General features: G+C 41.4%; 5 protein-coding genes across 6 annotated transcripts in view; 2 read left to right on the forward strand and 3 right to left on the reverse strand.

The window, feature by feature from the left end:
* The window catches only part of pdik1l (PDLIM1 interacting kinase 1 like), a 13,157-nt gene extending 7,592 nt beyond the window's left edge, over positions 1–5,565 (reverse strand). Inside the window, exons 1-2 of one of the 2 annotated variants that reach the window (XM_034600061.1) lie at positions 5,437–5,565; positions 3,062–3,357 (exon numbers count right to left, since the gene is read on the reverse strand). In XM_034600061.1, coding sequence (XP_034455952.1) covers positions 3,062–3,346 — 285 coding nt within the window. In that variant the 5' untranslated portion in view covers positions 3,347–3,357; positions 5,437–5,565. Of the gene's footprint in view, positions 1–3,061; positions 3,358–5,333 lie in introns of both variants that reach the window. The other variant, XM_034600062.1, reaches the window with a different exon arrangement.
* Positions 5,566–10,577: 5,012 nt separating this feature from the next.
* Positions 10,578–21,262, reverse strand: LOC117770691 (protein lin-28 homolog A-like). Its single transcript, XM_034600344.1, has 4 exons — positions 21,253–21,262; positions 20,019–20,161; positions 17,047–17,225; positions 10,578–10,933 (listed from the first exon to the last, which is right to left on the reverse strand). Exons 1-4 carry the CDS (start codon positions 21,260–21,262, stop codon positions 10,705–10,707), a joined length of 561 nt encoding a protein of 186 aa, XP_034456235.1. The 3' UTR covers positions 10,578–10,704.
* A 7,483-nt stretch (positions 21,263–28,745) lies between these two features.
* Positions 28,746–39,925, forward strand: si:ch211-30b16.2 (glycoprotein endo-alpha-1,2-mannosidase-like protein). Its single transcript, XM_034600368.1, has 4 exons — positions 28,746–29,318; positions 30,300–30,409; positions 36,958–37,034; positions 38,462–39,925. Exons 1-4 carry the CDS (start codon positions 28,814–28,816, stop codon positions 39,096–39,098), a joined length of 1,329 nt encoding a protein of 442 aa, XP_034456259.1. The 5' UTR covers positions 28,746–28,813; the 3' UTR covers positions 39,099–39,925.
* An 8,345-nt stretch (positions 39,926–48,270) lies between these two features.
* sf3a3 (splicing factor 3a, subunit 3) lies at positions 48,271–54,946 on the reverse strand. The gene is made up of 17 exons (XM_034600410.1): positions 54,708–54,946; positions 54,546–54,593; positions 53,870–53,922; positions 53,581–53,686; positions 53,424–53,496; positions 52,539–52,630; positions 52,358–52,440; positions 51,688–51,826; positions 51,512–51,580; positions 51,338–51,405; positions 50,321–50,428; positions 50,156–50,225; positions 49,868–50,032; positions 48,993–49,103; positions 48,770–48,860; positions 48,625–48,680; positions 48,271–48,529 (listed from the first exon to the last, which is right to left on the reverse strand). Exons 1-17 carry the CDS (start codon positions 54,801–54,803, stop codon positions 48,452–48,454), a joined length of 1,506 nt encoding a protein of 501 aa, XP_034456301.1. The 5' UTR covers positions 54,804–54,946; the 3' UTR covers positions 48,271–48,451.
* A 1,578-nt stretch (positions 54,947–56,524) lies between these two features.
* On the forward strand, positions 56,525–117,845 carry LOC117770618 (ubiquitin-conjugating enzyme E2 E2-like). Its single transcript, XM_034600250.1, has 6 exons — positions 56,525–56,683; positions 59,501–59,698; positions 65,635–65,685; positions 103,993–104,125; positions 111,241–111,388; positions 117,035–117,845. The coding sequence occupies exons 2-6, from the start codon at positions 59,508–59,510 to the stop codon at positions 117,130–117,132; spliced, it is 621 nt and encodes a 206-aa protein (XP_034456141.1). The 5' UTR covers positions 56,525–56,683; positions 59,501–59,507; the 3' UTR covers positions 117,133–117,845.
* Positions 117,846–124,029: the final 6,184 nt, after the last annotated feature.

A 124,029-nucleotide genomic window follows, 5' to 3' on the forward strand; every position in this document is an offset into this window, starting at 1 on the left:
ACATGGAGGCCATAGATAACACTAATCAACAAGAAACGGCTAGCTCTTCTCCTGATGCAAATCAGACAAGACTCAAGTCTTTATCTCCAAATACTAATATTTGTGTTGATATTTAACCTTTCCAGTGTGTCTTCTACCTTTGGACTTGTTTGACTGAATCAAATTAACGGGCTTGAAAAGGTGCCTCAGACCAGAGTCCGTGCCAACAGTCCGACCAAAAGAGTTGGTCAAAATGAGCCATGGGTTGATTGTCGTGTGAAAACACTTATAGTTCGGACTTTCGGCCCAATTGCAGGAAAGTTGTGACAGCATTAAACTATAGAAGAAGGGAAAAGATGCAGGATCACAGGATTGCTTGCAGTCTTCTCCTCAGACGATATAATGTCTGAACCACAAGGACATTCATTTTGCTGGTAGTAATGCCATGCTCATGTGTGGCAAGGAAATGAAATAAACTGGTTCATGTGTTTTCTCCATTCAAATCGTCTACAAACCGGTCAGTCAAGTACAGGTAGATGCAGCCCAATTAGATGATGATGACAGGACATACGTATTCATCAATAGTCTTTGGTCCGCTCCTTAAATTACAACGTAAAACCAAATCTAACCTCATGTAAACAAGGTAACAAAGACATGAACCTGTTCCAGACTTTCAGGTGTGAAAACACCCTCATAGTTTGCTGCGGAAGTCACTGCATTACAGGAAAAAAACGATCATTGATCTCATTGCAGTATATCAAACTAACGATAATATTTCAGCAGTAAACAAAAAAACAAACAATAATTTGATAATCTAGAATATGTCGAGACACAATAAGTGCATCATGATACACTGGGTAAATCAAAGCAGACTTCCAATTCATTACATGAATTACAGTGTTAGGTCTTTACACACAATGGGCATTTTGATCATTTTATGAAAGTCAATATATTTTTTAAGGAAATGTTTTTTCCTTTCCACGAGTACATTCATGACAACAAGATCATTATCACTGGATGATACTGAAGGTTGGGGATTGTTTTTTTCTGAGCTGGCACGAATCGATTCAAAACTTTTGAGTGTTGTAACTGTTGCAAATTCACATCTCTGCCAGTATTGAATGTGTTGATGTGAAATATTTGCAATTAGAGTATTTTTCTATTTGATGTGGTTTATTCGAGGTGTGTAAAGGCATTTAGTCTACTTTAAGACAGGGCAACATGTTACCAACCAACAAGTACCGTCTCCTCCCACTGAAACCTGTGACTTGAGGACAGGAATGTTTGTGGACACGCTGGCAGCAAACAATCATTTCACAGATGTTTACAAGATCTGACTTTGGGACGACTGTAATGTAAACGATGCCCTAATGTGGTACATTTAGGGACAGATCACCATCAGGACATTAGATTATCTGAAATGAAGGCTTACAGAACATTTTTGAGGGTTGGAGGGTTATTTTAATGTCTTGTTGAGCCACAGTTACTAGTGTCAGTGATGTCGGACATCAACTCACTGTTTCGTTTTTCTTTCAGTTCGGATAGTGTTAAACTTTTATCTGATATCATATCCTGGCATTCTGCTTGCGGTTTCTCTCCTGGACTCGACAGACTGGTTGTCCCTCCTGAACCATTATGGCACCACACCTGCTCTGAATGTGTGTGTCACATGTTTTCTATTTGAAAATACATGACTGGCAGTGTGTCCAAGTATAAATGTATCAGCTAAAGAAGTAACCTATAGGCAAATGAGGTGTCAAGTACTAAGAACTTAAAAACGTCAAACTTATCTTGATAGAATGACACACAACAAACAATAGATCCATTAACAGTAAAGTAGCACAACGCAGAGGAAACACCCTCCTTATAGCTTTTGGTTAAACAATACAAAAAAAAAACATTTGTAACCTCAATTAGAATAAGCTCTTATCGACACAAACTCTTGGCATCTTCGTCTGCATTTCTGCATTCTTTGACTGGTGCTAGATTAGAAGCATTATACTTCCGAGTTTACATCACCCCAAATTATTGGAATTGTAGTTCTAAAACTTAGAGTGGGGCAGGGGAATGTCAAGCCCCGAGGCCAATTGTGAGATAGTTCATGAATGAAAAAAATATATTTTAAAAATTCTAATGACAGCAAGCCATTTCTTTCTCTGACAAAGAAAGGAACATCAAATAGTGAACATGTCCTTCAGGCTGATCCCTTCCAGCTGTAAACCTGTCTGCCTGGCTATGATCTGGGTTAACTCAACCAACACTGTATCTAGTTTGGTTCAACTTGGTTGCAGGAATGAAAAGGATCGGCCTTATCTTTACAGCTGGAAACATAATAAACTGGATGAATTGCAAGAACAAATGCTCTTGGATAAAGAGAACGCTCTTTTGCAGAGTTTATTGGTCAACACACAGCTTGCACAATACCACTTCTGACAATGTTACACAGGCAAGTTTTGTGGTGAGCAAGCTAATAGCTATGCTGGTGAAACCTCAACCAGAAGGAGAATTTGTGAAAGAGCCTTGTTGCTGCTGTGGCGCTTCTAAAACCAGACAAAGTGAACTTGTTTCCAAAGTGTCAGTTTGTGTCAAAGAATCTTTGCTGAGTGGATATTTGATGTGGTACGAGACATTGAAAAAGAAACTGCAAGAAATTTCCAGATTTTGTCTCTGGCCCATGAGATGAAAAAACAGACATACCTAAGTTTTGTGCGTGCGAGAATTTCGAGGGAGGAACTACCGTTTCTTGTGAGCAAGACTGTGCATCAAGACTAACTGGCCCAAACTTTACAAAACATGCTGCAAGTATCATCATCATCATCATCATCATCATTACTACCATCAGACGCCAAAGAGAAGCAGTGCCAGCCCTTACATTAGACAGGTTAGTGTGATACATGTGTTTGGTCATTTCCCCCTCGAGGATGCCATTAAAACTGAACTGACCCTTGACTGGAAAAAGGTTTCCAACTGTAATTTGTAACATGATTATGGCCCAAATTGAATTTTTTACAAATATAAGAGTAAAAATGACCATCTTATAAGGCTCAGAATATCGAACATATACACATATCTTTGTTCTCACCTCCAGGTAGAGCGGGGAGCTGGAACCATGGTTCATCCTCTGGGCCAGCTGGTCCCGCTGCAGGATACACTCCTCCAGGTGGATGACATTGGGGTGCTGGCTTTGGATGCTGCTTAGGGCCCAAAACTCCCGCAGAGCCAGCTCCACATTCTCTGGAGAGTGACAGCGGATCTTCTTCACCGCTACACGGGCCCCTGTGCGCTTCACTACTGCCTCATAGACCACGCCGTAACTGCCACGCCCCACCTCCTGGATCAGCTCGTACTTCGGCTGGCTGCTTACCATCCTAGTCCTCACTGTGGAGAGACAACGTGGCTGTTAGTTTTTGCATTGTTTCGACTTCGGTTTGGTGGACTTTAAATCAAAGGATGATTTTACAAGACTCAGCAAGGCTTATTGTATTGTTTCATAGTTAGGATGCAGGAGGAACAATAACAGCGACACAAACAAGTGACAGAGAATTGCATTTAAAAAATTTAAAAATTCACACATATCCTTTAACATAAAGAAAGCCTCTCGCCATTTGCTGGCATCAAACTCTTGTGACACCTCAAATCACTCTTATTGCCGTTATTTAGGCATCACTTCATTAGCAATCAGCCTCATGCCTTAAGTGGAATATGTCAGTGAGTTTATTTTCTCAGGGTCGATAATGGCCAATAATGATCTACTGGAGATTATCCAACATGATCTTGTTATTGCTCCCTCTTGTGGACTAGTAGATCATTATTCAAAATATATCCAAATATAAAGGCAGAGAAACAGCAGCTGTTGGGATCCCTCATCCACCTTTTCAGTATCGTTCGTCCAAGGTGACCACAACTAGTAATACCGCTGGTAAATAAACATGAACTTACACACGCACACCTTTACCATGTATTTGAGTCACAATAATGACCACAATTTGACGCCAAGTTTCACAAACTAGTATCTGTGTCTAGGTCGTTATGTTGTTAATGTGTTTCCCTGTGTGTGTACATGTCAAACCAACACGCAATGCTTCCCTCAACATCACAAAGGTTCACATTATTACATTCATCCCTATCCTGGATGTGTAGATAATGGGAAGCAATTTGCTGATAATTCAGGACAGCGATCGGTCAAACATGGTCATATAATTTAACGGCAAGCCGAGTACTGACATATTTATATCTATTCCTGCTTCTTTAATGATGTAGGGTTCTTGATTAAGTGTCAAAATTACAGGATATGGCGACATCCATCACTGCCAACCTTACAATAACCTCTTGAGCAACCTCTTTTTGTTACTTGAATTACTTGGAACGTGTGAGTCACGGTAAACACTGGCTTATATGCAGGTTCCTCTTATGAACTTTGATATAAAATGACTAAGTATTTTAAAATGTAGTAAATTGCACTATAATGTACACGGTAAGGTGTGAATTATTATCAAAGCTTTCTTTAACCAGTGTGATAGTGTAATGGATTACTACATGCACCTCTAGTAGCCTTTAGTTACAGGAGGGTTACAGGAGAGAGCACACCTGTCATACTGCAGTGACTGTCATTTAAACAATATACACAATGATGTTAGGATACACAATAGAGTTAAAATCAAATTAAAAAAACATTAAGATTATTACCAGGATATTTTGTTGTTTAAAATCAATTTCTAGGTTATTTTCTCTCGTTAAGATATTCGTGGGAAATGTGGCAGTATCGCTGACATTTTTTTATATTGATAAATTAGTTGGAATAAATAGCTACAGCGTCAGAGTTTGTTATGAACCACAAGTTAACACAACAAAATCTGAATTGCGAATCTGCCATTGAACAAAGTGACAGTGTGAACTACCTGTGCCTGACTGATGATTAACTTCATTGTGAAGTGAAGACACTGGCAGGTCTGCAGGTGACAAACACACGCACACACACGCACACACCAACGGCGAGCGTGCTAACAGGATAATTAGTCATCACTGGGCTGATTGGCTAACAGGCTAACAGCTAAGTGGCCTGGCCCCGTCAGCTCGCGGTGGAGTTGCTTCGCTAACGTTAGCTGCTGTTAACGTGATTAGCTAACGTTGGCTAATCACGTTAACAGCAGCTAACAAAGAGTCCAGCACGAGCCACACGCACGTCCGCCTCAAGCTAATATCATTCAAACCTGAGACACTTCACCTCGGTGGCCCTGCCGCTGGTGCGCGGAGCAGACACGCGTGGGTTAGGTAATGACAGTTTATTGTCCCGTGTGTGTGTGTGTGTGTGTGTGTGCGTGTGTGTCACCAAGAAATCCAAGCAAAACACCCACCTGCCAGCCCAGTGGACCAGCGGCCCCAGCGGCACAGACAATGGTGTGACCGTGTGAGAGGCCGCGGGTCCGCCGCTGGAAGTTGACATGTTCTCAGTCTCACCTTAGGCTCGCTTGTCGGGGCTTCGTTTGTGTTCTCCCTCCCTCTCCCTGGCAGCCATTACCGCCGCACACGTCCTGCTCGCTCAGCCCGGGCAGGTTCACTCTCTCACTGGGAGGCTGCAGCTGCCGAGCGGCGGCCGGAGGACGAGGTTTCCGCTTCCACGTTTCAAAATAAGGTGCCTCTACCGCCAACTGGGACTGACTGTGGTGGACAGGTATCTGTCATATGTCATATTCCAGTCATAATGTTTTCTGAACCTGTCAGTATCTGAGGATATGGACCTGATGTTTACATTAGACATTAGACAACAAGGCAATTCAAGGTGCTTTACATAAAAAATAAAGAGCATCATAGCAAATGGTAAAGGCAACTCAGACAATACAAAATGAAATTAAAAAGAGTTAAGTACAGAATACAAATATAAAAAGTGAAATCAACAGAATATACAAAATACATATATACTATGTATATACCTATAAACTATATCTCAACAAATCAACATGCCAATATATTGAATATCAAACATTCTTCACAAATGGCCTTTTAAAAGCTTTTAGGTCTTAATCATCCATTTAAGCTTAGTTAAGCCTAAACTGGTACGGTGACATATCTTAATATTTCAGTAATGTCGATAATGAATCAAAGTAATCACATTACTGCTTTTTACTTTGCTTCACTTTATTTCGCTTTACTGTCACTTACTTTACTGTAATGTTTTTTTCATTTGATCATTTCATCCCATTTATAGTTTTACTAAATGATGACAGGTCATTTGCTGTTGGTTGGCAATATCCAGTCAAACTCAACATCATTTCACACATGCCTTTTTTTCCCACTGATAACTTCTCACCAAATGTGACAGACTTATATTTTGAAGGACAATTACCCAACTTCCGGCCCTGCTCCAGGCTTAGTGTGAGTAGCTTCACATGTGTGATCGTTCAGCTCTCCTCCCTCTCGAGCCGATCTGACACTCACAGGGACACAGGACACAATAACACCAACACCTGTACTAATCTTTGCTCTACAATAAAATGGCGCTGCAGTTATTCCAGGAACTTGAAATTAAAACAAATATTGGTTGAGATAACAAAATAGAAGTGTGTTCTGTTTGGCCAGATAAACACAACTAAAAGAAATGTTGGTAAATCTCTTTTCTACATCTTCTGTGGTATTACTGTCTTTCTCTGGTATTTTGAAAGAGTTCAAATGAGGTGGTAATAACTCACGGCTGAGAAGGTTTATTTTGATCATTTCTTATAACTGTGAAATATGTGTATTTATATATGTATTATTTCAGGTTTTTGCACATTTGCAACAGCTTATGTGCTTTTAGATAAAGATCATTGGAACAGTTTGATGGGATCCCCCCCATTTTTGTTGTTTATTTTAACGTAAATTTGATTATTTTAATCTAAAGTATTTCTTGAGGGGTCATACAAAGAACAATAGTCACAAACCTCCAATCAAATGTTGAGACTGAGCATGAAAGTAAAATATATAAATAAACTTAATTCAAGGTCCTCAGAAATTTCTAATTTGTATAATGTTCTTTACCAGTGGAGTTTGCCAACTTGTCATGGAGATAGCGTGAATGATCTAATGATAAGAATCTGAGTCTTTTTAGTGCCCATCTCTAATTTAATTGATTGAAGATTTCGTCAAATAAATTATCAATACGACACCACACTGGTTGCCAGAAGAAGACGTACACACATGTATGCTTCCAAAAATTATCTATATACTGAATACTACTTTTGCAGTTACTGGATAAAATAAGACTCAAAAGCCATCAGCATAAAGTGGAGGTACAAGAGACAAACACAAATCTTCTCGAGTGTTGATCATTTATTTGCAATTGTTTTGCAGCACAAATCATTCCGGTCGCAGGCATTCAGCAAAGTGAAACAATCGTCCATATGTAGTCATATTCTAAAGTACTTTCTGAGTGACATAAGGCTGCAGTGTGTTCAACACAACCCTGAGAACAGAGTAAAGATTCAACCTACTCCAACATTCTTTGTCTGCAATAACATCACCGGATTGACAAAAGGTAGAATTTGCCTCCTGTTAAGTAAAATATGGGTGTTTGTTTGAAAGATGCTCTTTTGAAGCATCTACATGTCTCTTTTTCTTGGAAGGAAGCCCAGGCTTCATTCAAAAGTACCACTTTGGTCTTAAGTATGATGTCTCTTATTATTTTGGCTGTGACAATAGGCATAAAGATATCAAAAGCTTTTGGATGTGGCACATATCACGCTTAAAATAAACCGTTTTAACAAAGTAATAAATATTTTAACAGAACACTAAGTTGAAAAAAATGTACAGTACTTACAAAATTGGTTTTTGGACATGCTGTTCTCAAATTGACCGTATTAAAACCAAACTCACACCTGAGGTAGACTGGTACACAGGAGAGACAGAAGACCACTTCTCACACATAAGAATCAATACAGCCAACACAAAACACGACTAATCACAGGAACTCCACTTGGATTGAAGCCTTATAAATGGTAGATTAGACCCCATTGTGCTGCAGCATAGGGAGCATTACGGTGAACTCAAGTACATAATAGATACTTAATGATGATCAATGCTGATGCTTTGAAACCTCCATTGTGCTCTGCTTTCAGCTGTCCCAGTTCCTTTTTCACATGAATATAACTAATCTATCACTCTACTTATTATCATGCAGACTCATCATGAACATTATATTAATACTGTGAAAAAGACAGTGAATATATACAATAAAAACAACATCATGATCCCATTTAAAATATATTGCCATGTTCACTTTGACTTATAAATGAGGTGAATGGATAGCTGCAGTGTGTAGTCTGACTGACCAGTTATTGTGGTCTTACCATCGGAGTGAGGCTGTTAAAACATGTCAGCACAAATGTGTTTAGAAATCTGCATTTCAGGGATTATTTTGCAATGAGTTGGTGTAAATAATTTCTGAGGATGAAAAACAGATTTAAAAAGGAATTAACATTGTCTGTATTATTTGTCCTCATATGAAATATTGAAAAGCACAAACTCTACCCTGAAATACAATGTGCATCATGCTGACAGATGTTTAGAGTGGATGGTTCCTTTTATATGAGGTCGCTCCAGCACTTGCAGCTGTATTTGTTCTGATAACAACATAAAGATAGTACCTGGCTCATTTGGCAAACAGTGCCCTGGGTCTTCTAACTACCCAAGAAAGTACATTTCAAGTAATTGTCAGAAAACTTCTCCCTGAGTTCACAATGAAAATGCTAAATGAACTGAATGTAGGTTGATATCACTGTGAACATTATTTTACACACACAGATTTTACTTTACATTGGAATGTCAGCAAACAATTACACAGTAATAGAAATGTCAGAGTTTCCTGAAATCTATGTGACATGCCCGTGCTGAATCACAGCACGGGCCGAAACAAAACAATTTCAGCCCTGACATTATCACTCTGCTCTTGAGCTTAAACCAAACACAGAGAGACCGGTTTTTAACAGGTACAGGTACAGTTCTGAATAAATAGTTGATATAAAAAAGATCATATCGATATACATTTAGCCCCTTCACCAAGACTAGTAGAGGCAAATCCAAAACAAAATCTGTGCCTCAACTCATTCCTTCTCCTTTACCTGCAGCTTTCAAGTAAAAGAACTGAGAACGTCTGGTTTATGTGGAGAAATCCCTGATATATATATATGTGTTTAAAAACATTCCATTTGGATTCAAACTGTTTTGCAGACAAAGCCTGTCTTTACAATCAACACTGGTCTTGCATAAAGTTTAAATTATGAAATTGCAACTTGGTATTAAGACATACATTTCACCACTAATTGAAAAACATAATTATTTTTCACGTGTGAGTGTGTAGTGAGAGAATGTTGTTTCTGGAATCTGGCATTTGAAAGCAGCTTGTAGCAACCCCATTGGAAAGTAGAGGTTATGGCACTTGTGTTGTCGTAACATTCATTTTTCACAATAAAACCTGATAACATTTCATAGTATTTGGCAGCTCAGGGCTTATTTTTCTCTTTACATTCACATTAAGGATTGTGTACCTGGGTTAGATATTTTTAGTTTCATCTCAAATCCCAATGAGGCCAAAGTAACTATCTATAATAGTGTAACTATTGGAGCTATAGAGTCCATATGAGGGATCCTCTGTTTTACTCAGCATTTGTAAACAGAGATTTTATTACAGCTCTGAGTTCTTGAATTCTGATATAAGCTACACTCAATATCCACTTTATTAGGTATAATTACATACAATCCAATACAATCCCCTGCCATAAAGTCTAATTTCATAATGCCTATGATGGTCAGTTTGTGTTGACACTGTCATTAAGGTGTTAATTCCAGTATGTTGTAGCAGTGAGATCATAATTATTGGTGGGGTTGTATGAAACTACTTTATAATCAGAGGTGTTTCTAGAATTCTAACACCCACACACATTTGAAAACTACATTAATTTCTTAGTGGGATTAATTCATTTAAATGAAGCAAATACAGTACAATTAATGATGGCTGTGTTCCAATGGAGCGTCCCATTAAGGCATGCCAACATCCAACCAAGCACAACACCAGAGCCAAACACTTAAAGGGGCCATATGTACGTTTGCTGGCGATGGTTTTCTGAGAGCTTCAGCCATCATTTTCATGTAATAGTAAAACAGGTTATAGAATAAACCTTTTTTGATGCTGTCCCATCCTGTCGTGCCAGGGCTAGCTGGTTAGCTGACTCCAGTAGCACAAAGAAGTGATAGAGACAGCTACCTTGCAAGTTCAGGAATGAAGCTGCAATGTTGCGGCCTGATTGACGAGTAAGCAGCTGCCAATGCTAACTTAAGCAGCAATAGCAAAACGGCCATATAGCTGCAAACCCATGTATAAGTCAAACCCATTGAACTTTAAACCACTCAGAACAACTTCCCTCACACCCTGTACGTATAATGTTTTGGAGGGTTGTCAACCAGTAAGACTTTTGTGTTGGCATTTTTGTGTAGAGGCTCAGTCAGCAGAGGCACGTATCATGTCCGATCAGTCCAAACATGGATGATGTGGCCGCTACACGACTGAATCAACAGCAGGTCTGATTGTTTCATTCCAAAGCTAAGACACTTATCTAAGTCAGAAAAAAAATGTAAAAACAACCACATCACATCGATACTCATGTGATGCCTCTTTTTTTTCCACTCAATAAATAAAACCTGAGGTAACAAGTGTTCCAGTGAAAAATCCCCCATATTCCCTGAATGACCGAGGTTTCATAGGCCGGCCTGGCTGTGCTCCTCCTCCTCCTCCTCATGCCTCGGTGAGGTAGCTGTTCCCTGAGAGCCTGGAGACGAGTGATGCTGCTGCTGCTGCTGCTGCTGTGCTTTGACTGGACAGCTGGCCACCATGTGGGACACACTCTGGCAAAAGTGACACTTTTTGGGCTGAGGGGGCAACTGGCATTCTTTGGCATGGTGGCCGGGTCCTCCACAGTTGTAGCATCTAAAGTGACAAGAGAAGATGCAATTATTGCAACGTGGCGGTAGCGCTAGGTAAGTAAGCAAGCCGGTAATGTACTTTTCAAATGATCATTCACCAAAATGTGCCCAGCCCACATGCGCTTAGAAGACACTACAAAAACAAGTGTACGGGCAGAATCCTGGTAAAAAACAGATACATCTTCATACATGTCAGAGTGTCACAACTATGTGACTGATTATTATTATTATTATTATTATTTATAATAATAAGATATTTGACATGTAGTTGATGTTGTTTTATTTAAACAGCCCATCTGCAGTGAAGTAGGTTCTACCACCAGGGGGCAGCAGACGCTGAGCTTTGAGTCAGTTCACTGAACATGTCTGTCACCATTCATCCACATGTAGGGACCAAGTGGTTGGCAGCTGTGAGAGGCTTCAGCCAAATTGATCTCCCTCCCTCCAGGGACAGTGTAGGCGTTGCAATGACAACCATCTCCCTTTCCTGCCATTCAGGATACAAAGGTGAACCTTTGCTTTCAAGTTTTTTAGATTATTGACCATCTTGGAGAAAAACCTTATCAGAGGTATTTTAACTTTTTATTCAAAGCACAGTATTTTGTGTATTAAAACATGTCCTGGGGGGATCGTCAAATACGTGGGCAACATATGATACATTAACTCTGTAATACTAATTAAAATGTGTTTTTGTATGTTTCTGCCAACTTTTGAGTTTTGGATCTTTCACTCTTTTTTCATGTTTAGCATTCACACTGATGGTTTTTCAAAAAGACAGCTCTATACATGATTTTGCGAATGAGAAAAATAAAATAGATATTTGTCTTATTGCACGTAAGAGGTTTATTTACTAGTTCTTTTGAAATCTAAGTCACAATGACAATTTTATGTATAACAACCTGCAATTTGTCTTTTTTTTTCATAGCATTATCACTTTATGGAATTTGCAAAAGTGTGTTTACCCTTTTCTTTGCCACATACATTTTATTCCTTGTATTCCTTCAACGTGCCATGAGTCTAAAACACCAGTGTTTGTGGTCTTGTGTCAATGATATAATAATACATTATATTTTTTTATATTATGCTCTTTTTACCTTGTTTTTTATCTTAATTTAATTCTTGCATTGCTGATGTGACCTGTTTCATCTCGTCCAACACCCTTCCTTGTACTGTTAAAATTATGTTAACTTGCACATTACAAATTCCATTGTTTCATGATGGCTGCATTCCATATGCCAGCTATGGCTGACGTCCACGTGACTGAGACATTTAATGAAACACAAACATATTAAACATGATTAATTTCTCACAACATGTGCTTTTTTTGCCATGACAAGTCAAAACCTTAAATTGCCATTCAGGTGGAATCTGTCATTTAAACAGAACAGCTTAACACTTTTAAAGAGGAATACAAATAAAAATCAATAATAACTCAATGTGACCATATTGATATATGAACATACTACATACCTCCACTGAAAATAAGTAGACGATAACAGTGAATCCAACCCCAAATTTATGCATAAAGCATGAATTCTAAATTTCACAGAACAGTTGAGGCTCAAGCGTCTATGATTACAAACGCAGCAACTCCCCCTCCAGGCTGCTGTTTGTTGGTCTTTCAGGTTAATGGGTATTTCATCAGTAAATCTATGCACAGAAGGCTAACGATCAGCGAAATCCTGTGGGTGAATTCATTAGTGCAGGATAAATAAGGCAGGTGAGGCTCCAGGACTGCTCTGTGTGACACAAAGAGACACCGGCCACTTAAACAGTGAGGCGAAAACCATTGATTTCATTGTTTACGGTCAATCTGGTTTTCTCCTGGCTCCGGCTTTCCCCTTTGCTCTCCATCTGTGGTTGAACAAGTGAACAAGTGAAGGGAGCAGTGTAGTCAGCCCTGCCTGCCATTTGCACTGCAGAGGTTAAGATTTGTTCAATCAGGTTCAATTTTTTTACTATGACCAATTACTTATCTATCTTCTTACTTATCAAGCAAGATTTGCCTTTTCCAGATTCAATAAATAGTTTTTTGAAATGAATTGGGGATTATGAATGATGAATTCAAAATGACAAAATGCAGAAAATTGCTTAAGTGTACATGGACTGAAGTATAAATACAATTTTCCAGGAAAACAACTGTCTGATATTAAATCAACAAATCCAGTGAAAAGACATGATCTCAAAACACACCTCACAAATATGAAGTAATTAAAAAGTACAGGTCAGAACTGTAGGTTTAAGCAAATGTTACACAAAGGTTTTGGGAAATAATACATTTTTAGTGTATTATTTCCAGGTTGGTGGGTCATTTGGTGCATCTACGACAGCAGTGTGTGTGTTTGAGTCAAACTACATGTTTATGTGAGTTTATGGTAAGGAAGGTTTGTGCAACAGTGGGACTCTTTCTAGTTTTTGGATGACTAGTGCCGTGTCCATTCTAAACCTGCCTGTTTGAAATGAGCTGTTCTCTTGTCCTGTGTTAAAGCTCCGGAGCGACTTCACAATCATTCCTTTGTCATTAGTGAGTCCTCCTCAAACTGTTCTACAATATGCCGTCACTTTTTATTGTTTGTGTGCTGGACGTTGTGTGCAGAGCTTTTTGTAAACAGTCTATGGTGTAAAGTGAAGTTAGAGAACTTTGTGCTTATCCTACCTGGTTTATCTGCAATGGAGATTTTCAAGTCAATGTATGAATGGAATATAATAAGACACGTTCAACTCAGTCCTCAGGCTGAAGGCACACTGCCCCGCCCCCACTGACTGCTACAGAGCGCTGGTCGCCTGTTTAGTCAATTCACTTTAATATTAAATATATCACATTTCCAAATCACAAGAAATTCCACCCTGCATTTCCTTGGGCCATTTACAACACACATACCAAGTGTGAAGCCAATAAGATGAACGGTTTCCCAGCTAAGTACAGATACCAAATACAGACGTTTGTGTAATTAGTAGGTGGATGGAGCTCTGTCTGATGCAGGGTAAAACAATATATCAGGTGATGGTTGTTACTAGAATTGATTATGTTTTTTGTTTGGGTCTTTTCATTAGTTATAAAAATGAAAAATGTAGAATATCATTATCTTCATTCTTTGAAGCAGTAGAATGGAAATCCAGGCTGAGTCCTGGATCATCTCACCACTAACCACCACTTCCTTCCTCTCGTTCTCCCAGCCCCCCCCCCATCAGCGCTCAGTATTGATCAGCGTGGCCATGAGGGTGGCAGAGGGAGCTCCTTTGTTTCAGTACTCCTGTGACCTTTGAACCATGACCCCCGCTCGCTTACCGCCCTTCCTCCCACCCTTCCACTCTACCTCATTTGCACACCACATCCCATTGTTGCCATGGCAGGGGTGACCTCTGACCTCTCTCGGGCACCTACATCTGTCATCAATTAAACGGATAGGATCCTTTTCCTCCTCTAAAATACAGCATGTATGTTTGAGGGAAACAGGGGAACATGTGAATGCAATCAAATCCGCGGCGAGTATTTTAGGACAGGAAGCTCTGGGATTATTTTTATCATTGCTTAATTCCCATCATGATTAATGAAGCTGAACCTAATAAAAATGCTGTCAGCGATAATTACTTTGTCGGATCTTAATGGACTTCAACCAACAAATCCAACGCTTTTATTCTCTTGACTGCAACAATTCACGTTTGGGAAGCAGCGAGAGGAAGAAAGTCTGAACATCTGAATGCAATCAGATCCAGACAGGAAGATGTGGGACTACTTTTATCCCTGCCATCCATGATTCATATGGTCAAACCTAAGAGATGCTATCAAATTAATAGCCTCACAGGAACTTCCTAAACAAGCATCAAAGACAAAAAAAGAGTGATTGCAAATAAGTTGTATTTATTGCTTGTGATTTTTGTTTTGTAATCAAGAGACTAACGGATGAAGCTGCAGTGTGGGCTGCACGGAAGGCAAGAAATGAGCACTGGGGGTCGGAGAAGCCTGAAGCCTGAGATCAAACAGTCTATTGATCCAGATCAGCCTGCTTCTCCACAAAGAGCCAACACGTATAAAACTATATCTTCTGTTTGAGTGTCTTATTAGCTCCACAGGTAACTTTTATCCATGAGATGATGAACTGGCATCACCTGGAAACATTCATATTGGAACGCTGTAAAAACTTCTTATCACAAGTCCTGAAAGTTGGAGGTTTTCTCAAACTATGGAAAAAGTCTTGTGTTACACAAAAACAAGCGAACATCAGTATTATTCTTCTGTTAGAAAGATGTTAAAAATGTCTTCAGTTCACTGCAGTTGTTTTTTTTTCACATTTAAGGTTTAACCCTGATCATATATTCAAATTATTGTTTCCCATAAAATTGATATGAGATATTTATCTGTTCAGTTTATTACATTAAATGATGCTACCTTCCCTGTATTTTCAATGGAAAATACTTAACATTTATTTTGGTAATTTAATGAACAGGATTTAAACTTTACCATTAAAGAGAACGGACTAACTTGTATCCTACAGCTACAGACAGTAAATAACACACCGTTGTGTTTTAAAGTGCAGGCAATGAGAATATTCATCTTTTGGATCAAAAAGTGTGTGAAACTCCATATCACGAAATCTGAAGCATAATGAGACATCCTTTGCTTTGTCCTGCCCCAACATCCTGCAGTAGACTGCTTGTACGTCATATAAATAATGCAAAATGTCTCTGATTGCTATAAGGAATACTTAATGGAATGGTTGAGAAATAAGCTCATTCACTTTCTCCCAGATGGTGAGTAGAGAGGATTGCATGAAGTTGGGAGGTGGAGTCAGGACATGGTCAGTCTAGATTATCATTTAGACCACAAGCAGGGAGAAACTGTTTGCCTGTCTCATTCCAAAATTAAAATATAATTTTCTGATAGAGAAAACAGAAATGTAACAAAGGATCCTTTATGGCCTGAGACAAAGAAACATGCTGGATGTATTTCTTGTTGAACAAAGGCCTGGTGCTGTGGCTGTGTGCAGCCTCTGTTAAGGCCACACACGGTTTGATCCAGGGCTGCCCCGGGCAAAAGATGACCAACGTGAAAGAAACAAGGCCATATCTGTGATCGTGACTCTGAAACAGTGGTGGTATATTGTATTGTGAGAGAGGGTCCTTGTTGGGATCTTGTGACCAGTAATAGCCTGCGGCAAAATGATGACAGTGTCAGAAACCAACCAATAGGAATGCAGCATGAAGAGATGGACTGAGCACCACATGTTTACTATAGTAGTGGCGCAGATGGATGACGCACGCTGATGACCTTTTTCTCGTAGGTTGATTTGCGTCATAGCATTAGTAGGTGTTGTCATTGTGTGTCTACATAAATCAGACATGATGTCGTACCCAAGTTTATTAGATCTATGGCGCACAATGGGCCTGGAGTAAACTTATACAATTGCTGAAAATGCACCTTAAATCTTATCACTAAGGTTTCCAGGTTTCGTATTTTCATGACTGTGCAGAAAATGAATTCTGTGCATATAGCTGAGTAGTGTCAGAAATATTTATTGTTTGTCAAGAAATAGTTCCAGCGCTCAGCTCTCCATTAAACTACAAATGATAATTTAGACGTTTCTGGTTTTAAACCAACTACTGGATTTTAATTATTGAGCATTGGATGTGATGGTGTATTTTTGAACTTAGGACAGAGCTTCACTGACTGTTCAGGTTCAGGTCAACTGCACAGAGGCCTTTCACAGAAGTGCTACACGGATGGACAGATGTTGTTCACCAATAAATCATTCCAGCACAATTCCAACTGACCCAAATGAGCTGCTTCATATGACATTTTTCCAAGGACCATTCAGAGTGTTGACACAGCAGGTCCCATTCACCACTTCATACATCACTTCTATCCACGTCAAATCTCTATCACACATCCCATTCACACACTGCTAGCACAGACACCAGGGGTGAGTTGGAGTTCAGTCTCTTGCCCGAGGACCGTTGGACATGTGAGCTGAATGAGGCGCGGATCAAACCACTGACACTCTGATTAGTGGACGACACGCTCAGTCTCATAGGCCACAACTGCCTGAGAAGTGATTAAGTGCAAAAATGATGACCTGTCCCTTAAGTCCTATGTGGATGTGCTCAAACTGGACTTACCTGTCCCCTTTGGAGCGTCGTTTCTGGGCACTCTTTGGTCTTCTCTCACTGCCCAGGCATGGTGCCCCGTTGGGCCCAGTTACCCTGACAGACTCCAGTCCTTTAGATGATTTCTTAAAGGTGAACTCCACAGCCTCGCCCTCTCTGAGGCTGCGGAAGCCCTCCATGTGCAGTTTACTCTGTCAAGTAAAAAGAGGGATGGTTATTGGGAGGTTAGCGCAGAATGCCAGGATGGTGATATCAGAGACAAAGTGTACAGTTCGCTCTAATAAAGAAAATCAGCAAACCAGCAGGTTATTGGTTAGTTACAAAACATTGTGGGATTCGTGATGAAATTGTGTTCCAGTTTGACATGTTTTCACTTTTCCCTCTCAATCAAGCATGAAAACCTTTTTCTTGCATTTTCACTTATTGCCTTGAACAGCAGCTCGTTTGTTCTTTGCTTTCACTAAACTCACACTGATTTAAAGATTGAGAGTAAGCACACTTATATTTGGGGAGAACATTTAAATGATTTCTGCAGTTTAAAAAATCTGGAATTAACATTGAAAATTATTAATCAGCTGTTGTCTGGCTTTAGACTTCGCAACTAACACACATTTATGGAAGGATACACCATCACATAAGAAACAGAAAAGTCACTGCCAGTAGGACATTTTTGAGGGAATGAAAATGAAAATTTCCTGGAGAGAATTCTACAGCACATGATGAATGACATTTTCTTGCTTGGCGAGTCTGTTAAAAAGAAAAGAACTGGGCGCATGAGTGACGTTAAGTGACATGAACTTTCCACATCTGGAAATTCTGGCATTCTCGTAATCAAAACCACTTTATCTATCTATCTATCTATCTATCTATCTATCTATCTATCTATCTATCTATCTATCTATCTATCTATCTATCTATCTATCTACTTTAACCCTAAGTCAGTTAGCTATAATCTAATTACGATGTGCAGTATTCTGACCTCAACCACATTATGTAGACATGTATACATCTTTAATACATAATAACGTCCTTTTGAAGTTTTCACAGCCTTTTACGACATCAACATACGACAGTTACCAAACTACTTGACGGCTCATGCCCCGGGTTTAAGCGTGAACAAGATAACTGGAGCTATGACAAAGTCACATTTTGGGGGTGAGGGAGAAACCGTAGATATGCTACCTTCGTTATGTCTTAAGAGAAATAGATATGATGACGTTTTTGAACGCAAAGGTAATATTGTTGGACATATAGTGTATTGGATGTAATGTTGATGTGTATGATAATCAGACTGTACTCTGTAACATGTAAACAGGAATATGAATGGAATATTCTATTGATATTATTGGTGTAAACATAGTCGATGACAACACAGCTCACCGTGTCACGTTTCATTAAACGCCTGCTGCCGGACCGACACCCACATCTCTCTGAAGCTCATATCATGCCAGGCATGCGGCCATTATTCTCTCTATTTCTTCACATGATTTACAGCTTCACCAGGGCAGAGAAACCTGAGGGAAGGTCTCTCCCACAAGGATCCACATGAGGTGGGACTGAGAGTCGGGGCTGGGTGGGCTCCCTGATGCTTTAATGACTTTATAACAGGAAGCAGGGCTGGATAGGGAGAGGAATGAGCCTTGTTATCTCTGCTTTAGCCTCTAACCCCTTTTCAAAAGAAACGTTTGAGCCCTGACCCCCCCCGCTCCTCCATTCTGCACCTTTTAAGTTGCGTCTGTGAGTTGAACTGAGCGGACGAGTGGCAGCAGTGGTTTGGTGACGGTTGACATGAAAATGAAATGAAACACATCAATTGTCTTACATTCCTCTACCTTAGACAGATTATACCTAACTTAACCCCAGAGCGATTTTCCATTCAACCCTCACTCATGTGAGCTGTGACTTTCTTAAACAGTTTTGGTCACTTCTTTAACACACTGACTGAAAAAAACTTTACATAATGTTGTCAAATGTCAAGATTTAATTCTGCACTCTGAATTCTGAAAAGGAAGATCACATAAGGCGAATAGACATATTTTGTCTATACAAACTTTTTATCATGATGTTATTACAATTGTATGGATTTTTTTCTGTTCACACTTGAAGAGATCAATGTTTCTCTTCAATTGAAATTTGACTTTACATTGTATATAGACCTGCACATAAAATAGAATTCGAAATGAAATCCCTCATATTTACATGTTATAACTTTGTATTGCAACAGCAAATACCACGGAATACATCAAAAGCTAGAGATAAAACTTATAAATATATATGTTATGTTGTCAAAAACATTTATTCCTTGGGGGGGGGGGGTGCATCAGTTTAGCAGTGACAACCATTAACAGTTTTCCTCCAATGTCATGAATTCATTTATAAATTTTCTGCAACACAAAAGATGATCCTGCACATACAGGACTGTGTGTTGAGTACAGTATTAGCAGGGTAAACCTGATGTGTAATGTGTAAATAGGAAGATGCTGCTGCCTGACAGTGTCACTTTGTCTCAGTCTTGAAGCTGATATGGGTCTGGAAAGGTTAAAGCATCCGTGTGGTGTGAGGTTGTATGTAAGTGTCCGTGTGTGATGAACATACAAACGTGTGTCATGTCACACCTCACCTTACTCAGCAAAACAGCTCGAGAAATTAAGTTGTGTAAAAGTGATCAACATTTTGTTAAAGAATATGCATTATTGGCTTTGTAAGAATGTACTGCATTTAGGATTCATCATGAAGCTGAAGCATCTCTAAACACTCCATCATGATCAAAAATCTGTAGAATCATAATCTAGAATCATCTGCTTGATGAGTTTTCCGTGCTTTTACCTGTGTTCCACTCAGCTGGATTTGAAATCAAACTGATAAACTGTCAAATTGTAACTCAACACTCATTCACATCCATCTTAGCAACTGCATCACATTCATTCCCTCCACATGTTTCCAAGCAGTGGGCGTCAAACATAAGAGCAGCAGCTTGGTCTCACCTGATGGACGAACACATCCAGCGGCTGCTCCAGAGCTGCTCCGTCCCTGCTCTCCATGGACAAGAAGCCGAAACCCATCCGCACGTTGAACCACTTACACACCCCGCTGCCCCGGGTCAGAGCCGCCTCCTCCTCCTCACACCCTCCTGCACAACACACACATGATATGATATGATATGATATGATATGATATGATATGATATGATATGAACACACGGACGCATCTGACTTACTGCGTAAAATGTAATTTAAAAAATAAAAGCATGACAGGCCAGTGCTGGAATATTGTTAATATCTAACATTAAATTATCAGATAGTTACCCTGTAGATACAGAGGAATTTGGTAGATGATATAGTAATATGGCGATTATTTTACTATGAATTAATCTACAGTTCTCTCGATAAATCAATGAACTGTGAAAATGTCCACAACCTACAAGTATTCCATCTATTACGAAGTAAAATGAAGAAACGAGCAAATATTATATAATGAGAATATGCTAAAACAGTCCCGTGTGTGGCTTTTTTAAAATTAAAATAATTTAATTGATAGTTTTATTGGATAGTTTCTATTTTCTATTCATCAGAAGAGCTCGCAGCATGTTATTGCTTCTACAGATGGAATAAACGAACCATAAGAATGCAAGGTAAACTTGCAATACAATAGGCTGTAATCATTAATCACTTAATAGTTTCAACACAAACAAATGTCAACAATGTGATACATTGGATTTATTTCATTAATGCATAAAGAGTAACTATTATACTATCCCCCTAAATATGTACAATGATAGAACATATCAACTAAGCTTCTTTTTTACACATGGGAGCAGTTTGTTTCGTTTTGTTTCAGTGAAAAAAAAGGAAAAACAATTAAGAGAGTTTGATTTTCTGATGACACTCAAAGTTTGACCTGTCACTATTAGTGATGGTTTAAAAGTCTCTGTGCTCCTCCGACACCTCCAACACCTCCAACACCTCCAACACCTCCTGCATCTCCTGCATCTCCTGCATCTCCTGCAGCTCTACTCCACTGTCCCCTCAGCTAAAAGCAAAAGCCCTGCACACACTTTTTCTGAATAGACAACCAAACACCAGCCCTTCAGAAAGAGAAAGAAAGGACAAAAGAAGATGAAGAAGAGCCAACCCTTATCTCTCCTTCTCTCCTTCTCTCTCTCTTCCTCCCTTTCTCCCTTCAGAGCATCTCCCCTGCAGCTCCCTCCTCTCCTCCTACCTTCTGCCATGGTCACCGGTCCCCTCCCGCACACACTGCTCCGGACCACAGGCGGTTACATGGACCCAGTTAACTTCATGCTGGTCAACCGTGCACGTTCTCTCCGTGTTTGCGTGCATGCGTGTGTGTGCAATCCTCCAGGAGAAAATGTGTTCCCCTGCCTCCTGCTCTCTCCTTCCACAATATTCACAAGCCCTCTGACCCTCCCACCTCCAGCAACCCCCACCCCAAACACACACACACACACACACACACACACACACACACACACACACACACACACACACACACACACACACACACACACACAGATCTCCACCTTTTCGGTCAAGTCCACGTGATTTCCAGTCTCAGATACGTCACACATGTCCAATAAGAAGGAACCAAAACAATGGACAAACTGACCAATCAGTAATTTGCATCCAATTGGCCTATGAGGGATAACACAGCGCCTTAAATTGTATTTTTAACAAATACATTTGAATGAATAAGAACATTTTAGAGCCCAAAATAAATCAAATACTAATAATTTGCACCATGATTGAATTATACATGGTCCTTTCATGTACAAATTCATAGTAACACAGTCATATTTAATATTTACTATTTAAAAATAAGACATGATCTGCAGAAAACTCATAAATCCTTATACTGGACTTACTTTCCATGAATGTATTCACAGTTTATTCCACATCTGGGCTGAATCCAAGTACCTGAATAGTAATCTCTCAAAATGTCAGGATATTTATGTTGTAGATTTAGTTTCCGCAGGGTATTTTGTGTCTTAAAGGACATTTAAAAGGCTGTGTTTCAAATTAATAAAGGGGATCTTCAAATTAAAATTGGATTTACCCATAGTTTTTTACAGGATTTAGTTTTTCAAATTAAGGGTAAAACCAACGTGTCAGTGGCCAACAAACTAAGAAATACTAAGTGTTTGGTTTAATTCTCAGTGTGTTGGTGGATTGCTGTCTTATAGTGACTGCTTCAATCTATCCCAAAATTCTGGATGATAACTTAAAATCTATCGTTAGACAAATAATCAGTGATCGATGCTGCTGTATTGCGAACTAAGAGATTAAGTTTGGAGAGCAGCTGGTATCTCCCTCTTCTTTCAGACCCACATGGTGAATCATATCAGATCATGACGTTGAGGCCAACCTGGGCGCTTTGTCTGTACCGAGGTGAATGGTCTCATTAATGGATAATTAGTTGCTTTAAAGTTTGTTGCAGTTGCAGTTTATACTGCATTTTGCGTGTGTGTGTGTGTGTGTGTGTGTGTGTGTGTGTGTGTGTGTGTGTGTGTGTGTGTGTGTGTGTGTGTGTGTGTGTGTGTGTGTGTGTGTGTGTGGTGCTGCCTGATTAAGACCAAATGACTTGCTCCATTCATGCATTAGTCTTACAGCTTCCAGCCACATGCCCTGCTAAAGTCGCCATGGAAATCGAAAGGCCACCCTGAGGCGACCCGGGCCGCTCAAAGGAACAAAGCTTTGGCACGAGCGAGTTCAGCTGCATTCAACACACACTCACACAGGCTGCTGCCTCACACTGACTGAAAAGATGCAGCTCAGAGAAAGACACACAGTGAGTCATTAAACACTAAGTACTCTGTGTGTGTGTGTGTGTGTGTGTGTGTGTGTGTGTGTGTGTGTGTGTGTGTGTGTGTGTGTGTGTGTGTGTGTGTGTGTGTGTGTGTGTGTGTACGACAGTGTAGGATTTAAAAACACACTTTGGGAGTGCCTGGGCCCTTGTGTATTAATGCAGGACAAAATCAGCAGCGGCCGCACTGGGAGGCCTGTCAGCTCACCTTTCACCCCGCCTTTAGAGGGACATCAATCAATAAACCTGATCAATAACAAATCTATAATGGGCTGCCATGTTGTGACAGATATGCCTCCCACAACAAGCCCCTAGGTAGCACAGCCTGCTGCCGGCCACCTCAGGCCCGAACAGGCAACAATGACAGGTGGGAGTCTTCACTTTTACAGGAATATAACTAGATTTATTGGTATTTGCTCTTTGATTGGCTTTAGTATTAAGAGAAAATGAAAACAGATACATTTTTACCAGGTGTTAACATGCAGGACTTTTTTTTAAAGCAGCAATGTCTCTGATGGCATATTCTTACAGAAAGCAGATTTAGATTTAGCCAATGAATCTTAAGGTTGTTTGTTTTGTCCCAGAGCAGCTGATCTGAACTAGTTCCGTCATCTCTGAATGTGTTCACTCAGAGTTTTGAGCGTACCTGGTGAAAACAAATCCTAAATGATGCTATTCACCAAGAAGTCCTTTATTAGTCCCCCAATGGGGAAATTTGCAATATTAAATAGTTTGAATCCAGTGGAAATAGAAATATTAATAAAAGAGTCACTACGTTATTAATTTGTATTCAACATGGTTCACTAGACCCATAGACTGTATATAAAGATGGACGACATCACAGCTCCCACTCAAATTAAGTTAATCTATCTTGATTGCCCCCTGTTGGCTAGCTGTATAAACCAACCTCCACCATTGTTTTCAAATGAGATAAAACTAAAGTTAGAGCACATGTTAATTAGCCTAAATTTTTTCCAAAGATGGTTTCTGTCATTTTAGTTAGTCCTGATTATGATGTATGTTCCAGTGTTCATGTTTCTGGTTTGGTTTTAAGTAGTTTTTTGATTCTATGTAAAAAGGAGGAAATATCATGATTGACAGCTGAGACTGACTCATGATTGGTCGGGTGTGTGTAGGACCTTGATACTGCAGCTCTACACCACCATCACTACTGCGCCGACTCTGGCTCCAAATGAGGTCACCAGCGCAAGATGGCAGCTCCTATATCTTCGATGTTTTGGATTCATGTTAGTACAGTGAAGGAAGTGGAGACATCCATCTTTATTTACAGTCTACGGCTTTAGCTTTGGTGAATGCGTGTGTTCCATTGAGTGACTTCTAGTTTTTTGTGTTATATGACTTCTCGTGTATACATATGTGGTGTATATGCATCCCTGTATACATGTGTGTATGTGTGTTAATATATCCTGTTTTAAATGTTTATGTTTGAAAAGTATAAGGTCAAAGGGTCGTGCATATAAACACATGAATGAGAGGTTGTTGCTGTCTAACTAGCACAATCAAAAATGACGGGAAGAAGCAAACAAACAGTTTCAGCACCAAGAACAGCTCCTGTAACACAAGGCGTCCCTCTGAGACACTTCAGTAGCTGAGCAGCTCTCAGCAGAGCACGTATCTCTGCAAAGGTCCAACAGTCCGCTTCAGTTCAATCAAACTGCGAATTGCACACACTCATAAATATCAGTCGCCCACATATGTCCGATTCTTTTCATCAAGGTCCATGAATTATCTTTGGCCACTGAGTGTAAATGTAATAAAAAAAACACCGTCTCACAATAATAAAGTTTTTTTTTTTTTCTTCTTTGGTCTATGTCCCGTCCTTCAGCCATTTCGTGGAAACCTGAACGGTAGTTTTTGGGTTATCCTGCTGACAAACAACCAAACAAACAGTACAGTGGACAGGGGCAAGGATTACGCTGGGCCGCAGTTTGAGACAGTTGATAAATACCCATAGGGTTGAAATATTTAATAATAAAATCAGTGAGTTCATGTCGTATATACAAAAAACGGTATAAATATATATATGTTTATGTATATGTATAACAAAATGTAGTCTATTATTATAAAATTTCCCTCAAACCTTCACATAATACATGTGTAGTCATTTAAATATTTGATATATTTCTATATCCTCTTTTACAATATGTTAGTTGTAGAAATGTTTATATATCCAGTAAATGTTATGTTTGTTATGTTGTGTTTATGATGAGGCAATGTCTCTGGATGAAACAGTTACCGACTGATCTAATATGCAAATACATTTTCTATAGACTGGACTATGTGGGTGATACAATTGTTTTTTTGGGGATTTTGTTTTTCTACATTTTTCCAAATATCATATTCTTAACTTTCATTTTTATCTTAATTTGTTGTTAAAACACACGCTATGCTTGTACTGTTTTGCCTCTCAACATGTTACCTTGGGTTGTCACTCGATAAAAACTGAATCTAAAGCTGGAAATGGCCTATTTACCAAACTATTTATATTTATGCAAAAACATCCAAAACAAAACAATGTCTGCTGTCCTGTGTAATTTATTCCATTGGAGATACACAGACTCCATCTTCAGGCGACACATGGTCGTGCAGTGTTCACACTCACAAAAACGACTCTACTCTTTACATTCAGAGTACAGGGACAAACATTCATGCTCATAATAAATGCACCATAAAGAGAGGAAAGGATGGACATTAATGATAGGTTACCCTGGAAACTTGATTCAGGATTTATAGGCTGTGTCATGGCCGAGTCAAGACAGAGGAATAACACCGCTGAGTCATAGAGGATATAACCTTAACGGGCTCTTTCTCCTACAGAGTATCCAGGAAGTCAAGCAGAACTGATACCTGAACTGTCAAACATCCACCAGCAAAGGGTTAGAGAGAGGGAAACCATGTAGAGATCCACAGTGACATAAAGTGGAAGTTAAATATTAAAAATATTATTTCAGTCACTGAGTCAGCATGTAACCATGAAAATGTAGAGTATTATCTAAGTGATTGTTGTTACACTGATTAGACTGATGATTATATATATGTAGGAATAAATGCAAATGATGTTTGAAATAAAAAGTTAAAAAAAAGTTTTAAAAATCATTTCAATTCAGCTGTTTACTGGTAAAAGAGGAAGTGAAAGCACTTTGGACACTGAGGAAAAGTGAAGTACCTGAATTAAAATGGAGTGTTTTGATTGGTTCATACGATCCCTGCCCAATTTGTGACTGGAAATGATCTGATGTATATGTTACGTCTCTTCCCCTGTTAATAGGATTTTTTGGGTAGTTTCTCCTGACTCTTGTTGAGGGTGAAGGGCAGAGGATGTTGACTTTGTTAAGCCCTTTGAGACAAATTGTGATTTGTGAATATGGGCTATACAAATACAATTTGATTGATTGATATTTCTTAATAAAGAGTTAATTTAAAATGATCTAATGTAGGATATCCAAGGGCTGGCAAAAAAAGACCATCAGAAGTGATTCTCGCTGCATGGGGACACTACATCACTTCAATTACGAATCCTAACAAGAGCAACTCTACTGGAAACAAATCGACATGCCGGCAGTGCAGCTTTAAGCCCCAACTGAAGACAGCGGCACAGCTTTGAGCCCAGCTGTATGACAGAGGGAACAGATGGAGACTCCCTGATAGGCCAGAGGGTCTCAGCGAAGGGCTCGCTGCAGTTATCCATCCTCTTTGACTTCCTACAACATCTGGAGCGGTTGATGATCATGATTTTTGGACTTTTCCTGCCTTTAATCTTATCTCTCAAACTCCAAGTAGCTTATAGGTTGTAAGTACAATGATGACCATCTATGAAATGGACAGATTATATTGATTATTGAAATAACCGTTGTATTCTTTCATGTATAAAGTTTTAAACTTTATTACTGCTTTTGTTTTCTTCCGATACGACTCAATAAGGCACATTAGTTGTATTTAAGGTGACGATTTCCTTTTTTTTTGTGTGTGTCCAGTCTTATTGTGTCAAAGGGTTTCATTAAACTGCCTCAGTGATATACAATTAAAGATAAGAAGGAAACAGTTTTAAGCTGGATAAATCTCCTTCACCTCAGCCTATTAGTTATATGATTATAGCCTTGTTCAGGTGTTCAGTTGGCAGGGTAAAGGCATGAGGGCTGAGCACTGGAGTAACACTCCGGTGACTCCCACTAGTGACTCCAGTGACTCCCACTAGGTGTCACCTCAGGCATGCATTCTGTGAGACCACCCACGAGTCAAAGAACAATAGGATGATTGGTGAATATTGCAAAGAGGCATCATATACAAAAACAAATATTGTAGCAAATGGACGTTTTTGGTATCGCACACAAACACCAATTTCAGATAAATCACACTCTAATTCATTTTTTATTTTAAGAATGGTTGTGTGGAGCAGAAACTCTGACCCATTAGGGGTTTAGCGCTTACTAGACCCGTCTAAAACAATACAAAAAACAAGGTTTCAGGTATTTTATGGTAATTTTAAGACTTTTGCACAAGAGAATCTTGAGTTTCCTTTCCATTGAGTCCCGTTGTTTACGACTTCAAGTAGCCACACTACACCCAATTCATTTCCTCATTAGTCTGGTTAAATATAGATAAGGTTAAATAAACGGGTTACTGCAAACTGCATCATCCTTTAAGCAATAACATGTTTAGAGCAGAGGGGAAATGACGAAACATCCAAAAAGCGACAGTTTAAAAAGTCCCTGAATGTCACAGAGGAGATGGAAGCAATAAAACAGACATCAAGTTCTCAGTCTTTATCAAATGACAGTTAGGTGTACTATCTGTGTCTTAATGTGGCAGCAAACTACAGCTAACCCTAACCCTAACTAACTACAGTTAACTAAATAACTAAAATACAGTTGAGTTATATTTTCAAAAAAAGGTGAAGCCTGTATGAGAGGTGATTAGTGCCACATTGAATGGGAGGGAAGAGATACATATTTAAAGAAAAACCTTTAGGCAAAGAAAGATTTATTTGTATAGAACATTTTATATTTTAATCAATAAGAAATTCAAATTACTTTACATAAAAAGCAGCACATAAAAAATATATTCGTATATACATCACCCATCTTCCTGCATTGACGCTGATGAAAATACTGAGAATATTTGCTTTTGAGCGCTGTCATCAAATTGTGGGAATATTCATAGGTTTAATCATGATTATGAATTAATTATATTCGTCTACAGTAGATTCCTCCAAATTCTTAATAATGATTGAATTCCCACAGACAGACATCGAGGTCCACCTCTCGCTTCTCTGTGGCTTTAATCGCCCCTCATACATCTCTTTCCGGTGGACGGGGTTAATCCCACCTCCCTCCTGCCATCGGCACAGACACAAATGTTTCATTCTTTGCTCTGGTCTGAACATCCAGAAAAAAACTGTGTCTCTCTAATCCAGCACTGTGTCTGGCGACAGATCCAGAGACAGGTGTGATGAGGTTCGGGTGAGAGGAGGAGAAAGAGGAGGAGGAGGAGAAGGAGAGGAGAGGAGAACAGGCGCTGATTGGATGGGAAACAAAGGTAACCACACTTGGTTTGTTCCAGCTTTGACAGAAACCTCTGAGCAGCTGACAGAGACATGGGGGAACTGTTGAGCGACGTGTCACTTCCCCTCTGAAGACAAGCGATGGAGAGGAAATCTAATCCGACATGAGCGTCATGGCTGCGCGCGGGCGACCAGGGGGAGATTTCGCGTGGCAGCGACACGCAGCAGGAAGCCCTCGGGTCGTGGGCATGGAAGTGATGTGAGATCCCTTTAGTTGTCGTGTGTCTCACGCAGACTCCATTACGCACCCGCGCTTTCCTCTCTTCTACCTGCTCGATGCTGAAAGACGATCCGTGCGCTCGTGGGCTGTAATTAGGACGAAGCCGCATCACTCCTCCCGCCGGCTGCTGTCGCGGCTCCGCAGCACCACGGACAGCGACCATGACGCGCCTCCGCAGGAAGGCTCTCGTCGCGCTCTTCCTCTTCACGCTCTTCATCTTCGGCACCATGATGGGGCTCCGGACGCTCAAACCCAGCGACGGCTTCTCGGACATGGCCCCCGGCATGGACCTCATCGTGGAGCGGTCCGACAGGCGGCGGCTGGACGTGAAAGACGTGGCTGCCTCGCCGGGCCAGTTCCACATGGGCAGCAGCGACACGAAGGTGGTCTTCAGCAGGTCCGACCGAGACTACAGCATATTCTACGACGTGCACATATTCTACTACCTGTGGTACGGCTCCCCCAGCATGGACAACAAGTACATCCACTGGGATCATGTGCTGGTGCCACACTGGGACCCCAAGATCGCAGCCAGTCACGCTCAGGGAAGGCACACGCCACCAGAGGACGTCGCCTCAAGTTTCTACCCTGAGCTGGGACCCTACAGCTCCAGGGACCCGACGGTGCTGGAGTCACACATGGCCCAGATAGAAGCGGCTGCAGCAGGTAACAGTTTTGGCAACGCTGGCTCTGCATGTTTGGCTTGTTGTGGTGTGTGTTGACACCACAGGTTTGACATCCTCCAGTGGCTGTAAGCAAAACTTTAGAGATCCTGGACTAGAATGTTGATATTGCACTAAAATGCAAAACCTTTACTGACATCATCTCTGCGGGGACTGAGATTGAGGGAAACGACATATTATTTTATAACCATCTTCAAACATCACAATTATGCACCAAAGAGTTTGGTAGTAATTACTACAGCCGAAAATGTACAGTGTCATTTGATTGAATGAATCAGATACGGATGGCGTTTATTTAGTCTCAAACTGCTGTCTCACCCATAACACAAATGAATATTGCATTAACAACATGTAACAGCTTTTTGTGTCAACAGCAGTGGTAAATATGATCCACAAAGTTTACACTGAAAAATGAAAGGGCAGGGAGTTAAAAGATGCCTTTCCGCTTGCAGAGTATGCATCCTTGCAAATATGTGTTTTTACTCTGTAATTTTGAGACTAAATGAATGTCCTACTACTGATACTTAAATGTATATGCAGCGAAAGAAAACAAAAGGGGAAAGGGGGAGCAACAGTACTTAGAAATTCATCATATTCAAAGTGTTTTGTAAATACTGAGTACCTGTGGGGTACGGCAGTGGGAAGCAAAGCTGACGTTTGGGAGAATGGGTGTTAACAACCTTGGTCTTCCAGTATCTGTAATAAACAGTAATTGTATGCTTAGAAAGAACGGGATAACTTCACTTGTCATTTTTAAGTTGGAGTACAACTACATTTTGTAGAATTAATACGTAAATATAAAGTAAACATAACTTAACTCTGACAGTTGTATTTGATCACTTCATGGTTTGAGACAATGTTCTAAGTTCTACCAGGTTGGGATGGAAAGAAAAGGTCAATGGCGATATTGTAAAATAAATATTCCTCTGGATGTCCTCCCCTCCTCTCCATGCTGGTGTTGTAGGGGTGTTGGTGTTGTCCTGGTATCCTCCTGGGGTGGCAGACGACCACGGGGAGCCCACGGAGGACCTGGTTCCCGCTGTCATGGACGCTGCCCACAGGCACAGCATCAAGGTAACTGGTGAGACAACCGGTATGTTTTTTTCCTTTCTGATGATTTACTGAATGAGTGAATGGCTTGCCGGTGACAATGAATTGTGTGGTAGAACAAGACAAAGCTGAAAATGTTCATATATTCAGCACGGAAATAAGAAAGCTACTTTGATATAATTCATGTTGGTTGTAATATAATATAAATATGTGTCTAAAAGTCCTAATCTGACATACAACTAACATTTCATTGGTAGGTCACATGCTCATTTTGAACAGTGCCAATAAAAAAATGAAAATATCAATGTTTATTTGACAAAAGGTCAATCTTAATTGTGCCCAGACTGGGCCAGTGTAGGCTTTGAGGACAGCCTGATACAACCAGTAAAGTGAGTATAATGAAGATAAAGTGACAAATAAGTGAATCTAGAATGAATTGAAACAACTAAGAATCCATGTTATTACAGATTAATATTGGATATTAGTTACATCCTCGAAGAGATACAAAGAGTAACTTGAAACATCGTGTTGAATCAAATATAATCATAATATAAAAATCACAGCTTTTTATAAAATTCACCAATATACATTTATAATAAATCCATTTTATTTTTACCTTCCTAGTGAAGTACACATTACTAAAGACCTTTGAACAAATTATATTTGTATTGTTCTTCATATTAAACTGAAGCTTTTCTAAAGGAATTCTCAGACACGTACTGTAGGTGAGAGCAATAGCAAGAACATAGAAGCCTTGTTACATAGTGATGAATGATGTGTTTGTTAATGTTGCCCCAATGCGTTTCTTGTCTTTAATATCTCTCTGTTTAAGAGGTGCTTCTCGCCTTGCCCACTAGTTAATAGTTAGTTGGCTGGTCAATAAACTACTGCAGCTGGAAGCTATTCGCCAATAAGTCACAACAAGCTAGCAGGCTTACAAATTTAATGTCAGTTACCAGTAGGGGTCGTAATATACTTGTGTACTTGTACTTGTACATGTACTTGTGTACATGTACACAAAATGGCTGCTTCGCGTATCCTGCGTCCATTTGGTGCGTAGGTTGTGCATGTCCTCAGAAATTACTGCAACACATACGCAAGAACCAATACCCACATAGAGGTCGGGGCAGTGTGGAGTCCCACGTCCCACGTCGTCAGGGGCACGTCATCAGAGACAGAAATGGTGGAGCCGGATTGGCAGAGAAAGAGAAGTAAACCTTTTCACAATGTGTCTGATTCAGGGTTCTGACATATCACCCTTCGCTTTTTCTGTCTTGATCTTATCATTAGCCAAATGTTGATCTCTTCAAGTGTCGCCATCTTTGTGTTTACCGCTTGCACGTCCGGAAGTAGCAGAAAGATCGGTCAAAGATCAGTCAAAGATCATAAGGCACATTGCTCTACAATCTTGAGTCTGACTTCTGTGGTCTGCCCTCTACAGGAATTCTACAGTAACACGTGAAGTACCCAAGCAAGTACGTGAACACTAATGTTCATGATGCAGCCGGTTGCTGAAGCGTGCTAACTGTTAGCCCACTGTCAGTTAGCGGGACTACAAAGTTAATTAAAGAAACATATCTGTTCAATATTAAGGGGCATGTAGCCCCATCTGTCTTAAGAAACAGCTTAGAATTTAAGATTGTTGGAGCCTCTGTACCATTGATATTCCATAACTGTGAGAAACCCAGCGCCTCTTTTATGGAGCAGTTTGTATTCAATCAAAGCAGAGTGGGTGTCCTTCCTTTTAACTTCAACCGATTTTTGAGAAATTTGATAAAAGAAAATAGTAATTCATATATTTCTCTCCACTACTCATGAAAATCAAGGACTTTATTTGTCAAGATAAACAGCTGGTGGCACAAAATCCCCAGTTACATGCCATCAAAATATTGCAGAAGTGGACACAGTCCTGCAGAGAAAACAAATCTGCTAGTGCACAACCACACCTTATTTTAAGACACACGAGTAAATATGCAATTTAAACATCATGAGTGCTCTTTCTGGAACTAGAAAAGAGACTCGGATCCTGCGCTGCCTTGCACCAGGTCTAAGATAAGGCCTAGATGTGTGTCAAGCCCTTAATTCAAAACACAAAGTCGTGCAGCTGCATTGCCTTCTGGTCGACTGAGACTAGAAATGTGATCAAGAAATGTGTCCCTGTTTCAATGTTGATGCTCTGACCTGAAAACCTGACATTTAAAGTTGTATGGACATTGCAGAGAGATGCAAATGTTGTGCTATCAGACTCATTCTAACTGAGCCAAAGACTTAGAGTGCTTTAGGGTAGATTTTCCCTTTCAGTGCACAATTCCATCTCACAAAGTCGTTTGTCCTTAAACACTGAGGGGTTTCAGATACCACGGAGCCATAAGATGCTGAAGGTGCTCCAGACAGGGGCAGCAAAACAAGCTGAGCACAGGCCGTAGATTCAGCATCGACAGGACAGAGGAGCTTTCCGTCACTCTACTTTCACGCTCCTTATAAGGAAGTCTTAAACTGAGAACTGGGTCTCTCTGTGTGTCTCAGTCAGACTTACACAACAGTGTGTATCTCACAGCTGACCTGAGGGCTAATGCTCCAGTGTTTCAGTGCACCAGAGCCGCCGCTGACAAAATGCAGGCTGAAGTCTGTGTGTATGAGCAGTCATGTGTGTGTCTACCCTTTCTCTGCAAGTGTCATACATGTATACCTTCAGACATCACATCATTGGGTATCGGGATTTTGACACAGGAGGAGTTCCTCTGTCAAGATTCAAAAGTGGGTTGAGGTGTAAAGATTGAACATCCTTGTGAACTGCATCTAAAGCAGGCCACTGGTGTCAGAGAAATCGGTCAGCACATCACAGATGACAGACAGGAGGACACGGGCTGATCTATAATCCCCTCCAGCCCCCCCCCCCACCCTCACTAATTAAACATGGATTGACCCCGTTTGCTCAGTGAAAAGCAAACAAACTTTAAACTTTAGTAGAGCAGAGAAGATCTACGTTCTAATGACAAAATCCATCATTGTGACAACAGAAAGCCTCTCACTATAACAAGGTAACAAGGAATCTCTTTGGTTTTAATGATGTTACGCCTTTAATAAAACCTATTCGCCCATAGATGAGATTTCAACATATACAAAGTAATGGGCCTTTCTTGCTTTGTCAATCCACTAGATGTGCTTTTACTGAAAACACGTGACTGTCATTACCACCAAGTCCTGTGATAATTACCTTATTTACCATGTTCTGACCTCACCCACCATGACTCTTACAACCATCTGGAGTTGTCCCAGTGTGATCTATATCCACCATCAATCCTAAATGAGCAATGCTTGGATCCTTTAGCACAACAGATATCAATGGAAAAAGCATCAGTGCTACAAAGAAACCAGTTCCAAGAGTTCAATAAAGTCTACTCAACAATCCTCAAATCTCTCCTAGTGCCGGTGAGTTAATACTACAACATATATGTGACAAGTAAAGTAATGTAAGCATTTAACTGGGGAGGAAGGAAGAGAAAGAAAAAAAGCAAAGCAGAGAAGAAAAAGAGAAAAAAGAACGAAATGGAAAAATGTATGCAAGTGGAGGTATGTATATAAATGAATGAACAGAACAAAATACCACACCCATCCTGTAAAGCCTCATGAATGCATACAAACAGATTCTACTTATTTTTACCTCTTTTAATTTTTTCATTTGTCTTGTTTGTTTGTCTTTATATTATATTTTATATTATTTGTTTTCTGTTTATTTTATTATTATCATTTTTATTACTATCACGATTTATTTCTTTTGTTTGTTTGTCTCTTTTTACACACACTGTGTCCTACTACCTATCGAACCTTTGAATGTAAACTCTGAGATTGCGTCATAGTCTGGATGGACAGAAAAAGGCACCATTGCTTCCTTATGGGTCTCATCAGTCACAATGTTTTCTCTCCTGATTCGTCATGCTCTCTTTTTTTCCCCAAAGATGGTTTCTATCATTTTATGTGGTTCTCATCACACTGATGTAAGTTTAAGGTTTGATTTTTTTCTCTTAGATGTTTGGTTTCAAAGTTATTTGATGCTATAAAAACAAACTGACCAAAAAAACACTTTTCATCTGCATCCATCTCCGGCTTATTCGGCCAAACGGGAACAGATTGAACCGCATCTTACCTCACTGGTGTTTCATAATTTCCAACAAGTAGTCGAGGCGGCTGACAAGCCCGAGCCCTGGCGCCAAATGCTGCCACGTCGTCATGGAAACTGTTTATGAAGACCTTGCAGCCTCTTTTGAAAGATAGAGTGGGCGTTGAGCTTTCAGTGTTTGTGGCTCTACAGCTCTGTCGATGCTTTACTGTGCTGCAGGAGACCTTTCCTCTCTCTGTGACTGAAGAAAACAAGCATACAATAGTTTCCTACAGCTTTTTCATGGATGACAATGGCCATCCATCCCCCAACTCTCCAGTCCTGTGAGAGAACATAACGCTGTTCTCGATGAAGTCACACCACCAGTTTTATTGACTTTGTCATGGATAGGAACTAAAATTCCCTCTGGATCACTCAGCATATGTTCTTTTAATTTTTCTGTTCTACTGAGAGTCGGCTAAAACCGGATTTCTGAGACACTCTGAGTCAGTGGAAAAGATCCCAACTCCTCTGAAAGTGTTGACAGATGAGATAAGAATACGGGACACGGCTGCAGGGATGGTGAGCATCTGCTTCACTTGCTCCCTGCTCCACCGCCCTCTCACCTACATTCTCCAGAAATCCTCAGTATCCTGCAGGCTGCACTTGGCCCCTCGCTGCCCTTCTGTCTCTTTGCATTATACCACAGGAGAAAGACACAGTTTGCCTGCCTGTCTGTGTGCATGCAAGAATCTAAGGCACACTCCGTCTGTCTTTATCAAATTCACAATTTAAATACTCCCCATGCAATGTAAATATTCTCAATTTAAAATAATATGTCTCACTGTGTAATTCCAACCTTGCACAATGTTAAAACAATTTTGCTTTTTGTGCAGTGCAGTTGGAGAAAGACTTCCCCCCCTTAGATCTTACTGTGGTGCACAGCTCTTACTATAGGTACTGTATATGAACTCGACCAGTCAGGGCCACACTCTCATATGCTTGACTCAGCCTGACGTGACTCAGATGATACCATCTCTCATACATTCTCTGTACCTGCTGCACTTCTTGTACAAACCTAACTGCTGCCTGTGTGTTGAAGAATAACAACAAGTCGAACAGCAGACTCAGCGTATGTTAGCCTTTATGAATTTCATCTCACTGTCATGTCTTATTTATGTTACAATATAAATATGATGTAGATTTTGTTTATTTCTAGTAAAAAAAAGAATACACACAAAGCAACAACACAATTATCACAATGTAACTTACAACTTAATATTTTGTAGAATAATGGAGTGTTTTACTAACATCCATATTTTCTGTTATTAAGCCGTGTACTCAAGGTCCAAATGGTGCAGAATAGGGATTAACATTTTTCACATATTCACTCTATCCTGGGAATTTGACTTATTTTTAATGTTTAGCTTTACATACTGTTAAAAATCCATTGTTAAGCCTACAGTTTAAACAACACTTAATACAACAAGTAGAAATATGTATAGCCTATGGGGTCCCAGCCTGTGCAATTTAGTGTATTATTTGATCATATTATTTAAAAAAGAAGGCAAAAAAAGGCCATTCATGTTAATAGACTGAATGAACGTAACAAACTCCACATTCAGATTGAACTTGGCCAAAGTCGCGAGAATGACGATGGAGATTATGACCACCTTTCTCCAGTACTGCTCAGGGATAGATGCATTTCACCACAGTGTAATGAAAATCCATCATATGCTGCCGTCCCTGCCAGTATTTCATGTAGGGACTAATTTGGATTAAATATGAATTCAGTGTTCTCGCATGCTGAGATTCCAAATGTGGCAGCAAAGCACCTAAATAGGACCTAAATAGCATTTGCTATTTAAAAACAGTGTGGGCCCTGGATGGGAAAAAGACAACTGTGCCGGTCTGAATCTACGTCTTCTTAGCTTGCACCGCTTTGGGCTGGGTGTAAAATAAGGTCCTGTGTGTCGGCGGAGGATTTGTATTGGCTTCTTTTTAAACTAGTATAGACTGGTCCTGAATGGGAGCAGATCTGTCCTCTGTCTTATATCTTGATCTCAATGCTTTTTGGATCTGGTTCCAGCCAAAGATAACTCCTCACTCAAACCTGTGACGGCACACTGGTGTTTACAATGAGCACGACACTGTCACAATGTGGAGCAGTTTGACGTTTGAGAACAAAAACATGGATCCACTGCGGAACAAGTACCTCCAGAATCAACACTTCACTCAACACTGATCCACAAACAGCGTGGTGAAATATCTAGGGTTGTCCACAGACCACTAATTAAATATTCCCTTCATACTGGCTGTCCATCAAAACAAATAATATACTAGGATAATGAGCAGCAAGATTTGAATTTAAAATTCATTGCATAACCTAATTATTTTTTCAGCTCTTTGTGTATTAATGTTCTGCTTTATGGCCTTTAACTCAATATCCATGTTTGAATGTATCTTTTTCCAGGTGGCCTTTCACATACAGCCATACAAAGGACGGACGGACCAGAGCATGCATGACAACATCAAATACATCACTGACAAGTAAGCTGTGTTTTTCTGTATCCACTGTCCTCTGTGCTCGATTTGATGCCTTCCCTTCACCAGAGGGTCGAAGCTCTGCCTGCTGTCTCAGTGGCCACTCACATCAAAAGTGTAGTGATGTGGTGAAACATGACGCCTGATAAGGGAAGAGGAGGAACAGGTAGTTAAATATAGATGTCTCCCTTGTGATCCTGCTGTAATGGATCGGCGGATATCTTCTGCTCTGACTTCAAGCAGCCTGGTTGTGTGTCAAAGGGAACTTGTCTCTTTGTCCATCGATATAAATAATTTCAAAGTTCTCTTCTTTTTTTTTTACTGTAACCCAACTGATGTATAAAAGATAACGGCTTTAAGAGAGAGGCGTGGAGAACGGTTTGGAGGTTAACCATGAAACATTTCATCTAATACCATATTCGTCAGTGGACTGAAGAAGAACAAAGCGCCTCTGATGTCGTGTTTACAATGACACAGGACAGTTAAATCAGAGCTTGAGTTCTGATGTCTGGGCTTTATATTGCCGCCAGTATGTTGGGAAACCTGCTGTGTTGACTGTCCATATGACGTTAAGCAAACATTGGAGAAAGAGAAAGACACAATAATTTAAGTAAAGCGTGAAATTTCTGAATTTATGACACAAAGTCAACCTGTGACATTTTAGGTGTATCAAACGTGTTGCGGCCTCAATAGACCAGAGTCAATATGATCAATGGCTTCTATAGACCTCTTATCTGGTTGTAGCACTGACCCTTGATTCAAGGTTTTCCATTACGAGCATGTGAACCACACTACATGACTGACTGGCGCAGGGTCACCGGGAGAAACTGATGAGTCATCCTACAACAGGATGACACATGATGGAGGAGAGGTCAAAGTATACAGAGATCGGCTCGGGCAATATTTCTCTGTCCAAACCCATCCGAGCCAGAGAGAAAACCGAACCTGATGCAGTGAACATAAGCTGCACTGAGTTTGTGTTTCAATGTCCCCCGCATGCATAGTAATTGGTTGATTTCCCTGGTCACAGACATGTGCTGTAAAAATCGGAATCTGCAACATGTCTGTGAGTCTCTTTAATCGCACATAGTTCAAACATAGAAATTGCAAAACTCGTCATCAGCGATTGGCAAATCAGGCTGAAAATCGTGTAGTGTGAACTAGGCTTAACTTGCAGTCTTGTATTGCAGTTGGTATCTGTGTAGTCAAACAGATTCAGACCTTAAAGCCGCACTAATCAATATATTTATCTGAACATTCAAATAACTGACTAATGCGAAAGGTGCGGCTCAAAATAACAAATTTGCAGAGTCCTAGTGTTGTACTATGTGTTGGTTTTCTAATCTCATCAACTTTTCCTATATGATCTGCACAGTATCAAAATGTATGCAGAGAAAGCTGGAACATTAAGTCCTCTCTTGTTTTTCCTGCAGGTATGGACAACATGGCGCCTTCTACAGATTCCGGTCCAGCACAGGTCGGGTCCTGCCTCTGTTTTATGTCTACGACTCCTACCTGACGCCGCCAGAGTCCTGGGCAGAGCTCCTGACAGCCAAGGGCTCCCACAGCATCAGGGGCACACCTTACGATGGCATTTTCGTGGCCCTCATCGTCGAGGAGCGCCACAAACATGACATCCTGGCCAGTGGCTTCGATGGCATATACACCTACTTTGCCTCCAACGGCTTCTCCTTTGGTTCGTCCCACCAGAACTGGAAAGCCATCAAGGCCTTCTGCGATGGAAACAATCTGCTGTTCATCCCCAGTGTCGGCCCAGGGTACGTAGACACCGCTGTTCGGCCATGGAACAACCACAACACCAGGAACCGGGTGAATGGACGATACTACGAGACCTCCCTGCAAGCAGCTCTGTCTGTCAGGCCAGAAATTGTCACCATTACTTCCTTCAATCAATGGCATGAAGGAACGCAGATAGAGAAGGCTGTGCCCAAGAAAACAGTGACCCGTTTGTACCTAGACTACCAACCCAACCAGTCTGACCACTACTTGGAGCTTACACGTCAGTGGGCCGAGAACTTTAACAAGGAGAAAGACAAGTGGTTGATGTGAACGTGGTTTTATTTCCCTGGTAGATGTGCCGGGGGGGGATCGGAAATGACAAGACGTCAGCTCTCACTGTAGAAAAACAACTTTACATTGGTACATCTTCCTGTTTTTCTCCACTTCAGAACACCACTGATGAGCTTTCCCCCAAATATCCACTCTGCCCACATTGTTTTTAGTCACTAACATTTTTGTAAAGGTAAATAAGTTCACTGGTTTGTTGAATCGACAAGGTCACAGCGAAAGGGAATCATCCTTTTGAGGATAACAAATCAGTATGTGTTGTGACATCAAGAAAGTGTGGCTATGTACAGTAACTCTGCTCTTTTGGGTTTTGGTTTTTATTTTCTTATGATAGGAGACTGTTCTTGTCCTATGAATTCCTGTATTTCCTTGAGGACAAATTAAAATGTGTCTGTTTACCAATGGAGAATCATTGTTTGATGTGAAGTGGTAGCAAATGTAATTGATGCAATAGAAGCTACTGAGTTGTAAGCAAAAATGTATGTGGTTTTAACAGTGGTACTTTAGTCAATTCCCTATAGGGGGCCTGTGGCTCATTGTGGTTGAGCTGCTGTCTCCTGGGTGGAAACCCTGATTGTGTCAGAGATTTCCCCAGAGTACAACATATGTCAAATTAAATACGTGGAAGGAGATCCAACAAACCAACCTCTGATGGGAGCAGCTGAAAGACAAAAACAGTTCTAGTCAATTCCCTCTGACACTACTGATAAAATAATACACTTAATAGGTACCTAAAATGGGCTGTGCAGAAAAGATGGGACGACAGTACCTGACCAAGAAGCTTACAAGTTTACATCAGCATTTGTTTGTCTGTTAGTTAACAGGTGGTATGAGTCAGGAAAGAACCAATTTAATGTTGGTGCTGATCTGGATCAGGGGGCAGATCCAGTAATTTTTTTAATTCTTTAATATTATGAGATTTTTCAAAATTGTCGTTGATTTTTTTCTCTCTCTCTCTCTCTCTCTCTCTCTCTCTATATATATATATATATATATATACATATAAATATAAAATTCAAGGTTAGAGTGCCAAGCAATTGCACACACTATATATCAGTCCGCTGGTGACTTTATCACATTAAGTTGCTGAGAGCTTTAAATTCAACACTTCTAAGCACAAGGCAGAAAATAAGGTTATTTTAGAGCCTGACCCAGGAAGCTGCCTCCATCTCACTGGGACTCCCCCTGTGTCTGTGGGTCCACAACAGCCTGTACCTGTCGGAGACATCTTCACCAAGCAAAAAGGATTGAGTTGAGGTAGTGGAATGATTTTACCGCTGAGATTGGAAGCACTAAAAGAGAAGAAATAAACGGCTCAGTGACTAACAAGGAATAAAAATCACCACTGGAAGAATCTCCTTCTCATTTCAGAGGGCAGCCCTAAATGAGACAAAGGTAGAAGCGCCTCCAAGTGGCTCCCTGTGTTAAATAACGTGTGCACTAGGGATCCCAGTGCATTTCTTCTTTTCTTATACTTTTTGGTTTATTTTACGTGACACAGTCCAGTTATAGACCGACCAACTTCTGAAAACAAAAGTTACAGAGGTCATCAGTGAACATTTCTGACTTATGCCCGGGCCACACCGCAGAACAGCTGCGGAACGGTTTGCTTTTCATTTCCATGTTAACAGATTAGAGCAGCCACACCGGATGAGGTTCAGCTGAGGTTCAGGTGCAGAAGCCACGCTGCTCTTCTGGAGAACAACTTATCCAGATGGACTAAACCTAAGAGTTCACCTAAGATACCCATGATGATCTCATAAAGGTAGGATAAGCCATATTAATTCAATACACTTTTTGTCAAATTCTGCTAATATCTCCTCCCAGTCAGCTGTATGTTCTGAATGTGCGCTGGGAAAAAATCTGATTTAAATACAAGCGCTGACTCTGTATTTGCAGATGCTGCACTACCCAAACATCACAACGCCTGTTCCAGCCAGTCGACAACATGGGTATTCATGCTCATGCACAGACTGGGAGCAGAGAGGGGGCAGTGGGTGATAAACAATAAATGCTAATGGTGCACTAATCCTCTTTCTTTCTTTTATTAAAACAAGGAAACATCCACCTGTTACATCTCAAACAAGATCATGAAATTATTCCTCTGTCTTCTACTATCAAGGGATGGGAGGAGGAGGAGCTGAAAATAGAACGGAACAACTACTGTTATCAGGTGGCTAGATCCAATATGTTGAAATCAGTGGAGCTTCTGAAGGAGCAATGAAGGGACGGGTGTATTTGTTTTCATTCCCCAGAATCAATAAGTCCACCTTTAATGACTGTGTACATACAAGTAAACTATGGTTAGTGCAGCTGGTCCAAGTTGGAAGTAAACCTGTGATATGTGACAGGGAGATTGGGTGTAAATTTGGTTTTCAGAGAGCTCATTCCCGAACAAAGATGAATGCAGTTTAGTTTATTTGAATGACAAGTGAAGTTGAGTGGAGGATGATGGTCAGGCTGGAGGGATGAGACAGTTTGGTGGCCTGTAATGAGGGTTGAGCATGAATGGACAAATAAAAGGTCAAATGGGGATTAATGGTGAGCCAGGTGGTGCAGGTGGTGTCGCTGCGAGAAAGCCAGGTGCTGAGGCTCAGGGTGGGGGCACATTTTAATGAGGCTTCACACAGCTTTATCGTTCCTCATGTAGTTCCTGTAATTAGAAAGAATGAAGACCAGAGGCAGAAAGTGGGTTTGGAAAGGAGCTTTGCAGCAACTGAGACAAAGGGAAAGAGGTTTGACACACTTAGGTATGCACAGAAAATCAGCTTCCTAAAGCTGCTTTCAGACGTGCACTGAACTCTGCTGCTCCTTCGTATATTTTCTCCGGAGGAGGTGCATGTGTGAACGTAAATGTCAGAGTGAGGCGCTCAGCAGTTTCTTCAGACTTTCTCCACCTGGCCCCCGAGTATAATGTCCATAGAAATCCAAGAGAAATCCATGTGTGAACTCAGCAGGGGATCCCCTGACGCAAAAAAGAAAACAAAAATCTCCCGGTGAAAATGTGGCGACTCACACGTAGAAGACACAGATGAATGTGTCAAGAGAGTTTGAGGTGATAAGAGCTGGCGACGATGTCAGTGTGTTATCAAGAAAATCATGTGATCTCTGCAGCTGAGTTAATACGTCAGTTCCTGCCTTTGCCTGCTGCACCCCCGGCTTCTCCACCTCTCGCCTGAGAAATGCAGAGGATTTGTTGCTGTTGTGAAGGCGTCTGTGCAGAGAACCTCCCGCTGTGTTGTGCATTCGTGAAAGGCAAACTCTGTGTCAGCTCCACAGCCAATTCTCCGGATTTTACCCGCAGGCCATGTCTGGAAACGGCTTACTGTAAACATAGGCGGTTTTCAGACATGCACTGAACTCCGGATAATCTCCTGGCATTACCATTCATGTCTGGAATTTGCTACACAGTAATAGTGTGTCGACTGTGTTGGTTTCCCAGTTTAGAGGTGGTGCTGTTCATATGAAGCAAAAACACATACCTGTCAATCTCTATTAAGACTGATTTGTTGTTTCTCGGTTTTGTTAGATTCGGTTTTAAGTATTCGTGTTACTAATAAAACCTTGTATTTTGGGGTATAAGCTGTAATTTCAAGCATCTCATGGAAGTATTTTGCTGAAATTAAATAAATGATAAGGCGAATTTCAAGAGATTACATAAACTTTCCCAAGCGTGTTTGGTGGTTGACACTGCCATAACACTTGCACATTTCAAGCAGTGCTCGTCAGAACTTGCCATTTTCCAATCCATAAACCCACGGAGCAGCTTTCAGTGTGCAGGCTTGACTTTGGTTATCTTACAAGGGCCAGCATGTGGCTGTGTAATTTACCAGTGAGACCTGGGTAAGTGCATGTATGTCAGGAGCTTGGAAGTGGAACACATCAAGCACGGTGACCCAACCAGCGGCAGCGTGGTCCGGCTGCAGCCCTCATGTGAATGAGAAATCACTGGAGCCAAGCAGATCCCTCAAGACACTCTAATACCACACTTTGCTGGCTCTGCCCCCGTAAAGCCTGTGCCCATGGGAGTCACGTTAGTACCAGGCTACCGGCAGCTCTTTTACAAATGTCAGGCCTCGGAGCACCTAATAACTGTAGATGTTTTTTCAACAGCAAAGCACAGAGAATTTCTCTCAGAATATTCCTTTCAGCCTCTGCAATAGAATTCAGACTTCTTCACAGGATAATATATTTTGATCACTTCTACAAGTACTACTGATAATTTGTGGTTGATCAGTCAGTCAAACAATCAATCAAGACAAAAATATCACAGACGACTTGATGGATTACCACGGAGTTTGATATAGACATTCATGGTCCCCAGAGGATGATAAGTACTGACTTTTAATGAATGTTAACTTCTGTTTTGCGCCACCATCAGGTCAAACTGTTCATTACTTTGGTTTATGCCTATGGTTTATACCCAGCTTCAGATGTAAGCAAACATTAGCGTGCTTTTACATTTAAACCACAGACTGTATATAAAGACTGACAATGCTTCTCCACTTCCTGCCACGATCCAGAAATGAAGATGAAATATCCTGGATACAGGTGCTGCCATCTTGCACTGATGATATCATTTGGACCCAGAGTCAGTGCAGTAGCGATCGGGGGGGTGGAGATGTGGTATTGAGGTCCCTCCCATGGGTCCCACCAATACATGCGCACATCCAATCCTGAGTCAGTTTTAAGCTGTCAATCATGTTTCATCAAATAACAATTTAAAATCAAACTTAGAAGACAAATTTGAGAAAAATGTGTATTTAGACTTTTTATTTTGGCACATGTCCCATCTGCTAACATGGAGTAGGCCGGGTTTATAACCTATAGGGCAGACAGCCAAAGGGGGAAATCGAAATACTTCACTTTTGAGGAGCTGCTGTGCCGTATATATCTTTATATACAGTCATATGAACTTTAAGCTTGTTACTAACTCGTCCCAACGGTATCACTTGTGTAACTGTACATTCTAGACATGTTTTAATCTTCCACTGTTACATTTACTGACCTGTTACACATACCAACAAAATTGTGCATGGGCATATTATCAGAATGAAGAAGGTAAGTGAAGAGCAAAGACTGTGAGGAGGCTGGATGTTTGTCTAAATATAAAAGTAACGGTATCACATTAAAATATAATCTGTGTCTGGGTCAGAATCACAAGCTAAACCAGAAACAAAGCAGTAATCTGTTTTGCAAACAAATATTACACTGGTGTCAAAAGACGCTTTCCCTATGATAGAGAAAAGCACAAATTTTCCCATAGTACGACGAATTAGGATTATGTTATCTTGTCTTATTTTATAATCGTAAGAATGGCTGAACTACAGCTAAATAATAAGATAAGTTAACATAGGTTATGTTATGGAAGTTTTCTGGAAGCTGGTGAAAGGAGAACTCAGGCAGCAGCTGATGTCTTATGCAGAAGATTTCAATGTAGACTTGATGCATCAAGGAGACCAGAAGGTGCAACAATATACAAACGTCAACAGAGTAACATGAGAAATATTCCCCCCCGGACTCTGAAGATGTCTCCCACAGCATCCACATGTATCTTCCTCTACCTGCATCACCCATTCTAACAGCACATCCATGAAAGGCTAGAATTGCTGTCACTCTCTATGTTACATGTAGGTGTTCGCATCCTATTGGATAGTTAAGACTAAAGTGTTCATTCCTAAATCACATTGTGTCCTTACGTCTTGTCACTGGTGAAATACGCAAAAGAGTTAAAGTTGGTGAGAGTTGAAGTTGGTGCCTCTCTGTCTGGAGCATCTGAGTTAGATATGAAAGTCCCTCAACGTAGACACTACAATGAACTGTTGGTTGGCGTTTTATCGATAAACTGACCTTGGGCACTGCTCGGAGAGACAAGGGAGTAACTGTGGAACTAAACAGGCACTATTCTCCTGTACAGATATAATATACATAATATATAGTGGCATATACAGTAATGTGTGAGGATGGTCAAAAATTCCTCAACAGGTTACAAATCTTTTGTTTATGTCAAAACTGCCATATTTTAAAGGTATAGAATTAACTTTCGTGCTTAGGTTGAGATCAGTATTTGTCCAGCTGCAGCAGTAACAAAGAGAAAACTGCTCAGACTGTGGTGAGCTGCAGAGTGAAGGAAATGCTGCTCACGTCGACAACAGGATCAATATCTGTCAGACACATTGTGAACAAGAAAATCACCGACAGGCGAGGGAGGAGTGGTTTTACCATTAGATAGTGATGTAGGGACAAGATAATGATTGGTATGACAACTGAATTCATAACAAGTATGTTAATCTCATCACAACTTTAGTAAGGGGAGATTGATAAAGCATTATTTCCTCTGTAACTTCCATGCCAGGGTTTTAAAATGAGTAACAATAGCCTCAGTAGTTTGTTTCTCTGACTGCTACTGAAATGGGATGTATGAGATACTTATTGTCATCACCATATTAATACTAAACACATTTATGAGGCTGTTTTCTCTTCAGATGTGAAAAAATGTGATTTGAGCCCCTTTTTATATGATACCGTGTGTGTGTGTGTGTGTTTGTGTAAAGGATATTATGATAATTTCAAAAATTTATTACAGCATTAAAAGTTGTAAAACATAGGCTTCATAGTAAATGACAAATCATTTTTCTACACTAAATTATATTTGCAATCTGGTCTTTCCTCCTGACCCAGAGCCATTGGCTGCAGCGTTCTGCTGTCCATCATGTTTCTTTTACTGTCAAGTGCAGGGCTTCTTTGAGCAGCCGGATGGTGGCTGTTGCATAGAAAACCCTGCAGCATCCTCCACTGGGGAACTACTGCTTTCCAGCCATGTTTTTCTGCCTAAGATGCCATCTCTGTATACCGCTGCCTCTTCCTCTTAATTAACAGCATCTTCCCAGGGTACAGTCAATCCTACGAAGTAGACGACGAAGTAGACTACACGCAGGATGTTGGACCCGAGTGGAAGGACTGGATTCAGTGTGGTGGTGACAAGTCAGATCCTTTATTATACTTCATTCACCAGAGCTCTAATGTAGTTTTATAATTTCACCGCAGACACCTTGACTTGTGATAGTAAGAAGAACACAGAGGTTACTAATTACATTACCAATGGTTTACAAATATTTTCTGCTGAGTTGTAGTGCAGTAGAAATCAAATTGAAATTGCCAACTAAAATAAAGCTGAATAAACCTAAAACCTAACTCAAGTGTAGTACTTGAGTACATGTACAGTTACTCTCCACCACTGAAATTGATCAAATTTCAATATTTTCATGTTGAAATTCAGCCAACAGGCTAATGATTGGATAATGTTTATTTTTATTAATCATGGAAAGAGCAAACATGCAAATCAGTGTATTGGAAAGGATTTTTATGATGGTTGTCATTACACTGATATTGATACACTGATGGTGGAAAATGCTAATAAGAGCATCTGCGATCACAATGGGTTGCACATATAATTACAGCAGAGCAGTTGTTTGTCCATCCCACAGGTTTTCACCAGAGAATCGTGGTGTGGCAGCACCATCTGCAGGCCTGGATTGGTCGTAAAGAACTAAGGATTCAGCGTGACCACAGGTATAGATTTTGAGCAGATACAGTATTCTGTATTTCCTCAGGATTTGTTGCACCTCATTCTAAGGGACTAGTGCAGCGGCCGTTGTAAACCTGCCTGTTTGGAATGAGCTGTTTGTTTGGCCTGTGGTAATGCCCTGAATTATTCTGTAGCATTGGTAATGCATAATTTATAACATAACAGGCCTTAAATATACTATAAAAACTTTCAACGCTCAACATGGGCTGGCTCCTACTTACATTTCACAGCTCTTGACTCCCTACAAACCCAAACTCAACCTGAGATCTGCCACCTGTCCCTGTTAGCTGCCCCTAGGTCAAGGCTGGCTACTCAAGATGACTGTGGTTTCTCTGTCAGGGCCCCGAGGCTCTGGAGCTCCCTGCCTGCCTAGACTCGCCAACTCACAACCTGTCTTTAAACCACTGCTCAAAACATGTTTTTACAGGAAAGCATTTTTAACATGCGATTTGTAATTCAGGTTGTTTTAACTCCTTTATTCCTTTTTTCTTACTTGTTTTAAACCAATTTTATGTAGTTTCTTAAATATCACAGCTTTTGACTCTGCTGCCTATGAGTATTTAGCTTAGTTTCAAAAAGGCATAGAGGTAATGACGTCTGATCCACTGAGCGGGCCACATGGCTTTCATAGCACTGCCATACAAGCCAGAAACCAGACAGATGTAGCCTCAGCGAACCCTCAGGTTCAGCTTTTAACGCTATTGGGATTAAAAGGCTGAAACTCCTGATGACGCCAAAGTACAATTAAAGAGTATTATTATTATTTTCATTATATGCAGTTGTATGTGTTGGTATTTCAATGGGCCTCTTGTTCTCTATGAAGCCATCAAGTGTGTGTAGTTATAAATCATAATTATTATGAAATATAAGTTGGAAAATTCTAAGACAAAAGTATGTGTGTAGGACAAACAGAGTCCTTACCCAGACATTTCTTAAGTAAAAGGGTCGCATGTAGTCTGTATGATTACACACACCAATATGGTATGTGTCCATACAAACTGTTTATGATTTGGAATATGTCTCCTACAGTTAAGGTGAATAGAATTAAATGTGTGGTGCTCACAGTGCAAAACAACAGAATGCAACAAAACAAAATCAGAGAGGAAATGTGGTTCCTCGTTTTTTTCTGAGAATCTCCATCCGTCTTTCTTTGTCAGTCCTTTGATTACCTCAATAACCTCTCAATAAATCTACTGCGGTAAGCAAGGAATCAAAGAGGAGAGGGAGGGGTGGGTATTTCTTCTGGAACCTCCTCTTTAGTTATCTGATTGTTCTCTCACAGCAAGGTTCTTGTCTTCCAGAGAGGGTCATGAATGTGTGCGTCCGGTCTATTTTACATGATGAAAGCTGTGAACTAGTCTGGCACCTCAGCTTTGTTTTCTTATAGTATCATCTTACTGCATCTTAACACTATTTATCTCAGAGATCCAAAGTGTTCTCAGTAGATAATGAGTCAACGGCAACAATAAATCAAGTGCTCTCTCTGCTCGGTCACTGTAACGTCTGAGCAACACTGATAAAATACCTGATTCAGTAGCAAAGTAAACACTGACAAACAGTATGTGATAAAGTACTGAGTTTATTATAATAGTCAACGGTTGCCACATTACAAAGTTATCAAATGGAGGAATGAAGGATGGGACACAAGTCTGTAAAACAACATTAGTACTTACAAATAAAAACAAATCCATGGTAAAAAGTCACGCACATTATAGAGGATGCTCCCTTTGATTCCCTCTGTGCTTCTCTACAACAAGCCTTGTCTCTTCAGATCCTCGTAGGTCTTCTTGTTCACCACATTTCCAATTGAGTCCTCGTACTCTTCCTGAAGGCAGAGAATAAAAACACAAATAAAGGAATATTAAAAGGTCACCGTCACTGAGAGACATTACTTCTCAATCAGCTGTGCAGACTCCTCACCTCTGTGTCTGGCTGCCACCGCTCCAATGCCTTCTGGGACTTCAGTTTCGCCCACACTGTTGAAGAAACAAAACATGAAATGCTTACTTAAAGAAACTACCAAATTACTGCAAAGTGCCAGATGTTGTTGATTCTGCATTCTTACGAGAGACGGCGTCCTCGATCTGAGTGACGTTGGCGAAGTGAGCGGTGTTGGGGATCCCGAGACAGCGCATACCATGAGCGTGCCTCCACTCCTACAGAACGCAACACAAAATATACTTCAGTTTCACACTCTTAACGTCTGATACCACACACTCTGTACCCTGTCTCCTTTTGTTTTTACTGAATCTTATCACACTCTGTAACATCGAGACAAAACAACGTACCGCAAAGTGTCTCTGGAAGGCTTTGGGTCCTCTGTAGGTGTAGTTTCCACAGATCTCACAGTTGTAGTTGATGTTCAGCCCGTGGAGTTTATAGAGCCAGTATGGAATTGGCTGGAGAGAAGAAAACAGTCAGCACTCATATACAGTAGCTTAAGTTAAGACATGGAAGTCATGACTGAAATTCAAGATTTAGCAGTGAAAGTTCAACTGACGTTTGGAACCATCCAGCCAGCATGGCACAGTCAACTCAAAATAAACTGATTTAAACATGAACAACAAGAATGATTACTAATAATATTACTAAATCTGGATTTTACTTCCTAGTAATGACAACTTTAGAGCCCGACCCATTTATCAGTTAGCTGATGAATAGACTCAATTGCATTTCTATTTAAAGGGGTAACGACATCTTAGAAATGCCCAATTAATTAGCATTTCAGATAATGGAGCGACATTGAATCAGCGTTTCACTGATAAAAATAATGAAAAAGATTCAGAGGCTCAGTGGGAGAGAAACATATTTGAGGTTGAGGAATCGTGGTGAGACATTTCTTTTTTATAAACATCTTTCAGCTTTTCAGAAACCCTCTAGTTTTAGGTTGTTGTTTTCAAACCACCGTTAGTTTTTAGAGTGCGTTTTTTTCAGGTCCTTAGATCTTAATGGGTTATATTAATTTATTCTCACAGCTTATTAGCCATCTTATTCCATAAAACTTTATCTTGGAGATCTTGTCATATTAGATTAAGAGACTAGGAGAAGCAGGAATGTCAGTTCAGCTTCTACAGTCCACCAGCTCCACTCATGAGGCTTCATGTGTGTTTAAAGACGTGATCAAGGATTTTGGACTTGTTCTTTAGTGCAATCAAAATCTCACCTTGCCGTCCCAGCCCAGCGGCAGGTTCTTAGGGTTGTAGATGATTTCATTGTCATCGTCTTCACTCTCGCTCTCACTGAGCTGCTCTTCCTCCTCTTCCTCTCGCTCCTCGCCGGTCCTGGCCTGCTTCCTCTGCACGTTCTCGTGAGTCAGCTGCCTCTGCTCCTGTAACCACACACACACACACACGACATGTGTCACATCTGAGTCCATACTGTCTAAGATTAGCTCTGCAACACTTTCGAATGAATTCCAGAGCAGAGTTGATCTGAGGATATATTCACTCACCCCGAGGATCTCCACATATTCATATACTTGAGCTTCCAGGAAGGCGATCTCCTTGTTTCGCTCTGTGTCTCTGCAGAAGTGATGGATGCAAATTGTGATGGATTATATAATAAACTGCATCATGAGTCAGTGTCAGCGCTTCACTGAGTCTCTGCGCGTACTTACTTTTTGGGCCCTTTGGCTTTGGGATTCTTAGCGAACAGTGATGGGTCCAGTGATTCCAGGGATTTGCCTTTAGTGCTGAACAGTCTCTGAGCTCTCTCCTCCAGAGTTCTGCACAACACACACATTGACACATCAAGCAAGTTACACTGTCCTGCGTGTTCTCTGTGCCGCCTCCACCTGTTACCAGTGAGGATGATGAAGTGATAGATGTGTTATCAACAGTTATTGCGGGGGTGTAAGGACCGGGAGGGGAGATGCACCAGAGCCAGTGGGCCGTTTGGCAGCTTCCAGGCTGTGTGTTGGTGTCGGCTCATACCTGGACTATCCCTTTTTAGAGGGAGACTGGTTATCGTGTTGGTTTTTACCAATAAGTATCTCTCCCCCTCTCTCTCTATCTCTCATATTCTGCAGGTATCTCTGCCTGCAGAGATGCAGGATCCAGATATGGTACTACTCAACAACAAATATTATTATATTTTTTGACGATACATTTCACACTTATTATTTTCATTATAACAACCAGTGTGTCAGAAATTAAAATGACGGTAAGGTTACACTGTTTCTGAATGTAGCTTCGCCAGTTGCAGATTTAGACAGGTGGTGCTGTATATAGCTGTAACAGCTACTGGCTGCCATGTTAAAGACTCAATGATCATGTGATAAAGAGCTTTAGATTTAAAAATCAGTTTAGAGATCTTTTATAATGAATTTCTTAGGCACAAAGGGGGGAATAAATAATGTCAAAAACAAACAAAAAAACCACAGCATCGGCCTTGTATTTCAGTTGGAGTGCACCTCTACAAGAACCAGACAGAGAGCATGGGGGACAATGCAGAACACGTCACAGTGGCTTCATGTTTTGTTATGTTCCTACAGTGAAAAACGCCTCCAGTAAAGCTACCATGTCAGAACTGTGGCTATTTGCTAAGTTAATTCTACATGGACTCATAGTGTGCAAGTTTTTCATTACTGATGCTTTAATGTTACAGTGTTTCTAAATGTAAACTACATGCTCACCCTCCACACTTCAGTCCCAGCGCCATGAGAGCAGACTTCAATCTGTCCAGACCCAAAGAGGCCAACTCCTGTGGGACGGAATATGACAAATATACATCAGCAGAGGCAGGAGAGACCAAACTTTGTAATAATATCCGGTGATAAATCATCTTAAGTGTCATTAGTTTTTCTTACCTCCCAAGAAGAAAAGGCTGAAAGGTCCAGATGAGCTCCAGCGTGTGTCATGGCACTACTTGTCTCTTTCTATCGTCCAGAGAAGCAGATGAAGAAACAAACATCAGGTCAGACAAGGTGAATAAATAAAAACCTGAGCCGTCCTCACAAACGAAGAAGCAGTCAGTGGAACTTACAGGCCAGCCTGGGAAGGTCCCATTCTCCCACTTCTTCTCAAAGTCCAACAGCACTTTGCCGTACAGCTCGTTCTGGTCCAGCAAGGGTTTGACCCTGTCTGTGTAGTCCTGCAGGTATTCCAGCAGCATCTCTAGATACCTGCACACAAAAATTAAATGTTTAAATTTGATAAAATTTTCCCAAAGTTGGTTTGTGTCAGTTAAGGTAGTTCTTATCACACTGATGTATGTTCAACTGTCCATGTTTCTGAGGAGTTTGGTTTCAATTAGAAATGGAAATGTCATGATTGACAGCTGAGACTGACTCGTGATTGGTTAAGAGCATGAATCGACTCCAGGATCACTAATGCGCTGATTCTGGCTGCAAGAAATCAAATGTGCAACATGACAGCGCCTGGATCAGAGATACCCTGGTTTAATTTTTGGACAAAAGGAGGAAATGAAGACACGTGGTCCATCTTTACAGTCAGGCTGTGGTCTCAACAGCTGGATTCCATGTTGCTGTTGCCTAGCAGGGGTGTTCACACAACTCAACCACCTGGACCCAAGGCACACCATGTATATCACTACCCACATAACCACAAGCTCACTAGTTCCATTTTAAGGCAACAATATTTTCCACTCAGACGTCAGCGGTCACTTCTGATGGGAATAAACATGATGAACCTACTTTTTGTATTCAGCATTTTTTCTGTCCTTGGGGATGTCAAAGAGCTGGTCGAACGCAGACAGGTACGCGATATACTCGGGTTTCTGCACAAAAACACAGCAGAGGCATCGGATTTAACAAACAAAGAAAAGTTTAGATAGGAGGTGAAGAGTTAAATGATGCAGATTTAAACAATCATGACCTCAGCTCCCTTCAAGTTGATGTACTTCAAGTAGCAGTCGTGGAGATCGAGGTAACGGCCGTATCCTTCCTCGTCTGTGAACTCCACCAGGTCTGTGGAAGATAAACAATTCCCCTCAATCGTCATCATCTGTTACAGAACACCAATATTAACTAGTTTACTGTAAACTAGGGCCGCTCAAATGATGGTCACCTAACCTGCTACAGAGCTATTATATAAAGCTGTTTTCAGACAAGAATCCCAGGTAAAATTCGGAGAATTGGCTACTGATTTTACCAGCAGTCTGACTAACATCTAACTTTAAACACACGTACACACACGCGCACACACACTTTCTTTTTGTTGTTAATATCCTGTTCAATTACAGTTATCTTTGTGGTTGTTACTATTATTATTAGTCTGTGTATAAGTTTGTTGTACAACGTTATAGTCATATCTGCCTATAAAGCTTTGTTGACTTGAACATATAACTTGTTTTTGATCACATTGCTATTATGTCACGCAAAATTCAAGTGCTCAGTTATCCTTTACATAAACCGGACGACCACACAAGAAATTTCTGATTTGCCGCGGTGGCCAGGAGGGATAAACACAGGCTACCTACAGTACCAGAATAAGGTAACGTTAGTGTCCATAAAATCTAGCCAGCAGCGCTTGGGTGCTAACTTTAGCATCTGTGCACTGCCTGCAACCGGCCGATCTCATTTTCTCCCATGTAACTGTGTTTCCTCTCAAACTACAGTATCGCCTAAAGGAATATTAATGATACATCACTGTGTCTAACTGCTTCACACTCCTTTCTTGAAAAGAGACGGTTTTGGTTAAAGTTGTGTTAAGAACCAGAACCTACTACAATAACTTTATTATCAGTGAATCTAGTCTTACTCTGAGCCTCCTCGCTGGGGTTGTCTCTGGCCTTCATCAGCTCTTCAAACTCTACGGACATGGGAATGGAAATCTACAAGAAATCCACACAACAACGTTAATATTCAGCTTCTAAAAATTCACAGAGCACAATTCACTACTCACAGAGGTGACCTACCTCATTCGGATGCTTTCTGTGAAACTCCTTTATCTGTTTCAGTCTGTTGTAGAACTCTGCAAACTCATTTGGTCCTGAGATGGCAGCGAGCTCATCCTTCCTCATCCTGTCAAAATAAATTAAATGGAACATGAAATTGGACCAAAGGGAAAGAGAAAAAAAAGCGATTGTGAAAAGGTTCAGACAACACAACAGATAGTGTTTCACAGATCAAAATCATGATACTAGAGGGAACCTTTATACACACGGGACTTTTAATTAGACCAGGTTAATCAAAGAGAAGACTTACCCATCTTTATCTTCGTAGGAGTCTCTGAGATTTGAGCTCACTTCCATAAACCTCTGTCAAAAGATTAACACACTCAGATTGTCTTCATTTTCATACTGAATGTTAACAGTGGCCATAACACACTTAATGGAGTCACACAGGTTTGTTTTCCTGAGTTTCACCCTCCCACATCACATCACTGTTTCATTTAACAAAGGTTTAACTTCAGATCACTTTGTGTCTCAGTACTTTGCTGTACACAGTGCACAAAAAAAGTGTATTATTAGGAGTTACAGTTTTTAAACGTAAAAGTACTGCAGTGCAGAGATCAGGGGTTAATCAAACAGACATGGACATTTCACTTCAGCTGTCTGGTGGATCACTTGCATGACGAATATTCCAGTAGAGTCTACAAATGCGTACAACGTTTACAGTGAAATACTTTCAAGCATACTTGTGATCTTATGATGAAAGGTGCATGTAAGTGGTCGCTTTTACAGAGGAGATTCCTGGTGGCACACTCTTCTAGTAGCTACATTATCACTTGATAAGCAGTTTTATCCAATAACATGATACCGGGTAATCATTTAAACATTTGCATTTAAGTTGTAAACTAAGAGAAGGCTACCTCTCTAACTTGTAGCCAGGGCTAGCGTTAGCCAGTCGGTATTTAATACAAATCAAAACTCTTGCTTACATCCAACATGGCTCTTGTTCGATGGTCCGAGTTGATCTGTTCCCGCAGCTGCAACGAAAAGAAAACATGAGCTCTTTAAAACTTTCATGTAGTTTGCATCTCTTGTGTTTGCAGTGTTGGGTTAGCATTCGCGCTAAAGCTAGCATAAATCGCTCATCTTACCGTGGACTTCTTATGTAACATTTCTTTAGTTTTAGCATCCATTAACCTCTCCTTCTCCTCGTGGTAGCGACGCTGCTGCTCTAAAATAGTCTCCATGGTCTCAGAGAGTGTCGGACCTTTATTTCGGAGTAAAACAGGCCCACTGACCGACTGCTAGAGAAATGAAAGAAAGTAGCCGCTGCCGTGTGAGCTACGTTTATTTTCAATGGCGCATGCTAGGAAGCTAGCGTCCGTCAACGTACTCGGCGTAGGGAAACATGGACCACGAGAAAAAAGGTTCCGCAGCTTGGTCGGAAAACAGACCGGGGACAAATAAAGACAACGGAAATTAGAAAATGTCAATTAATTTGTTTACCATTATTTATATGCTCGAGACAATTAAATAATAATGGAATTTGAGGAATTCAACTTAGACATTTATAAATACTCGATTGTGATCTTGATGTGTTTACTGATCGTTAACAAGCCCCAGTGCTTTGAGTTGATTGGGTAATGGGGTCAACATCTGCCCGCGCCCTCCACAGCTGCGCGTCACCAGAGCTCAGACATGATCAGCTCCATGTGAACCGGACAACATTAGAACTGTAGCAGGCTGCCCCTGGACTCTGAATGCACACTTCCCGGATGAGGCGGGTTGACAAGCTGCATGATCTCCCTCTCATTTCCACTTCCTTTGTAGTCTGCTATCATCAAAGGCTGCCGCGACGCTCTGCGCGCACTCGCCTGGGAGCGCGCACGGCGGAGGTCTGCCTGGTCAAGTTTCTGTAACGAAGAGAGAACCGGAAGTTGGATTTCTCGATTTAAGAATAAAATACTTTGTTCGCTTAGTTTGGTTTAAAAATACCAAAGTGGGGTTGTGTGATCATTTTTTTGTATCGTGGCAAAAATGCAGGGAAAGAAATTTGTTCAAGAATCACTTCCCTCTTGATTGCAAGTAATTTTTGATTCCGTGAGAATCAAATAGACAAAGTGTGCCTAAACTGAATGCAAATGTTGTGCTTTGGCTCTTTTTTCTACAAGAAAAAGACTGAGCTATAACTAACAAATGATCGAGGAGAGCAGTGTAAATTTACTAAAATGTTCTATTTAAACTGTCGGATTAGTTAACAGTTGTTGCTCCATTTAGATAAAAACGGCCACTATATTAATCATTATTTCATGTTTGCGTATGCAATGGTATTTGGTGATGTGGTTCCCCATACAAAAAACAAGTGTGTTGTTTGTTGAGGATAAAGTAAAGTTTGCGATCATGTTACAACAGGTCTACAATGTAACAACATAAGCTATTAAGAAAACAGCATTCGAAAGATATAGACTTTATATGTTATGATATTAAAATGAGCAGATAACATATGCTTTTTCCATCGTGCAAATAGCTGTGCAAATATGTACATTATAAAAACTATGTCAGGCGGAGCTAGGATTTTTCTAAATCAGGGGACATGAAGGGGCCACAATTTACATTTGTCCTACATCCATGCACAATTCCTGATTCAGTAACGTGCACAATAGTAGCCCAAAGATATTAATTCCCTACAGTCATTACCCCGGTCAAACTGAACCACTGGTCCCCCGATATCCTGTAAACCTGTCTTCCACTGTGTATAGGAAATTCCCAAATTACAAAGCTATTGGAAAATGTTTTTAAGACTATACCTGAGACTGTTGGACTGAAAGTGCCTCACCAGTCAAAACTGTGTGTACTTTGTATCCCTCTAAGACTCATGTTTCTGCTCCAAAAAAAGAAACTCTCTCGGGCTTTTATTTGTACCAGCTACAACCGGAAACGCCGCCTGTAGCCTGGTGTAGCCTGACGGCCGCGGCTCGGCGCACATTCTCCGGCAGCAGCAGCAGTCAGTGAAGGCAGCGGACACGGGGAGCAGCGGACGGCCAGTGTAGCGGATTACTGAACAAACTGTGGACATCTAACACTTTTTCATTTCTCCTGCCGCTGTGCGTCCTGCCCGCTTACAGAGGTGAGCCGCCCGCCGTCTTCTGCTCCACATGAGCGCAAGTCTGCCAACGGAATAAAAGGTGTATTACGTTATCTTTGTAGAGGGAGGGGGCGGTGGTGTGGTTGGTTGGGGAAGACAGAGCGAGAGAGGGGGGGGGAGAGAGGAAGAGGAGGGGGGGGGGGGGGGGGGGGGGGGGGGGGGAGAGGAAGAGGGGGGGGTATCTATTCTGTCTTTTGTGCGGGAGCCGATTTTGCGGTGGTCACCGAGGGCTCCGCTTGTGCTCCGGCTGGGTGTCGGGTTGTTCTCACAAAGACGTGCCCTGTTAACTGTTGTTGATAAGACCGCAAGAAGAACATGGGACCGGGGGTTCCTCGACAGCTTACACCCCCCCCACCACCACCACCACCTCGACGCGTGCCTTTTCTGCTCCGGTCCGAATCCTAACAGCGCTCCTCCCCGAACTCCTTCCAAATATCAGTGATTTTAGACCCTTTCTCGTGCAGACACGTTGTTACGCACTTTACAGCAATACCATCAAAGGCTTTTCACATCATTAGCTGCCACCGTTTAATTCGGTGAACACCCACTGCACCAAACTGCACTCAAATTGAGGCGAATTGAAACTTCCCGTTCAGAGCTGCCAGATATACTCTAAACATAGCACAAACCTTCCTCACTTAAATGGGTGAGTTTAACTAATAGTGCGAAATGAAAAAGTTTAAATGTATTTATTTATCTATTTACCCACAAAAGACTGAAGTGAAATAAAGAATGTTTGTCTTCAAGCAAGCAGCATTTTGCTAATTGCCCAGCAATAACGGAATTTGACAAAATATTCTCCTCACATAACAATGTGGGAACTCTCCCTCTGTGGGGTGGGATATTCTATCAGGTCTGCTCACTAACACAAAGACTCTTTTACTGAGGTTGGTAGTTGTGGTTGAGGTGTTTTTGACGGTTTCACACCTGAAGGGGTAATAAAACACACATTTGCCCCATCTCTGGAGGCAGGAGCCCAGGGCGACACAGTATACTGCTGTGTACACCTGACACCCGGAGACGCATCGTTTCGCACACAGTAATCATTTTCTAGTTTTATTGACTTTGATTATTGACCTTTACAGTACAAGTCACATTCACCCATTTACAAACATGTATGCATTTGTCTATCACACGTCATTTACGCACAGCTGACACAGCCGTCGGGGGCAATTTAGGATTCAATGTCTTGCCCAAGGACACTTCAGCTTGTGGACTGGAGCCGGGGGATTGAACCACCTTCCCCTGCTTAGTGGACAATCCGCTTCCTTCTAAGTCACAGCGGCCCAGCGCACCATGAGAGGGACTCCATTCCCCAGAACACACGGGAGTCCTAACCTTTGGATGTGTGCTATCCTAACCCACATAATCCCCCCCCAATTATCCCCCATATCAACTCACCACCAAATGCAGTTAATTGCATCAGATAGCGTTCATGCAGTGGCTGTTAGTCAATAGTCAGAGGCAGAGTGAGCTTGCCAAAGCCGCTGTCATGTTTATCGAACAGTCTGTCCTCACTTCTGCCCAATTTCATATTCATCTCCGTGAAAACGCCCTCACATTTGCTCATCTGTGTCGTCCATTAATCATACGGCCGGACCTGGCATTGTAAATATAGGCCTTCACCTTGAGGTCCACGTGCACACACGCACACACACATGCACAGAGAGAGAGAGAGAGAGAGAGAGAGAGGGAGACAGAGATGGGGGTATTGATGACCTTCTTTGTGTCTTACATCATTGAGACTTATGACAAACAGATGCTCAACTCAGGTGATGCTGAGGATGGGTAGTAAAAGGTCTGGGGTCTGTGTTTAACATATTACTCAGTACCTCTATAGGTATCCCTGTGGAGCGGCCACTAATGACGGCTTTCATCATTGATTCATCAGTAGTTTATTTTCTGCATTTATGAGTTATTCATCGTGTGGTTCGTAAAATATCAGCTAACGGTGTAATATGCCCCTTAGAAGCTCGAGAGCCCCTGGTGAATTTTATTCTATCAACAATAGGTCTCGTTTGTTTGACCGAAACTAAAGGATATTCGGATTTGATCTCTTAAAACATGAAGAAACCAGAAAATGTTGGATTTTGACAGGCTGGAACCAGGGAATATCTAGTATTCATTTCCTGATCATGGATTAATTGTCAGATTGCCACATCCCAGAACCTCAGTTTAGCAAATCTCCTTTTTTTCCTCTCAGATCACACAAAGGTGCAGAGAGTCGACTCATTATTGTGCAAATATTCTCTTTTCTTTTGTGAAAACGTGCCCTATTTTTGAATCGATGTGTGTCTTGCCATGTGAGGTTTTTAGCTCTGGGAAATTGTATTTGGTATCTTTTATATACATTAGTGTTTATAAATCAGAGCATGATTCTCTTTGTCAACAAAATAAGCTGCAGTATAATTCTTAATAATATAATCAGCCCTTAGTTTGTTGAATACATGTTCATCCTCCTTATGAAAAACTATACACAACTGATTTGCTACAGTATTAGCAGATGGGGTGATGACATTACCGACACACAAACAAAGACTGATTTAATATAGATTTATGCAGTAAAAAAATGTGGGAAAAGCAATACAGAGATTATTAATGGCTTATTAATGACAGCAGTAAGTTAAAATCATGTCAGGGCATTAACATCATCCCTTTTGATTACAGTGGATTCTGTAAGAATTGCAGAAGGTGTGAGAATGGACCCATCCTGATGATGGACTCATCCCTCTGATGAGACGCTCAAAAACCTTTTTTCTTTCCACCGCATGTGCTCTTACGCCGCCTGTGTGTTTGCAGTGTCAGCATGTCCAGTGAGGTGCAGCCGAGGCCGGACGACAGCCCCAACACCAGTGGGGGAAGCTCGGACGCTGAGCAGAGGGAGGCGGCTCCTCCGGAACAGGCGGGCCCCGAGCAGCGGGACCAGACCCAGCCCAAAAAGAAGGAGGCCAAAATCTCCAGCAAGACCGCTGCCAAGCTCTCCACCAGCGCCAAGAGGTAAAGTCGCTGCTCTGGTCGTCTTTTACTCTGCGCTCTCTGCTGCCTGCTCGGCCCCAATCGCTTTGTTTCACTGCTCACCTGCGATTTGCTTGTTCTGTCATTATGTGTTTCAGTCCTCGCTGATGTGCTGAGTTTTGACTTTGAAAGAAATCCTCTATCAGTGGGAACAGTGAGCATTTAACTTGTGATTTTCTGTGTACAGAAAAATAATCAGAAACGACTCTAGTTCTTTATCATTTAAGTTATTTATGAAGCAAAAATACAGAATATTCCCCCTTACCTCAATTGCTCATAGCAGATTTGCCAGGGAAGAAGAACATTTCTCGGTTTGTGCACTTTCACTTTGTACTGTTTGTAACAGTGTGTAACATGCACAGTGTACACCTTCCTATGTAATGTATGTGCATCTTACTATCTTGATAATGTCCCTTTTAAAATACCTGTGAAATAGTGCACGATTGACTACAGAGCAACATGTGCTTGTCAGATGGAGGTCATTGACATGATTTGTATGATGTGTTATTAAACCGCCAGAGGTGTCTGTAGTTTTTCCAACCAGCCACACTTGAAGGCCTTCACAGAGATGGGGGCGAGGTATCGTTTCTCATTATAACTGAGCACATTCTCAGTGTGTCTCTCCTGGAACCGTTTTATAATGAAGGGAAAAAGAGAGAGCGTGAGAGAGAAGTTCAAAACCTGTTCTCCTTTCTCATCTCTGCACTGCTGACTGCATGAAATACTTCATCATGTTGGTTTTTTTGAAAGTTACAGAAATGGTTGGTCTCAGCTCCTCATTTAATGTTGGAAAGGTGACTGGGTGGGGAGGGGGTTTCCAAAGCTACTTGACCATCAGACAAGCAGTTGTAACACTATATACTGGCACCGCAGCAGATACTTAGAACTTACTTGTGCCAAAGGTCAGTTCTGTCAGGACAATTTGGCTCTGTTCAGACTTGGTATTAACATATCACCATCCTGAGAGAGTTATGTTTGTCTGTTCACACCTGATATTAAAATGTGTCCTGGATTTGTCTCCCGTGATTGGATCTCACTTCCTCGTCTATATGCAAATAATCACCTACATTATTTGTGTTCCCGAAGATCAAATTATGTTTTTAGCCAGTCTGGCCGTCGTTTTAAGTGCAAATGACACAATCATTTGCGCTGTTTACACCATTTGTGTCATTTGTGAGAGATACAAAATTAGCATCTATCACTTTGTGTTTAATCGCTTGGAAAGTGTGCGTTGGGTTTGTTGTGAACACAGCATAAAGGCCAGACTATGTTGAAACAGACAAATTGTCCAATGTGTCATCTGACTACGTTTGTAACTGCTCCACACAGCCACAATCAGGAAAAGAAAAGTGCTCGTTTGTATGATGTGTTATCTGGCCTAAAGTCTGCTGTTATACAAATTGTTCAGATGTCCACGCTTTCAGAAAATCTTTTCTAGCAGGCGTTCTTAGTGCTGTACTGGTTTATAAACATGATAAGTAGTAGGTAGTAGTTTATATGTTGAAAGAAAAGAGTGTGAGACAGGTCAACCAAGGGTAGTCGTAATGAAAGCATTTTCCTTGCTGTGATTTAAGTTGACTCATCAGCCCAGTATACACTATTAGCTGCATTTTTTTTTTTTTTTTACACAAATGACTTCATTTTAAGCTTTATTGTTACACCAAAGCTATTTTCATTAGACAGAACAATTTGTTTTTACCGTTAATAGTACAGGAGTAAGGACACGCAACACTGATTTATTGAATTTCACCAGCCTCTGAAAGGACCATAATAGCAAACAAAGGCTCACTTTAACAGAAAAACATAGCGCTGCAGAAGTGTCTACATAAATCTGTTACAGTAATTTGAATCAAAGCATGAGATGAGTTCTCTCTCCAGACTGCAGCAACCTGAGGGTGTTAACATTCAGTGCCCAGGCATTGAAGTGGTAAAACAAGAAAGAGCTATCGTCATGAAAAAAAAGAAACTTGAACACAGCAGTTGAGGTGGCTGCTTGCCATCCCCTGTGGCTGACACGTCAATAGCAATGTATTGCAATATTGCCGTTATTGCGACAGCTAGAAGTCAGACCTCCCCTGTTTCCAACACCTTTGTGAAGGGAGTGATTGTTGGAAACAGACCCCCCTCCCCCCCTCAATTCTTATATTGGATCATTCGAGAGAGTTTCGAGAGTTTTGAGACCCTGTTCTACCACATGACAAGCATTAATTGAGGCATATAGACTTTATGGGTTATGTAAAAAACAAATGCCCTTCTTTTCCCATCACACTGGGAATATTTGCACAGTTTATTTTAATGGTGTAAAACTATATCCCAACACTACATTTGCCATCATATAGCTATGTTCTGCGATGACTTTTTTATGTCACAAACTTGCTGGCTCCTATAGGAACACTTTAGAGAAAGACTCTTTATTTGCTCTTGCAAACATTCTGCTCCCGGTATTTCTCCTCTGGCACAAAGGATGTGATGCCTGCGCTTAAACCTCCAGCCACATCTGACAGCAACGACTTCTTATCACCAGAGATGGCTACAACATTAAAGAATAAGGACCTCCAGGGTTACCATTTTATAGGAGGGTTGACAGGCATAGTTGTTATTTAGCTGTTCTCTGTGCTAGTTCATGTTATAAATCACTGGCTGCTACACAAGCCGAAGCTTGTGCATTCCATTATAAAAGATTTGCTCAGATGATATTGACTTATTTTTTGAGGCATGCAGAATGTAATAGTTTGGTGCTTGCAGTGTCTCGAGGGATTATCAAATGCAATGAGCTGTGGAACATTTGAAAAAGTAAGTGTTTGGTTAAAGAGGCCGTGCAGGAGCAGGATGAAGCCACAGTATAAGCAGGGCTTTTCCTGTTGGATTCCCAAGGCCTCATTCATTGCAGAACTCTCCCTAACAGGTCCCCAGCTTCAGCTGTCAAAATGTGCCACCTCAGGAAATATTGCAGATAAAATTACACAGCAAGCATTCATGCTGAGAATGACTCCATAACTGTGGAGATTGTATTACAGGCTCTTTGCAAATATATGTCTTTTTTCCCCTCCTCTCTCCCGAGTGAGTCGTGTGCAGTCATAGCAGCACAGAGGAGATTTTAAAGGAAAATCCATGGACACTCATGAAGTGTGGTAATTGACTATTTGCACATTCATTTCTTTAGCTGATTTTCTATTGTTACAGGGATTTTTTACATTTCCCAGAAGCAGTTTAGTTCCTGTTGTAAACCTGCCGGTTTGCTCGGTCTGTGGTGATGCTGGTTACAGCTTTTTTTATGTGAAGCTGTAATAGTGACCTGCAGTAATAAAGCCGCAGCAATAAAGACCTGCTGCTGGACTCAGTCCACAGACACCTGAAGCTGCACCACCACTGCTGCACAAAGAGCTGTTCACCTGTTTAGTCAAAGTACGGTGAAGCTGGACTCGCTCTGCGCAGAACCCAGAACTGGAGAATCAGTTGTTATTGCCTTTGTCGTAAATGCCCCCATTGTTTTGAACATGCTGTTGTCGTGATCAACAACATCACTTATGTTAATGAGTTCAACCGCCACTGCTACAGAGCACTGGTCATCTGTTTATTCAAATATTGAAAGTATTGCACGTACACAATAATGACACCAAATTCAACACTGGACGTCATGGGTCCTGAACAAAACATGCCAAGTGTGAAGCTAATGATCGATTCTAGTGATATCTTTTACATTCACTTAAGGACACACTGAGCTTTCTGGAATTTAGAGAGATTAGATAGATACAGACAAATCTGTCACACACTTTGTTCACAAGACAACATATATATTTAACACAATATGCCTACAGTGAGTGAACCATGAAGCAGTTGCAATGTTGGACAAGGGGACATTGTGTCCATCCATTTTTCTAGTTTCTGAGAACAGATCCCATAACCACTCCAGGTTGTGATTGACCAGCTCTGCGGAGATGAGAAAGCATGTGGTTACTGTTGTTATACTGATCTCTGTCTCATGATTCTTTTTTTTTGTTACCTCTGCTGAAGAGGTTATGTTTCTGTCTGCGTTTGTTTGTCTGCCTGTTAGTTTGCAGGATTACACAAACAGATTACCATGAAACCTGGTGGATGGGTGTGGTGTGGTTCAGGGAAGAACCTATTAAAGTTTGGTGCCAATCTAGGAATTATTTTTTACTGCAACATTGCGAGACACTGAGAATAGATCATGGATCTTGATTGAAAAAATCTGGCATATTTAGGGGACTGATTTTTATGAGTGTTTGCAAGTTGGTGCAGATCCAAATACAAATCTAGATCTAGTAGATTTAAATGTGGTTTCATAAGGGGACTCTTGGGCCTTGGTGGAGGTATGAGCTTTACTGGGTGACCTCCTGGTTCCAGATGAAGTGGTATTGGTTCCATAATACATCAATCTTTTTTATTCTTTTGTTGCTGTTAATTGTACATCAGAAACAAGTACAAGAAAATTAGGTTCTCCAGCTCTACAAATTTGTACAAGGACGGTTCCATCCGCCTGCCTGTGGTTCCCAGGGAAACAGATGATAATTAAGATCTTATAGTACCTTCATCTCAAAATGAGAAACCGTGAAAATCTGAAGCTAATTATTCTGTAATATGGAGTGAGTTTGTTCCTCTAATGTTCATGCTATAACTGTGTTCACATTGCCTTGATACTTAAACTCCTCCTGCAGACACATTCAGTGCATTTTTTCCCTCAGTGTAAATAGCATTTCAACACATTTGCAGTAAGAGTTTAGTGTAATGTCAGTAAGCATCACATTGCTATCGCAAAACCGTTCATTGCCACGTCGATGCAGAAACAATACATCATGTCATTCCTTCTCCTTCTCCCTCTCTCGCAATAGCAAATGATTTTTTATGAGCCCGCTAACAAACAGCTGAGTGAACAGACTGCAGGATCAATAAGAGTAGTCAATTATTTCCTTTTTTCCTTCTTTCTTATTATTGCATCCTTGAGCATTTTGAGTTATAGCAGGGAACTGTGAAAATAAGACACAAAGGGAATAGAAGGTGGTGGGGGGGGGGGGGGGGTAAATGGGAATAAAAGAAAATCTCTCAAGGTCTTTCTCAGCACAGAATATGCCGTGTTTGATCTTGTGTCCTTGCGAACTTGGCAATTTGGATTCTGGAGTCCAGACTTATACCAAGGGCCTTTTAGTACCTACTCTGAGCTCTTGATCCCACCTTGTGATCTTCATCAGTAGATAGAGTTTGCCCAGTTCCTCTTCAGCAAACCGACGTGGACGACCAGCCCCTGAAGGGCTCAGAAACCTGGAAAGTTGCACATCAAAAACCGGCATCACTCCATTTCTGCCCCTCATTTGTGAACAAGACCCGGACATTTAAGCTTAAACATGAAATGCATCAGAGGTGCTGGAGGATGACAGCAGCATTTAAAGCTGATTGGCTGATAGTGAAGTACACCACCTGGCTACAGGATCCTTGTAGGCAAATCACTGGCAAAGTAATGTAATGAATTGAATTAAAGAATGTCTTTTCTATTCATCAAACCTTTTTTTAATGTGCTCAGTGTGGAAAAACAGCCAACATCTTCCTGATAGCATGATGGCTGAGACAGCACGGTGATCAGCAGCAAAATTAATTTACCCTGATATATCAGATACGATTCCGTTATCCGACATGGCCTTTTGACATCAATATCAATTTATGCTCACGTGGGATAGAAAATGGCAAATACTCAGCCACGCATCCCCGTGTTGATCTTGTGTGACAGGACCTATTCCCGTGTTCAGTCACAGGGCTGTGGAGCTCATTAGAAAATCAATGAGGTATTCTGTGTGCACACTCGCAGATTGATTTTACAGTCAGGATTTATACAACTGTGTTGTGTTTTGTGTGCGTGTGTGTTTGAAAGAGTGACTATAACATAGATCTTCATCTCGTTTCAGAATCCAGAAGGAGCTAGCAGAGATAACCTTGGACCCACCACCAAATTGCAGGTAGGAGCCTGTTGATTGTGGGTTTTTAAAAAGACCATGTGCTCTGACACCCGAGGCACTTGTGTGTGTGTGTGTGTGTGTGTGTTTGTGTGCGTGTGAGCTGTGTGAATGGATTGTGCTGGCTGAGTGAGTCACATGAATGGCGCAGGTAGATCACTGTGCTGTGTTTGCACCGCTGTGTGCTCAGGCTGAAGCATAATGAATGGCCCCTGTAAGCAGTCTGATACATGAAAAAAGGGTGAGAAAATAAAATAAATAAATACCTGTGCGATTGACCTGATTGGCAGTGTTTACTGTTGTGATCGCTGTAGCAACAGTGTTGTGTTAGCTCACACTCCCTGAGGATGGGAAAGGCCCTCCATTGTGGCTTGACTGGTTTGCATGCTTTATTTTGCTGGCGAGTCGGAGCGTGGTGAAAGACAGGGGTGCCTCCTGCCAATCAAGATTTGAGTAATGGCCTTCATTGTGTGGGGCTTTCTGTTGGGTCACCGTTTGTCATCCTCCTTAAACCAAAGACTTTTGGGAGCAGTGTTGGGAGTGCGAGGAGGAGGAGGAGGGGAGGGGTCGCAGGCAGCGAGCAGTAAGTTACCAGAGTTCAGACATTTCCTGCAGGGCTGAGAAAGCAGGGAGACTCAGTGATGCATGAAAGCTCTCAGGCAGAGCAGCTGGGTTTTTAGTCACTCCAAACAGTTACCCAATCCAGGGATTTACTGATCCAGCATTTTTCTCTTCCAACACCAACCCTGATGCTTCAACTCAGTGCTTTACAGCTCAAATTTAAAATCTGCCAAAGTTATTGGAATCCGTCTTTTTGTCCACCATCGTTTTAGGGTTTTGCTGATTTTAATTATATTGTTCTAGACTGGGGAAGCACAGTGGTGATTTCCATGTCTCGACTGGGGTCTTTTTGTGTGGAGTTTGCATGTTCTCTACATGTCTGATCGTCGGCTTTCTGTGGGTACTCACGATTCCTCCCACAGTACATGCAGATTGGGATCAGGTTAGTTGGAGAATCTTGAACATTGGGTGTAGGTGTGAATGTGAGTGTGATTGGTTGTTTCTGTCTGAGTGTTTGTCCTGTGATACTCTAGCGACCTGTCCAGGGTGTACCCCGTCTCTTGGCCAATGTTAGCTAGGATTGGCTCCAGCTTTCCCTGTGACCCTCAAAGGATAAGCAGTACAGATAATGGATGGATGGATGGCCAAGACTGTCGAGACAGATTCTTTTGTTATAGTAACTCGGTTATATTTGTACCATATCCAGGCCCGAGAGCAGATGCCTCTCCAATACATGCCCCATGCACAGGCTGTCTATTCATGTGATAGACACATCTTACAAACACAAAGCACTGAGCTGCTCTGATGAATGGTGATGCATGCAGATGCTCATTGTCCTCTGGGTGTCCACAAAGAATGGCTCAGGCAGAAGGTATGGTATTTAATCAGTGTCTGGACATCACGCGCACATAAACACTATGCTCATGCACGTAATACGATCCTACAGAACAGTATCACATGCACGAGTGAGAGAGCATTCTGCTCTGTGTGCACAAATGAAGTCTCTTGAGCAGGGGACTGTGATGAGGGTGAGCTTGACCCTCCCTACGCGCTCGCCTGCTCAACATGCATTCAGCCCCTTTTGAAGCTTTGGCAGGGACAGGGACTGATGTCTGCTGTTATGATTGGTCTCTTTCTGGCCTGGAGAGAAGCCAGAATCCACGCAACAGAGGCAAAACTGAAAGAAAACCATAACAATACAGATATCTCAGGATATAAAAGAAGAGCCACATGCGTAGAATACACAGACAAAAATCTCAACTTGTAAAGACGAGATAAGAGAGCTTTTGTTGATAAGGGCTGACGCCAGTGTCGATATACTGTGCACAAAAATATGTGGTTTCCACCGCTGCATTTATACATCATGTTCAGTCTCTTGCATGCTCTAGGTGGCACCCCTGTGAACACTCTGAATATTTTGCCCTAGTTGTGAATGTATCTGACCGGGACAATCTCTTGCTCTTCTTCATATTTGAATGGACAATGTCGTGTGGACATTTTCTGGAGTTCATGTCCGAAAATAGCTTAGGTGACAGCTCTGGATGATCCATAGTGACATTTTCACTATAGTCACCATATATTTTTGAATATTGTAAATCGAAATCACATTATGTATACCTGGAATGGTTTTCCATTTTGAATACGTGATATTAACATTATGACCGGTAACAACTGGACCGCAGACACATTATTTGAGAAATCCAGCATGCTGCTTCAGTCTGTGCTAAAGGGAGAGCTGGCATGGCGGGACAGGAGCCGGAACTGGTGTGTGTTATACATCACACCTGTGATTCCATAAAGCTGGCCGTCTGTCTGAAAGAACGCACTGGGGCAGAGTTATTATGATGGCTTTGCTTGTTCCAGTGTAATCAAGCAAAGGCAGCATATAGAGTGGTCTTCCTAACAGCAATGTAGACCCTATCGATCATTTCTGTATGGGGTTTTAATGAGACATCCACTGTTCTAAGTTTCTCTTCCAACATTAGGATTTGGAAACTCACACTGCTTAACAATCTGACGCCAGGCATGTTGGCTAATAAATCAGTATTATGAGCTGGATTGCTGTGGCTCTGAACATTGAGTCAGTTAATGATGTTTCTGAAGGAACTGTATTTAATATGGAGTGCCTCTCTCGGTTTTCTTACTCCAGTTACTCAAAGGTCATCATTAAGATGATGTTACTTTTTCCCTCTCCTTTATCGACATTAACTAAGCATTTAATGAGGTCTGACATTACTTTCTCCGTACTGTGTTTCAAAAGACCTTAACAACGAGAAATGTGGAACATTTCTATTTGAGAAAACCAGTATAATCACCTCCGGCTCCTTTTGTAAAGGCCTACCATTGCCTTTACTTTGAAACTTGCACTAATTGCAAAGCACATAAAGGAGGTGATGATTAACACATTAAAACGACCTCACTGCTGCAGATGAAGAGTGTAGAGCAGGGGAACTACATTTAATTTGGATGTGGAGCGTCATGTTAGGGCCAAGGTCAGTCAGGGGACGAATCCAGCACATCCAGCAGATAACAACTGTGAATTCCAACTAATCACAGTTTTACACAAACCTGAGATGGACTCATGCATTTAATAAAGAAATGAACCCACAGTTAGCCGCAAGCCTGAACAACCCCTAAGGGATCTACACCAACATTTTTTGGGTGATTTGTTTTTCTTCATCTGTTGTAATTCTTGACAAATGGTCAACCCTTGCTGGTTTAGTATGTTAACTCATCAAATGGACTCATTATTTTGACAGGCATAAAAAAGCCATTTCACCTTTTGAAAAGTTTCTATCAAAAACTTTCACAATAAAACCATTAATCTGCCACAGCTGCTTGAAGTGTAATTAAACAGCCACTATTTTTATGAAGGGACTATCTGTCACAGTTGGAGAGATCTCTCCAGCACCTGTCGGCTGTTTGTCGGCCCTCTAATATCAAACACAAGCGCTAAACCTGCTGAAGCAAGCCATTATGTTTCCTGACAAGTGGACCAAACAGCAGAGGGGGGAAAAAGAAATTTCACGGGCAGACACTTGTATAGAAAATGACATTTTTGTGTTTTTCCTTGAAGAATGTCTGCAGTGAAAAGGAGTCCTCGTGACGAATGGATTGAGCTCGGCTGCAGTCGGGAAACCTCAGTCATAAGTGAAAAATTAGGCTCAAGCCGTTGGAGCATTTTTCAGGGGGAGTCAGACACATAAGCCACCGGAGGCGTGGTGCTGCTTGAAATGTAGATTCCAGCATTCGTATGCCCCTTGGGGTATTTGCCCCACTCTTTAACAGCTCCCAATTCCCCCAGAAGGCTGTCACATCCCCGGTGTTTGATTTAGTCTACGCGTTTCACCACAACAATTCCGTTTCAGCCTGTTCTTTTGTGTGAAAAGCGAAGCACAATTGCACATTGTGGATCTTAAAAAACCCTTCTGTCGAGATGAATTCCCTCCAACGGTACTGTACCTCCTCACACACAGTGTCTGTTTGAACAAAAGGCTCCACATCTCCCCAGCCCTTTCTTCACCTACTAATTGATCTGACAGTGTTAAATAGGCTGCGTTCGCAGAAAGACATCAGATGTGAGGGGTTATGAACGGACGCTGTGATGCAGCTCATTACCCCACAGGCTTTTTTTTTTTCTCCCGCCAGAATAAAGCACAGCTCATGATCACAGCAGCTCCAGCAAACATCCTCTTTGGCTCATTTTGTACATTCCCTTCCTCAGTAGCTCAGTAGCGTGAATGGTACTGTAATCCCTCTCGGGAGTGAGAGAATAAGAAAACACCTTTAACTTTTACCGAGACTGCATGCCTTGTTTAGCTTTGGCTTCACTTTAAACAGACTTAGTGGAATTTTTTTGGAGCCATATGAGGGAATATTTTTCATCATTCTTTTTAATCATCTTTGTCACACTGCCAGAGTAATTAATTGAATGTGACCAGCACTCTGGCAGGGTATGGAAATAGCCCCCACACCAGACATATTATATTAGCCCATTGCTTGGTGGCCTTCCTGTGTGTGTGTGTGTGTGTGTGTGTGTGTGTGTGTGTGTGTGTGTGTGTGTGTGTGTGTGCGTGCGTAGGTGTGTGCGTAGGTGTGTACGTGTGTGGCTTTTCCATAATTACCATATCCTTTCATAATAATCCTGGCAGCATTTTGATAAGAATCCCCCATCGGCTGATGGGAAAACAATGTGTGGATTCCAAGAGGAGAATTGGCCTCTCTCTCTCTCTCTCTCTCTCTCTCTCTCTCTCTCTCTCTCTCTCTCTCTCTCTCTCTCTCTCTCTCTCTCCTTAATCCCAGTAAAACTGTGTGTGTTCCAGGGGAATAACTTCCCAGTGAATATCTGTATCATCTAAACACTGAAATTAAGAAGGCAGAAGTGTCAGTGCAGAATGGGTTGGAATGAGGGAAAAGTAGATTGATCCGTGACTACCAGTCTGTAGATAGGATTGACTCAAACAAAACTTTCATTGTCATCTGAATTCAAGTGCTGAGAGGAGGCAGATGCTGATGCCAGCGTGATTCTACATTTTCATCCATCATGTGGCAACAAACAAGTGATTAGCAATGAGCTGGAGCTTTGCACTGGCGTAAACTAATGTGTACTTAATTTCATGCTATTATCCAAAGCTGAAAAAAACCAAAGAAATACGCTCAGCAGTATTACCATGGGATCACACAGGATCAAATCTATTCAGCTGACACTGCTCTTATACTAAATAACATAAGCAAGTCAATGACTGATGGATGATAGGTCTCCCTTCCACCCTCTGCACAAATGTGAAACCAAAGTATCCAGGATATGGGTTCTGTCATCCCGCGCTGGAGACGTCATTCGGAGCAGTAGTCTGCACAGTAGTGATCATGGAGTGGACATTGAGGTCTTGCTGATACATGCACTGGACCTAATTACAAATCAGTCTCAGCGGGGGACAGCTCACCTTTTTTATATATCAAATAAATGATTTAAACTACGTTTATCATAAAATCTACACTACCTAAGATGACAAAAAATTATAATTTGGTATATACTTTGACTTGTTCTGTCCAAGGTGTACCCTCCCTCCAGCCCAATATAGGCTGGGATTGGCTCCATCCCCCCGCGCCACTCAATGGATATGTGTTGCTGATGGAGCGATAGTGTAATTTGACTCTTTCAAGCTTGGACTATGTCCCATCTACTAGGGGGTCGGGGTTCATGATCTATACTGCATAAAAGGTACATAAAAACCTGAAGTTAATCTAAATTTGTTGGTCATTCAGCTCAATTTGTTTTTTAAAAGCACAGATGTATCCCAGTGTGTTCCACGACTGTGTAGATGTATGACAGGGTTCCTTAAAGAGTCACCAATCCTCAAAGAATTTCATTACTCTGCTGTTCAGTCTGTAAGTGAAGCAAAATGTTTTTAATGCTGCCTCAGAGATGAGCACAACATAGGATAAGAGTAACATTTGAATACAATTAAACATAATATAATATGTCTGCAGCTAAGGATTATTCTCATTACAGATTGGTCATCCAATTATTTTCAGTCATTTGGTTTATGAAAGATTAGAAAAACGTTTCCAAATTAATTCTTAAGTCTAGTCTTGTCTAGCAAACAGTTCAGCTTTTCATATTGCTGTAACGTACGAAATCATGAAAAATAAATACATAGTTTTGAAATTAAACATTAATGTGATGTGAATATATGAGGTATTTCACACTGCAAACAGCATTTAATTAATGACAGTTATCATGGCTGTCATCTGTTAATAGCAATAACCACATGATGAAATGCTTGTATCATGCATCGAATGGGAAATGATGCAAGAAAAGAGAAGCTAAGTTTGGTTTCACTCCGCTGCAGCCATTACATAAACAACAGTCGCTTAAATACTAGTAATCTCACTTAAGTGAGCCATGAAATCGAGGAAATACATTTTCATTATGTTGTCAGTCGTAACCTTTCTCTGGTGTTGAGGAGGATGATTATCAAAAGCATGTAATATGCAAACTGCTATGTGGAAAACATTTTAAATCAGTAATTGTCACCTTTTATAGGTGGTGTTTAATATTAAGATTTTAAACAAGAGTCACATATGCATATGGGAATGTACTGCATGTTGTGTCGGTATGTCAGGGAAAAGGTTTTTCATCTGAGCTGTGGAGGCACACTGTGTTCTTACCAGTGACTCATCTCATATGTCTCTCTCAGAACTGTGTGTTTGGTGTGAACCATCAGTCTCTGAGCAGCTGTTACAGCTGTGAGGACAGTAATACATCAAAGTCATAAGCAGGAGTCCTGTATCGGCACCATCAAAGGGTTTTGAGTGTCCTAACACTGCCACAAGACGACATTTAAAGATGTCAGTTAAATGTGCACTATGAATTACATTCCTCGCACTTTGCCCACAGTAGTCTCTCAGTGATTGACAGGGGGACAATTAGTGGAGGATGTTATTGCCTACAGAGCTATATGCTGTCTGTCAGCTCTTTTCCAGCTGTAATAAACTAATAGAAGTGGAGCTTTTACTACACAGAGGATAAATCCAAAAGCCAACAACACTATGAACAGTGTCCCACTGTAAAAAAGTGTACTTTATGTTCTTGGGCATAAAAGACAATTAGAGGTTGATGGGTTTTATTAACTTGAATTGTTAGCATGTAAAGGACGAATTGAAACTGTGCCAGCAAATGTGGCTCAGCAAAACTGCGATAGTTCTGATAACTTAGACTAATTAAACTCACTAGCTGAGATAAATGACGAAGGGAGAAAGTTTAGCTAACCTGGTGTTTGTGTGATCAAGTTTAAATTATTAAGTTACTGCTAATGGATTGTTTACCAAGGTCATGGATTTAAGATGTTTAGTAACATTGTTAGCTTGTTCGCATCTTCCCAGAATACATTGCATTAAGCTTAGAATTCAGCACAAATCCCTTCTTTCCTAATATGACAGAAGAGGTTGGTTCGCTCTGCTCCAAACAAAGTCAACACAAACCATGATGAAGATACAGTAAATCAGACGCTTCCTGCAGCACTTGAATCATGTGGAAGATATGGAAGAAGGCAGCTGTACAAATAGCAAAAGCTGTCATGTCTCATTTGCCATGCTCATTTATAAACTGAAAATGTCAAGTGCACAGCACCCAGGTTTCAGTTTAACTATCGAATTAATGAACAAAAGTAAAAGTTCTGAGTTGCAAACTTCGAATATATTACCTTAATTTAACAAAATGAATTAGGCTTAACAGCCAAACCTCGAATTTGAATGAAGTTTGATCATTACAACAGCACAGAGTCAAAAGAGAAAAAAACAATCCAACCACAGGCTGCTCTATCAAACACCATTCAAGCAGCTTTTAAAGTGTGGATCTCGCAGATTAAGTGGCATTGTTAGCCTCTAGCACATTGGAATGACTTCTGACTGAAGCTGTTAAAATGAGCTGAGTGTAACTAACATTGTCGTGATTGAGGTTTAATCAGACTTCCCTGAGAAGCAGGACTTATCCTTGCAAACACAATCCATTCAGTAAACAGTCAAATACAATTTAACCCAAAATCCAGTCAGAAACATACATCCCATCATGAAGACATCTGGGGTTTCACTGCTCCAATAATTTCCCTCAGGTTCTGATTCAAATACGTCATCACACATTATATGTCGGGTCTCCTTTTACCGTGCTGGAGGGGGGGGCTTATTTAGTAAAAACACAATTACAGTAAAAGTCAATACTTTTTGAAAGAGTTCAGATATATCGGATTGATTGTATTAATTATGAAAAATTTGCCATGTGCAGTAATATAGAAAATTGATGAGGTTATACATCGAGATGCATTAAGATGCTTTGAATGGTTGACAGGTGAATGGTAATCGAATTGTGAGGCAAGTGAAGATTCCCACCTGTAGTCTTACTGAGCCTTTAGTTTTTTACCCGATTAGCTTCCGACATTTAAAGACTTAAATAGTAAACCCGAAGTCTTTGTTTATAAGCCACACAGAAGTGTGTCGACACTTTTGAAAGAGAATGCATCTTTACACCTCAAACACAAGCCGACATTTTTCAAGAGCTGCTCGGTCACATACTTGACAGAGGCTTCTTGTCTTTGGACCCGTCCCTTGTGTATGTGGGAAGTGGTCTGGCTGCAGTTCAGGTCTGCAGTCCGACTCTGCAGCAGCATCCCTGCATGCTACTGTAGCTGTAGTTCTGTCTTGTCAGATAAAAGGGAGGAAGGCTGGTTTGTTATTAGGAAACATCCTGCAGTGAAGCAGCCGTCTGGTGGGCACACCTGCTGTTCCGCCAGCAACTCACCGCTCGCACTGAAAGTCGCCTCTTTTGTTCACACGAGCAGCGAGAGAAAGGAAATGGAATGGAATCACAACAACAAATAGAATATGTTGAAAATGTTGAAATCCAACCGACGTGCATTCAGTGAGATGCAAAATGAGCTGGGGCACTGTTTGCTTTACAGTGCAGAGCCTGTGGTTCCCCGGTGATGAGGGTGGTTCTTAATAATGACAACAGCAGGCTGCTACATGATAACAATGCATTGTGACATGATGAAATGAGACGTCTCTGTTTCTCTGCTTCCTTGTCACTGATCTTTATCACACTTCAGACTCAGAATAGCAGAAACATTTCTGTCTTGCCGCCATGCTGTCAGAGGTGCCGTCCTTGTTTGAGCTCAAGGTTACACCCTCTGTGTTGCCTTCGAGGACACCTGCCCATCACCCTCCACGGTGTAATGCAGAGTTACTGTTGTAGTCGTTACTGTTTCCTTTGAAACGGCGCACTGAAGGGCTTCTACAAATTAAACCATGAGTAGTCAAAAGTATGTGGGCAAGTTAATACCTATGCTTACATTAGTGTTCTTACTTATGTCTCACTATCCGGTTGATTTAACTCATGTAATGGGATCAATGTACTTGTTTTGCCTAGAGCAGGCATTAAACTACGTTCACTTCATTGAACTGGTCTTGTGTTCCTGTAGAGAAGAAGAGCTCAGCGACTCACACGTTCCTCACTTTGGCTGAGGGTTAAGGGCAGAGGATGTTCCACCTTGTTGAGCACTAAGAGGCAAATTATGATATTTTTAATATGACCCATACAAATAACACTTGATTGATTGAACATCCAGCATTGGGAAGATAGCGTGTTGATGTGGCGGAGCCTCCCAGCGTGAGTTAAGTTGTGTTCTAAGACACAATAGATGTTACTTGGCACATACCAGTAGTATTACAGTTCTTTTCAGTATGATAGATGCAGGCGTTGTAATCTTGGTACCATGTGTGAAGTTAATTAAGATGTGTGTGGAAAAACCAATTGGTTTCTACCAATATGAATTAATAAGAATTGAGCAATTCCCACGACTCACTCTGGACACTTTTGTGAAATCCCAGTTTATTACAGTATGGTACTGAAGGGTTTTGCCTAGTCTGAATATTTCTAGAATTTTTTAGACTGAGAAAACACAACTACCCAGTTAAGTCATCCAAATACAACAAACTATGTTTAATGTTGAATTTACAAGTAGATATAAAGTAAACATAACTTAAGACTAATACATCTATTTACTAACTTTTTAGTTAGATCAACTATAGCCCTCTCATCCTCTCCCCTGTTTTACTGAATGTATTTTCCCAGTTTGGTGTCAAGGAATTTGACTGGCCTGCACAGAGCCCCGACCTCACCCCCCTCCCCTCCTCTGGCTTTTGGATAAACTGGAACACCGGCTGCGAGCCAGGTCTCTTCACCCAACATCAGTGTCGGGTCTGACTAATGCTCCTGTGGCTTAATGGGAGCAAATCCCTCCGGCCAGCTTCCAACATCTGGTGGAAAGACTGAAACTGAACGGAGGAGGAAGAGGAGGAGCAGCAGAATAGTTTTCACATGACATGTTACTAATCACAAATAGGTCAGGTGCAGACAATACTTATGGCCCCTACAGTGTAGCGCAGACTCTCTAAGATAATTTATGTATCAACTCAATAGGCCCTAAAGGAAAAAGAGTGTGTTCTGCTCTGAAGCTCTAATAAACACAGTTGATAATTCAGTTGTACTTTCACAGTCTCGTTAGCACCAACTCATGATGTTATTTTTCCTGATCAGTCGTGCAGCCGGAGAGATTTGTGAATTCATCTTTTTTTAGAAAAAGCTACCAAACAATAGTGTATTATGTGTTAATCACTAGCCCAACTCTATTTTACTTTCTCAGTAGATTGGGGTTCAGTAACATTATAGCATTTGTCTCTGTTTATTTAGTCCAAATAGTTTCAAATCTTATTCATATCAGGTGCTATCAATGTTTCGCAATGTATCAGTTTATTTTGTTGTTCGTAAATGTTCTCTTCTATCCAACACACATCATCTGGATCAGCCCTATCACATCATCCGGATCAGCCCTATCACATCATCCCAAATGTATCACAGTCTGTCACAGTGTCCCAATTCAGGGGCCACCTCCTTTTGTGAGCCGTGTAGACTGCAAAGGCCGAACTGAAATGAGACGGTCTGGTACAGAGGATTTCCATGAGCTGCATCGCCAGCTTGTCCCGCCCTTATTGCTGTTGCCAGGCAACAGAGCAGCAGTTAGACACGACGAGAAAGTTTTAATGCCCCTTGGTTTTCTAACAGGGGAGCTGTTCAGTTGAGTTGAAGCCTGATACTCAAGGCATTGGCTTGTTGTTTGTCGGTGCCATTATCTCTTTGAAAAACAGTTAGTCACCAAAGCACAATGAATCTTGGGATAGATTGAGCCGAGAAGGATCCACACATTGGAGCCTGGGAAGGAGCCTTCAAAATGGGACAGCCTGATCGCATCCCTATGATGCAATCAGTCTTTAAATACATCATCTGAAGGATGCAGTCATTAAATTGAGACACCTTGTGTCTTGTCTCACTTATTATGTCTCTTCTCACTTAATAATAAAAATGTTAATGGAATCTGGTGCTTTCAATGTATCCTGCTGACTAAAGTTCTCAATAATTAATGCAGCATGCAGCAACGGCACATTAATTAATGTTTCCAACTTGTTGCTGGAACCTGAAAACAAGATTAGCAGCAGAACATTTGAAATGCTGCTGCAATAGATGTCACCCATAAAAATAACAGGTGTAGCCTCCTATTTCTTTGCACCACTTATTTTACTCCATCTGCCGGCTCCAAATTCCGGAAAAGACTCGAGGAGATGGATAATTTCTCATGAGAGGAGTTGCCGTTTTTCTTCCTGAGCAACAAAAGCCCACAGTCAACCGTTCATGGCTGTATAGAGGTGTTACTGACTGAGTGTTATTTCTCTCTCCTCACAAATACGGTGTGAGGCTGCAGATACCAGCCTCCACAGGCCACTGCAAAAGTTAAGTGGTTCAGTGTCATTGTTAAATTAATTGCAGCTAATATAATTTGCTATTAATTTGTTTTTTTAAGTGGCAAATGGGATGATCCTGGTAATATAAACTAATACATTTTGGAGAATGATCTCAATGTGTTTTATATCACATACTTTGCCTGTAACAAAAATGGAAGAAAGATAGAAAAGTTAAAATTAGGCGTTTTTCCAACCTGTAATTGCTCTCCAAGTTTTGGAACCAATCCCTAAATCTGAGTAACGGACATGCAGTGTTGTCTGGTCAGCAAAACCTAGACCAAACAAGTCACAGAAGTTCCACTATGAGTAATCACTGGTGCTGTGTGTGCCAGGTAGTCGTGTATCACAGAGGCGACAGTTTGGGGTCTAAAAAACGTGACCTTAAAGAAAATCATTATCAGTAGTTGGGACGATGTAACTGGAACAGCAAGTGAAATGAAGTAGAGTCCACGAACAGCGTTGACTCTCATGACCTGTATCTTGGCCACAAAATGGTTTAGTAGTACCGAGCATGTCATTTTACTAAAGATTTCTGGATATATGGAATGCAGCTGTCCCTGTTTGAACGTGAGGGAGCCTTAACTGCAGCTGTCTGATTCATTCCAGTGACTCCAGCAGGGGTTGTGTGGTTGTAGGTCTAATGGAACATTTACTACAGGAAGTGGCTGCTTAGGGCCAATTTGTTCTCCTGTAAAAGATCTGAACACGGTGCTGAACTGACAGATCAGTGCAGAATTGTGCACAGTGGTGTCTGCAACACAGGGACAAATCATTTTCCTTCATCCTCACAGTTTAGGGAGCCTTTATTTTTTAAATTCCAAACACAATTTCATTTGTATTTATATATACATTTTGTTTTCTCTATTTTTTTATTCTTGTCAGGTGTCCATGTCATGCTGCTGAGTCAGACAGATCTGTGCTGATGTGTTTGTGGCCAGCTGATGTTATGTTTCAACTTGTATCTTAAAGTTGAAATAAATCAAAGCTAGAATCAAATCAAGTCTGGTCAATCATCAGTTTCAATAAAGAAATGAATGAACTGTTCCTGATACAGATCCATAACAGGCAGTGTTTCTAAGTCCTGTATCACCAGATCATGTAAGGCCATTACTTTCCCTTTTCTGGTCAGGTGAAGTTAAAACCTGTGCTTTAATTATTCTATCAAACTGTACTGAATTTAATCTATGATCTGTCACAGGGAATATACCACTTTTTTTTTAACTGTTACACTATTGTTATATTATAATCCCTAAGCTATTTTTTAAGATTTTTGTTTTGTTGGTCTGTCTGTCTGATATTAAGCATGATTATGCAAAAACTACTGGATGGATTACCATGAAAAGCAGTGGAATGATGCGTTATCGGTCAGGGAGGAACCCATTAAATTTGGGGCTGGATCAAAATAAATTGGCAGATCCAGGAAAACCTTCTCTGCAGCATTTCCCACAGAATTGGACAATAACAATTTTATGAATGATAGCTGTGTGCAAGCATGCAGCTAATAGCTCTGCACACAGTTATACAATGCAGTAACAGAGCAAAGCACCAAGTTTGAGATTGTTTATGTTAATATGAGAAGTGTAAACATTTCTTTGGTACATTGTGAAACTCTGGCAGGACAAATCAGAATATGCCATCTGGATAATTAATGGGAAACAGTGCTTGGTCGAGGTGAGGCCTTGGCACTCAGAGTACCCTTCAAGTTCAATGAGCATCAATGTTGAACTGGAATATGGACATACAGTGTGTCTTTCTCTGTTTGCTGCATCAACATGTGGAACTCCTTACCCTACAGCACTCAAACTGCATGACCGTGACCATTTCAAACTCAATTTGTAACAGAGGGAAGAGTCTTAGAGTCAGGAACAATCCGCTGCTTGTATTGTACTCTGCATGTTTTAAAGGCCGGTCCTCTGATGAACGTTCAATGTGATCGATCAATCACCTACTGAGCCCAACCGCTGTCGTCTAGTTACTTGATAGTTAAAACAGTCTCCTCATTTATTAAACATGGATCCTTTGATGAGTGTTGTAACACCATTGCTTGTGTTCTCTGCCTTTGTCAGATGTCCCATAAAATAATTTACGGTGATATTCAGTGCTGAAATAAAAATGTTCTATTTTATTATGATTAGATCAACAAAAAAATCCACCCGCAGCTATTTTGACAATTGCTTAACAATGTCATTACATTTTTTAGTCCAGCTCTTAAATTGTGATGATTTGCCGAGATCCCTTATCACATTATTATCTGTAAGACATCAGATTTTCTCTACAACCATGTTTGTTTTCTTTTTGTTTTGTTTTTTTCATTCTTGCGTCTGTTGCGTGTTGGAAGCACAATTATAAGTGGCGTTATATATATATATATATCAAGCCAATCGTTTTGTTGCAGCGACAGTGCACAGTGGTTTTGACTGATATGGGGGCAGATTTTTTAAAAACCATAGAAGACAAAATATTTTGCAAAATAAAAACTTGTTTGATGCATCTACTTTATTTATTCAAAGACCAGGCGAAAACTCATTTGTTCAAACACTGGTGGGATGAGCTCAAGGCATCGCATCACGGCGCTCTGGACTGAGCCGTGGATAACGTTGGTGCCATGAAACCCTCCATGTGCTCAGTAGATGAAAAACCTGTTAGTTTGAGGCAAAGTCACCACATTTTATAATGTTATTTACCAGATTTGATGGTGCTATAAATGACAGTTTATGTCCTGACCAGTGAAAGTACAGTATTAGCTCTCTCCCCATTCAGTAAGATAGAAGCCTCATCTTGTTAGCCTGAAATATCTGCATTGCAAAGATGGCTGCCAAGTGGCGAGACTTGCCTAAAGGACTTTGGTGTAAATCTCCTTTATTCCGATCATGTTGCTGCTATTCTACTGCTATTTTCCCCTCGTCTGCTTCTGCTCCTCCTTCCTCATTCATTTAATCCCTTCTCTTGTCTGCAGTTAGCTACAGCTGACTAAGCCTGTCTCCGCAGTGCTGTGTGCGTGTGTGTGTGTGTGAATGAGGTCATCAGTGTGTATATCAGCGATGCACATCATGTCTCTGTGTTGGATGAATGATTAGCCTCTCATTAAATATGCTATCCTGGTCTGTAGCTGAAGGACTGCAGTATCCTCCTCCAGAGCTGCTCAGTCTCGACAGAAAGCCATAAAGGCAGTTACACATCCTCTCTATCCATACACACCCTCACACACACACAATTCACACATACAGTAAATGTACCACTTCCTCTCCTGTGCCTCAGGAAACTTCCTTCATGTTGGAGACACACTTTCACTTCCTGAGCATTACCCGTTAGGACTGCACTGATACATCCAGCAGTTACTGGCCTGTTATGAAACCTTTCATCAAAGACATGGGATCTTGCAGACGTGTTGTCCACCTGTGATGTGATGGCCTCTCCCGGACTCCAGCTACATTACAACACATTCATTGAATTGTCAGGTAGCCTTTCTTTGATATGAATCCTCTTTTCTTCTTTTATCAGTCTGGGTTTTAAGTGGGCAGCTGTAGTTCCTCAGGTTGTTTCACAGGCTTGTATCCACTGAAATAATAAAACTCAGACTGAGTGCAACTGTTTGAAGCGTTCTGCTGTGTTTAATGTTCAAGTTAAATTATTCATATATCAAGTATCAGTATCAGCTTACAAAAACCCACTGTGGTTTATACAATACTCAGTAATGAGTTCACCCAAAGTGTAGGTTATTTGATCTTATGAACCCAGCTGAGGCAGTCTGTGTAAAAACACACTCTGATTCCAAGTGAAGACAGCTCAGAACACACTCATACACACACACACTCACACATCATAAACACACACTCTTAAGTCCATTAAGTCCATGCATCTACTTTGATAACAAACTTCACATCTCTCACAGTAAATTTCATGTTTTCTTCTAATCAAAAATAATTAGTTTGCCAAATTGTAAATGTAGTGCATTAAATTAAATGCATTAAGTACAGTTAATACAGCCATAAAACTAACTAGAGTAAATTCACAGGATATTTTTGGTTTGAGTTCAACCTAGTGAGCTTTTACACATGAATTCATGTGTTTAAGCAATGACAAGTGTCTCACAGACTTACCATATGACTTACCATGACCAAGACTTACTGACAGTACGTCTTAGCAATACTTGAAATCTGTCATCCATGTCGCAATCACTGCTGGAAGTTGAGAACGCATGTGGGTGTCTACGACATTATTTCTAAAGGTTTTCTAAAAGTCTTTAAGTAGCTCCAGACGTAAACATAGCAACAATGATGTTTTATAACTAAAACATATTAGTGCGGACTGATCGTGGTGGCAGCTGATCGTGGAGTATGATTACAACAAGACTGCTTGATATACAATATACCTACTCACATAATCTACAATTACTGACAATAACTGCTCAATTCATTTACTTTCCATTATGCCACAAACGGTTTATTCTTATCACTGTTGTAAATACTGTTATTTTGCTGATGTTCTCAGTTACACGTGGCATCTATTGCACTTCTGTCTGTCCTTGGAGAGGGATCCCTCACATCTGGCTCTCTCTGAGGTTTCTACCTTCTTTTTACCCTGTTAAAAGGGTTTTTTAAGCAGTTTTTCCTTACTCTTGTTGAGGGTTAAGTGCAGAGGATGTCACATAAATATATACAAATCAATTTATTGATTGATTGATTGATTAATTGATTGAAAAATAATTAACCCATATTATATGGAAATGAGGCTTTGTTTACCTGATGGAGAGAGAACATAGATTAATGAAGAAAGAGAGGAGAGAGAAGAAAGGAGGCAAGGAGAGGAGGAAAGAATAGAAGAAGGAACAATAAAAACAGGCAATATAGATGGATACAAACCAGATTGGTTTGTTATTACACGATTCAAGCCTTGGTCACACACAAATAAAAAAACACAAATACTGTTTTTAAACAAATGGAGATTTGTTACAGCCTCTAGATGCTCTGTAACATCCCATCTCCACCTGAACCATCATGCTGCAATCTTTAATGTGAGCACTTATACATCAGCTCTTGTTGTCTTTAGAGGAGCCGCTGAGTTGTGTCTAACAGCTGCAGTCCCCTTGTCATCGCAGAGATAAAACCAGCCATGGACAGACAGGAACAGTCCACCATGTCTCTTTATCTGCCCGCGTTGTTACGGCTTAACTCAACCAACCAGTTGTGAGAGAGGGGAGATAAGGTGAAGTCGGGCTGCTCTGACAACAGTTGTCATGCATACCTGAGGCTGATACTGCTGCAGAAGAGCGCAGCCTCAGGAAAGCCTGGCAGAAACACAACACAGCCTAAAGTGTCGCTGACTGGTGTGTTCCTCTTTTCCTTGTACGTGTATAAGCTCAGTTATTGATGCCTTACAAACAAGTGCATCACTGCTTTTCAGGTTCCATTAGCACTAAATATATCAGGTTTGATATAAGTAGATTATTTTGATTGACTTAATTCACATGCCCCCATGTACTCTAGCCTACTCTGACTGCTTTTGAATCCAGCTCAAGATGCAGAGTGGTAAATCACTACATTTTGCGTGCATTAAAACCAGCATTAACATGTTTTTTTTCCTGATCAGCTGCAGTAAGAATGTTAACCCAGGCACCATCTTAAAAAGCATCTAAATCTGAGCATTGGAAATAAAAACTCCTGAAACCTGAGGGTTTTCTGAAAAATCATTGCCTTTGTCACAGACTGGATATGAATTCTTTACAACCTAATAAAGTTGATGAGCATTAAAGCAAAGGCAATGATGACCAATAAAAGCCCAAAGGTTTACGCTCTGAGTTACTTTTTATTTCATGTTCATTCTTTCTGAAGGAATGATTCTAGTGACCCTGTAGCGCTACATCGTCAGACAGGTTGATCTTTACCTCTGGCTTGTGGTGATCCTGACTTTTACTCACTGACATCCTCCTCCTCCCTGTCCTCAAATATGTCTCCTACCCTGATCCTTGGCTCAGCAGACATGTCAATGTCTGTGTTTGAGGCCATTGCTCTTCTTTCTGCAGCTAAGCAACCAGCGTGAATGGTCCTGTCATGTGTTTTTTTATTACTATTATTCTGATACGGAGCTAAAACACTCAATGGAGCGTGTTTTTGTTTTTCGAAATGCAATTTTAAAATGAAGACGTGGATGGAGCCTGAATCTTTTTAACCTGCTGCACATCAGTGTCGCTCCCCTTGTTCAGGTTATCAGCATTTGTCCGAATGCAGAAATGTACAGGCCAAGGCAGCAGAACAAAATACATTTCCCATAATGCATTCTGCCTTCCTGACATGAGTTTTAGCAAATAGTGATGCACTGTTAAAATGTGGGTCATCTCTAAAGGGAGACGCATGCGTGGGTTGCATCCAGTCTTAATGGGATAATATCAATCTCTCACCACTAGTTTGTAAGACAGGCTATCTGTTATTTTGTAGTCTCCTAAAGCCTGAACCAAGATCATGGCAATTACGTCACAGAAGAGAGGACCCAGAAAAGAAATGCCACCTGTTTTCATTCATAAAGTTGTATTTAACCATAGACCGCACATAAAGAAGGACGACATAAAGATTACTAAAAGTGAAGCCAAAACGACTCGATCGCCCCCTGGTGACAGTCTGAAGTACAAGCCATTAACCCTGCCTCTTCCGTGTTGGTAGATGGGACATGGACCAAAAAAAAAAAGCCAATTGATTTTCCCTCAAAGATGGTTTCTGTAATTTTGGGTAGTTCTTATCACATTTAAAGAGTTTAAATACGTAAGTTAAAGTGTTAAATTTTCCAGTAAGTTTGGTTTCAATTACTTATTTAATGCTTGTTTTCCATCTTCTGATAGATCAATTTAACAGTTGTTTTGTGTTTGATTTGAATTGAGTTTAACTTAGTGAATGAATCGGAGAAGGTTGCCAACATTGATTTCCACTGTGAAGCATTTACCATTAGATAGTTTAAAAAAAACCAAGAGTTAAAAGACAAAGTGAGACATTCCTTTTAAAGTCTTCAGCTGTGGGAAGGCTTTGGACTCTCACCATGAATCTGTTTTCTTTAACTGATTCTGGGTCTGTTGGGCTGCTCCCATGGTGCTCCCACAGATCCCACTTGGGTTTCTCTTGTTTATTTTCCATTTCTCAAATCCAGCCAGTGCTTCACTAAACTGCAGTGTTGCTGAATCAATAGTGCAGTGAGAGCCAGGCTGCACCCACACACTCCACTGTAGCATACACTTCACAACCGCCTTTAAATCCAACCATAAAGTGTTTCAGTCAGCAGACGGCAAGCGTGGGAATGATGATTTTTTTTTTATCACTTTATGTTCCAAATCATCCCTTCTCTTTGCGTCTCAGGCAGCTCTGATCCCTCTCCGCTGCCTGTCTGAAAGGTATCTGGAGCTCATATCACCAGTCACCATAGAGTATTTCCATTTACTGAGACGTGTCTACTGTCCTCACCAAACACACGTCCACCCTTGATAAGATTAATTAACAGCTCAGTGCAAAAACAGTTGGAGTTGCAATCCGTAGCTGCCGCCGACTGTAGGTCACCTGCATGCCAGATGCAGCGATATGGAGCCTGTGGGAGCCATTCACACTCCTCGCCTTCCCGTTCTGATGCCATCACTGCAGTGGCAAGGCCCCAAGCTGCCATTAATCAGAGAGGGTGTTACGTAGGAGGCCACAGGGGGAAGTGGCAAATTTCCCGTACTTCGCAGGATCATCCTCCGCACAGTAAATCTCTGGTTAATTGTCTCCATGCATGCCTCAGTTGGTTTTCCAGCTGATGTTTTGCGGCGCTCGCTGTTGAATTCTTAATGTGCCCTTTTGCGGTCCGCTTTCAACCGCTATCACCTTCAAGCCTCAGCCCTCAATGGGGGTTGTCTCCCATTTTATTTTCAAGGCTGTTCAACAAAGGGGAAAAAAGCATTAATGCTGTTTTATAGACCAGTTTAAATTGCTGCTGTGTGGTTTCCTCTTTCTTTTCCCCGAGTGTCTGCTGTCCTGTGAGGATGAGTGACTCTCCCTCTGCAGGGGTGCTGGGTTAGCTCGTACCCGAGGGCTCATATGTAGGTAAACACTGAAATCTTGGCAACAGGACAAATGGTTCTGACAGAGAGCGACGCTACGGTGAGATTCCATTACTGTTTTGGCAGGGGGCTTAGAGAGTCGGGCTGACTTCCTGGCCACCACACACACAGAGGATCAGCTTCCTGCTCTGACTTTTGATTTCATTCAGGTGACGAATCCCCTGCAGTGTGAAGGTGATATACCATGTTTTAACATACAGCATATCATCATTCTGATATTGCTTTGATAGTGAACTGTCTTTATCTTAGTTCATTATATTTATTAAGTAATGAAAAGTCGGTGCGCGTAGAAATTGAATATAATATATAATAAAAGTATACATACATCTTGCTCCATATTCTATATATACTTCTTGCTCCAAGTATAAAAGTATACTAAAATAATATTAATATTAACAGATGATAATAAAGGGAAAATCCAGGACATGACTATTAAGTCATTTCCAACTTACAACACTGTGATGCATGCCATTAATAAAGCTGCTTTCAGACATCCAGACATTCTCCGGAGGGGCTGAATGTCAGAACGCAAAAGATCTGTGTGAGAGCCTCCGGACTTTCTCTGGAGTTTCTTCTGCCAGCCCCTGAGTAAAAACTGTTGGATGGTGTAGACAGCCAGTGAGAAAGAAAAGCCCTTCCTGCATTTTGGTGTGTTTTAGTCCACGCAGTAAAAGCTACCTATCCCTGACTAGTCACAGCCAAATTATTATTAGACTGATTTAAGAGTGAACATTCACTTTGTTATGTTTTGTAACCAATATGTGGAACAACATATACACTTGACCATATATAAGTTACTGCAGGAAATTCCATTACATCATATTTTTTAAACATGATTTAAGGGCTTCTGATATTAGGTTGCTAAATTCTTGGACATATTGAGGTGTATAATGTACAGTGTGAGTCTGGGGCATTGCAACATTTTCCTCACATGACATTGTGGTCATGGTGGTTATATATCTCTTGGCCAATTATATGTCATACATCGTCAGCGTTACGTGTTTGCAGCTTTCACTAGAGGTGAAGAAAAAAAAAAAAAAAATTTAAAACCTCTACCTGGACAGAATTTATCAGGCATCTCAGAATTGCCTCCACAGTTTGTCACAGCCTGATTCTGTGCTGCTGCAAGTCATTATTTTCGAATGTATTCGGCCAACATCTGCATAATGACAGCAGCTGTAGGTGGGTTTTCCCTCCAATTGTTTTTCTGTGCATTTTCAATTTTCAAAAAAGTGGAAACACAGGAAATTTGAAAACAAATCTCAACGTATTATTCTATCAACAGAAACAAAATGTAGCAAAGTGCAATAGAAACAGACTCTGTGAATAAATCATGATGTAGATGAAGCGCTCCACTGAGGAGACTGGAAATAGCAGCAGATGAAAACATCAGACGTTGATAATGCTGTTCTTTCATCATGTTTTCTACATTGATTTTCAGCTCCTTTAATTGCTCCTTCGTCTTCTGCAGAAGCTTTGATTGCACCTGACTGGAGTAATACGACCACCAGCTGTTTATCTCGATCAGCAGTGGATTGAAATGGGAATTTCTCAAAGATCGGTTGAAAATGTGTTCTACGTTTGGATGGAAACCTGCCTATTTAAGATGACTGAGCACAGACGGACCTTTCACAGGTATCTGAGAGACCTCTGTTGAAGGATTGGTGAAAAACAAGGGCTGTTGATCTAGGTTTTGAACTCCATCACAGACGCAGCCTGTGAAAACTGAGAGTACCCGGCTCCCACATGCAGGTCAGCCGCTAAATATTGTGCTAGCATTGTGGCTCCTCCTGTCTTTTTTGAATAGAGTCATTGTGGGACATCTATATGAGGTAGACCTATAAATCCTTAAAAAAAGGGCTGTATAACCCTGAAACAACGTGTTCCTCTCACATGGAGCTCAAAGCGGCATCTGTGCAGGATGGTGAGGGAGACCAGGAGTGAATTATAGATGGACTAAATGTTTCTGGGTGTGAGTGATTGCAGTCTATGGGAGTGCACGGAGTGACATATAATCAATGTTCAGAGTGCAACCTAATCAATGTTGCCATGATGATTGTGGGGAGGGCACTGAGGGATTGTTTTATTTGGTTAGCCTGAGAGGTCACCCTGTGTTTCCTTTGATACCCCCCCCCCCCCCCACCACCACCACCACCACCTCTCTTCTTCACATCAACCTTGTCCTGCTTTGTTTTATAACACTGACGTCATAGTGCTGCAATTTCTTGACAGCGTTGGGTTGGCTCACCCGGACAAGTCAAGGTGTTTCTTTTTCCTTTTTTTCACAGCAACTTGGCAATTTTTCCTCAGACATTTAATTTAGTCCCTGCAGAGAATATGTGAATTTCGGTGAGAGCGGCCCCGCCATCAGCTCCGCATACGATAATGAGAGAATGCCTAACAAGTAGCTCAGGACATTCAGTCACAATAGCGAGCTGAGTTGGCAGGTCTCTGTGACCTTGGTGTGTGTGTGTGTGTGTGTGTGTGTGTGTGGGTGTGTATGTGTGTGTGAGGGTGTGTATGTGTATGTGTGTGTGGGTGTGGGTGTGGGTGTGGGTGTGGGTGTGTGCCTCCTGAGGACGATATAATAGCAGAGTCAGGACTTGCGGGGATGCCAGAGGGAGGAACTCAGATACATTATTGAAACGTTATTCGACTTCATCGAAGACTTCATCTGGCAGAGAGGAAGAAGTCTGTGATTGCAAGGCATCAAAAGTATATTACAGTATGAACACGTAGCAAGTGTGGGTCGGTTAATGTAATCAGAGGATGGGGTAAAGCACAGAATCCAAATGAAGTGGAGGCGTGTCGGGGGAGTTAAAGTACTGGGTCAATTTAAAATTTTATAGTTTCATAGTGTCATAGTTCAGCTCATTGAGTTTTCTCTTTTCTCAAAAATCGTTTCATAAACCTCTTTTCAATTCCTGATGTATTAAACCCAACGCTCACCTGCTCAATCCCATGTGGTCTGGTTACTATGGTTACCTAATCTTGATCTTGCATATTTATATAAATTCCTTTGGAAGATCACTTCCCATACAGTTCCTAAAATCGATACATGAACCAGGTAAATGTAAGATTAGTTTGGCTTAAAATGACAGAAGTATTATTATCACTCAGTTGTGTAGATGGTTCACAGCAGTAAGTCTCCTTGTTGTCTCTCAGTGCAGTTGTTTGGTTTTTATGGATGAGTTTGATTGACAGCTCTCACAACGTCCCAAATGAATTGAACTAAGTTGGCGAATGCTGCCGAATTAATTTGAGCTGCAATGGCCCAGTAACCTTCAAGCCTCAATCTAACTGGACTGGAAAGTTTCACCTTTGTCTTTCTTTGCTCCCTCTCCGCTCGTCTGTGCTATACGCATAAGCTGTCAATCACTTCACAGGTAGAAATGTCACCACGGACGTTTTCTGCAGCATTTTGAACAACCTTCTGCCACAAACATTTCATGCGGAGTACATGTTAACATTTTGAACTCACTGGTGCATCTAGCACATCAGGGATTGAGCTGCAAGCAAGAGTCTGTGAACCCTGATGTATATATGACACCTAGTTTAATGCGCTAATGTGGCAAGACGGCGAGGTGAGACAGTGCCTCAGTTTTCAGTGCATTTATGATGTTTAACATGATACACAAGGGGAAAAAACTGAAAAGCAAACTCCTCTACTGGCAATGGGAAAGGAATAAATCTCCTTTTTTAGAGGGTTTATCGTGTTTAAAAACCTGCTAATTTGTGTGCTTACGATTTTTTGGCTTAATTCAGGCTTTAGTGGACCATGAGTCGAGATGGTTTCATTAAGTTTTAAATGTCCAAGAATGAAACTGCTCACTCCGATGTTTTTTGGCCCTTTCTAAGCATCATGTTGCACATCATATTATAGCCTTCTAAAAAGTGTGACAACAATTTTAACTTCACTTGATTGAAAATTCCAGGTTCAAGCCTGAGTGAGGTTGCAAAACACACCTTTGTTTGCTTTGTTTGGAACATGTAAAATGGAAGGGGCCCTCTTCCACTTTTCCCACCTTCAAAACCAGTACTGCTGACTGGGTAAACAGTTGTACTACTGTATGTCGCCTGTGTCTCTGGACAGAGTAGTGTAAATAATAACTCGGATGTGGCCTTGAGGAGAGAGTAATAAGAGAAAGACAATAATATCTCCATGGACTCTACAAGGCCAGTATTGTATTCACCTGAAAGTAAAGAAAGCTGCTGGTGCTAGCACTGCTACTGTCAGCCACACTCAGCAAAACAACTGACATAAGCTGTGTACTGCAAAGGCTAAAGAGAAATTATATGGTCTGATCTATGTCGGATTTCCATGATCGGCATCACCAGCTTGTTTATCCCTTACTGCCGTCACCAAGCTAAAGCGCTACAGCTGGACATGACAACAAATTGCTTTTGTTTTTGTTTTTTAACATGTGTACTACAAGCTGTTTGGTTGAGTTAAAGCTTATACACATTTAAGTGCAAGCAACGGACATCTGGTCGCTTGCCAATGCCATTACCTCCTTTGAAAAACGGTTTGTCATCGAAGCGCAATAAATCATGGGATAGTTTGGCCTGAGAAGGATCCACCCATTGGAGCTCAATTCTGAATGTTTATTGTATTTTCTTTATACAAGACCAGTCAACTGCTCTGAACGGAAATTGTCTATTTAATCGACAGGGGAATTAGTCTTTATTAACATCCATAGTAGAAAATAACCCCTCAGAGTCTTGGGGTTCTTCACACAGACAAACAGTGGATTTTAATAGTCTGATGTTCCAACAAGACTGAGCAAAGAACAGAGCCGTAGACACTGACACTATATTCAGTTTCGGGTGTTGAGTTAATATACATATAAATTGGATATGGAAGGCAGTTACCAGATGTGTGTTCTGGGTTCAAATGACTTGATCTCTGTGTTTTATATGCAAGATGAAAAACTGACTTTTATTAGAGCAGCCAATTCTCTAACTTACTGCGTACTGCAAATAGATGTCTCATGATTGGCCGATAAAGATCCTGTTCAGCAACACAGCCTGTGTATGTATACATAGTAAAAGTTGAGAAAAGACTTTGTCCCTATTAACATCGAAAGAGTTAACCAAGTGAATAAGCTCTTAAAGGTCACATTAACTCTTAGCTCCATTGCTTAGCTCCATGGCTGTCAGTATAATTAATGACATTTAATTGGAATTTGAAATATGTTGCAAAATTTGCATTCAATGTCATAAGATCACAACAATATGAGATAGTAGCATCACAGAATATGAAGTTGTCTTTAATTTTTACATCAGTCATTGATTTATTATACTGTAATCCTATGAATCAAACATTTGAACCAGTCTGAGACTTCATGGGTCTCGAGACCTTCTATGTTTGCTGTTGTTACTCATCTCATCCCAGTTTGGGCTTTTGGCCTGAGCCCCACATTTTTAATAAAGACCCTGCTCTGTGGATGGGTGGGACAGAGGTTTTTATACAGTAGGTGTGGGGGGCTGTGGATCAGGAGATAGAGCGGGTCGTCCACGAACCAGAAGGTCAGTGGTTTGATCCCTAGCTCCTCCATTTCTATTTGCCAAAGTTGGTCAAGACACTGACCAACAAATTGCCCTGATGGCTGTGCTGAGTGATTTGTGATGAAGTGCTGCACATAGAATGTGTGTGTGTGAATGGGTGAATGACAAACCTGTAGTTAAAAGTGTTTTAAATGGTCATCAAGACAACCAAAGCTCTATATGAATACAGACCATTTACCAGATAGAAAGGGTCTAAAGATAGATGCTTCAGAGTTGCATTGTGGGAAGTTTAGGATTGGTTGGAGCTTGACCAAAGGTCAGCATTTGCTCAGCCTCTACTGCGTTGAATATGATCAAAATGTGCCCCTTTTAGATCTTATATAGACAAGGTAGTTTTAGAGATTGTGCTGTGATAGACCAAATGAATGTAATGATTGACAATTTTTTTTAATTATTATTTAATATGTTAAGAAGATAATCTAATTATTGGCCCCATGTGGGTGATGTACCTCACAGCCATGGTTTAATAAAGGTCATATGTCGAACCTAAGTAGCTGTGGCAATGGCTTAATATATCAGGTCACAACCTCCTGCACAAAATACACTGGAGTGTCAGGTATCATTTTGTCTGAACTCTGAGAACAAGCTGCATTTGTGTTCAGAGAGTTTCCTGTCGCTCCTCGACATCTCCAGAATTAATTAAATTGTAAGAGCTCTTACCTTGAGCGCTGTCGCAACATTTTCAGTCAAAGTGTTTATTGCTTGTAGCATGAAGACAGAGCAGGTGGAGGTAGCACCGGAGGCATTGCGGAGTTAATTCCAAACAGAGGCTTCACCTCTCTGCAGCTCACTGGTGTGATGCCAATGTTGGATTTTGTTACGTTTCAACAAGATGAGACACTCCCGACTGCCCATGCACGAAAACACACCGCTACAACCACACACACCAGCAGCAAATCTTCATACTGTCACCATGCCCTTTATTTATTTTTTGAAGAGGAAGAAAGAACTTTGACTTGAGACCTTCTACTAAAGATGAAAGAGGCCTTTTAGATAAGCGAGTGTTTTTCTTTCCTGGGAAAGGAACATCTCACTGGCACTGGTCTGATTTTCTGAAGACCGCAACTGAGGCCGTGAGAAATGCCCTGAAATTCTCTCAGGATTGATTTGTTTCATAACTTGTTACATGAGAAGATTTCATTTGAACTAGAGTTATCAGATATTTTCACAGGGCAAAGGGCTCTGCCTTATATCATCAGCTGTATGATTCCTTTGCTTTTTACACATCAAAGCTAATGAGTGGAGTGCTGTCTAACAAGGACACTCGATATAAAATACAATTTTATCTATCCCTCTACATCATGAAGTGCCCTTGGCAGTTGTAGTAAATGTCAGAACTGAAAAACTTAGTGTTAGTTCAGAAACCTGTGAGAAAACTCAGTTTCTCATCCCAGTGAGATTTGATTGATGTTACAGGCTGCTGAATGAACACTGGATATGACTTGTAGACAGAACCAGCAGTCAGTGTGCAGCCGCACGATAGAGTTAGCTGATGTCACTACAGGCGTACTGTAGCATGATTCACTCCAAACTCAATGTAATTAAGCAAGATGATGAATTTTTCATCTAAGGAAAATCATAAATAAAATGGATATTGATTTAACTCATTAGTTAATTTGTGTCGATTAAGTGATATTTCATTGCCTTCGTCTTTGGGTCTTTACTAAGTGACACACTGTTAAGCACTTTGAGTGGTCATAAAAGTGCTATATATAAAAAAAAAAACATTTGTTGTTTTTTTACTCTTCACTCTGTATTTTCTCATTTCCACTCTTGAAGCCGTTTTATTGGCTGCACTCTCTCACAGCTGGAGGACAGTTAATGAATTACCATTTCTACTCTGTAATGGCAGCCATTAACGGCTGCAGCAACTGCAAAGGTTATCATAAACACATTTTCCTCCCTTTAGTGGCAGAGCGTGTGAGAGGAAGAAGGAGAGATGACTCACATCCAACTGTATCATTTGCTTAAATTGCCACTGTGGATTCAGTGTAATGTGCTGCATGGGAGTGATGCCAACTAGTTATTGAGAAAGCCCACACATCGGTGTAGATGAGTGGAATAGTGTTTTGATTTAGCACTGCAAGAGCTTACACGTGAAGAATTAAGACGTCTCCACCATGACCATGATATAACAGATGATATTTAACATTTCATCCACATACTGACATAGAAAAATAAGAGACTAAGGTAAGGTGGTCCTTCCCATCATGTGCAATGTTTTCTGGACTAGGGCGAGGTATTTCTAGAGATGTTTTGAGTTTGAGAATTAAAATTAAATATGCGGTTTTCAATGTCTGAATAGAATAAGTCAAAATGATACTTTAATATAAAGACATTGTATATCATAAATCCAATCTTAAGATATTTCAGTACTTCGTGCTGCAGATTGAAAAGTGGTTAAGCAGTTGACCAGAACTATTTTTGACCATGAGGACTTTTGAGGTGCCTTCATATGTGAGCTTGATTTGACACGTGCCAGCCAATCAGAGAGAGGCCTTTTCAGTGGCAGATGTCCAATTACAGGATAATGAGCATCTTCCTTTCATCTTTATGTCTGTTCTTCACTTCTTCACCTAACTATCTTGTCACGTTTGCACTTTAACATGTTCACATTATTCAGACTGCGGCTTGTGTGAAAGAGCCATCGGTCTGTCAGATTGTTTCATTAAGATAAGACAGGAGGTAACTGAGTTGGGAATGATGAGCTTTTCCCATGACTGCACTGTCAGCGCTCACCATCAAAGCAAATCATGTACAAAGCCTGAATGGCCTAATTCATTTCCAACTGCTCTATATTGATGAAAATCTCACTTCTTATTTGAGGCATCATTAGAACAAGCAAACGAGGAGTGTATTAGATTTGATGTCTGCCCATGAGCTGTCACTAATATTTAGGAGGTAATCTGTGTCTTGATTCTTCTTATATGATCTTGTCGTCTAATTTAATCGCTTAATGTCTGTTGATTTGTCCCTGAAGGACCTATCTGGAGATTATGAGCCATAAACAAAGATAAATGTGTGAGGTCATGCATTTGCTCTTCATGTTTTATCCATCAGCATCAGCAGTTGTGAATTGAGCTTTGCTGCTGTGTCCGCTTGTACTATTGTTGTTGTTCCCATGGAAATTCCTCTTGCAGCACAAAATGCACACACACAGTCATGGCAAGGATGTAATGTTGCTAGGCAACACTTTCAAGACAATGGGGAAGTGCAATTGGTTTAGTGCTGATTCAAAGGTTATAGGGTGTCTGAGTTACACCAGGCTTGACCTTCCTTCAATCAGCCCGTCTGCTGCCTGTTCATGTCACCTCTGCTCTCAATGAACTTGTGCATTGTCAGTGTGTGGCTGAACAGAGTGAAAAGGGACATTGTCTGCACAGGTCAACACTAAGTCTCCCCAGCTGAGGCAACAAAGGATTCAAAAGAGCCTTTATTTCAAGGAAGCATTTCCCCTCTTTCCGGAGCTGGGTAACTTCCCCCGAGACCTTGAGCCTGCCCTTCATTAAGAGCAGTCATGATGATGCTGGTTTGTGTTCACTAATGAGGCTTTACAATCCTGTTAACCAGCAAAGGACAAACTCTAGAGATTGTGCCTTAATATAATAATACCGGCTATAACAAGTTGATGGTTGTCAAATATCTGCAAACTGCTGAGTTTTCCTTGATGAGATGTTATCTTAGGAAGCTCAAGATTTGCAGTTGTGATGTATAAGAGCAACTGCAAAGGTGCTTACACAGTTCACTCGGATGCCAAATATAGGTTGGGGGGGGTTCAACGAACATTCAGGACTAAAAGGCTCCAGACCCTTAAAAAAATAATGTAACAGACGGAGTGTTGTCAAACCACTTTTAAAAGAGAAACGTTCCGAAATGGCCACATTCAAAAGCAGAGTAAAAAGCCTGTCGTCGTAGCCCCCACCTGACTGCATCACAAAGTGCCTGTCTGACAAACAGTGTCTTTTATGTAACTTTGTTTTCATGAATTGTTTAAATATGGATATTGGGGGAACACTTTTGGACAGTCTGATCTCAAAGGCATCCATGATGTTGTCCCTCCATCAACAAGACCCATTTCTGCGTAACATGGGAATGCGTGTGACATTGTCAGATTCAAAATGACTGTTGTTAGATCTAACGAAAACTTAAATTAAAGCTTGATGAGGCCCTAAGATGAGGAGAAATTATAACAAACTGTTTCCCACAGCTAAAACTTGGATGGATATATCAAAGGTCCACTGGCCCACCAATGCTGCAGGATTAATTTCTGTTCTGCCAATAGCCAGTCCGACCAAGACATACAGGTCAATTTGTCTCTGACAGAGAAATTAGTGAGTCAGTCAGTTCGAAGAACATTTGTGTGTGTTCTCGAGAGCAGCTACCAATCTGGGAATTTCTTTGGAGGACTTGTTGCACTCATTGTTTTATCAGGTCATTGACATCCAGAGATGAACTTTGAGCACAGCAGCGAGACGTGATATGTGAGTGCTGTGCAATAAGTAAGATTGCATTTCTGCAAGGCTTTGCACTGGTAGCTCACATTCGACTGGAGGTGGTGGTGGTGGTGGTGGTGGTGGTGGTGGTGGTAGATGTTGATGAAAAGTCATTAAAGTCCTCAGAAAAACAGGCGTTTTAACCTCTTCAATCTCATGACATAACAGGAAAAATGTAATCTGCTGAAAAGATTCTGTTGTTTGATCAAAACTTGGTCAGTTATACCCGCAGACTCATAGTTGATCCGTGGGTCGAGTGGGTAGGGTCATAAAAATGTACATTTGATTAATAGTGGATGGGTTCAGGTGGGTAAAATAGGCATCATACATCATTAATGTGTCAAATATTAATTACATTCTCTAAAATGTAAACAGCAAAGAAAGAGAATCTTGTGCATTCCTGCATCGAGCGGAGATTCTCGACTGGAGATAATTTACAGAGTTACCTTGTGACAGCCCCCCTCTCTCTCTCTTTGAGACTCCGGCAGTCACACCTCACCAAAATGACACTACACTGTTGTACAGTGCACACAAAATTACAAAAAAACATAATATGCGTCCATACTGCTCGTGTGGTGTCATCAAAGTGTCCAAAAGCGCCAACATTCATATTTGAATCGAAATCGCGTCATTTACACTGTGTTGTAAGCCTAATGTTCTTGTTCATGCGGGTGCTGGTCTCTAAATTGGAGGAAATAATTCCATTAGGTGGGTGATGGGCGGATGAGCCAGGCATACGTGCAGATTCGGATGTCGTCAGGGCCGATCCAAGCATCTCTAAAGGAGTGTAAGTAGATAGTAATGCTGCTGGTCAGGTTTCATCCTCTGCTGTCCTCTTCCCTTTGGTCCTGTCTTTTACTGCAGAGGCTGAGTTAGGATTTGGTCCAATTACAGGTAATCCTGGTCTGCTTTACTAACACATTTTTAAAAAAAGGACCAAACTTTGTCAGATTGATTTACAGCGCAGATTGAATTGTTCACACATTGACAAATACACAATTAAAGTACAGGACTCTAACATCTATTAACTTCTGAATAAAAGGACTGAACTCCCTCATTCGTGCCGGTGACAATCTCTCCACTCCTCTGCTGTCTGTGAGCTGCAGTTCTTTATTTACCTGTTGTGTTTGTAAGAGTTTTGTGTGGTGAAGCCTCTCTGTACTCTCCCCGGTGAGTCACTGACATTTGCGCAGTGACCTTGAGCGTAGAAACATGGCTGAGGTGCTTGTACAATAATAACCGTCTGTTAGTGGGCTAGATGTTGAGGTGTCAGCCGAGCCGAACACACTGTGAGCAAACATACAGAGAGCCATGTTAGATTTGTTTCACAACCAGGAGAACAAAGAATCTTTGAAAGTTCTGGTTTAGACAATTGACATTGGAAGAACTTGAAGAAATACATATTGTTTGAACAGCAAACACAAACCTTCTTTGTTGGATTACTTTTATTCCTGTTCTTGGGCATACATATATCTATATATATAGGTGATAGATGTAAGACAGGCCTTTATGGCAAATTTTGGATTTGTGAATTCCAGCTTTATAAATAGAATTGAGTTGATTGAAAGGTCAGTGTTTAAAGAGTTCATATGAAGAAATTAAATATGATTATCATATTGATGTTTTCATTAGTGTATAATCACCTGAAAATAGAAATTTACTTTAGCTTGGAAGAAGCTCTTTACTTCTAGGTTGAGAACAGATCCTCTTCTACTGAGTCCATCATGTTGCACTGTTTCTGCTGTAACCCAGAACAGATACACTAAACAAAGGATCTAGAACCTGAAGGCCACGAAAGGTTCTCCTACATGATTGGAAGGAGATGGTGAGGAAAGGGGTATTCACATGTTAGGATCATATTTCTTTAGTTTGCAACAAAAGAAGTGCTTTGGAATTAAAAAGGTTCCAAATAAAATTGTTGAACAAAATAAGTAACCTTTATTTGTCAAGTATATAATATAATAAGAAATAGGCCTCTCCATGTGGACATTTTATATACACTTAGTTTTCATTATATAGCATTTGCTACATCATCTGAATATGAAATGACCTGTATGTGGATTTGGGATCTTGGTCATATCACAAAGCCCTAACTAGAACAATGAAAACTAACATTATTAGGGGAGGGGGGTCACATGTGCAGCCATTCATGAATACCTTCCCTAAGTCCCTCCCAACCCTCCAGCCTAAACTGTTAATATATGTGACTTGACAGAGATGGACAGCCTGTCTGTCACTCAGCCTCATTAGCTGAATTGATTAGCTAACGCTATTATCGATACGCCCACAGGGCAAAATGATAAATGATGCAACTGTGGGTGCAGAAGTCACTGAGCCACTGCTTATACTGAAGAGACTGCTGCTCTAAAAACAGGTGTAATGGTTTTATCGGTTGTTGAAGAGCACATACACTGGTTTACAACAACATTGATGAACATGTTTATTTACATATCAGGGAGGTTAGATCCAACCACAAGTCGTCAAGCGAGAAGCATGTGGAGATGGATTCTGATTCCAAATTTGTATGTCAGGGATGAACTCAATTCAAAAGATTTGCGCAGATTTACAGTTGCCTTCAAGCTCATCATCCACTTCTATCGAGCCAATTTTCCCATGAAATGGTGCCATTTAAAAGCTGGTGTGACTGAGCCTTTGAAAGTCAGATGACAGGTTGATGCTGACGTACTGAAATGTATATTTTTATCTGATGTTTGATTCGATCCCTCACAGTTGCTATAATTTTGAAAGATACACCGTCCCTGAGTGGGATGTTGGATAGTCGAAAACTATACTTTTGCAGACTAAACTAAAGCAAAACAGTAGAAGCTCTCAGGCAACCAATTAGCATTTTACATGCATAAAATATAAAACGGATTTCAATTTAGCCCTAGATGCACGACTACTAACTATTAAGCACAGTGTAAATGTCTTTTGAGGACAAAATGCTTCTGGCTGTCTAGGAAATGTTCATGGATTTTTAACCTTTTTGCAAAAAAATAAATAAAAAACCTTCCTCGAAGGAGTTTTTAAATGAATAAATTAGCGCTGTGCAGTGCTGAGGGGACCGTCCTCTTTGTGCCGTGCTTGTTTTTGGCTGTAGACTCAACATTTCTTTCTCCAGTGGTCAGTTTAAGGGTGTATAATGAATTCACTCTTGCAAGGGAGCTAGAAGATGCAGAAACAGCCATGTCTTAATTATACTGCTCCTCTAGTGGGGCACTCTTACTGCTCCAGGCTCATTATTAGTGGCTTACAGTGTGGAAATTGACACCGTGGGAAATAGCCAGGTCCATCTTCGCCATTCAGTCTTCATTATTAAAAGCACTCTTTTTTTTCCTCCAGTATGTGTTTTGAAGCACATCCCAGATTCTACGAGATAAGTCCCCAGCAACTGAAAATAAAGACAACCTTGGATAAATAAGAGAGCGTACCCTGAGGTGAAACTCGGAGGTCTGTGTCCTCTATCATTCTGACAGGCCTCGGCAGAAATATAAGTAAAAACACAGAGCCATTCTCTACCCACTGTTAGAGTGGGTTGCACCAGGCTGCAGGAACAAAAAAGCCGGCGGTACGGTCCATGAATATTTCCAGATGCTGCAGAGTTAACTGTGGGAATTCAAGCGGAGAGAAAAATCAGCAGTTGGCCGGCCTTAAGAGGCCTAGAGGATGATGTGAAACATTGACATTGCAATAGGATTTGACTAATAATGGGTTTCTCAAAGCCGACACTGGTAGTTTGTGGATTGAGCCCACCAAGAGTTACTCTCTTGTGCTCATACTCATTAAATTTAACCAGGCTCATGTAACAAAGTTGACGTAGTGGGTGGTTCACATAGGGCACATTAAACACAATTGAGGAGATTATAAAAGCATTATTTTATTTTAATGAAAAGCTGCGTGTGCATGTAGAAAAGCCTGTAAAATACCAGTAATGAATCACTCAACACTGATTATGGATGGAGATCGTTATATATACATTTATATAAGGGTGCACAGCATCTGATGGTTGCAATGCTTGACTGTGGTGGTTTTGTACGCACTCACAAAAAAAACTTCTTGTTGTTTGACTAACCCTAAACCTAACGAAAACTATAACTTAAGGTAGCCAAGAGTAAACAAAGTGGTCAAAAAGGCATTTAAGCACATGATTAGGCAAATAATAACGTGAAATAATAAACCATCATTTAACAAATCTATATTCAAAATCCAGATAAATAAAATAAAATAAAGAGGCTATAATAAAACCACTAACAAAGGCAAATACAAACTTTACAGGGCTATTAGATTCCATGAATTCAAACTAATAATGGTATGGCTGTAACAATGGATGTGTGGGAGTGTGTGTATGTATATGGCTGAAGGCCCAAAATCACTAAATCTGCCTACTGCACCCATAACTTATTTATCAGCCCATGTTTTTATTATTTAGTTAACTGTGTGGGCTCCAGGCTGCTTACTGGGGCAACAACAGATGAACGACATGCTGGGCAGTTGAAAACTGTGCATTGTATGCAATGGACTATTTCCAGATGTTTCCGCCGGTGGCTTGCTCATCCGTCCCTAACTGCATAACACAAGTTGTACTTGTAGCAATGAGGTACAGAAGTTCTTCTTCTGTAACATGGAGTAGAACAGTTTGTGTTGGGTTAGAAACATGTGGCTTTAAAGCCTCAGGTGAGGTGTTGTTTATCGCGTGTTATATTGTGTGTGTTTGTAGAAAGTGAGTGACTCTCATGATGCAGGATTCACCCTGGTCTACGCTGTCATAATGATGAACACAGACTGGCTTAACATTACCAGTATGTCAGAGGTTTCTATAGTGGGAGGCAGACCTCTCCAGGGGGGACTCTTAACCGTTTCAGAAGAAGATCAGTGAATGGGAGTAAAAAGATATGACATTAATTATTGAATTATATACACTACCGTTCAAAAGTTTGGGGTCACCCAGACAATTTCGTGTTTTCCATGAAAACTCACACTTTTATTTATCAAATGAGTTGCAAAATGAATAGAAAATATAGTCAAGACATTGATAATGTTAGAAATAATGATTTTTATTTGAAATATTAATTTTGTTCTTCAAACTTTGCTTTCGTCAAAGAATGCTCCATTTGCAGCAATTACAGCATTGCAGACCTTTGGCATTCTAGATGTTAATTTGTTGAGGTAATCTGTAGAAATTTCACCCCCCGCTTCCTGAAGCACCTCCCACAAGTTGGATTGGCTTGATGGGCACTTCTTGCGTACCATACGGTCAAGCTGCTCCCACAACAGCTCAATGGGGTTGAGATCTGGTGAATGCGCTGGCCACTCCATTACAGACAGCATACCAGCTGCCTGCTTCTTCCCTAAATAGTTCTTGCATAATTTGGAGGTGTGCTTTGGGTCATTGTCCTGTTGTAGGAGGAAATTGGCTCCAATCAAGCGCTGTCCACAGGGTATGGCATGGCGTTGCAAAATGGAGTGATAGCCTTCCTTATTTAAAATCCCTTTTACCTTGTACAAATCTCCCACTTTACCAGCACCAAAGCAGCCCCAGACCATCACATTACCTCCACCATGCTTGACAGATGGCGTCAGGCACTCTTCCAGCATCTTTTCACCTGTTCTGCGTCTCACAAATGTTCTTCTGTGTGATCCAAACACCTCAAACTTTGATTCGTCTGTCCATAACACTTTTTTCCAATCTTCCTCTGTCCAATGTCTGTGTTCTTTTGCCCATATCAATCTTTTCTTTTTATTGGCCAGTCTCAGATATGGCTTTTTCTTTGCCACTCTGCCTAGAAGGCCAGCATCCCGGAGTCGCCTCTTCACTGTAGACGTTGACACTGGCGTTTTGCGGGTACCATTTAAAGAAGCCGCCAGTTGAGGACCTGTGAGGCGTCTATTTCTCAAACTAGAGACTCTAATATACTTGTCTTCTTGCTGAGTTGTGCACCGGGGCCTCCCACTTCTCTCTCTACTCTGGTTAGAGCCCGTTTGTGCTGTTCTCTGAAGGGAGTAGTACACACCGTTGTAGGAAATCTTCAGTTTCTTCGCAATTTCTCGCATGGAATAGCCTTCATTTCTAAGAACAAGAATAGACTGGCGAGTTTCACATGAAAGTTCTCTTTTTCTGGCCATTTTGAGAGTATAATCGAACCCACAAATGTGATGCTCCAGATACTCAACTAGCTCAAAGGAAGGCCAGTTTTATAGCTTCTCTCACCAGCAAAACAGTTTTCAGCTGTGCTAACATAATTGCACAAGGGTTTTCAAGGGTTTTCTAATCATCCATTAGTCTTCTAAGGCGATTAGCAAACACAATGTACCATTAGAACACTGGAGTGATAGTTGCTGGAAATGGGCCTCTATACACCTATGTAGATATTTCATTAAAAACCAGACGTTTCCACCTAGAATAGTCATTTACCACATTAACAATGTATAGAGTGTATTTCTGATTAATTTAATGTTATCTTCATTGAAAAAAACAGTGCTTTTCTTTGAAAAATAAGGACATTTCTAAGTGACCCCAAACTTTTGAACGGTAGTGTAGTTTTGAGGAATGTTACAGTTTTTCATCACTTTGCTTAGTCAGAAATAAATATCTTCATACGCTGCTTTTTATGTATACTGTGTCGACTGAATTCAAACTGTCAAGTTAGTAATATTAGGCTGTCTTTGCTTTTGCTTGTTGAGCATCCGTGATCAAATAAAATAACAAGCGGAAAGGCATCGAAAGATTTAGCAAATCTAAGCAAGTCCAGTGCATGATGGAGTTTTTGTTTTCCTTGTATTCATAACCACAGCCCTAGAATCCACACTAAAGTTGTCCACACTTATATTTACTTCTCCTTCTTCTTAAGATTTGACTTCTGAATTCAAACTTAAAAACCCAAAATCAGAGCATTTCAGGGGGAAAAAATATTTTCTCCAGGCAGAGAAAGTCCGCAGAAATTCCAGATTCTCTCACTCGGACATTTTCGTTCCTCACATACCATTTGGAGAATCTGCAGAGGATCCCCGGAGTCCAGTGCATGTTTGAATGCAGCTAAATAGGTTGTGGTCCAGTACTGTGGTGGTGGTAGAAGCAGATTAAACATTTTCAAATGTATTCTTTGATGGTAAGAATGTCATCAGCTGCTAGAGACTTTTTTCCCCAACATTTTGGAAAATGTTGTAAAATCGTGCTTTAAATATTCTGGTGTAGTGCCACCGAGAGCTACTGATAAAAGTAAGACCAATATCTGGACCACATTGTGGTTTAACTAAATCTGACAGCTGTTGGCCTTGAAAAGCAGTTTGACACACAAACAAAGATTTCCCCACCGAGTCACATCAGGCCACTGCATCACACCCAGCACAGGGATTTATTGGCTCTCTTGTCCCCCTGTCAGACCCTGCACACTATCACTCTCCGAGCTATTTTTATCCATCCAGGAGAACATGTTGGCATCCTTTCCCTATCCTCCCATAATTCCTCCCTGTGTCCAAACACACGCTGACAAGAAAAAGGTCTGCAGTGGCCCGGTGCTTTACAACAGGCTGCCGTTTCACATGAACAGCTCCACTCACACTCTCATCTTGCATTTATGTGCCTTGCACATGCTCTCACTTACTTACTTACTCTCTTTCTCTGCCCCCCGCCCCCTCCGCTCTCTCTCTCTCTCTCTCTCTCTCTCTCTCTCTCTCTCTCTCTCTCTGGCTTTCCCTGTGTGTGTAAATGATGAAAGTAAAAGTAATACATGAAACCGACAGGGGCATCTGGCCTAATTCCAGTAGAAAATGGAATTGGATTAGTGCCTCTATACTTGCAGCTGGGTTTTTGTGTGTGTGTGTGTGTGTCTGTGTGCGTGCGTGTGTGTGTGTCGGGTGAGAATCAAGGCAACAACAGAGCTCGGCAGCAGCCAGCTGCCCGACAGTGAAGCACAGAGCTGCTGCTGCTGCTCAACACCTTTCTGTGCGTGCGTGCACGTGCATGTGTGTGACAGATCAGTCATCTGCATGACACTGCTCATCCTCATCATTTCTCCTGGCTTTCAGATGCAGCCTTTGTTAAATGCACTGTAGCCGTGTTGCTTAATCTTCTGATGAAGATAAGAACAAGTTAAATGGCAGCTTTGTGTGGCTGATAATCACACACTTTATTCAGTCACTCCCTTGCGGCTGCACAGAGAATTAAGTTACACAATTACAGCAAACTTCACTCTCTAAATGCCTGCTGGTGGATTTAATTTCTCCCCCTCTTCCCTCTGTGCTTTATTTTCACAAATGCAGTGCTGGTCCTAAAGGAGACAACATTTACGAGTGGAGGTCGACCATCCTGGGCCCTCCAGGCTCCGTGTACGAGGGAGGAGTGTTTTTCCTGGATATTGCCTTCACACCAGACTACCCCTTCAAACCACCCAAGGTGAGTGTTGCCCTGCAGCTATGCCCCCCTCCCCCAACTCCTTCAGCCAGAGCTTTGAACAATGCCACCACTGTCCCAGCAGGATGTCAGCTTTTCACCTTGTTGTCCAACAACTGTGACATTTGTAAGACTTGTTCAACGGCAGCACGTTTACAAAGTAATGGTGGCAGCAGCACAAAGAAGCGAAGCGCACGCGTGACAAATGATAGGACTGTGGTTATTCTATATTTTCTTATTGTCAACAAATCCTATACAAAACTAAACTAATCATTCTTTAGGTTGCCTGTCAATGCTCTAACTTTCCTACCTTGTCCGTGACACTCAGACTCCTACTGAAACTATTATGCCTCGTTTACAAGTGGGTATACGTAGGTTTTTTAAATGCAGGTAAACCGTTTAACATTTTCCTCTGCCAGCACTGAGGGGAAACTGAGAAGCTTTCCAACCTCAATGTCTTGCCAGTGTGGCAACTTGCACCACAATAAGAGAAAAATTGCTATTGCATTTTGTTCCCATGTGTATAACACTATTACTATGCAAACGTTCAAAGCTATTGATGCCAATGCCTGGTTCAATGCGCGTCATTATGTTGTGCAGGAAAAGGTGCAGCATTAGCTTCTCGACTGCCAAAATAAAGAAGAAAATAGCGCATTCACCCGGCTGCTTCCATCAGTGCCGATCGAAGCCGATGAAAACCTGTGTCCATTGGAGAGTCATTTGAGCCGGGGGGGAATGCCGATTGAATTGATAGTCATTGCAGACAAAAGCCAGTTATTTTGATCAGTAGAAATGGGTCTTAAATTTCATCCATGTAAGCAATGATGAAAAAAATGAAATGAACCTCTTGAAACCAAACTAAAACATTTAAAAAAAGAAAATTGAAGAAATGCTGACCTATTCTGCTAATGACCAACATTTCAGATTTGTTTTCAGTTTCTGCCAGTAATGTCAGCTATGAAAAGAGTAACTGACTCATGAATGGAACATATCCACAGTCTCACTAAACATGAACAAACAACCAACCGGCAAAAGCAGAGAGGAGTTTTCATGAAAACAAGCAGGTTAGCAACATCAACATTTATAAAAACTGGAGATGATCTTAAAATATCATTACCATGGACTGCTGCCTGTATTTTAATGAACAAACGAGTGAGCCACTGAATTATCAGTTCCTCTGCTGTGGGGAGCACAGTTAGCTTCGATAATGCCAAGAAAACAGGGCGGCAGAGAAAGATGTAGTTGGAGGAAATGGTGCATTAGGTACTATTTTCAGCCGCGGATGAATGCACATTTGGTTTTCTGGCATATTACTAGCAGCATTAGCACTGTGTGTGCGTATTTGTGTGTGTGTGTGATTGAGTCAAAATAAACTACAGCACCCAGTGCAACAGTGTGGGCTCCTTCATGAGTTAGAATAGATATTGGACAACACTGGAGCTCTATGGTCACGTTTTCAATACACACAGAGTAGTTGTCAGTAGGATAAAAGAAAGTGTTGGTTTTGATCGTTTGACAGGAAGAACAATATAGGAGATTACCAGCCTTATCCTTTATCTGCTTCTTGTTATTGTGTCTCTTCCTGTTATGCATGCTGCCGGCATTCAGCAGCATTTGGCTCCCCTCCAGTGCAGCTGTGGGTTTGCGGGTATGTGTGTGTTTGTGTGTGTTCAGCTGACGCAAGTGTGTGTCAGAATTGACACGGTAGACTGGCTGACAGCGGTTGCCACCTCCCCTCAGTTTGAGTGGTACCTCTGATTTTGCCCTGGGTTTTGGTTTACACTTCTATAAATACTCTTTGTCTAACCTCTGTCAGCTATTTAGAGAAGTGTGTTGAAAAAGTCAACAGAAAAAAAGGTAAATAGGATAAATGTGGCACATTTATCCTGTTTTTAATATGCAGCGTTCAGTATGGAGAAGCATGCATCTTGCTTTGAATCCCAGTTGAGAAATAGAAGAAGCAGCAATGGTAAAAAGTTGCTTATGATGCTCTCTATGCAGAGCTTGTCCTAAGGGTGATGCTGCCGTCAGATGGTCACCACAAATATTAGGATGCGACCTCTGTGCACGCGTGAATATTTACAATAATTGCACAAAAATCCAACCATCTGATTTTGAGATATTAGGGGACATTTTGATGTGACTGTGGTGTTAAAGAAAGTTAATGCTGTCTAAGTAGCTGGTCTCCTGCAGGTGCCTCATGCAGTCTATTGTGTTGTCACTTCTCTCTCATCTTCTCACACATTCAGCCACGAAGGCTAAATCCACACGACTATATTTTCATTTGAAAACACATCAACTCAGCTGCAGATACACCTGGCATCCATACTCTGGAGTTTTAGAGGCGCCAAAACAAAGAAATGTGGAAATGCTGCTGGCCCTGTTTTAGTTTGAAAACGCCCTATTCAAACAAAGACGTAGTAGTTGGCAAATGTGTTTACGGTAATACTGACACACTGAGTGAGGCTGGGTTTATTTTATTACATGCTGAAAAGAGTTGGTAGGAAAACCTTTCAATATTTCTCAGAGGTGGAAAGGAGTCATGGTGGCATCATCAGTATCAGATTTCAGGCACCAGCATGGAAAAGTAGAGGCTCAGTACAAATGAGACGTACAATTACAATTAGTTTGGAGGAAAAACAAGCTTCTTATTTAACTTCTTAACTTTGATTGGATTCCTCAATATTGACTCTCCTACAAAATGCTCGAAAAACACTGAATATTGTTTTTGTTATTGAACAGAATGGATTGGGAATTGTGTTAGAGCCTTGCGTATTTGATCTGCAGAGTGGTGTGGAACAAGACTCCCAAAAAGAAACAGTCTTCTCCTCATTCCCTCTTGACTGGCTGCGACGGCCTCATTCCTGGCCGCCTTTGCTGACTGGGGGTGGGTGGGGAGCGGGCCAGAGCTCGTCTAAACTCCTGGCCCTCCTGCTGCCTTGTTTTTCCAGTCTGGCTGTGAGCCGTGCCATCCAGCAGCTCCACCGGCTCACAGCCACCAATCTGACAGCTGCAGCTGCTCACTGCGCTGCCTCACACACTAATGTTAGGGCGATAAAGCCTGTTAAGGCCGACACTGATACTCTTAGATAAAGGTAGAGCGTGGCAAGGGCACTGCTTCAGTATTTGTATTTTGGTCCAACATTAGTCTGTTATAGGACCTATTGTTGGGTCTTCTCACCATTATTGTAGATGGAGGTCGACCATAATATCCTCATGGCTTTAAAGTGTATCGTGCGTCACACTTCATCTGCCTCTGCATGATTTCATTATCATTTTCAAACCTCTGCCACGAGGAGTGAGGCTTCGACTTGTCAGCTTGATCAGCTATTTAGTACATTCGCTCCTTTAGAACATTCCATCTTGCCACATTTAAAATACGTACTTTTCTCAAGGACCTAAAATGTTTCTGCAGTCTGTTGATTGCAGGTATTTGCACCATGGTCGAAAGACCAGGGGAGATTAGGCAAATGAACCTGCTGTGGTATGAGCAACTGATGGCAGAATACCATACAAAAACACTACAACAACAGTTAACATGAAGGAGATTCACTTTGGGCTTCTGTTTATCATAAACAGAGTAAGAAAAAGGGCACCAGTAACAAAGCAGTTATCAAAACAACAGAACAAGCTTAAAATAGTAAGGAAAGAGATTTTACGAGCTATTACGAATTTTGGCCAGCTGAAAGGAGTACTTCAACAATCATCTACAGCACTGCAAGCCCCACCCCAAAAGTTCCTGTACCCTCATAAAGTTCTACCTCCGACAAGCAGGGCCTTTTTGGGGGATTAAAAGATTTCCCACTGGACTTGATTGAGACCGTGGTCCTGCAAAGGTTCCTATTTCCTGGGGGAAATTTGTGCGTTGGAAACACACCTTTAGAGTGGGAGCCATGAAGCCAGAAAAAACCCATGCAGATAGTTATTCGCAGAGAAAAGCACCAGAGGGCCGGCCGGCAGGTTTGAACAGACAACCTTCCTGTGTGTGTGTGTGTGTGTGTGTGTGTGTCAGCCTTTGATAGACTGGCAACCGGTCCAGGGTTTACCCCGCCTCTCGCCCAATGTCAGCTGGGACGGGCTCCAATTAAAAGATTTCCGTAGATTACTCGGTTAACTCTGAGGTTGGCTAATGTGAGAGTATATTCATGTGAGACGATAGAAAATCAACTGTAAAAATCCTGCCTAGACCACTTATGACCAGATAGCTGCATCATCTCAGGTTGTATTAGAACATCGTGGGAAGATTTTCAAATCAGTGACAGTGGTGATGAGTTTCTTTGAAAAAGGTTTTGGAAAAATATGGTTTCAGTGTAAAAGATAATTTTTGGATGGATCCTTCCACAGTGGTCCTCGTCAATCTGCCATGAACATTTGTGAAAATAATTTCTTAATCTACCAAGGTGATCCAGGTTTATAATATGCACACATTTTTATGAAACATCTCCCTTTCTGGTAAAGAGTCCAAATGGTTTGCGGAGATCCAGTTAATTTAGGTATTATTAGAGAAACTTTAAAGGGAGACTGAATTAATATTTTCAGACATGACCTGTGGATAAACTCCAGAGAATTTGATCCGGACTATTTGTCTTTCACAAATGCACAACGCACCGGGGGGTTTTCCCCACAGACGCATGCACAACAGCAACAAATACTCCACATTATTCAGCCGAGGGGGGGAGCAGCCGGGTGCAGCAGACAGAGGCAGGAAGTAACATATTAACGTATTCGGCTGCAGAGATCACATGATTTTATTTACAGCACATCATCGGCTCTAAAAACCAAAAAAGAGCACTGTGACGTTTTTAGAATTTTGGCATCAACTTGGTAACGGAGTATGGGCTCCTGTGACTTCCTTAGTGCCCACACTGATAGCTGTTTGGGAAAATACACAGACTCTCCCTATGTTGTATTCACCCATTGCAGGCAATAGGGTATTGAAGGAGCTCTAATATATTCATTGTTCACCACAGTACCTGCCCAGCATCAAACAACAGACAGAGGTAGTTGGAGACCACCTGGTGAACATAATGGAGCATTTATTAAAAGAATTTGTTGAGGTGATGGTGACCAAAAAAGCTCAAAGTAGAGACAGCATTGGATATTTTTATACATATTATTATATATATTTTTACACCTATATATAGATATATCTTGGAGAGAGAAGCCTCTTAGAATTTCATTGTACCTGAGTATGATGACAATAAAGATCTTGAATCATGAATCTTGACTTTATAGGGTGCACAGAAAAGTGAAAGCCAGTGTTGATTCATTTCTGGTGATTGTGTTAATAGGCAATCATTCACACATTAGCCATATCAGCTAAGTTGTGGAGGTCTACTTCCAAGTGGGTTCACTAGTAGAGCACATACCTCTGTCAAGGCCCAACAGTCCCCTTCAATTCAATCAAGCTGCACCGAATGTCACACACTCATAGTGAAGATGTTGAAAAACAATGTTAAAGAACATTAGAAAGGATTCCTGGATCCACTCCCTGATCTGGATCCACACCATAATTTAATGAGTTCTTCCCTTGACTCATACCACATCCCCCCCACCAGGTTTCATGGTAATCTGTTCACTTGTCATGTGATCTTGCATATAAAACAAACAAACCTAACCTTAATCTAACCTCCTTGGCGGAGGTAAAAAAGACGAATGTATCTTTGAGCAATGAGAGTTTGGTCTGTCCATCTAACAATTCAACTCTGAAATACTGACATCAGTGACCCATTTTCTCTAGTGCCATCATCAGACCTGAGCACATATATTCTCTACAGAGGATTGAAACTGTTTCATTCTGGACACACTGTGATGCTGATGAAAACGAATGGCCCTGTTGCCATGCCGTTTGCTTTGGATATTCATATTTAATTTGAATTTTCTCGGAAACACAAATCTGCAAATCAGAATGAGAGCGGCTGAGATACAATTGAGTGTGTAGGTTGTGTTAAGAGTCTGAGGGATGACACTATAATACAGAGGGGGTGTAGGATTAGACCCATCGCTTTTGTTATGCGGAGGCAACATCATAATCTATTAGCGTCAGCCATGATGAGATTACAGCCTGTTAATGAGACCGCACGAGCTAGGCGGGGATCTGTTTCATGGCCGCTGGGCCGGTTGCATTAGCATGCCACTGCTAACCAAACTCGGCGCAGTAGAGGACATCATCAGACGCAAGACCTGTCCTCAACCAGTCACGATCAATCCTCACGCTCACCTTTTCCTGTCACATCTCCCTTAATCCTCACATACAATGGAAAGCGTCCTATTCGCTCGTTTGTCTGTCCATCCCGAGTCAGCCACCATCCCTTTCCGTCATGCCAGCGTGCCTCGGCTCCACTCGCATGTGAGGATTGTTTGTTTCTCATAAGAAGGAGATGTGAAGGCAGGGATGGATAGTTAATGAGAGAAGATAGAGGAGGAAGGTAGGGATAAGGGGGGGGGGGGGGGGGGGGGGGGGGGGGGGGGGGGGGGTGGTTAACGAGAGCAGACTGCAGCCACGGAGCAGGCAGAAAAGGGAAACAGAGCATGTCTGGGCTGCCAGTCCTGGTCAGCATCATCGATCTTAAAGAAAGACTGAGGTCAAAGGTCCCTTCTTAATGATGTTGTGCTCCTTGTGCTGATATTGGGCTCTGCTTAGTGCTGAAGGCTGTCCTCACTTCACTGTTGACTAAAGACGATCCTCAGGGACTGGCAGGATCACCTTGGTTCTGTATGGATCGACTACAAAGTGTGTGTCTCTGGCTTAGTGAGAGCAGCAGCTGTGGTTAATCTCAGTCAATGATTGTATGCACTGTATTGACCTGTGCATTTCAGTGTCCTTGTATAAAGGCAGATGATGCATACCGCTGCCACGGCTGCATGTTTGAATTTGTTGTTTTACAAAGAGAAAATGTTCAAAATGTCCATCTGCTTTTTCATACTGTGGTGGAAACTCGTAAGATGTGTGGACAGTTGAAATCATCATGTTTTTACGTGAACAATGGATCAAGTGACTAACATGAAGGGTGGAGCTTGTAGCTCTTCAGTTCCCCTCAGCTTTACTTCGCCTTTTAGCATGTTACAGCTCATTGTTTGGGTTTTAAAAAGCTGTTTCCCCACTGTGTTATCTCCAGGTGACGTTCCGCACCAGGATCTACCACTGTAACATCAACAGTCAGGGGGTGATCTGTCTGGACATCCTGAAGGACAACTGGAGTCCTGCCCTCACCATCTCCAAGGTCCTGCTGTCCATCTGCTCCCTGCTCACTGACTGCAACCCTGGTGAGAGCTGCAACACACACACACACACACACACACACACACACACACACACACACACACACACACACACACACACACACACACACACACACACACACACACACACACACACACACACACACACACACACACTTCTCCTTGTCACAGCTCTCCCCAGCTTTAGCTGCGACAGGTTGACTGACATGTCCATTCTGTGTGAATGATGTATTCAGAAGTGTGTCACTGTGAGGTTTAAAGCAAGCTCTGTGTAGTGCAGCGGGATCCTCAGAGGTTAGACAGGCTTGTTGCAGTGATAGAAACTCTGCTGGTTGAATCTTCAGCCCTTTCAACAGGATCTGTTGACTTAATTTGCTGTGTCAACATATCTTTCGACTGCAATTGAATGAGCAGGAAAGGCCCTGACTCAATGAATCAATTCCTGTTCCACACAGTTCAAGTGGAGGACCTTATTCAAGAGCGCCTGAGTTAAGACGGCGAAAAATTTCTTTTGTTCGTCTTTTGTAGTCTTGATGCAGTTAATCATACAAATGGGGGAAGCAGTCACTTCTTGAAACCATTTGTGGTCTTACAGTCTGTTGTGTAAAGTGAAAAAAGTGTGAAAATGAAGAGATGCCTGAGCTGCAGTTTCTCAAGAGGACGTGCATGTGCGAACATAAACGTCCGAGTGAGAGCCTCCTGAGTTTCTGCGGACTTTCTCCGCCCCCCCTTGTATTAAGTCCGCTCAAAGTCCACAAAAGTCTATGTGAGAACACAGCTGGAGATCCCCCACTGGATTCACAGCGAGCGAGTTGGGCGATGATTTCTCTTCTAACACGTGGCAGACACAAAAATGAAAAAAACTAATAGAAAACAAATACCAAGAGTTTGTGGTGATAAGAGCCGGAACTCGGTGTCGATGTGCTGTAGACAAAACACGTGAAGTCCGCAGCGGAATTAATACGTTACATCCTGCCTCTTTCTGCTGCACCTCCCCTCACGAGCAGAAAATATCCTGCTGCGTTGTGCATGTGTTAAAGGAAAACTGCGGAGAAAGTCCGGACTCAATTCTCCGGCGTTCCTCTGCAGGACATGTCTGAAAACGTCTCTACTCTGACTACCTCTCACATCTCCAGCGAAAGTGACTGAAGGTCTCAGCCCCTGCTGATTACATGGAAAGAGGATTCCACTGATTGATTAATACTGAGGCTTTTACACAGCAACAGATATCACTCTTCTCTTCAGTAACCACTGCTGCGCTTAGTGTGAATGTGTGGAATGAGAAGCAGAAATAACGATTGTAGCATATTCATACCATTTGTATTTGCCCTCTTGAAATATTGGGTCGTAAAGCACGAGCCGAGACTCGCCTGCTCCGTTCATTACAGTCCACTCAATATATATCGGGGAGCGGCTGGCTAAACACAATCCTGTAAACAGCTGACACCATTCACTGAGACGTCAACATTTTTAAAGCTAATTAGATCCATTATGGCCCAGTTTACCAGCAGTGCAAAGACCACAGCTGGAGGAACAGGGAATTCAATCTGTCTTTTATTGACCAGTTAAACATGGGTCCACTGGGCCTCAGGTACGAATACTGTTAATGTCTCTTGATATAAAGTATTACAGTGAGCAAGCAGAGGTGATAAAAGCATCAATACCAATGTGTGGGGGGAAGGGAAGGAACAGGAAAGAGTGTGCCAGAGCAGAAGAGAGAGAAAGGTAAGAAAAGAGGCCAGGAGAATGGCAGGTGATTTCACATGTCAATAGCAGGGAATGAGCAGGGGGAGTAGTGCTGATAGTGAAGACCTCTGATGATAGCTTGTGTCCTCTCTGCGGGGATTGCTCTTTGATAAATGTAGCAGCGGAGATTCTTCCTCCGTGGGCGAAAATGAGAATAGCTTTTCCTCCACCTCCTCAGCGCTTTCAGATGTTGCGGAAATTCCTTTTAAGTATGATACAAAAAAAGGCCTGATCATCACCCCATTCCTGCCAAAAAAGAAAAATCCCCATTACCCCCTCCTCCCCGTTACCCACACACCCCCACACCCTATGCTTCTTTCTGCCGCTTGCCTCATCAAAATCTGTCAGCTCGCTACACGTCTCATCGCTTCATTTTTTTTTTTTTACCCTGCTTCAAATGTTGAACGTGGTCGCTGGATCTGAACTACCCTAAAAATATCTCTCCTTCCCTCTCCACCTCCGCCCGTCTGACGACTGCCTCTCCCGTGCAGGCGGATATCATTGGCATGTAGCTCATTAATGCGGGGGGGGGGGAGTGGATGGAATGACAGTTAATCAACCCTCCCACAGCTGCCGTTCCTGTCGTCATCCCACACTGAACACCAGCATCACGGCCCCTCGAGCTGGTTTCTACCTGCAGCTTTCTTGCAGCTCATTGGGGCTAAGCCAAATGCCATGTCGAAGCGTGTCCGGGGCTCAACTCCATCCCTGTCGCATGTCTTCCCTTTTTCTCCCCGTTTTTTTCTAGCTCAACTTCTGTAGAAAATCCAAAAAAGAAAATGTAATGCCTGAGGGATTCCTCCTCATTGAATTCTGCTGCTGTTGTCTGGGTTAGCTCATATATCTGGCTGATATGAGGACAGTCTTTTATATTAAAGGTGTCTGCTTTTGGCTCCTCAGTAGCTTGAGGGTGTCAAAGCCGTAGTAGAACCTGCCTCACCCTGCCTTTAAAGGAGGCTTGAATATCTGGACTGACATCAGATTATGTGAGATAAAAACTGTTTGGCTTCTGTGTAATTACCAAAGTGATTGAAAAATGTGTCCTTATGTGTTAGAGAAAAGACTGAAGTTAATTCTGAACAGGTCTGATCTCGGGTTCACTGTCTTTGTGGAATCTGTAAAAGTAGCTTCTTTCCATGAATGGTAAAATGAAGTTGAGACTTGACAGCTTTTTAAAATCTAAATCCAGTGTAGAATCCTTCATCAGACCTAATAGAGTGTTGAAGTCATGAGGTTAGATACTACGGTATGTGCTTCCATTCTACAGAGAATCAAAACAAGTCTGGTTGTCTCCAAGATGTTACTTATCAAAGGACATTTTGTATCAAGTCGCAATGTCCTTTCTAGTACGACAAAGGGACTTCTGAGACTGAAAGCTGGGGTTGGTGATCCTGGAAAAGCTAGAAGGATAAGGCTACACTTTGAAAAAATGCAACAGATACATCCCACCGCCTCCCCATCGGCCCTATATATCAAATCTACACCAGCTTTTTTCTTTTTTTCTTTAATAAACTTTATTTATTGATGGCTATCAGGACAAAAAGAGGATTTCAACCAAAAAGATAAAAGGTGTTTGAGAAACAAATTCAAAACGTCCATCCACCTGTTTTTGTGCATGGAAATGGACTCTTTTACCTCCTACACAAGAACTGTGTCGAACAGTATTGAGAGGGTTTATAGATTTGAGCCACTGAAGAATAGTTGAGTGATCAAAACAACTCAGATGTTGTCAGAGGATTGACACAACGTATTTCAGAGAGTCGTGACAATGGAAGCAGGTGATTGCAACGACACGTCTGAAAAGATATGGTGCCAGTTTACACAGTCGAGAAAAGAGTAACGAGAGTCATGACTAATGACAGGTATCGTTATCTGGATATGAAATGTCAGCACAGCCTTACTTTAAATGGGTAACAGTCTCCTCAAATACATTTATGGTGTTGAACAAAGTAAGTAGTTGGGTTTTGGGGCAGGTAGAGTGGGACGTTCACCAATCGCAGGGGTCAGTGATTAAACTTCCAGCTCATCCAGTCAGCATGTCAAAGTGTCCTTGGGGAAGACACTGAACCTTAAACTGCTCCCTAACGGCTGTGCCCCCAGCGTGGGATTGAAATGCATGACTGACGGACAAAGGGCAAAGGGCTCGATGTGGAAGTGCTGCATAATGAGTGAAAGGCAACTGTGATGTAAAGCAAAGTGGCTATTAAGACTGGCAAGGATAAAATAATACAATCCTGACATAATGAGTAAAATAACTGGAGAAAATTCAGAAGAAAATCAAGTAAACGTCTTTACTGAAGTCAGATGCTTCCAGCCACACCAGCATGATATGTAGGGAACCATTCAACCGTCATCAAATATGGGTATACGCCTGTAAAAGCCCCTCATCATTGAAACTCTAGCAGGGACTAGTGCGGAGGGGGTGTTTGTGCTGTATGCTCAGCCAAGCTTATCACACTGCTCCGTCAGCAGGCCAGGCCCCACAGGAGACAGACCGAAAGCCAAGCAAGAGTGGACGAGAGGCTCCGGGAATTTGTTTCTCTCTCTGTCACCTCGCTGAGAAATTGACCAGCGGCACAACGAACTGAGCAGCAGCACGATCAATAGAGGAGCCGGAGGGAATTCATGATGGTGGCTGTTGACCAATCGGACGTGTGCAGTGTATCAACAGACGTGAAGGCACAGGGCGAATGCTGCTGCTGCTGCTGCCAGCCCATCGCGATCACCTCAGATTTATAACAGCATGCGCATTTTACTTTACCGTCGATAAAGGTGCTGTACGTCATGGGATACAAGCTTCGCTTCAGACCACAGGAATGATAGAGCCCCATTTGCCTGACTTATGGCTTTTCTGTGGTTTTCACCGGTTGTAATACAACTCCCCATGCATGCTGAGGAGCTGAGGTGGCCGGCTGCAGGTGTCTGCCACTTTAGAGTTTGGTAAATTTGATGTCAAACAGCTGCATGGCTGCTTGTGTAAACCTTAAAACAACCTTTGATTGTAACGTGTTAAATAAAAAAGAAGACACCTTGTAGAATGTTAGGTTAGTATCAAAACCTCTCAATTACTGAAGTAGTTGATTGGACTAGTTTAAAATTTAAAGGTGCCCTCTTGTTTTTTACACTAATAGTTAGAATCAGTGTTTCTTACCAAAACAAAAAGAGGTGAGTTTGATGTGTAACAAACCCATTCATTTCCTTATAAAGATTTATTTTTTTTGCTCTTTCTTAACTGCCTTTTTGCGGTTACAATATTTTTTGATTTCTTGGCACATAACCACCAGCAAGTCCATAAAGTTGTTAGCATCCAGGCAGACCATCAGTCAGACCCCCTAGATTTAGCTCAAGTTGTGTGCGTAGCTGCAAGTGGCATGCGATGCTGTTCTCTCCTGCTATGACCTGTCTTTCTCTCTTTAGTCTGTGTAGCTGTCAGTCGGAATCTGTTGCGCATGAGAGCGATGTTCCTCCTCGTGCACGTGCACCCTCGCTGCCGACATAGTTTGATTGAATTCTGTGGGAAACGCTGCAGAGAAAGTGAAACAAACTTCCTGTATCCACCAATTTATTCATATCTACACCAGAATTTAATGACCTGACCCATGCTGCAACCTTTCAACAAGTTTTGTGTTCTGTGTATCAGTCCTGAAGCTTTTGCATGATCCTGCTAACTAACAGACAAACAAACAAAACGAAAATTGAACCTAAAATAAAATATTCCTGTTTGCCATAGTCGTGGTTCAAAATTAAGACTAGTACAATATTGATCTTGTGAGAAAAACATCACCCAACACCACTGCTTGTTATCCACCATGTTGGGCTCATTGTATATGACTGATAATCCAGGAGCTGGTTTAAAACAGACGATTTAACGCTGCAACACTTGTTGTTTGTTGTCTCATTGAGTTCCCTTCTCTTGTGTTACAGCCGACCCTCTGGTGGGAAGCATCGCCACACAGTACCTGACCAACAGAGCTGAGCACGACAGGATAGCCAAACAGTGGACCAAACGCTACGCCACATAGATCATCTCAACTGCACCAGGACCCCTTCACCCCACCCCACACACACACACACACACACACACACACACACACACACACACACACACACACACACACACACACACACACACACACACTTCTGACACCTCCCCTCCTCTGAAATCTATGGAAGCACACCCGCCCCTGTCATCCACCCTGCCCCCCGTCCCTGAGAAACGAACTGTTATTTGTTCCATGCTGACTTGAAAAGCTTCTTTTTTATACAAAGAGTCTATTGGGATTGTATTTTCCAATACACTGAATGTTGATATGGTCATGAAAAGCTTTAATACTGTTATTGTTCTTGTTGATGTTGTTGTTCTTATTGTTATTGCATTGTGTATAACATTGTTGCCACCCTTGTCATCTTCTCTATCTAAAAGAGCGTGTGTATTCTTCCCATTTCATGTGATGGTTTCATGTAAAAATGATCATACAGAGTGAGTTTGTTTAGTTTGTTTCCCTCCAGTGGTTTTACAGCTCATGGTTAATATTAGTGCATGGCATCAGGATATGTGTTCCTACAGTGGACATGTGGTCATGGTATTATTTCTGTCCCGCAGAGTTCAGAGTTCTGGCATGGAGTGAGCCCATCACTGTGTATGATGATAGTGGTAGTTTGCTGTACATTTAATGCCTTGTAAGAATACATACTCATTGAATACTCAATTAAACACTGGCTGTAATGTGACAGATCCTGTCTCAATCTGTTGCTTCAATATGTGTGTTTGTGTGTGTGTGTGTGTGTGTGTGGTCCAGATATTTCTCATGTTAAGGTTAGGTTGGACCTAAATGTGTCTACACAGTCACATTATACGGGCTGTTCTTACTTATGGGGACAAAAAGCATGTCCACATAGTGTAATTCATTACATTTTAGGTGACGACATGTTTTAAGGTTCCAGTTAGGTATGCAATTGGGCATGGTTCATTTTAGGGATAAGGTTTTCATTAGGCTGTCCACATGTGTCTACATGTGTGCACGCCCCGGACCACTTCCTGTTAGAAATAGGTCATCATGGGCTCACCACAGAAAGCAGAATGATTAGATGAAGTAAGGTTAAGGTTTGTCTTCCTCAAAAAGAAAATGATGTGATTTTGATATATTTATTTCATATTCATTTGAATTCTTGCCAGTTGGACATGCAGTGCAGGAGTCATATAAATGGTACCTAAGTAGTAATGAAAACTCAAACACTGATAATATATTTTTCCCATTGACTCATCTAGTTGTAAGCAGTCAGACAAAAATCCATACTGAGTTAGGAATCAGAGTTTCCTTGCCTTTGTAAAACTCCGCCCTGATCAGACCTGGTATTAACATCAGTCCTGAGACATCCAATCACCAGTCGGCGTTAATTAAGACCCAGCAGCAACAGAAGTAGGTTTCAGGCGAATAGGTGAATATAAAAAAGTTGTGTTTCCATGACTTCAGAGGACATTACATTGCCTTATCCCAACCTAAAACTACTGCTTTCCTAACCCTTAACCTTACATGTCTTCACCTTAAAATGTAATGATTTACCTCCTGAGGATAAGGAAGATAAGACCCCATAAGTAGGTCCCCACAGGGATATTTATTAATATGTCAAATGTAAGTAAGTTTGAAAATGATCATTTAAAACTGTGCAGATGCATCACAAATCTTTTTAAAGCCCTCTGAGTCAGAATGAAATCAAACTTAAGCTCTCTGAAAACCTTTGAGGAAACCCTGAGTCCTGGGAGGAAATAGGCAAAGTGGCCAGGTTGTCCCAGTCGGACAGTAAATGTGACTCTGTGAGTCTGAGTGATAGATCCATGAGTGTGGAGGCTTATCAGCTGTCAAAATACTGCACAGTGTTTATAATACCATCACAAAGGGCCACTCTGCAAAGTTATCACGGCAGCAGTCATTTTATTCTCAGTCATTATGATTTAGCACTTTGACATGACTAAGTAATCTACCAGGAATGTGCAGATACACATTTGGCTGCAGTGCACTGCAGCACAAGGTTTAATGCTCTGCACCGGCACCCCTCACTGTTCCTACACAGTGCTCTGATTGAAGTGAATGAGGGGGTTGTTGTTTCTACACAGCGCTCTGCTCTGTGAACATGACCTTATAAAAGCATGAAATTTCTTTTAGGCGAGGATTCCACAAAACTAGAGATCCTCTTCAGTGGGCGCTGGGCCTGGAGTTAAAAGAAGTTTATTTTCTTTGATAGAGATGATAGATAACGTTGTTTTTTTTATTTGCACATTTAGTGGCTTAGTGCTTTACTGCTCTTTTACTGATGTTTTGTTTCTGCATCTTTGGGAGGATATTAAGTAAAGTGCTGATAAAATTAAACTAAATAAACAAGCAGAGGAGGAGCGGATATTGTTTGCAGACGTTTATTTCAGGCTCCACTCAGTGACATTAACCTCTACAGTGCTGCCTGAAGCCTGAGAGGAAGAATCCAGGACAAAAAAGAAGTGCATGGCTCCACTTGCTGCTCCCTCTTGTGACCAAAATCCAGTGGGCAAAATGCACTTGTGCGGGGCGGCCAACAGCAGGACAGGAAATCTGAAGTATGAGTCGAGTATCGAGTTCCCAGTGTTCGAGTCCAAGTCTGAGTCAACAAACAAGAGTCAGAGTCGAGGCCCGTTCACTGAGTGTGAGTCATGATGGCTGAATCTGTGAAATCTGTGAAAGCAAAACACATGAGCCGTGGCCTTTTGACATCATCATCTTAGCTCTAACTGTTACTGAGTTAGTGGTCACGTGAATCTGCAAATAAGCTGGTGAACACATGTGCCTACACCGCGTACAAAACGAAATCCTGTTACAGTAATAACAGAGCTATCCATAGATTCTGCCAATTTATTATGACCTATTACAAAAGACTAACAAAAAAGTCCTTGTCTCCAACGTGTGAGACCAAATGCTGACAATGATCAAGTCCGGGTCCAAGTCATCTGTACTAAGTCAAGTCACAAGTCCTAGAAGAGTCAACGGGAACTGGTCAATGGTCTGTATTTATAAAGCACTGTTCTAGTCTTGATGACCCACTCACAGTTCTTTTGCCATTCATCCATTCACACACATACATCTATGTGCAGCACTTTCTCTATGAGAAGGGGCAATTTTTGAGTTCAGTGTGTTGCCGAAAGACACGTCAGCATGCGGAATGAGGAAGACTGGGATCGAACCGCCGACCTTCTAACTAAAGACGACTCAGTTTAGCAAATCAACATTTTTTTCTACTTGCCGGACCGACAGTGGACGATATAGAACGAAGAATATCAGTTTGAATCAATAAGGGACAATAGTGACATGTTGAGGGTTGGTTTCAGACATGAACATGAATCATGAATAGTTTGTCTTCCACATATGAAGAACGCAGCAGGAGATTGTGCTGGTCAGACGTGTTCATACCACCTGTAAAATGTCTGTTTTCTTTTAAGTCACTGTGTTGTTCTTTAATGTCCCTGTAGTGTACAGCACCTTGAATCTACCTCTAAGGTCCACCAGCGTTCGTCCCTTTTGCCTTTTGAATGTCGTCGTCTTTCCATGTTGACATATTTGTCTGCGTCATCTATGTGACACCTCTTTTTCATCCTGAGATATTTGTGTTTGTTGGATTTCTTTCAGATTTGCATCCATCGAATGTTCGAAGCGTCATCAACAGGCCCACGCGCTCACTGTGACTTCTCGGAGGAAAAGATCTGGAAGATGTCAGGAGCAACTGACTCAGACATTTGCATTCTCACATACAGCCCCTTTCAGGACAATGTCCCTTTCTGATGAGACACTTTCTCAGGCTGCGTTCAGCACTGTGTGAAAAAACACATGCCGCTCATTTCAATGACACCACTGTGTTTGCACAGCAGGGGTCCCAGCACAGGGCTACAAATACACTGGGTCTTCTTTTGCTCTGACTCAATGCAACATCCTTGAGCAACGCACACAATCAAATCCTGTATGTACAGGCTAACGTTTCGATTAGATTACTCGATGCTGTTAGAGAAACTTAGCCCTGAGTGAAACTGTAAGTTGAGCTGAGGTAAGATTTTACGATAAGTGCGTTGCTGAGCTTTCTATCAGCTCATTTCATCAGTAGAGATAAAGTTGGCTTTAATTAATTAGATGATCTGTGTTAAGTCAAAAGGTATTCAACCCCATTTCTGCAGTTTCCTTATATCCTCCTCTAATTTAACAAACCCACCCTGCACTCAGAATGTGTTTATAATGAAAGTAGAATACCACGAGAAAACAACTATCCTGACTGGCAGCAACAGAAATTTCCATTACGTCTGCAGCCATGAGCCAAAATACTGACAGGCACCCCGTTTACCCCCCCCTGCTGCAGAGACATTATTTCAAACACACCTCATGTGGACAGACAGTTCAGATGTAATGTGTTGCAGGTTTTCATGGGAGCTCTGTGGATCTTAAAGCACCTGGACTCTATACTGAGGACATGAGAGCCTGAGAGGGTTTACAGAGTACTTCCTCCTGCAACAAGCTGTGATGACGTTAAATTCCTCCCCTGGCTGCGGTGGAAAAACATAACAACTCAGAAATGTCTGTGGCATATAGTAACCACAAAGCAGAGAGCACAACAACCTTAACTTTCACTAGTGTGAAAGGGATGTGTCTGCTAAACTGTTTTCAGACATGAACTGCGGAGGAACTCCGGAGAATCGGGTCCAGACTCTCTGGGCAGTTGTCCAGCTCATCAGCACCAGCATCGGCTCTCTCTTGACGTCCTTGTCAGTGACTCCTATGTGTATAACATGACGTTTCCATCCTGAGATATTACATTTTTCTGTCTGTCATGTGTAAGAAGTGTCACCAACTCCCCACTCGCTCGCTCAGACTCCAGTGGGGGATCCCCTGCTGTGTTCTCACATTGGATTCTGCAGACTTTATACTGGGGGGGGGCAGGCGGAAAAGGACAGCAGAAACTGCGGAGGATCTCCAGAGTTCAGCTCATGTCTGAAAGCAGTGACATGGATGGTCCGTGAAAACATAACCTCCTCGGCAGAAGTAGTCAAAGCCTTTAAGTTGATCAAAATAGAAGATATTACTATTGTTTTGTTATGATTTGTCATAAGGTTTCTCTATTTGTCATTGTGATCTCCCACATGCTGTTGTAGGTTTTTAATTGTTGTCGCCATTTAGTCGTAATTTTGTGATTTCTACTTCACAGTGGAGTGAGAAGCTGTAATAATGGTTGAGACATCTATGTACTTCCATTCTTTCCCCAAAGTCCTGCAGCATGATATTTTTTTATCTTGCTCACACAAGATAATAATTTGTGCAGACAAGAGCGAGATATTACCTAATGTCTTGTTAACAAAAGATCAATATGACTTTAATATTAATTAACAGGAGTTTACGCGTTTGCTCAAATTTGCACAAGTGATTATCTTTTGTGAACAAAGTCTTGTATATTTTCAGCAAAGTTCACTCAAGTTATCTCACAGAAACAAGATATCTGATAATATATCAACACAACTTAACACAAGCACATTTTATACAAACAAGATATTAGATGGCTTTTGTTTTCTTATTTGATTCAACAGGCCGGGGGCAAAGACACTGAGGGGGCTGAATAACTAGCAGCAGAGCAGGGGGTTAGGGTTACCGATGGCGACCCTACTGCGTGTGCTGCAAACAGAGCGTGCACGTTACAGAACAAACTAACACTGGTCGATGCAGCAGCCGTGTCTGAGCGGGGGGTTGCAGCGCTCGGCTGTGGTTTCTAGTCTCTGGCTGAGCTGCAAAACCAGCAAAGTGGAGCAGCAGTGGCTGAGTTAATTATGGTTGACACACCGGTGGGGCGGAGGTGAGGAGGGGGGGGGGGGGCAGTCCTCATCCACCCTTCCTCCCTTTCCTCACACGCTGCAGGATAATAATGGATAATAATGGTACACTTGCTCTGGTAAGTGATCAATAGGAGTGAAACGGCCAAACTGGCTCTGTGAATAAAGGTGCTGTGTTGGAGTGGGGGAGGGGTTGTCAGTTAGTACTGACATGCTGTTATAAGCAGGTCAATGTGTCAAACAACATTCACAGTAGTAGTATTCTAAACCGCATGAACTCATACAGTGCAAATGTGTTAGTTTACACAGTATGAACCAGTGTGTGGACTCAAGGGCTTTAAGGTAACACTTGCAATACTCCACAATCTGGGGGCCCTTGCCTCCAGAGGGGCCTTGCATTAAAACATGTATCTAATTTGAAAGCCTTTATCATTTCAGCATTATCTTGTGGACATTCCAACATAGATAGGACCTGATAAGTATTAACTTCTTACTCCTTTTCAGACACTGTTTATTTATTTTTTGAACATTTGTTGTTTAAGTTCACTTGTTCGCTGCGCCTTTTTCATATTTGCTTATATAGATGTACTTATTTTTGCTCTAAATAAACACATAACTAACTATCTAACTAACTCCGCGCAATCAAACTACCATAAACTAATTTCTACACTAACGTAAACACGCACACACAAACACACACACAAACACACACACACACACACACACACACACACACACACACACACACACACACACACACACACACACACACACACACACAACCTTCTCTTGCTCAGAAGAGATGCACTGAGTTACAGCGACATGCTGTGAGAAGTCAATAAAAGTGCCACGTTATTACTTTGTTTAATGTTTATTTAACCTGCAACACATGTCATATGTGAGCTGTAAAATGTCATTTATAAAAGTGTCACTCATGCACTCGGCCGCTGTGTTTATTGCTAGGCAGTAACTCCGGCTGATGGCTAACAGCAGCATCAATTTATTACTTCCCAGTAATGAGGAGGCTGTGTAATGATGCTTCCTCCACAGAGGAGATGTCGGAGCATGTCTGTGTGTTCTCTGTGTGCAG

Source organism: Hippoglossus hippoglossus, chromosome 11, assembly GCF_009819705.1.
Source record: "Hippoglossus hippoglossus isolate fHipHip1 chromosome 11, fHipHip1.pri, whole genome shotgun sequence".
NCBI lineage: Eukaryota > Metazoa > Chordata > Actinopteri > Pleuronectiformes > Pleuronectidae > Hippoglossus > Hippoglossus hippoglossus.

Bases quoted from the DNA above. Each gene is read 5' to 3' on its own strand.
- LOC117770691 (XM_034600344.1), bottom strand. The intron at 17,226-20,018 runs GTGAGACCAAGC...TTTACTTGACAG, and splicing joins TGGATGTGTTCGTCCATCAG to AGTAAACTGCACATGGAGGG. The intron at 10,934-17,046 runs GTAAGTCCAGTT...TTGTCACTTTAG, and splicing joins CGACGCTCCAAAGGGGACAG to ATGCTACAACTGTGGAGGAC.
- si:ch211-30b16.2 (XM_034600368.1), top strand. From the start codon at position 28,814: ATGACGCGCCTCCGCAGGAAGGCTCTCGTCGCGCTCTTCCTCTTCACG. The intron at 30,410-36,957 runs GTAACTGGTGAG...ATCTTTTTCCAG, and splicing joins CCCACAGGCACAGCATCAAG to GTGGCCTTTCACATACAGCC. The intron at 37,035-38,461 runs GTAAGCTGTGTT...TTTTTCCTGCAG, and splicing joins ATCAAATACATCACTGACAA to GTATGGACAACATGGCGCCT.
- sf3a3 (XM_034600410.1), bottom strand. From the start codon at position 54,803: ATGGAGACTATTTTAGAGCAGCAGCGTCGCTACCACGAGGAGAAGGAG. The intron at 51,827-52,357 runs GTAGGTTCATCA...TTTTGTGTGCAG, and splicing joins AAAAATGCTGAATACAAAAA to GTATCTAGAGATGCTGCTGG. The intron at 51,581-51,687 runs GTAAGTTCCACT...TCTGGACGATAG, and splicing joins GGACCTTCCCAGGCTGGCCT to AAAGAGACAAGTAGTGCCAT.
- LOC117770618 (XM_034600250.1), top strand. From the start codon at position 59,508: ATGTCCAGTGAGGTGCAGCCGAGGCCGGACGACAGCCCCAACACCAGT. The intron at 65,686-103,992 runs GTAGGAGCCTGT...TCACAAATGCAG, and splicing joins GACCCACCACCAAATTGCAG to TGCTGGTCCTAAAGGAGACA. The intron at 104,126-111,240 runs GTGAGTGTTGCC...TGTTATCTCCAG, and splicing joins ACCCCTTCAAACCACCCAAG to GTGACGTTCCGCACCAGGAT.